This window comes from Nerophis ophidion, linkage group LG03, assembly GCF_033978795.1.
Source record: "Nerophis ophidion isolate RoL-2023_Sa linkage group LG03, RoL_Noph_v1.0, whole genome shotgun sequence".
In the NCBI taxonomy this organism is placed as follows: domain Eukaryota; kingdom Metazoa; phylum Chordata; class Actinopteri; order Syngnathiformes; family Syngnathidae; genus Nerophis; species Nerophis ophidion.
Window position 1 is genome coordinate 21,289,565 of NC_084613.1, and position 144,179 is coordinate 21,433,743.

The following is a 144,179-nucleotide window of genomic DNA, read 5'->3' on the forward strand; positions in this document are numbered from 1 at the left end:
CACAACAGGGAAGCTCATTGTTTTGAATTTCTTCTTTTTTTCCAAAAAACTTGTGCCGCTGAAGAACAGTTAGGAGCAGTTTTATAAAGACGCCCTGGCCGTCACGTGACACCCTCTCGACCAATGGAAAGTGGCATCAGCTGGGTTCGTCCTTTTGGGTGTCAACCATCTTGACGTTTTCACACTACTTGATGAACTTTTACATGGATTTACTAAAATCTTTCATGTTTGACCTTCAACTGAGTAAATTAAAGCTGCCGTTTGTCGTGTTTACGTAGACGCTCGTGCTCTAAAAAGCGGCGATCAAAAAGTGTGAACCCGCCCCCTTCTTGGCTAAAACCATGGAATTTAGGCCCTTCCGCGGTGGGGAAAGATGTCGCCACCTCACATGAGTGATGTCTGGACTATGCTGCGATTTATGGCGGCCATTGAAACATTTTGTAAATCCTCTAGTGCAGTGGTTCTCAAATGGGGGTACGTGTACCCCTGGGGATACTTGAAGATATGCCAAGGGGTACGTGAGATTTTTTTTAAAATATATTCTTAAAATAGCAACGTTTCAAAAATCATTATAAATACTGTATTTCCTTGAATTGCCGCAGGGCATATAGTATGCGCCTGCCTTGAATTACTGCCGGGTCAAACTCGCATCGCAAAATAATTAGCGCATGCTTAGTATTACCGCCATACTTGCCAAACTTGTGACCTCTGATTTCGGTAGGTGGGGGTTGCGGGACGTGGTTAAGAGGGGTGGCGTATAATTCACCAACTCGAGTATTTCATATATATTTCATATATATATACATATATATATATATATGAAATACTTGACTTTCAGTGAATTCTAGCTATGTATATTTATTTTATTATCCATATAAATAAAAGAAATAGTTGAATTTCCGACGGCACATATCAAATACACAGTAATAAAAACACAGTTGTTCTACTAACCGTACTTGATTACTGGTTACAAAAAAAAAAAAACAGTTACCTTTCACTATTTGAGTAACCTTTGTTCTGCCATTTGCGTATTGGCGAGCGATCTCCGAATCCGGGAACATCCTTCACGGATTTGTTGTAGACATCCTCAAATGAGAACGGGATGTTGCTTCCAGCTATCAGAATAGCCATCTTTGTCACAGCATAAGATACACCATCGAGGTGGGCCATAATACTGGGTTGTGAACGATGCTGTGCTGCGGACGCTTTGTGCTTCGCTGACCATTCATGGCTGAATATCCGTTCGGCCGCCGTGTTCATTGGAGAAGTGTGTTCTACAAAATTTACAGGCAACATACCCCTTCCCCATCGAACTCTCCCGGATAAACTGAAATTCTTGTTTCCAATCGTTCTGGAACTTGCAAGCGTATTTCTTCATTTTGCTCATCGACGGTGTAATATATTGGGTTGGAGTCAATATCCAGGCGACGTGATAAAGTTACGTCTCTTTACTGTGGGCTTCAGAACAGACTCCCTAATACAGGTTCCTTGACTGCACTTAAATGTAGAATATATTTACATTCTCTTCTATGTACAGTAGATGGCAGTATTGTCCTGTTTAAGAGCGTCACAACATTGAGTCAGGTCCGTCTGCATGGAGCTGGAGGGGGCGTAGCCTCCAGCTCCGCTTGAATTTCGGGAGATTTTCGGGAGAAAATTTGTCCCGGGAGGTTTTCGGGAGAGCAATGAATTTCGGGAGTCTCCCGGAAAATCCAGGAGGGTTGGCAAGTATTATTACCGCCTGGTCACACTCGTGACGTCATCATTTTCAAAATGGAGGAGGCTGATTTCAATACCGGTAATTTCAAATCGCATAAAGGGAAGAAGATTAAGAGCTATTCAGTAGGATTTAAGGTCCAAGCTTAAATCACACTCAAATTTTTACTGCATGCCTTTGGTTAGTGCCGGAGCGAGAAGAGGTTTTAAAATAATTAGCGCATGCTTACTTTTACCGCATGCCTTTGGTAAGATTAGGAGTGAGAAGAGGTTTTAAATTAATTAGCTCCCTGGCAGCAATTCAAGGAAATACGGTATATTTATTGAATAATACTTCAACAAAATATGAATGTAAGTTCATAAACTGTGAAAATAAATGCAACAATGCAATATTTAGTGTTGACAGCTAGATTTTTTGTGGATACTTTCCATAAATATTGATGTTAAAAATTACTTTTTTGTGAAGAAATGTTTAGGATTAAGTTCATGAATCCAGATGGATCTCTATTACAATCCCCAAAGAGGGCACTTTAAGTTGATGATTACTTCTATGAGTAGAAATCTTTATTTATAATTGAATCACTTGTTTATTTTTCAACAAGTTTTTAGTTATTTGGATATCTTTTTTTCCAAATAGTTCAAGAAAGACCACTACAAATGAGCAATATTTTGCACTGTCATACAATTTAATAAATCAGAAACGGATGACGTAGTGCTGTATTTTACTTCTTTATCTCTTTTTTTTCAATCAAAAATGCTTTGCTCTGATTAAGGGGTACTCGAATTAAAAAAATGTTCAAAGGGGGTACATCACAGAAAAAAAGGTTGAGAACCACTGCTTCTAGTGCGAGAAGTCCTCTCAAGTGGGCTAGCATTCGCCGTGGGCATTACTTTGATTGACAGCCGTGAAAGCCAATCACAGACAAGTTTGCGTTCTTTTTTTTTTGATTGATTGATTAAAACTTTTATTAGTAGATTGCACCGTACAGTACATATTACGTATAATTGACCACTAAATGGTACCACCCAAATAAATGTTTCAACTTGTTTAAATCGGGATTCACGTTAATCAATTAATGGTACGGGCGGAAGTGTTTTACAATGTATCAACTTATGACGGCAATATTGCATCAACAGCACATTTATTAATGTTTGGGTAAATGATATACTAAACCCAAAACCAGTGAAGTTAGCATGTTGTGTAAATCGTAAATATTACAGAATACAATGATTTGCAAATCATTTTAGAGTTATATTCAATTGAATAGACCAAACCTGGGCAAATTAAGGCCAGGGGGCCACATGCGGCCCGTTAAGCTTTTCAATCTGGCCCGCCGGACATACCCAAATAATTTTTTTAGATCTTTAAAATGGAAAGTGTAGCTGCCATTATGATGTGCAGTGATGTTTTTTTCAAATTAGCGTAAGTCTTCAACTATACAAAGTATTTCAATGGTTTGAATCTGCGCTTATGGATGATATACAAGTTACTATGCTAATCTAATTAGTTACTATGGTAATCTACGTCACAGCAGCTCAGACGAGGCACCAAGCAGTGTGGTCGGGAAGCGTTTCCACAGACGCAGAAGGTGCTTTTCACAACAACGTTTTAAAGCTTAGTGATATATTAGATTGTAGGTGGGTTTATTTTGTACACTTCACATTAATATTTCACTGTTTGTTGCATTTGTGTTGCGTTTTCACTTGATTGTAAAATATGTAGATCAAATGGGAGTGTGACATTCCTATTTTGTCAATATTCAGTGATTTATCGTTCATAGAAAAATGTAAAATTCCATTATGTTTTTTTTAATGCTGTCTGTCATAATGTTTTTAGCATTCAATCAGACATTATTGGGAAGTTTTGTATTAGTGTCCCTAAAAATAGATATACCGGCCCCCACACACATTTTCTTCTCTAAATGTGGACCCCAGTAAAAATAATTGCCCAGGCCTGGAATAGACTGTAAAGACAAGATATTAAAACTGAGAAACTTAATTTTTGATTGCAAATAATAATTCATTTAGAATTTAATGGCAGCAACATATTGCAAAAAAGTTGGCACAGGGCCATTTTTACCACTGTGTTACATGGCCTTTCCTTTTAACAACACTCAGTAAATGTTTGAGAACTGAGGGGACCAATTTTTGAAGCTTTTTAGGTGGAATTCTTTCCCATTCTTGCTAGATGTACAGCTTAAATTGTTCAACAGTCCGGGGTCTCCATTGTGGTATTTTCCGCTTCATATTGCGACACATATTTTCAATGGGAGACAGGTCTGGACTACAGGCAGGCCAGTTTATTACCCACACTCTTTTACTACTAAGCCACGCTGTTGTAACATGTCGCTTGTCATTGTCTTGCTGAAATAAGCAGGGGTGTCCATGATAACATTGCTTAAATGGCAACATATGTTGCTCCAAAACCTGTATGTACCTTTCAGCATTAATGGTGCCTTCACAGATGTGTACGTTACCCATGCCTTGGGCACTAATACATTCCCATACCATCACAGATGCTGGCTTTTGAACTTTGCGCCACTAACAGTCCGGATTGTTCTTTTCCTCTTTGGTCCGGAGAACACGATGGCCACAGTTTCCAAAAACAATTTGAAATGTAGACTCGTCGGACCACAGAACACTTTTCCACATTGCATCAGTGCATCTTCGATAAGCTCGGGCCCAATGAAGCCGGCGGTGTTTCTGGGTGTAGTTGATAAATGGCCTTCGCTTTCCACAGTAAAGTTTTAAATTGCACTTACAGATGTAGCGACTAACTGTAGTTACTGACAGTTGTTTTCTGAAGTGTTCCTGAGCCCATGTGGTGATATCCTTTACACACTGGTGTCGCTTTTTGATGCAGTACCGTCTCAGGGATCAAAGGTCACAGGCATTCAATGTTGGTTTTCGGCCTTGCCGCTTACGTGCAGTGATTTCTCCAGATTCTCTGAACCTCTTTGTGGCAGTTAGCTGGCATCGTGGTGCGAGTTCGTTCTCTCAAAAATGCATTAAGACTGGACACAGCGTAAAGGTAAGAAATTAAGATTTATTTACACTAAGGAACAGACTATAAACAGAAAACTTGCACTCGGCATAAACAGGCAAAACAAAGAGCCCCCCCGCCCAAACCACGCCCCCCACCTCCCGAAATCGGAAGTCTCAAGGTTGGCAAGTATGGCGGTTGGTGCCAAAACCCCAACTATTTATACTCAAAAAACCAGGAGGGTGGGCCTGGGCAAGAATGGTTCCACCCGATCGTAGTGAAAAAAAACCCCACTGTGTATTCCCACATTCAGTTCACTCAAGATACATCTCAACTTTGCCGTATAACAGGCGTACGCTATAGGTTTTTCTACGTATGCACACTTGTTACATGAGGCCCCTGGTCTTGATTCGTAACACTTCTTGGGGATATATCAATCAAAACCAAAGAGATACCATCTGTTTGGAAATCTGCTTTTGTTCTGTTTTTATTCATCCAGTAATCTTAACCAACCACATCAAACTGATCACTAATGTCAAAAATATGCCGTGTCGTGACGGTGAATAATCAAAAGCTTCTCTATTCTAATAATATTTAAAATCACAGTCAGGCTTTAGTGGGGGAAAAGCAGAGTCTAATGACAGCTACAAAGAAGGTGATAAATGATATTAACACTTAAGGAAGACGATGCTGCACTTCTCATTTTATTGACCTAGCAAAGTATTTTCGCCATACTATTTAACAAATTAAACACTTATTTGCAACACTAAATTAGCTTTAGTGTGTGAATGTGAGTGTGAATGTTGTCTGTCTATCTGTGTTGGCCCTGTGAGGAGGTGGCGACTTGTCCAGGGTGTACACCGCCTTCCGCCTGAATGCAGCTGTGATAGGCACCAACGACACCCCGCGACCCCGAACGGAAGAAGCGGTAGGAAATGGATGGATGGATGGATGGAAACACTTTTTTGTGCTGGATTGTTGGAAGAGGCATTTGCTTGACGTTCTTTGTAATATAGACTCTTAAACTTCAGACTTGGGACTGTCCACAAGTGGGTGCTGCAGGGATTTGTATTCGAGCCTCCGAGTTATTGTTTATATCAGGGGTCTCAAACTCAATTTACCTAGGGGCCACTGGACGCAGAGTCTGGGTGAGGCTGGACCACAAAAAAAGATTTCTTTAAAAAAAATGTTGCTTACTCCTCAGCATGTCTAGTTGTGTAATGACGTTTCAAATTGTATTCCTTGTGCAAATAAGACACGTCGGGGTGGCCCTGTGCTCAACAAAGAAATATTGCATCTCCCACTTTTCCTGGAATTGTCTTTGCACATCACTAACCTTTCTCTTCACTGCAGGCTTTGAAAAAGACATGTTTGGGGTTGTGGAATTTATTTGTATTTAGCCGACCCACGGAGTTTCTGCAGGTGCTTCTTTCTTGTGTTTCCAGCAAACGACAGGGGGTTGAGATTGTGAGCTTTTCAATGCACACAGGCCTATAACATGGTCGCTGCAATGATAGATAGGTCCTGCGCAGCTGACTGAGATCCTGCATTTCATCTTCAACCTGAGTCTGAAGATAGAACGGATACCAGTGCAATGGAAAACATCCTGCATAGTGCCGTGCCCAAGAAGCCCATCCCACCGAGCTTGAACGACTTCAGACCTGTTGCCCTGACGTCCCAGGTCATGAAGGTCCTTGAGAGACTTGTACTGGATCAGCTGAGACCCCTAGTGGCTCCTTCCCTGGATCCTCTACAGTTTGGATATCAGCCTCATGTAGGAGTGCCTGATGCTGTTATCTACCTGCTGCTTCGTGCTCACTCTCACCTGGATGGTGGGAAGGGCACTGTGAGGATCATGTTCTTTGATTTCTCCAGTGCCTTTAACACCATTCAGCCAATTCTGATGAGTGACAAGTTGCTCAGGATGGGTATCAATTCATCCATTGTCTCCTGGATCACTGATTACTCGTCTGACAGGCCCCAGTTTGTGCAACTTGGGAGCTTCCTGTCGGATACTGTGGTCAGTGGTGTAGGTGCTCCACAAGGGACTGTCCTTTCTCCTTTCCTGTTCACCCTGTACACCTCAGACTTCCAGTACAGTTGCAGGTTCTGCAACCTGCAGAAATACTCTGACGACTCTGCTGTGGTCGGGTGTGTCAGAGAGGAACAGGAATTGGAGTACGGGACACTGATCGCTGACTTTGTGGAGTGGTCTCAGGCGAACCATCTGGTCCTTAATGTGGACAAGACCAAGGCTCTGGTCATTGACTTCAGGAAGAGTATGACCCCGGTGGAGCCCATCAAGATCCAGGGCCGGGAGGTGGCAGTAGTGGTGCAGTATAAGTACCTGGGAGTTCATTTGAACAGCAGACTGGACTGGAAGGACAACTGCAATGCTGCAATCTGTGCAGCAAGCTGTTGGAGATATTTTATAAGCCTGTTGTGGCCAGTGCCCTGCACTTCGCAGTGGTTTGTTGGGGGAGCAGCACCAGCAAAATTAACTCAAACTGGATTGATAAACTGATCCGGAAAGCCAGCCAAACTATTGGCTCGCAGTTGGAGGCGTTTGTGTCAGTGAGGGACAGGAGGACGGACACTGGACAAACTGCTGGCCATCATGGACAATCCTGCCCACCCACTCCACCAGACAATTGAGGGACAGCGGAGTTCATATTCCAACAGGCTCCTTCAGCTTCCTTCCCGCACTGTGCGATTCAAGAACTCCTTCATCCCGCACTCCATCCAGCAGTATAATCACTCTCCATACAACAATAGATAATATCCGTCCATTACCTGACACCCACTATGTCAGCTACTTCTATTTGTTTTTAATGTCTATATTCTATTTTCTGCTGGATTTACTCTCTATTTTATGCTGGGGCTGCCACATATACTGTAATATTGTACATGGTAATTGGTATATATTGTATATATGTTATAGACGTAATATATCTGTATATATAATATGTTGTACACATATTAAGTATATATTGTATATATTCGCAGATATGTTATATTTTATATTGTTATATCTAGTGTATTTATACCTGCATTGTCATTTCCATCCTTACACTCTCCATCATTGTAACTGAGCTACTGTGTTGAACAATTTCCCTTGTGGATCATTAAAGTTTGCCTAAGTCTAAGTCTAAGTTAGAAGAAGTATACTGACTAAAAATATAATTTGTGTAAATTACAATGAAAGGCTTTCATACTGTAGCCTGCTCACAGCCAGATTGTAGAATTTCATGTGAAAATTATGTAATATTTGGTAAACAGTTCAAGGTTTTACTTTTAAGTGTTGTTTGATTACTCAATGTATTATTTCAATACAGGGGAGCACTATTCATATGTACCACTTTTCAATCTAATTGAATGCCAATGAGAAGATGCAGTTTACACACGATTCGATTATTGCGAAGGTTGTTTAATTACACATGATACGATTCTTGTGGGTAACGACTCGATTCAAAATCGATATTTTATTTACTAACATTGAGTGCCACTTATATGACTAATTACACTCCTCCACAAACTAAATAAAACAGCTGTGATTAATTTATATATTTCTTAAAATAGAAATGGTTTTGTTAAATAAAATTCTACTCAAACGTTTAATAAAGTCAAATACAAAAAAAGGCAACAATAGAAGTATCCAACACTTCTCTTTTCTAAAATAAATCTGTACAGCAGATATGATTGATAAATTATTAAATAAATGCATATCCCCGTACTGCGGAGTTCCTGTTATTTTTGTTGTAAGTGTACCAAATAATGTTTATTAAGTAATGTAATACAAATTATTGCTGTTAACTTGTCATGTCCTCTTTGTGGACATTATAAAACATGGCCAAGCACCATACATAATTTGAAATTAAAGATATATAAATCCATTACAGTGCATGATGGGTTATTTGCAAAACATTCCCTCAACTCATCCGGCAGGCCGGATAAAACTTGTTGGCTGGCCTGATCCGACCTGTGGGCCGTAGTTTGACACCCCTGATTTAGATGCTTCTTTAATTACAATACACATATTTAATATAAGCACACTAACTTCAGAACAGTATGAATATAGATATTTTATCCATCCATACATCCTCTTCCGCTTATCCGAGGTTGGGTCGTTGCGGCAGCAGCCTAAGCAGGGAAGCCCGGACTTGCCTCTCCCCAGCCACCTCGTCCAGCTATTCCCGGGGGATCCCGAGGCACACGATGGACTCTTGCGAGAAGAAGGAGGGCCGCGTGCCTGGCTACCCTTTTCTGTCGACGACGTGAAGATATCCACCTATTCGGAATTATTACAACAGGACATCTGCTGATTGGAGTAAGCGTTGCTCTGGTTTGTCGACAAATTGGAACTTGCTGTCAGTCTTCAAAGTAGCCCAAAGCTGCCACAAATGATTGGAGGATGCGGGAAGAACTGTGTATTACATCGGACTGTCTACCCCACAGTTTTTGAGGACCAGTCATAGACAATTTAGAGTGAAAAGCAAATTTTTTTTTCACTCGCATAGAAATCATTCTAACTTGGATTGTTTCCCTGGCTTCGAGACTCTCCCGAAGGACGGTGTGGTGAAGACACAACAAACTCCCTTCTTGTCTCTCATGGACATACACCTGTTGTTGTTGACTTTGGACTAGCGACTGCATAATACATCAAGGCCGCGGAACAGAGACACACTGAGGGCTTACACACACATCCACAAAAAAAATATATGCCACACATACACCCCCCCTTCCTCCCAACCCAACGCCCTCAACGCAAATCCCATAGGGGTGATGAATGGATGGTCAGGGCCTGAAGAGCTGCGACCTACCACCATGACCTTGAACTACCTTCCCTTTGTTGCTAGATATCTCGAGATGTATGTTGTAATACATCTCGAGATTGTCCTGAAAATTTTAATTTTCCTGAAGGAACTCTCCTGACGGAATAATTAAAATACTATCTAATCTAATTTAATGTAATATGTATATGTGCTTTGCAATGGAGGTTTTTTCCCACTCCAGACTGGGACCCCTTAGGAGCCCAGTCTAGATTGTATTTTTTTACTCATCCTTCCCCAGCGTTTACCTTTTTCCCATCTTTTACGGGGCGCCTTGTGGTGACCCATCAGCGTTCTTAAATGGTGACCCATCAGCGTTCTTATATGATAAATGATAAATGGGTTGTACTTGTATAGCGCTTTTCTACCTTCAAGGTACTCAAAGCGCTTTGACACTACTTCCACATTTACCCATTCACACACACATTCACACACTGATGGAGAGAGCTTCCATGCAAGGCGCCAACTAGCACCCATCAGGAGCAAGGGTGAAGTGTCTTGCTCAGGACACAACGGACGTGACGAGGTTGGTACCAGGTGGGATTTGAACCAGGGAACCTGTACACTGTTTGTTTGTCTAATCTTGAACAGGTTTGTGCTGAAAACTAAGTTTTTTTGTACTTGTGCAATGCCAATAAAGACCTATCCTATCCTATATGTAAAGGCTATACATGTGTGTATGTATATATTGTTAATTTACCAAATAGCCAAAACCCAATGCGGCCCCCAAGTCAAAAAGTTTAGACACCCCTGCTCTAAGCTCAAGTCATTACCGAGTATGAAATCAATGCTATAATCATCTTTTTAACAAGTCTCAATAGTTAAATAGTTTCCGATTGACGTTCGCAGCCTAACCCTTGACGGAAGTGACGTTTTAAGAACGTGACGTTATCGAACGACCCAAAACATTGGCAAGGGAACCGGTTTTGTCAAGTGTCGTTGTATAACCTACAGCCACGTCGTGTTTTGATTTCAAAATACAATCTCTACCCATGCTTACACCGAGAAACTCTTTTATTTTGAAAAACACAAATCAGGGCTGCTTTCTGTCTGTAACAGTCACTTGACACTCAAAAAAAATCAAGCCGCCATTGCCATGTGACGTCGTGTGGCGCTTATAATATGGTCTAATGTGGATTTGTTAACACGAAGTCCAATTTGTTTGCTAATAATTTCATGACGATTTAAAATGCGCGTGTTGGAGGAGTTTAACCGGTGCGCCCAGCCCCTGGAGTCACTAACTCTGAACATTTAGTCGGCAAGTTTAGTTTTTTACATCCATTACAATGATGATGTTAGTTGAAATAAATGTCATGTGCGAACATCAGCTATAATATGGTGATTTTAATGGAGTAGTCGCCAATAAAAGTTATTGCTAAATTAACCGGACTTCTGTGCAAGGTCACAAGAGTTAGCATGCTATCATTAGCATGTAAAGAAGCGGCTAGCTAAGGTTGATTTAAAGTGTATTAATATCATTAAGTACTACTACCTACAAAAACGATGTACTTCCCACTAAATAACGTAAGAATGCGTTATAATTGTGTGTGTTGGCGCAACAAGCAGGCTGTGTTTTGACATGTTTTTGTCAAGTCACATGCTGTCTTGGGAGGCGTTTCCGGTTTCCGGTTCTTAATCGCCTCCCAAAGTAACACTCATTTCTCCACACCACATCAGGATGCTGACAGTCGCTTGGGTGCGGCTGACAGGAGAATAAAAACACACACGCAAGCTCGGGCAGTTCCCTTTCCAAGCCATGAAGCTGGAGGTGAAGAGAAGCGGTGTGGTCACCGCAGCCGGCAGGTGCGCGCAGGAGGCGGTCAACAATGGCGCGGCGGAGCACGGCTGCCTGGATCCCGGCACACCGGCGAAAGCCAAAGTCACCAGGGAGAGCTTGCAGCGGAAAAACACCGAGTGTGAGGTGTACGACGATGGGACTAACACGTTTTTCTGGTGAGTGCTCATGGAAGTCGTTAGTCGTGTTGCCACAAGAAGGAGATTTTAGTCTTCCCAAGGTGAACCCAGAGAGTCTGCTCATAACCTTCCCTGTGCTTACTCAACTGCAGACATTTTAATTTGGTAAAAGTCGGAGTAGATAGTGAAAGGGTAAGAGAAACCAGAATTTTGGGAGTATTAAAGGCCTACTGAAATGAGATTTTCTTATTTAAACGGGGATAGCAGGTCCATTCTATGTGTCATACTTGATCATTTCGCGATATTGCCATATTTTTGCTGAAAGGATTTAGTAGAGAACATCCACGATAAAGTTCGCAACTTTAGGTGCTAAGAGAAAAGCCCTGCCTCTACCGGAAGTCGCAGACGATTACGTCACCCGTGTGATGGCTCCTCACATATTCACATTGTTTTTAATGGGAGCCTCCAACAAAAAGTGCTATTCGAAACGAGAAAACGACAATTTCCCCATTAATTTGAGCTGGAATGAAAGATTCGTGTTTAAGGATATTGATAGCGACAAACTAGAAAAAAAGAAAAAAATAAGTAAAAAAAAAAAATCTGATTGCACTAGGACGGATTCGAAGTTTTTAGACACATTTACTAGGATAATTCTGGGAAATACCTTATTTTTCAATTGTGTTGCTAGTGTTTTAGTGAGTTAAATAGTACCTGATAGTCGCACAGTGTCTCAGGGGAGTCGACGGCAGCTATGGACAGCACAAGCTCAGCTTTTCTCCGGTAATAACTGACTTTTTAACCACAATTTTCTCACCGAAACATGCTGGTTGACATTTAGTAGGGATCCATGTTGGCTTGACCGGGCCATAGGAAAGTTTCACCTCACGGAATTTTAAACAAGGAATCACCGTGTGTTTGAGTGGCTAAAGGCTAAAGCTCCCCAACTCCATCTTTCTACTGTGATTTCTCCAATATTAATTGAATAAATTGCAAAAGATTCAGCAACACAGATGTCCAAAATACTGTATAATTATGCCGTTAAAGCAGACGACTTTTAACTCTGTGTGCGCGCAGCGTTCATACTTCCTAAAAACCCCTGGTGTCTTGCGTACACGTCATCATTACACGACATTTTGAAGAGGAAACTCCCGGAAAATTTAAAATTGTAATTTAGTAAACTAAAAAGGCCGTATTGCCATGTGTTGCAATGTTAATCTTTCATCATTGACATATAAACTATCAGACTGCGTTGCGTGGTGGGTAGTAGTGGGTTTCAGTAGGCCTACCAAAATGAGATTTTCTTATTTAAACAGGGATAGCGGGTCCATTCTATGTGTCATACTTGATCATTTCGTGATATTGCCATATTTTTGCTGAAAGGATTTAGTAGAGAACATCCACGCTAAAGTTCGAAACTTTTGGTCGCTAATAAAAAAGCCTTGCCTTTACCGGGTTGACGTCACGGGTTGTAGGGCTCCTCACATCCTCACATTGTTTACAATCATAGCCAGCAGTGGCTAGAGCTATTCGCACCGAGAAAGCGACAATTTCCCCATTAATTTGAGCGAGGATGAAAGATTCGCGAATGAGGACTTATTGAGTGAAGTACTAGATAAAAAAAAAAGAAAGAAAAGGGGTTAGCTCCAGGCAGCGGCAGGTGGCGTTTTAGATGTAATTAGACACATTTCCTAGAATAATTCTGGAAGATCCCTTATCTGCTTATTGTTTTAATAGTGTTTTAGTGAGATTGTAAAGTCATACCTGAAAGTCGGAGGGCTGCGGTGAACGCCAGTGTCTCTCAGGGAAGCCGAGGAGCCAAGATCACAGCTGCCTTTTTGAGCTGCAGGAGGAGGTCCCTTAATCCACTGATGTTTCCGGTAGGAGTCGACTTAATATCACAATTTTCCCATCCAAAAACTTGCTCGTTGACGTAGAGAAACATGTTCGCTTGACCGCTTTGTGTTAAAGCTGCACAAAAACAAAGAAACACCGGCTGTGTTTCGGTGCTAAAGGCAGCTGCAATCCACCACTTTCCACCAACAGCATTCTTCTTTATAGTGTCCATTATTAATTGAACAAATTGCAAAAAATTCAGTAACACAGATGTCCAAATTACTGTGTAATTATGCGATGAAAAGAGACTACTTTAAGTCGTGTGTGTTGCTGGGCTAATATGTCTGCAACAACCCGAGACGTCACAAACACGCGTCATCATTCCGCGACGTTTTCAACAAGAAACTCCGCGGGAAATTTAAAATTGTAATTTAGTAAACTAAACCGGCCGTATTGGCATGTGTTGCAATCTCATTGATAAATAAACTATCACACTGCGTGGTCGGTAGTAGTGGGTTTCAGTAGGCCTTTAATAGATGATAAAATTAATTGGAAATCTCACATACAAAACATACAACATAAGGTGGCAAAAACATTTCAATAATGAATAAAGCAAAATACTACCTGGGCCAAAAATCACTTTATATTCTCTACTGCTCGCTAGTGTTACCATATCCGAGTTATTGTGCAGAAACATGGGGAAACAACTACAAATGTGCGCTACATTCGGTAACTGTGTTACAAAAAAGATCAATACATAACGTAGGATATAGAGAACATACAAACCCGTTATTTATTGAGTCAAAAATATTAAAGCTCGAATATTTGTTAAAATTGCTAACAGCTAAAATTATGTACAAAGTAAATTATAACCTGCTACCAAAGAATGAACAACAATTCTTCTCAACTAAAGAAGAGAAATATAATCTTAGAGGTAAATCTAATTTAAAACATTTGTATGCACGTACAACACTTAAAACCTTTAGCATATCAGTATGTGGAATTAAATTATGGAATTGATTAAGTAAAGAAGTTAAACATTGTACTGATATGATCGAGTTTAAGAGGCTGTTCAAATTAATAGTGCTTACAAAGTACAAAGAAGAAGAATTATGAGAAACACTCTCAACCTTATTGAAAATAAGATATTCTTCATCTCAGTATGTTGGTAATGACTGAATGAATTAATTACATGTTACAGAACTGTTGTATTACTCATTCACGGATGTCATCTTACTATTTTGCTGTAAATAAGGTCACTAAATGAATGTATATATTTGTGGGCGCTCTGACGTGGGAAAGGGGTAGGATTAAATAAGCTTTGCTTCTTTCTACTCCTTTTCGTGCATGATGTGATGTAATATGAAATTGTCTGATGTATTGTGTTGTAAATGTGTTCTTGTTCGAAAAAAACTAAGAAAGAAAGAAAGAAAAGGCTTTGTTAGGATTTCCAATACTGTAGTGCCTGGAGTTTATTGGTAATTTGTTTTCCGAGAGGCCAGGCGGAGACCCAAGCAATATTTACAATAAAAAAGTGCACATTTATTTAATCGGTTTCAGACATTCTACATTTTTAACACAAAACACTTTTTATGGAGAAGAATTTACCTGCAGAAAACTTTTATATTGCTCGATGTCGATAAGTATTGATATTTTTTATAACCTATTGAAAATAAGGACCATGAGAAAAATGCATTAAATGTAAACATTTAAAGCATTATAATCCCCTCAGCTATCAAGGAAAGACATTAAGAAGGGAAAGCAAATGTCAACACAAGCATGGAAAACAATCAATGTAAAGACAATTATAATATCACATTGAACACCTTACAATAACCTCATAAAATGAAGGTGTAAAAATAATAATTATAAAGGAAATGCTTAATAAAGTGGAACAAAGTGAAAATGTAAACCAAGAGAAACCTGAGAATATATGTTTTTTTTTTTTCAGGTTTACTGCCAGAGACTCAAGTCTGTGTAACATTAATTTGGTCTGTTATTCATGTACAAGTGTGAAAAGGAATTTATGTTATGTTATAATAATTATCTTAATATCATTGGCCAACTTCCTATTATTGTAAAGTAGCACATTTGTCATATTTTTTAATTCATTTTATTCATACAGTCCTGCACTTCAGTTCCTACAAGTTGTTTCCGTGTACCCGAATAGAGCACAAACAAGAGTTGAAAAGAAAAAAGGTGAGCTCAGGACTGTGGTCCGTTTGGAAAAAAAATCCAAAAACTACCATACGGTTGAGGGGACTTTTCCTTTTTTACCCACAATCTCTTAATTTATACTTTCTCTTCTCACTCCATGCAAAGAATCAACCACCAGACAACAAGATGGCACAACCAAACTTGATAGTTGATATAGTTACCTGATTGACTGTTAGCGTGTCACTCCCACTGATCAGTGGTCACTTCTTGCTTTGCTCGGTTACCAGAGAGCGAGTGCTTTTGTCCATGCAACCAATCTTGCTTTGTAATTTACGGTTTCTTCTGACCAAAAATGAAAACATTTATTGATAGCGATTACATGTCTTTTGCAGTATATTTTACGGTTTTATCGGCCCAGCCCTAATATAATCAACACATGAAATGCAGAAATAAACAACCACACCGCTTTTGTACTTTGTCAATAATTGAACTTCATACTTTATTGTTACAGTGAGTGTTTTGTTAAGCGCATTGACCTGTGTGAGAAATGTCATGTCAGTCTGACTTTTTAGACAATAGATCAAATGTTATTGGTTTAATAACAACACTACCCGGTTATGTGCAGTAGTTGAGTAGTAGAACAGAATAGCTTGCACAAAGAAATACTTATTCGGAAGGGATGTAACAATTTGAACATTTCATATCACCATTATCATCGTGACCAAAATGATCACAGTTATAATTATTATCGCAGTATTGTTGAATGTGCCCAGAAAGCACTTATACACGGCTGAAATCTTTTAACAATTTTTTAAAGTATCTAAAATAAATAGACACAGTGTTAGAAAAGCCACTATTTGGCATGTCTTGTGTTTCTTCATAGTTATTTAGTATTATTATTTTTTCTGTTTTGTTGACTAAGCTTTTATTGTTTTAAATATTCGTTTGTACTGTAGCACTTTAAGATTTGTTTAAATAAAAGGTGCGTAACAATTTAAATCCATCCACCCATCCATTTTCTACCACTTGTCCTTGTTGGGGCTGCAGGGGGTTGTTGGCCTTTCTCAGCTGCATTCGGACGGTAGATTATCAATTATTATTTCTGGTGGGCATTTTGGCGTTTTCTTCTGTTCGGTGCATCGTTAAAAACTCCTCAGTTTAGTATTCCTCTGAGCAGGGGTGGGCAATTATTTTTTCAAGGGGCCACATGAGAAACAAAAAATATTGTGGAAGGCCGGGCCATAAGACTTAACTAATTATGCATAATATTAATTGTATTTCTTAACAAAAAGTAGTAAATGGCATTGTTTTGACAGGCTGGTAAATGCATATGTTATGGCTGAGCAATGAAAAAGTGTGGTTGCCTTTCCAAAATGGCATTTATTCTAACCAGTTTTTTTCTTCTTCAGTGAGAGAAAACTAGTCTCTGTTGTGCTTTAATAAGTGCATCAAAGTCAGGTTGAATGTCCCAAGTGGAGATGCGAGGCAAAACTGACAGAGGACCATTCGTGAGAGTGGATCTATACCTGGATTTGTTAAACTTTATCACTGAGAATTTTTGTTCACATATGTAGGGAGAGCCAATGTGAACAAACATCTGAGCATGTCTCCTTATGTCTGGAAAATGTTCCTTCTTGAGAGAAGAGTAAAATCCAATAATTATCCTGACTTAAAGTGCTCTGCCAGTACTGCAGGTCAATAAGGGTGCATTAACCACACTGCAGGTAAAGGGACAGGAAGTCATGTGCATTTAATGCTTAATTGTTATGAGGTCTTCAAATCGCCCTGAAAACTTATCATGCAGTGTTCCCAACACGGATGAGTATCTGCAGAGGTGATCAGCTGATGGTGGGACTTCTGTCAGGGTTTGCATGAAAGAAGTCTTCAACTTTCATCTCCTCAGAACTCCCAAATCTCTGCTTTCAGGTCCCAAGCTCTTCTTAGCACTTTGCCCAGGCTGATCCATTTGACAGCTGTGTTGTAACCGATGTCTCTATGCTCAGGCTCATGCTCCTCTAAAAGATCACTCTATGTCGTTCCTTTCATTGAGCACAAACTTTATTGATCCACAGAGGAATTGTTTTTACTAGAATAGCTTAACTACAAAAAATAATAAAAAAAAACACAACACTCTCAAAAGCACTAGAAAAAAGGAAAGTGTTTTTTCTTATGTGATACCTCGTAAAGTATCAATATAATAACTATACTAAAGTGATTATGTTGATATTTGTGTTTTTAGTTAGGGTAAATATTGGTTTTCAAATGTAAAAGAGCAGTGAATTATTAATATACTGTGTTTTCCTGACTTTAAAGCGCACTGGTATAAAAGCCGCACCCACTATATAAAAAACAAGAAAAACGTTTCTATATGTTAGCCGCACCAGACTGTATTTTTAAGGCATATAACAATATGTTGTGAAATTAGTTATTTACATAGAAAGATTTTGTAAATGTTTATTTACATACCATAATTGTTTCCAAACATTGCTTGTAACACGGCAGTAAAACGGCAATCAAACAAAACAGAAGTCATCGTCATTAAACTAACTAGCTGTGGAAACTAGCTCTTCAGTCAACTAAAAAGACTCATTAAAGTCCACGTTGACACCTTGGTGAATTTATTGAGGAATTCACGAAACTGAAACAATACAAGAAGAATGCCATTGTAAGTTCATAAGTCTGACACAAACACTTGTAAATTTTTTTGCATATTTGCTAATGCTAACAACCCTGGCTTGACTACATTACAATAGCACGTACAAATATGCATAAAAACACCCCTCCAGATATCACACATGGGACGGTTTAGTAAGTAAAAATTGTTTTAGTTACATTTTAAAACTTACAAACGCTGCTTTGAGTGATGAATGAATAATCCATATGAGTAGAAACGCTCTGAACGATTAGATGATGGAACGGCACTTGTAATTCCGGTTCAAAGCTTTATAAACAGCAGGAAACACCGTAGTCATTCACCCAGCAGCATCTGCAATGAGCAAAGATGTCCAGAAGATGGCGCAATAGCACTAACGACACACTATTTCAATGTATTTGCATGTGTTCTATGAAAACTATTTGCATTAATTAGCTGCACCGTTTTATAAGCCGCAGAGTTCTGAGCGTAGGAAAAAAAAAGGTCGAATTTGCGGTACTTAGTTAATTATAGGCCTGTGATATTCCTTCTTGTCTTTGAATACAACATTTGTCAGTATAGATGTGAAATGTTATTCAGCAAGGTCTCAAAAAACTTTTTGAAAAGTATTACATTTGACTTGTTGAAACTTGCAAAGGCCGTGTTTCTTAAGACTGGAGATTTACTGACAGGTGCCTGGTGTTCCTCATGTATTTGTGGTGTGCTGTAGCAAACAGAATACAGACATATCAACCTAAATTGGATTGGTTTTAGCATCCTTAAGATTTTCCTTATGTAACCCCAGTACAAAAGTTTGCGTACCACTCTATAATCCTACTCCCCACACAATGGATAACTCTACTGTTGATGATTAAACCGGAGAAGTCAGTTGAAAAGCACAAGGCTGGCCAGTCTGGAAAATTGACATTCTCTTTAGGCGTTGTGAAATACAAGCATGTGTTTTGTCAGTGGGAGAAAAAAAAGGAGCAGGAGAGGGTTGTTTCTCCACCGCATGGCATTAGCTTATCTACATTTTACCTCACCTAAACCTAGGGCTGGACGACCAATATCACTGTTATACATGAATTTGATAAGAACAACCACATATAAATGAGGAACGAATATACAAAGTAATTAGCAATATACAAACAATACAAAAATAATTTTCCTTTGAATGTGGTTAATTAAATACCTCACATTTATTTGTTTTGACCTGTATTTTAAATCAAAAAACTTTAAAAACTTTGTAAATTATATGTATCAATATGTGCTTTAAGTATGTTTAACGTACTTTCTTGAAACCTGTGTTTTGTTAACGCAGTCAGACCAGATGCTGCGTTATTGTAAAGTGGACTGTTGCTCTGAGACTCGAGTTGCGACTGCTGTCCTCTTGTTTGTACATTGATCTTACATTTATGATGTCGTTCACAACAACATAAACAGATAAGATGTTTTGTGGGTGTATGGATTGTTCTTGCTAGCTTTTACCTTCGTATTTTTCAAGTGGCCATCTTGCATTGTTAGGTTCAGAACAGGACGGTTGAGTGTTTTGGGGATGAATGAGTGGTCCCAGACACATTGTTTTCCCAAACAAATGTTCCCCCTCTTGCAACGACAGAATTTTGTGTTTAGTAGTTACTGATAAGGCATGCTAGCGATTTGTCAAACTAAAAGAAGCAACCATGGTGATATCCCAAACTTCTAGTAGACGTGGTTTCACTGGTCTTGTTTTTCACTCATATGCGCCTCATCAGTTTCACCGTTACAAGCTCAGGAATTTGCGTGCAAGTCGCGCTATTAATCGTTATTTTCAATTATAGTATTTCTATGATCGTGAGAAACCGAAATCGAGATCACAATTTGATTAAGCCCTACCTAACCCCAGAATCAGGTAAATATCAATTTGTTGATGCAGAAAAAACAGTTTATCCTTCTGGTGCCAAGAGAAAAGCCACAATTTCTCTCAGACTTGTTTGTACACGCGACTTTTAGCTACATCTTAAAAGGTTTAATTGTTAATCTAAAAAAGAACGGAAATGCTTTGCGGCTTGTTATAGTGTGTTTCCCTGTCTTTTAGCAGAACAGAATTGTCTGTGTGATTTATCCAAAATGTTTCGATTAATCGAACAATAGATATTGGATTATTCAATTTGTAACATATTTCATAGCTGCAGCAATAGTTTGGACTAGGGCTTCCCGATTAATTGATTTTAAATCGTAATCCAATTAATTATGACAATGTTAAAAAAACAAACATCATCAAATCGATATTACTCTATAGCAGGGGTGCCCATTACGTCGATCGCGAGCTACCAGTCGACTGCGGGGGGTGTGTCAGTCGATTTCCAGCCAGGCTTTTAAAAAAAATAGACCTAAAAATTAGTGATCATCAATCTTCACCAAGACGTCACTTAAATGACATTCACGGTACCGGAGGGTCTTGTGAGATGACGCTGGCTGCTGCAAGATCATTATTACGAAAATATGACCGAGAGGAAGGCGAGAAACACTTTTTATTTCAACAGACTCTTGCGCCGTACCTTCCGTCAAAACTCTAAAGGCCGACTGCGCATTTCCTATCTTCACAATAAAAGCCCTGCTTCATGCTGCCTGCGCTAACTAAATACGGAGTCTCGGAAAACTGGCGTGCACAAGCGATCCCTCAGAAAGCTGGCGTGCACATCACTTGTGCACGCCAGCTTTCCGAGACTCTTATTTTGTTAGCGCAGGCAGCATGAAGCAGGGCTTTTATTGTGAAGATAGGAAATGTGCAGTCAGCCTTTAGAGTTTTGACGGAAGGGACGGCGCAAAAGTCTGTTGAAATAAAAAGTGTTTCTCGCCTTCCTCTCTTTCATTTTTTCATAATAATGAACTTGCAGCAGCCAGCGTCATCTCACAAGACCCTCGGGTGCCGTGAATGTCAATCAAGCAAGCTACGGAATTTGCCGCCAATGTTTTTCTTGTAAAGTGTATGGAAGCTGGATGAATTAGATGCCAAAAACCAACCACTTTCATGTGGTATTGTACAGAAAGGACAACTTTTTTTCTCCTCCATTTGAAAATGTGGGCGTTATCATCATTACTGTCTGATTCCAATCAATGCAAGTCATCAGAATCAGGTAATACACCAACTTATATTCTTGTCTTTGTGAAAGAAAGACATCTATATGTGTTACACATGCTTGTATTATCATTAAACACATTTAACTTGTTTACAAAAATGTATCTTTCATAAATAAATAAATAAATATAAATGATATATATAAATGAGGTAGATCCCCTCGAGTTGGTCAATTGAAAAGTAGTTCGCCTGCAGAAAAAGTGTGGGCACCCCTGCTCTATAGTGTTTTGTGCCTCTAACATTGGCTTGTCCTTCCTGCCAGTGTGTTCTCCACTCAAGTCTGCACACATATTGTGCTCCTCTTACACACACACACACACACACACGCACACACACACACACACACACACACACACGTCAGTGTTTCCCATTTATTAATTTATTTGTGGTCACAAATAAACCCACAAATGCAAATTCAGGGTTTCCCCTCAACAGTCACTATACATATGGCGTGGGGGCGTGTCTAGGGATGTGGTCAATAGGACATCATCATATATATGACGTCACAATACTTTGGATTTGTAATGATACAAACTAAGGAAACTACATTAGTTACACATGAAGTGCACGTACATGTAACAATCCCGTTAAAGTAATAATTTAGCATGGAATAAACTGAAATAAGCAATTATTAAAATACTGGTCAAAATTGTCCAGATGTATTGCACCAGTAAATGTAAGGATTTTTGCATTTAGTTAACAAACATTTTATTAAATTGTAGTTATGACACAAAACATACAGACAGGTACAATAAGTGTAAAAGGTAAAAAAACTAAAAAATAAAAATAAAATTTAAACAAAAAAACAGAATTTTATTGTATTTTCATACTGCTATTATTTTTAATGTATTGTTACTGTTATTATTTTACTTTTTTGGTACTAATGTATATCCATTTAAAGTTGAGTTTTGGTGGTACAATAGTCATATTTTCAAATATTGAATAATCAAGTTATTTGTGATTTCAATAGCCATTAAAATAATTTTGTTTAATTATTTTTGCTATATTCGTCCAGTCCTACTGTGTGTTGACTCATTTTCATTGCCTAGAAAATCTACATAAACTGTACACATCCAACTCTCCTTTTTTTTTTAAATAGGATTTTCCATTGAAGATCTACTGTAAACTTTTTCCTGAGAGCCAGCGTCCTCTGCAGTGTACATTGGTATTTTTTCCTAAATATATACCTCGAACAAAGGAAACATGTCCACTGCAGAGGACGCTGGTTCCCAGGAGGTTGAACAATTTTGAGGGCTGTATTATTCACTTTTGTGAGCTAGTGTAGAAGTACTCTTGGTTAGGGATTGGATCACTCTTCTCTAGTTTGACATATAAAAGTCTATAACGCGTGTTGTGAGTCAACGTGTTCGCCATACCTTTGTTGTTTTGGTTCTGACACTTGAACAATTCCTGCCCTCCTTATTTTTTTATCTCCATAGGCGGGCCCACACTGTCACCGTTCTTTTCATCCTGACGTGCGCCCTGGTCTACGTCACGCTTTTGGAGGAGACGCCTCAGGACACGGCCTACAACACCAAGAGGTCAGTAGGTGGCGATCACAACGTCTTTTTGTAGGGTCTGCATCAAACTTAAGTCTTTCACTGTTGTTTTGCATGCGGAAATGAGTAAGATGAAGATTAGCTTCTTTTTTTCCTCTTCTCAACCGCCTCTGAATGTGGGTGTTGAATGTGGGATGGATGAGAAAGTGCTTGCATGCAGCATGAAATGTGTGCGATGAGGAGAGTCGCTGTGAGGGATTGTCAGACTGCTCTTAACAGGATTTGCCTTAGTTGGCGCTGACTGGCTGGTGGATAAAGATGGTACATCTTCTTATTCTGATGTGTAATCTCGCCCTGACTCAGCCTGTCACTTCATATCCTACCCTCGGGCACGCTAACGAGCAGGAGTGGGCGGTAATCTCACGGAATGTCCGTTCGTCTTAAGCCTCCGCAGTTCATTTGTGAGGTCAAAGCAGTTCCGCTTGTCTGCACGCCATCTTTCGCCAGATTGGTGTTCATTTTACAAAACTGAAACAATACAAGAAGAATGCCATTTTAAGTTGATAATACTAACACAAACACTTGCAAGAACATTTGCATAGTTGCTAATGCTAATGACCCTAGCTTGACCTAGCAGGACATCATTGATTTTAATTCATTGTTATTTTTGATAATTACAGTGAACGGATAAATAAAATCCCATTAAATATATTTGGGATTCAAAAGTTGCGCCACTTATTAAGTGATACATTTTTATAATTTTTATTTTTACTCACTTAAGTTATGAGATCAACTTCAGATATATCTGTCGATTTTACGTTTGAACTATTATTTTGTTTTTTTTATGCTCTTTTGTCAAAGAAAACGTTGATGTTTTGTTATGGCAACCACACAATATATGCAATATTTTCCACATAGAACATTTAAAGTGAAATATTTGAAATAATTGGAGCCTTATTGGAGTCAATAATTAATAGATTTTTTTTTTTTGAGGGATGGCAAAAAAATAAATAAATAAAGGTAGACAAAAGAAAAAAAACTGCCTGCATGGCAGCTTTGTGTCAACATTGCAACTTTTTCTAGTTAGATTTCACCTCATTCTACATTTTTTAATGTTTTTTTTATTTTTGCAATAGCATTTCCAGAATGTGTGGCGGGCAGGTGAACAATCAGCTGCGAGCCGCACTTTGGACCACCTGGCTTAACATCGCTTATAATGATAATTAAGTGTTTTTAGCATTTTTCCAAAATGAAAAAACATATAAAATTATCAAAGTAAGGAAAACGGGTCCAAAAAATGGGAATGTAGTCAAATGCCTCTCCATAGTTGTTCTACGTGTAACAAAAAAGATATTAAGTATCAAATGTTCTCTAGGGGGATTGTGGCCAGCATCCTGGTGTTCCTTTGTTTCGGGGTCACACAAGCCAAAGATGGACCCTTCACTCGACCACATCCAGGTAAGATAAGCACTGCCAGTGTTGTACAAATAAGTGTGTGTGTGTGTGTGTGTGTGTGTGTGTGTGTGTGTGTGTGTGTGCGTGGGAGCTAAAAATAGAAGAGTGAAGTCATGACAGCATCCTGTACGTCAAAAAAGACATGCTGTCCTGTTTTGATAAAACTGCTGTCAAGCTAGCATCCTTGACTTTGAAGTCTGTCTTTGTTGCAAGCTTGCAGTCGTATCATTCTAAGACTTCTTCAGGGTTCTGACGGCATAATGGCCGAACTTGAGACCTCCGATTTCGGAATGTGGGGGGTGAGGGGTGACGAGGCGTGGTCGGGGGTAGCGTGGAGGCGTGGTTGGGGCGGGGGGCGTGGTTAGAGGGGTGGCGTATGATTCACCAACTCGAGTATTTCATATATATATATATATATATATATATATATATATATATATATATATATATATATATATATATATATATATATATATATATATATATGTTTGAAATACTTGACTTTCAGTGAATTCTAGCTATATATATTTGTTTTATTATTTATATAAATAAAATAAATAGTTGAATTTCGTACGGCACCTATCAAATACACAGTGATAAAAACACAGTTGTTCTACTAACTGTACTGTGCTTGCTGGTTACTAAAAAACAACAACAACACTTACCTTTCACTATTTGAGTGACATTTGTTCTGCCATTTGCGTATTGGCGAGGTTTTTCTGAATCCGGGAACATCCTTCACGGATTTGTTGTAGACATCCGCAAATGAGAACGGGATGTTGCTTTCAGCTATCAGCGTAGCCACCTTTTTCTCAGCATAAGATACACCATCGGGTCTCTATTTTGCAAGGTGGGCCATAATACTGGATTGTGAACGATGCTGCGCTGCGGACGCTTTGTGCTTCGCTGACCGTTCATGGCTGAGTATATCCGTTCGGGCGCCGTGTTCAATGGAGAAGTCTTTTCTACAAAATTTACAGGCAACATACCCCTTCCCCATCGAACTTTCCTGGATAAACTGAAATTCTTGTTTCCAATCGTTCTGGACCTTGCAAGCGTATTTCTTCATTTTGCTCGTTGACGGTGTAATATATTGGGTTGGAGTCAATAACCAGGCGACGTGATGAAGTTACGTCTCTTTACTGCAGGTTTTAGAACAGATTCCCTAATGCATGTTCCTTGACTGCACTTAAATGTAGAATATATTTACATTCTATTCTATGTACAGTAGATGGCAGTATTGTCCTGTTTAAGAGGGTCACAACATTAAGTTGGTCTGCATGGAGCTGCAGGGGCGTGTCCTCCAGCTCTGCCTGAATTTCAGGAGATTTTTGGGAGAAAATCTGTCCCGGGAGGTTTTCGGGAGAGGTGCTGAATTTCAGGAGTCTCCCGGAAAATCTGGGAGAGTTAGCAAGTATGTCTGACGGTTCCCTAATTTTTTTGTACCGGTTCAGGGGGGTGTATAAAATCCAACCAGTCTGGCTTGGTATTTTGGTCGGGGCTGACAAAACCTGACTTAAGTAAGACCTAAATGCAACACCGTTTTATTTGTTTTGGCGTGTAAAAGTAAAAATTGCTGTTGTTTGATAAGCGGGTGATCTGGTTCGTTACACAACAAATTAGGATCTCTTTAACCCCTCTTTCCTAATATGTGCTTCTGAAGACACTTGAATGTAGCAAAACATGTTTCTTTTTGACTCCGATAGCACTGTTGCACAAGTAACTCCAGTGCGAATGGAGGAAGGAAGGAATCGAAGTGGGCGGTGCTTGCATCTTCAAGCTGTATTTCCTGCCTGCTTCTTTTTTTATGGATCAACAGCCAAGTCTTTGCAACCAAAGACTTGTTGTTGTTATTCCTGTTGCAGGTCTGTTAGGTAACCAGGGAGAATGCCTGGAGGGATTTTAGGAAATGCAAACCTTCATGCTGGGCGGATAAAATTAGCACAACTTGTTTGCACTTTGCACTCTCCTACCACAACATTAGGTTCACCTGCACAATCTGAGATTCACCCTATCAACAATTGTTTGCCTTTACAAAGATAACTGCTGTTTTTTACGGGCAGTTATTAGAATAGAATAGAAAGTACTTTATTGATCCCTGGAGGAAATTCAGCACAATAGTATCGCTCACAAAAAACAATAATAATAATAAATGACATATATTATATATAAAATATAATATATGAATAAAATAAATATATTCTACATTTAAGTGCAGTCAAGAAGGAACATATGCATTATACATTCTGATGGCTGTCGGTATGAAGGACCTCCTGCGTCGTTCCGTGTTGCATTTTGGGAGTCTGAGCCTTCCACTGAATGTGCTCATTCTCTCCGCAAGGTCCGAGTGTAGTGGGTGGGAGGTGTTGTCCATAATGGCTAGGAGTTTTGCTCGACTTCTCCTCTCTGACACCACCGCCATATTAGTTTGGTATGTTTATGTATGTGGATGCAATTTAACTAGAAATGTTCCATCAGGGTTTTTTGCTGCTGATACTGAACGTCCATGAGTCAGTATTAACTAGGGATGGGTACTGTTCCTATTCGAAATGATACAGTACCAATTCCTGGTACCTGGGAATCAATTCCGATACTTAACAGTACCCATTTTTGGTACTTTTGTGTTTGTCAATATATATGAATTTTTTTTGATAATAAATTATCTTTTTTTGCAGCATTTAAAAATGAACTGATTATTGCTGCAGTGCAGTCCAGTTGTTATAATATGACATTTCTGAGTCTCGTTTGCAAGTATGACATTAAGTTGCAGCTACTGTTAGAGACGTTACATGGCAGTAGTGTATAGTTTATGGTGTGTTTTTTGTTGCACCCCAATCAATCAATCAATCAATCAATCAATCCAATGTTTATTTGTATAGTCCCAAATGAGTGTCTCAAAGGGCTGCACAAGCCACAATGACATCCTCGGTTGCAGATCCCACATCAGGGCAAGGAAAAACTCAACCCAAAATTCAAAAGTGTTAATACTGTGAGTATTGTACTTTTTACGCACCAACGTGCATCTTTGTTGAAGTTTTCAATAACAAGCTTGGAGGCGTTGAAATGGCCGTGTAAAATCGCTAATGCTAATCATTAGCATGTCAATAGCAAAGCCAGTTTATATCACCATCAAGCTAACGCAGTTTTGGACTGTGAAGCCTTACTTAACTTACGTTGGAGCGTTTTTTGAGTCAATTTCTTTGTTGGCATTGAAAATAGCAACTTTAAATTGGCTGAGTCCACTCTCAATGGTGCTCGAATGATTTTAAAGTGCTAGTCGTCAACTGGGCGTGACATCACACGCAGCCTACTACTCTTTTAAATATTCCACACTGTGTATGGACATACACAGTTAGCTGTTACTAGCTGCCTATGTCAATAATAAAGTATCAACCAAAAAGGATTGTTTTTTGAAATAGGCATTGAAAGGCATTTATTGACATTAGGCGATTATGGTTTTCAGTGATATCGGCCCATCCTGATCGATGGTCTATCGCAGGGGTAGGGAACCCATGGCTCTAGAGCCAGATGTGGCTCTTTTGATGACTGCATCTGGCTCTCAGATAAATCTTAGCTGACATTGCTTAACACGATAAGAAATTAATAATTACGCTGGTAATCACAGTGTTAAAAATAACGTTCAAATTATGAAACATTCTCATGCATTTTAATCCAACCATCCGTTTTCCATCGCACCTGTTCAAGATGTCGCATTAATGGTAAGAAGTATTATATCTATTATTGGTTCGCTTTAGAATAACAATGTTATTAAAAATAATAAGAGACTTATAATACTATAAAAATGCAGGCATTTAGTTGTATTCAGTGTTAAAAAATATTATATGGCTCTCACGGAAATACGTTTTGAAATATTAGGCTTTCATGGCTCTCTTAGGCAAAAAGGTTCCCGACCCCTGGTCTATCGATTGCTGCATCTTGATTTTCAATTTGTGCAACCACAATATTAGAAACACCTCACTGCAGTGTATTCTACTCCACTTACGTTGCTGTTTTTTTGTCCGCAGCCTATTGGAGGTTCTGGCTTTGCGTCACTGTTGTCTATGAGCTCTTCCTCATCTTCATCCTCTTTCAGGTGAGTGCTCGCTTGACTAATGTTTCAAAGAAGTCTAAGAAATTGATATTTACACTCTTGAGGTTGGTTAATGCATTTTTTTCCCTATTCGACTTGATTATAGAGGAGTTGTGATAGGAGTGTTAAAATTAAAAAACTAGACAGGAAATGTGTAGCTTTTTTTTAAGATTTGTTTTTTTGATTTTTACAGACATGCAATTGACAAAAGTAAATATAAAAGTAAACAAAAATACATCAAATGCTGTTTTCCCCCACAAGTAAAATAAATAATAAACTAAGTGTGCGTGTGTATGTGAATATATGTATGTGTTTAAGTGTAAGTGTGTATTTATGTGTATATATGGATACATATATCTGTGTATATATTTTGTATGTATGTATGTATACACACAGATATGTATGTATATATGTATTTGTGTATATACTATATATATACATATACATAAAATATTATTTTATATACATATATAAAATATAATATATATGTATATATATTTTGTAACCTCAACTATATATATATATATATATATTTTTTTTTTTTTTTAAGAATGCTGCCAATGTAGGATTGTTGAAACAAAGTTTTGTTATATAACCTGTGATGACAAATTAAGAACTCTTAATTTTGGTTTTACTGTTAATTTCAATTACAAGTGTCGTGGATAAATAAATATTTACCTGAATGGTTAGCAACAATTTCTAAATGTTCATCAAGTGAATTTGTAATAATCATTCCTATTTATGGCACTAAAATCATGATTTGTGTCTGTTGGTGGCTTTTTGTAGCTAATGTTTGCTCCTCACCCAGACGGTGCATGACGGTCGGCAGTTCATGAAGTACATTGATCCCAAACTTGGTGTGCCCCTTCCCGAGCGTGACTATGGGGGGAACTGCCTCATCTACGATCCAGACAACACCACTGACCCCTTACACAATCTCTGGGTAAATATTTTTTTTCTTCACAAGTTGACGTACTACTTATGTATAGATAAAGTATCTGTATTTTTAAATTGTTTGTGTTTTGCAGCCATGTCTTCCTCTTCTATGTATGATCATTCTTCTTTGGAATCACTCGACATTTCCCCCTTTCTCTGCAGGACAAGATGGATGGCTTTGTCCCGGCTCACTTCCTGGGTTGGTACATAAAGGTAAGTGTGTATGTCAGCACAGTGCGACACTGACGTCGGTTTAGTGGTAAAGAAACGCAGTACCTCGAGTATCGTAAACTTGACTTCTTGCAGTGTTTTGTTGCTGCTGGAGAAATTCTGCTGATTAAGTACCAACATCCAACAGTTTTGTCTACCTCTACATGCACCTTAAGATGTTGCTGCTCAGCCGTTGGTGTGAAAGTCGTGTGTGTTACGCTTTAAGTTAAAGAGAAAGTACCAATGATTTTCACACACACATTAGAGGTGGCAAAATTATTCTCTCCATTTGACCCATCACCCTTAATCACCCCCTGGGAGGTAAGGGGAGCAGTGGGCAGAAGTGGAGGCCGCGCCCGGGAATAATTTTTGGTGGTTTAACCCCCAATTCCAACCCTTGATGCTGAGTCCCAAGCCCATTTTTGTACTCTTTGGTATGACTCGGCTGTGGTTTGAACTCACAACCTACCGATCTCAGAGCGGACACTCTAACCACTAGGCCACTGAGTAGGTGTGCCATCCCATTCTTAACCCATAAGGTCCAATATGATGTCGGTCCACCTTTTGCAGCTATTACAGCATCAAATCTTCTGGGAAGGCTGTCCCAGAAGTGTTTATAGGAATTTTTGACCATTCTTTCAAAAGTGCATTGGTGAGGTCACACACAACATTTCTCAAGGAGCTATTGGAAGGAATTTAGGGATTTCACCTTCTATGGTCCGTAAAATCATCAAAAGGTTCAGAGAATCTGGAGAAATCACTGCACGTAAGCGATGATATTACGGACTTTTGATCCCTCAGGCGGTACTGCATCAAAAACCCACATCAGTGTGTAAATCATATCACTCCATAGGCTCAGGAACACTTCATAAAACCACTGTCAGTAACTACAGTTGGTTGCTACATCTGTAAGTGCAAGTTAAAACTCTGCTATGCAAAGCAAAACCCATTTGTCAACAACACCAAGCAAGGTGTTGGGGCCCAAGCTCATTTAAGATCGACCGATGCAAAGATGAAATTATATTTGGAAACTATGGGCGTGATGTCCTCCGGAACAAAGAGGAAAATAACCATCCGGATTGTCATAGACGCAAAATTCAAAAGCCAGCATCTGTGATGGTATGGGGGTGTATTAGTGCCCAAGGCATGGGTAACTTACACATCTGTGAAGGCACCATTAATGCTGAATGGTCAATACAGGTTTTGGAGCAACATATGTTGTCATCCAAGCAAGTTTATCATGGACGCAGCCTGCTTATTTCAGCAAGACAATGCCAAGCCACGCGTTACAACAGCATGGTTTCGTAGTAAAAGAATGCGGGTACTTTCCTGGCCCGCCTGCAGTCCAGTCCTGTCTCCCATCAAAAATGTGTGGCGCATTTTCAAGCGTAAAATACGACAGCGGAGAGCCATGAAATTCTAAGTTAATTATTTGCGCAAAATTTTTTTTATTTTATGAGTTTGAACATCAAATATCTTGTCTTTGTAGCATATTCAACTGAATATGGGTTGAAAAGGATTTACAAATCATTGTATTCCTTTTATTTTTACATCTAACACAATTTCCCAACTCATGGAAACAGGGTTTGTATGTTGCATCACAGTGAAACACACACAAGTTGTATCGGTCACATGTTTTTTGTCTTAAAGTGACACACACATCGATGTATTGAGAGGACGCAGTATCACTCCTCGTTTTTCACGATGTATTGACACTTCAGCGCGTCGAATCAATGTCCTTCCTGTTTCCCACCAGACACTGATGATCCGGGACTGGTGGATGTGTATGATCATCAGCGTCATGTTTGAGTTCCTGGAGTACAGCCTGGAACACCAGCTGCCCAACTTCTCCGAGTGCTGGTGGGACCACGTATGTGTCGCTTGTCATTGTTGTTGTCTCCCAGCTCGTATTCCTAATGGTGCCAGCGTTATGTCTTCTCTGTGCCAGTGGATCATGGACGTGCTGGTGTGCAACAACCTGGGCATCTACTGTGGCATGAAGACGCTGGCCTGGTTGTCCATGAAGCCCTATCAGTGGCAAGGCCTATGGCACATCCCCACCTACAAGTAAGACTCGAAAACTTGCAATTAAGTCTTTTTTTATTTGCATCAAACTCAAATATTTTTTTTCTTCACAGAGGAAAGATAAAGCGCATCGCCTTCCAGTTCACGCCGTACAGCTGGGTGAAGTTCGAGTGGAAGCCGGCGTCTAACCTTCGGCGCTGGCTCGCCGTGTTGGGCATCATATTTATGGTGAGACCAGGGCGCCTTTCAGCGAACAAACGTGTACAGTGGGAGCTTCATTTGCAAACATAAACATGGTTTGTAAATATAAAAGTGTGTACAGTGAAGCAAATATCTCCATAAGAAACAATGTAAATATGAAATATGGGTTCCAGCCTCGACAAAAGTCCATATTTTAGTGAAAGTTTGTACATTTAGAACACAATATCAAGTTGTATATGGTACTTTACATCAAACAAGCATAACAAGGAAGTGATGAATTAACTGCCTTTTTATTAACAAGCCAAAACAACAATAAGCTAAACTATTATGTATCTGCTGCTCTGCCCACACACATGTGATGATGATTTGACACACATTGCACTGATAAGAGATCAATATCTACATCGGGACAAAGTCATTAAACGGCATTGATACAATAAAATAAGCTGCTAGCATTGTCTTTCAGATTAACTGGATAAATTAGCATTAGCTTATACGACGCTAACTTTAGAAAGCTCAGGCTTGTTGTGCGTTCTCTCTGTAAAGACGTGGATTGTTTTTGTGCGGAGAACTCCGGGCATTTTGCATTTAATGCATAGTAATGCTCTGTGACCCAGACCGCTCTGGCTGCAGTGCCCTCTGCTGGTTGTTCAGGGCAGTGTGTAGGTCACATTTGTTTGTGCATCTTGTTTGTGGGAGGAATGTCTCATCCACACAAAAGCAAAAAAGCCATCCTCATGCAAATTCAATACAAATACAAAATCAAGCATATTTATATTAAAATCTCAAAAATATATTTACAAATGCATGTTTATTTATACAAATTCTTAATTTATTTGTATGTCACATTTTTATATTTATACATTTTGTTTGTATATATTTTAAAATCTCAAATATATATTTACAAATACGCGACAAATTATTTATTTCTATATCACATTTGTATTTGTATATTTATTAATATATGCATATGTATTATCATATTGAGATATATATATGTTAATGTGAGACAAATTAACATTCATGAACATGAACCAAAGTGCTGACATTGTACAAAAATATTGTGATTCTCAGCTGTTTTGTTTACAATCAATTGAGCAGTTGTTACATCATCCAGGCATGTGATTTTTCCGTCTAAAGTCGGAAATCAGTCTTTTTTTAATCTCGGGGGGGAAAAAAATTATCTTCCGTTTTTCCGTCCGACCCTAAGTCAAGATTCGTTTACTTGCCGATTCGTCTTTTGTAATCGAGACGTAGCTTATATTAAACCGTAGTTGTTTGGTCAATATGTTCCTTGTGGCCAATCAGGACATCTGTTATGAATGATGACGTCATCACCGCCATTTTCCAAATGTAAACGATGTCGGTTCTCGAGAGAAAGGACGCTTCACGAGTAAAAGAGATTGATAAACATGTCAAAAATACGTTTTGATGGGACTGGATGGAAAGGGAAATCACTGATACTGTTGGGAAGAAGGAAGTTACAACTTTGTTTGGCGATTTTATTCGGAAAATCGATCGTCCCGGAAAAGTTTCGGGCACGTAGTGTCATGATAATATTGACTATGTATCACAAGGTTTCAAGGCTTTGGAAGTACATGCGAAACGCCAAAAATATATGAAACAACTTGAAGCAAGGAAAACAAACTTTTCACTAGCTGGTAATTTTGGATGTCAACCGAAAGTGAGCAAACCTTACGGACTTCATCCTTTGTTTACTTCGACAACTGCCGTAGACATCGAGAGGAAAGATCCACCCAAACAACCCACTTCAGTTGCAGACAGGGTAGTTAATAATGAGGTAAGCTAAAAAATATTTGCTTTCAAAATACGCATGTCTGTAAATGAACTGTAGATATTAACTGATCAATGTGACAGCTGTGGATGTGAAATGAACACAAGATGTAAATTTTAGTGACTAAATACTGTTGGGACTGAACCATATACAGTGATTCATTAGGATAATTGGGGTATGTATGTTCTATTAATTATGTTTTTCCATGTCTTTAAACACTAAAATATTTTTTTCAAATGGTGCTGTCTTTGTTAATTTTAGCATGTTAAATTGGTGAAAAACCAGGTGCTTCGGGGGGCGTTGCCCCCCTTGTCCCCCATACCCCCGGAAATGTTTTCAGTCTTTTTCATTGTGGTCAAATCACATGCTTGATCATCAATTTAAAGACATCTGCTAACTAGGGGTGTAACGGTACACAAAAATTTCGGTTCGGTACGTACCTCGGTTTAGAGGTCACGTTTCGGTTCATTTTCGGTACAGTAAGAAAACAACAAAATATAAATTTTATGGTTATTTATTTACCAAATTTGTAAACAATGGCTTTATCCTTTTAACATTGGGAACACTATAATAATTCTGCCCACGTTAATCCACATTAAACTGCCTCAAGTTGTTGCTTTGATTAAATAAAATGAAAAAACCTTTCTTCTACATATAAAAAGTGCAACAAACAGTTTCCATTGAAACTGTTTGTCAACTCATCATGCTTAATTTATTACAGCATTTGGGAAGCCTGTCGTTGACTTTTATTATGTAAATGTTGTATTTTTATCAACAGGTGATAGCAGGGACCCTGCTATTCAAAACCAGGCTGCTACATTGCTAATGATTCATGTAACTATAGCTGAAAAAATAGTACAATTGCAATAGGAGAGACTACTCATCCCTAAAAACAATGGAGTTCAATGAAATAACAGACAGACAGGACTTTGCTGCTCCAAAAACACGCACACGCACGCAGACACACACACGCACACACACACACAGCAAAATGAGCTAACATTATGCTAAAAGCTAATTAGCCCTCACCTCAAGCCTATACTGTGAGCAAGCTGAACTATAGTTTAAGTTTTTAGAAGGTCAACGGGCTCATAGTGATGTTAGTAATAGTTGTGACTAGGAAGTGTTTAGTATAATTTGGGTAGAGTGCGCTGCACCCCTGCTAAACGAATACCTCTGCTCGACGCTAAAGCATTGACTACATCGTTCTGAAGTCTGAATACGCGCTGCTGATTGGCTGTTACATTGCTCTGAATATGCACTGCTGATTGGCTTTGTATGTAACCAATCAGATGGTTGTGTGGGCGGGACAATGCTTGCTGCCGAGACAGAGCCACAGAGGCAGAAAGCAGAGCAGCTTGTGAACACTTCTGCTTCTAAACTTGTTTGGTACACTCGCGTGCCGGACCGAAACCGAAACGGTTCAATACAAATACACGTACCGTTACACCCCTACTGCTAACTCATGGATTGTTCTTCAAGTTCCTGCTAGCGGAGTTGAACACCTTCTACTTGAAGTTTGTGCTGTGGATGCCTCCGGAACATTACCTGGTGCTGCTGCGACTGGTCTTCTTCGTCAACGTGGGGGGCGTGGCCATGAGGGAGATCTACGACTTCATGGACGACCCGTAAGTAGCGACCACACGGACACGCGGGAGCTCGCCGGGTCTTATCGCCACCTGCCTCTTTCGGACCACAGGAAGTTCCACAAGAAGCTGGGCCAACAGGCGTGGTTGGTGGCGGCCATCACCGTGACGGAGTTCCTCATCGTGGTCAAGTACGACCCCAACACCATCATGCTGCCCATTCCCTTCTTCATCATGCAGTGCTGGCTGCTGGGCCTCCTCCTCATCCTCCTATGGACCCTCTGGCGCTTCTTCATCCGGTACGAACTGCACTTTAAAGGCTAGGTTAGGTTACAGTCTGTATGGAACTATGCACCATCGATATCAGTCTGACAGCACAAAAAACCAAGTATCGAATGGTATCGATTAAAATGTCCGATATAAGCCTGTTAACGTCCAAATGTAATTGGAAGTGAAAAAGTCGTATCGGGACATCCCTGATATTGTCATTTTATATTCCAGTATGTAACTATGAGAATGTGTTTGTCAGGTGAGGTTTAAAAGCGAGGTCAAGGCTAAAGATTGTCTACTTTGCAGGGACATCACACTCCGCTACAAAGAGACACGGCGCCGCAAACAGGAGGACCCCGCAGACAGAGATCGACCTGTAGGTAACGGCAGCACAGGTGCTTCGTCAGGGCGAAGCAAACTGAACGGCGCCTCAGACGTCCTGAGACATAGGAAGTCCTGAGTGGCGGCCTACAGCATAAGAGGATGTAACACCAGGACTAGAACTGTGTACCAGGGCATACTGGAAGAAAGGCAACTAGTATTTAGTGGGCTTGTTTTTTGTTATTTAAGGTCTTCTAGTGCATCAGCTGACACCACAGTGCTACCGACGATGACACCAACGCCATTACCAAACTGAAACATGACTGTAGACATGCTTTTAATTTGGTGGGGCAACCTCTGTATGAGTTCATGTTAATTATCGACTCAGGCCGCACTTTCACTCAAACTGACAAAAACATTACAGTTTTTTGGTCCTCCTGCCAAAGCCTTGTCGCTCCTCTCAGGACAAACGTTTAAGAAGTAAGTGCTGATGTTGTGCAACATGTACCTTCGTACATTTTGTCTGTCTGGGAAAGCAACAGTCTGAGCTTCATTGAAAACCAAACTTTCCTCTTCTATCCTGTTTTTTCTTTTTGTTTTGAGTAAGTTATCACATAAAAGAAAAACTGGCTCAGCTGAAGCATAAACATCTTTAATTACTGAAGCCATAATTTAAAACCTCACCAAAAGTAAATGTATTTTATTGCACATTATTTTATTTCCTTTTTGTTCCAATGTTATAAAGTACATTGTTTTTTTTCTACATTCCAGAGTTGTACTTAAAAACATATAGATGTATTATCTGCTGCAACTTGCAATAACTTTAACGTCGGTCTTAAAATGTCCTCGAAGCCGTTTCACCTCGGCTTTGTGCAACATTCAAGCCAGAAGTGGAATTTTGTTGTAGTTCCGCCTGTAGCCACACGAGGGCAGCGACCTCTGCCTGCCTTGCTGTAAAAAATGAGTTACGCTTCTGTAAAACCAAATGTTATGTTTTCAATAAAAAAAGCAGAGAAATTGTCTAATCTACAAATTATTGTGGTCACATTTTAGGAGTCGTGTAAAACTACTGCATCACACTAAATGTCTGTTTAATGTTTGGTGTGCTTCAGGTGTCGGCAACCCGCGGCTCTGGAGCCGCATGCGGCTCTTTAGCGCCGCCCTAGTGGCTCTCTGGAGCTTTTTAAAAAATATATATTTTTTGTTTTAATTTGGTTTCTGTAGGAGGAGAAGCATGACACAACCCTCCCTAATTGCTATAAAGCACACTGTTTATATTAAACGTGCTTCACTGATTCGAGTATTTGGCGAGCGCCGTTTTGTCCTACTAATTTTGGCGGTCCTTGAACTCACCCTAGTTTGTTTACATGCATAACTTTCTCCGACAAGATTTGTGCCACTTCTTTTTCTGTCTGATTTTGTCCACCAAACTTATGTTGTACATGCGTACACAAAGGTGAGTTTTGTTGATGTTATTGACTTGTGTGGAGTACTAATCAGACATATTTGGTCAGTGCATGACTGCAAGCTAATCGATGCTAACATGCTATTTAGGCTAGCTATATTTAGATATTGCATTACTATGCCACATTTAAATGATAAATGGGTTGTACTTGTATAGCGCTTTTCTACCTTCAAAGTACTCAAAGCGCTTTGACACTACTTCCGCATTTACCCATTCACACACACAGCTGCCATGCAAGGCGCCAACCAGCACCCATCAGGAGCAAGGGTGAAGTGTCTTGCTCAGGACACAACAGACGTGACGAGGTTGATACTACCTTTAAGTCCTCATAATTCAATTCATATCTCATTACACATTATCTGTATGTAATATTGTTTTAATTTTTTGCGGCTCCAGACAGATTTGTTTTTGTATCAATATGGCTCTTTCAACATTTTGGGTTGCCGACCACTGGTGTATTTGGTTAAAAAAAAATACTTGCGTATTTGCGGTACTGCAGCGCCCTCTTGTGGCGTCGCTTAGTACTGCCTTTAACCGAAAGGAGATGAAGTGCTTCGTTTAAATTTAAACCGCCTTCCTTCCAAGTTTTATTCTAAATGTAATTATGTAGTGACTAATGAATGAAATAAGGTTTTGTGTTCACTGAGTGTTGGTACAGTTATTTTAAAGTTGGTATTTTCGGTCATCGCCTGATACGTTTGCGCATGCTGACCCAACTTTACAATTTCCCCCCCAAAATAAATGTATTAGGTACGTGTAATAATCCATTTATAAAAAGGTAATTTAACTTAAGTTAGGCAAGTATGTGTATTTTTGTATTATAATTGGTTCGCAAAAGTATTAACGACTTCAACTTCTGGTCTACGCGCAGTCGGCACACACGACAGCAAAAGTCGTTAACGACCACAGGGTGGCCCTGTTGCAACGATATAAGACAATCGTGGACATTTGATTCAATAGGTCAGTTAAAAGAGCTACACATTTAATTAAAGGAAGCTTTGCTGTTAAAACATCCTCAAATTTGACCTGAATAACACATCTCCATCCTTGCATAGTTTAACTTTCTCAAACGAGAGAACACTTGTTTCAGTCAAGAGACGTTCCCTGAATGCATCGTGCACACAAACAAGTGCAACAGTTAAATGGGGGAAAAAAATGTCTGTTTGGACTTCTTACAACAAAACTATAATTTGGGTCTTACTCTTTTAGATGAAGCTCTTTGGTGGAAGGCAGCACAATATCAGTCATAGAAAAAAGGCACACTGGAATTATTTTGAGAAAAAAGTGCAAGCTAGTATCAATGGGCATCTTTCAACATTGTCCAAGGAAGACTGTAAATACCTCCAGTACAAGATGTCACCTATTTTCCTGACCTGTTTTTTTTTTTTTCAACCCTCAACTTTAGCAATTTAAAGACAAAAATCTTAATATTCCAAACAATACATCTGTGTGCGGAGTTATTTTTGTATTCTAATATAAAGACTACCCGTGTAAAAAAAAAGTACGGTCTTGCATTTGGAACAATACGATGTAACAAAATGGCCGCTGGCGAGTGAGGGAGTTGGTTTTAAGAGCGGACCAGCTTGAAGCCTTGTCCCGTGTCCAAGATGGCGGGAGGGAACCAGTTGAGCTTGACGCGCTTGAGGCACCTCAGACAGGCGCTGCACGGCCACAGCAGGTTGAGGCCGCCGCACCAGAGCGCCATCTGCACCACGGGGTAGGTGACGCGCGGGAAGTACGCCCTCCAGTGGTGGGTGACGTCGCTGCCCGTAGGAAGGTGCAGCGTGTAGTCGCTCCAGGGTCGGGACACGCCGTAGGCCGCCGACACCGCCCTTCCCCGCTGTGACCACTGGGTGTCGCTGTTGAGGTTGCAGTTGTACTCCACCCACTGGGACAGGAAGTCGCCCGTCTGGGGCTCCGGCTGCTCCGCGTCGGCGGCGGCCAGGGTGGCGCCCTGCACGGCCACGTAGACGCCCTCCACCTTGCGGACGTCCTTCACCATGGCCACCGAGTTTTGGCAGTCCAGCACCAGGACGAGGCGTGAACAGAAGCCGCCATTCTTCTCCCTCCACCACTTCACTATCTGGTCTAGGCGAAGCGTGTCTCCCCCTGCAGGAACGTATTGGAACTGTCAACACTGGGAAATGCACATTTTCCACAAAGGGGGCGGCAGAATAAAGCAGGGGTCGGCAACCCAAAATGTTGAAAGAGCCATATTGGACCAAAAATACAAAAACTAATCTGTCTGGAGCCGCAAAAAATTAAAAGCCATATTACATACAGATAGTGTCATGAGATATAAATTGAATTATGAGGACTTAAAGGAAACTAAATGAGCTCAAATATAGCTACAAATGAGGCATAGTAATGCAATATCTAAATATAGCTAGCCTAAATAGCATGTTAGCATTGATTAGCTTGCAGTCATGCACTGACCAAATGTCTGATTAGTACTCCACATAAGTCAATAACATCAACAAAACTCACCTTGGTGCTTTCATGCACAACGTTATAAGTTTGGTGGACAAAATCAGACAGAAAAAGAAATGGCATGAATCACGTCTTAGAAAGTCGGAGAAAGTTATGCATGTAAAAAAAACTAGGGTGAGTTCAAGGACCGCCAAAATTAGTAGGACAAAACGGCGCTCGCCAAATACTCGAATCAGTGAAGCATGTGCTTTATAGCAATTAGGGAGGTTTGTGTCATGTTTGTCCTCCTACAGAAACCAAATTAAAACAAAAAATATGTTTTTTTTCCCCTCATCATTTCCATTTTTCATATATTTTTGAAAAAGCTCCAGAGAGCCACTAGAGCAGCGCTAAAGAGCCGCATGCGGGTTGCCGACCCCTGGACTAAAGAAATCAAAAGACGCGGGGTCCATTTTGATACGTTGCACTTTCAAACCAGTAAAATTTATGGATTAAAAATAAACACGCCAGCTTTATGTTATTAGCGCCATTATTTCTCCTTCTCTGTTGGCCCTTCAATCACAATTTTTTACGTTTTTTTCCTTACAGTATTTTTAGGCAAAAAGCCCCCAGGCCCCCTTTTGGACACCCCTGCACTAAACTCTCTGTTATCAATGTTAATTGGTTCCAGGTCTGACCGTGGTAAACCATTTATAAACTGTGAATTATAAATCAAATATTTGAATAGAGCAGAAGTGTCCACACTTTTCCTTGCAGAAATAAAAAATAAAGGTTGCGGGGGCCACTTTGATACTTTGTGTCCGTTAAAAGATACTAAAACCAATACAATGTAAGTCTATCAATATATGCTAAACCATCTGAACACAACATTTACGTCTCAATTATTTCCCTAAATAAAGCATTTTCAAGCATAAAAATGGCAAAATAAAAGTTAAAATATCAATACTACAGTTGTATTGGCTACCTTAGCATGCTAACAGTAAACATTTGTCAAGTACCAAGTCATATGACTTTGTGTTCATCTGTAAAATTGACAAAAAAAATATTAGCACTTTAATGTTAGCATGTACCAACTTAACATGTGTCAAGTACCAAGTCACATGACTTTGTGTTCGGCTGTAAAATTGACTATGTTAGCATGCTGAAAGTTAACACATGTCAAGTACCAAGTTCCAGGATGCTACTTATGTTTTTGGCTGCAAAATTGACTAAAAAAAGTTAGCATTTTAATGTTGGCATCCAAACAGTTAACAGGTGTCAAAAACCAAGTCATATGACTGTATTCATCTATAAAATTTGCCAAAAAAAAGTTAGCATGTTAATGTTAGCATGCTAAAAGTTAACGTGTGTCATGTAACAAGTTACATATTATGACTGATGTGTTTCGCGGAAAAATTGGTCAAAAAAGTAAGCATTTTGATATTAGCATGCTAACAGTTAACGTGTCAAGTATGACTTTGTGTTCACCTATAAAATTGGCGGGGGAAAAAAAGTTAGTACGCTTTAACATGTGTCAAGTACAAAGGTGAAGGATATGACTGATGTTTTAGGCTGCAAAATTCGCTAAAAAAGTTAGCATGCTAACAGTTAATGTGTCAAATACCAAGTCATATAGTCATATGTGTTCATCTGCAAAATTTGCTAAAAAAGTTAGCACGCTAAAAGTTAACATGTCAAGTACCAAATTAGAAGATATTACGAATGTGTTGGCTGCAAAATCTGCTAAAAAAGTTAGCACTATATGTTAGCATGCGAAAAGTTAACACGTGTCAAGTACTAAATTAGAAGATATTACGAATGTGTTGGCTGCAAAATCTGCTAAAAAAGTTAGCACTATATGTTGGCATGCTAAAAGTTAACGTGTCAAGTACCAAGTTACAGGATATTACAGATGTGTCGGCTGCAAAATCTATTAAAAAAAGTTAGCACTATATGTTAGCATGCTAAAAATTAACACGTGTCAAGTACCAAGTTAGAGGATATTACAGATGTGTTGGCTGCAAAATCTGCTAAAAAAGTTAGCACTATATGTTGGCATGCTAAAAGTTAACATGTGTCAAGTACCAAGTTACAGGATATTACAGACGTGTAGCACTATATGTTAGCATGCTAAAAGTTAACATGTGTCAAGTACCAAGTTCGAAGATATTACTGATAGGTTGGCTGCAAAATTTGCTTAAAAAGTTAGCACGTTAAAGTTAGCATTCTAAAAATTAAACACGCGTCAAGTACCAAGTTACAAGATATTACGGACGTGTTGGCTGCAAAATCTGCTAAAAAAAGTTAACACTATATGTTAGCATGCTAAAAGTTATAATGTGTCAAGTACCAAGTTAGAAGATATTACTGATATGTTGGTTGCAAAATTTGCTTAAAAAGTTAGCACGTTAAAGTTAGCATTCTAAAAGTTTAACACGCGTCAAGTACCAAGATACAGGATATCACGGACGTGTTGGCTGCAAAATCTGCTAAAAAAAAGTTAGCAATATATGTTAGCATGCTAAAAGTTAACATGTGTCAAGTACCAAGTTAGAAAATATTACTGATATGTTGGCTGCAAAATTTGCTTAAGAAGTTAGCACATTAAAGGTTTAACACGCGTCAAGTACCAAGTTACAGGATATTACAGACGTGTTGGCTGCAGAGTCTGCTAAAAAAGTTAGCACTATATGTTAGCATGCTAAAAGTTAAGATGTGTCAAGTACCAAGTGAGAAAATATTACTGATATGTTGGCTGCAAAATTTGCTTTAGAAGTTAGCACGTTAAAGTTAGCATTCTAAAAGTTTAACACGCGTCAAGTACCAAGTTACAGGATATTACAGACGTGTTGGCTGCAAAATCTGCTAAAAAAAGTTAGCACTATATGTTAGCATGCTAAAAGTTAACATGTGTCAAGTACCAAGTTAGAAGACATTACTGATATGTTGGTTGCAAAATTTGCTTAAAAAGTTAGCACGTTAAAGTTAGCATTCTAAAAGTTTAACACGCGTCAAGTACCAAGATACAGGATATCACGGACGTGTTGGCTGCAAAATCTGCTAAAAAAAAGTTAGCAATATATGTTAGCATGCTAAAAGTTAAGATGTGTCAAGTACCAAGTTAGAAAATATTACTGATATGTTGGCTGCAAAATTTGCTTAAGAAGTTAGAACGTTAAAGTTAGCATTCTAAAGGTTTAACACGCGTCAAGTACCAAGTTACAGGATATTACAGACGTGTTGGCTGCAAAATCTGCTAAAAAAGTTAGCACTATATGTTAGCATGCTAAAAGTTAACATCTGTCAAGTACCAAGTTAGAAGACATTACTGATATGTTGGCTGCAAAATTTGCTTAAAAAGTTAGCATGTTAAAGTTAGCATTCTAAAAGTTTAACACGCGTCAAGTACCAAGTTACAGGATATTACAGACGTGTTGGCTGCAAAATCTGCTAAAAAAAAGTTAGCACTGTATGTTAGCGTGCTAAAAGTTAACACATTTCAAGTACCAGGTTAGAGGATATTACTGATGTGTTGGCTGCAAAATCTTTTCACTATATGCTAACAGTTAACGTGTCAAACACCGAGTCACATAGTCATACGCGTTCAGCTTTAAAGTTTACTAAAAAAGTTAGCACTATATGTTAGCATGCTAAACGTAAACACGTGTCAAGTATCAGGGTACAGGATGGTCAACAACCACGAGTCTCATTTGGAATGGACTTGAGCACAGCTTCCTCTAGTGGCCGATACAACTGCGGCACTGATATTTTTTGCGCAATTTCCTGAATTGAAAACCGCTTCTATGGTTATCATCACACTTATGGTGTGAGGTCACCTGCCAGCGCCCACTCCCCAGAGGGGTGCGTGTGTCCGCTGTAGAAGACCACGTAGGTGTCGTGGCGAGGCCCGTCGGCTGTGCGGAGCTCCATGAAGGACTTGAGCTTGGCCTGCAGAGCCTCCAGGGTGACGCCGCTGGTGGAGTAGTCGCAGCCGAAGGTCTGGATGAGGTGGTGGGAGAAGAAGCGCTGTATGTTGTTCAGCATGGTGGTGGAGCGCATGTTGAGCTGATGCACCTGGCCGGGAGGCAGCAGCGTGGGCTGACCGTCGGGACTTGGGGGCAAACGCAGGTGTGGTCAGCAAGAAGTGGAGTCCACGGGTGAGGGCGTGACGGGGACATACCTGCAGTAGTTGGTGGGGACCACCACGGCGTAGCCCACGCAGGTTCCTCCCAGGCTGGCGGCCAGGTCGTGAAACAAGCCGTGGAAGACGGCCTCCGAGGGGAAGAGCAGCAGGAAGACGCTCAAGAAGATGCTGCTGGCAGGCTGCACACCACAAAGCAACATTTTAGGTACCGCTTGATGTTTGCAACCTTTATGCAGATACCTGCTGTGAAGTTTATTTTAGTAAAATGGTATTGTGGTTTGGATTGCATTGTTGTGAGAATAGGATATTAAAGTATACAAACTTTATAGGCCCTATTGTGACAGACACTAATGCTGGTGTATTACCATGCCTTTTCCATGGAATTGCTTTTTTTAATTTTTAAAAATGCGTTTCCTATTTTCTGTAATTATTTAAATGTTTTTGGATAGGAGCATTATTTTTGGTAGGCTGTCTTTGCGTTATATTTTGTCTTGACCACAGTGAAACATTTTATTTTATACACAGTCACGGTCATAAGTTTACATACACGTGTAAAGAACATAATGTCATGGCTGTCTTGGATTTCCAATACTTTCTACAACTCTTACTTTTTTGTGATAGAGTGATTGGAGCACATAATTCTAGGTCACAAAAAACATTCATGAAGTTTGGTTCTTTTATGAATTAGTTATGGGTCTACTGAAAATGTGACCAAATCTGCTAGATCAAAAGTATACATACAGTAATGTTACATGTCCCTCAGCAAGTTTCACTGCATTAAGACGCTTTTGGGAGCCGTCCACAAGCTTCTGCTTGAATTTTTGACCACTCCTCTTGACAAAATTGGTGCAGTTCAGCTAAATTTGTTGTTTTCTGATATGGTCCTGTTGGAACACCCAACTGCGTCCAAGATCCAACCTCCGGGCTGATGGTTTCAGGTTGTCCTTAAGGATTTGGAGGTAATCCTCCTTTTTCATTGTCCCATTTAAAAGCACCAGTTCCATTGGCAGCAAAACAGGCCCAGAGCATATTACTACCGCCACCGTGCTTGACGGTGAGTATGGTGTTCCTGGGATTAAAGACCTCACTGTTTCTCCTCCAAACATATTGCTGGGTATTGTGGCCAAATAGCACAATTTTTATTTCATCTGACCACAGAACATTCCTCCAGAAGGTCTTATCTTTGTCCATGTGATCAGTGCAAACTTAAAACGAGTCTTAAGGTGTCACTTCTGGAGCAAGAGGCTTCCTTCTTGCATGGAACCCTCCATGGCGATGCTAAACACGCTTGACTGTGGACACTGACACCTGTGTTCCAGCAGCTTCCAATTCATTGCAGACGTGCTTTTTGGTGGTTCTTGGTCGACTCTTGATCATCCTGACCAATTTTCTCTCAGCAACAGGTGATAGCTCTCATTCTCTTCCTGATCGCGGCAGTGACAAAACTGTGCCATGCACTTTAAACTTAACACACAATTGTCTACACAGTTGCTCTTGCGACCTTAAGCTGCTTTGAAATGGCCCCAAGTGACTTTCTGGACTTGTTCAAGTCAATGATCCGTTTTTTTCAGATCTGTGCTGAGTTCCTTTGACTTTCTCATTGTCGCGTTTGTAACAGAGTCAAATGACTGCATCACATGAGCCCTATTTAAATGGGCTCGAAGAAGTCAACAGGTGTCATCAATCATAATTGCTCACATGAAGTTAAGAGGCCATGTCATGAAGCCAATTTGATTTGATTGTCAGTTTTCTACATCAACAATATTGATATTGTGTGTTCCTGTATGTAGGGCTGGAAAATATATTGATATACTGGATATTAGAGCTGCAATAGGGATGTCCCGATCCGATATTGATATCGGAAATCGGTCCGATATTAGCCAAAAAAGTGAATATCGGATTTTATCGGACTGAATCTAAAAACTCCGATATAAGCGCTCCGATACAAGCTGTCCATTTGCCGCTGCAGCACTTCTATAATAGGTGACTGGTTTGATCACACTCCAACACAGTAGGTGGCGGCAATGCCCCTTAATTAATGTTGGTGGCGGCCGCGGAAGAAGAGCGTCTCTGATCCAGCATGCACAGCCCACGTGATCACAACGACAACGCGTGTGCTCAGCAACGTGTAGTGATGTCGGCTGTGTGGAAGTATTTTAACTCACAGCATGCCGAAATGCTTATCTTCTTAAAAAAAAATCTCCACATTATGCTCGGACTGCAGAAAGTGGAGAAGGAGGAGGAGGAGTAGTAAGGGTAGTCAGCACTGACTGATTATTATTTGTTTTATGCTCTTGTTATTAGAGTGATATGTTTATTGTGTTTACACTAGTCTTCAGTGAACACTAAGAGTAATTACAACATTGTTTTGGGCATAGTCAGTCAGTGAAACTGGAGCTGTGAACTCTTAATTTAGAGCAGTTGGGCAGTGGACAATATTGTGTTGTTTTTGTGGTTTTTGTCCCTGCCCACAGTTGTTTCCAACATATGCTGACAGTAAAAAAATAACTGAAGTGAACTTGAATTCTTTGCACTTTAAAACGTTTTTTGTTTTTTTTATTGGATTTATTTAGGTTATTTTTCAGGGTCTTCTAATTTATTTTTAATTTATTATTTTCAATTGTATAATTATGTTGGTATTAGTGGTTAGTTTGCACTTTTAATATAACATTTAGTTTTTATTGGATTTGTTGAGGTAATACTCTTATGTTGAAGGTTAAAATTTATGTAACCAATTGGTTAATAATAAATGGGTCAGTTTTTCCTATACCTACTCTTGCTGACTATTGTTTTCTGTTTTAACACTACAACATCAGTAACAGTAACATCACTTTATCAAGCCTTTTCTAACATTCTACAAAACAAAATAAGGAATAAATATATGTATGATTCGTGCCTGTATCGTATTGATATCGGTATCGGCAAATACTCAAGGCTACAATATCGGTATCGTATCGGAAGTGAAAAAGTTGTATCGGGACATCCCTAGGCTGCAACAAATCGATTAAAATGTATTATAAAAATAGCTGGCGATTAATTTAGTCATCGATTCATTGGATGTATGCAGTGCGCATGCGCTGAGGCTCTTCTTTTTTTTTTTTCCTTTCGTTCTTTCCTAAACCTTTATTTATAAACTGCAACATTTACAAAAAGCTGAGAAACAATAATCAAAATAAGTACATAAAAGTACAAAACAGCGCCAGAGCGGGCTCAGACTAGTCTCAAGAGGTGGCAGTAAGCCAGCCAATGATGTGTCATGTGCAGCTCACGTGACCAAGCCGTGTTCTTTGTCTGGAAACATTCAAAAAATGGCGGAGGGAAACAGACCCAAGTACGACCTAAGTCGTCAAAAGTATGGGAATACTTCACTCTAAACACTGCAAAGAAGACAGTTTCCTGCAAAATGTACAGGATCTACCTGGCGTGGCTTGGAAGTACGACATCGCTTCGGGAGCACCTTAAGAGGAAGCATGTTGGATCCATGGATGAAGAAAAAAAACTCACGGTATGTAACTTTTTAAGTCCATAGTCCGAGTACATTGATCCGTTGTGTCCGTCTTTGTGTGTTTTCAATATGTTGTTAACGAGATTTTTTTTTAAGGCAATAAACGGACAGAAATATCTCAGGTTGGTTTCATAATGGATCAATGTAGCCGGACCTGATAAAGCTATATAATATTTGAGTGACGCTTTAGTAATATAAACGTTCTGAAAGTGCTGGAATATTTCATGCTATTATTCACAGGCAGCCTAAAATGAATCATTTATCATTCACAACAGAAACGTGTACAATATCTGATTCAGTTCTGATATGATGAGTTACATTTCTATGTTATTTTTAGTGTATGCTGCATCCCCAATGTCCATTCATTTCATTTAGCTTTTTTTATGTGGTGGTGTAATTATATAAATATATAAATAGATAGATAGTACTTTTATTGATTCCTTCAGAGAGTTTCCTCAGGAACATTTAAATTCCAGCAGCAGTGTACAGAATTTAGATCGGATTTAAAAAGTAAATAACGGGGGTTTAAATGGAAAAAGAAATTATTACAATAAGAATAAAAATAAAAAAGCAACATAAGAATAAAAATATAACAGTAAAAATAATTTAACACGAAAAACTAGGCAGCAGTGACCATGATATGAAAAATTGTGCCTTTTACATCAGAAATTATTAAATAAATCAACTAAGTATGTATTGAGTTACAAGTAAATGTTGCTACTATGTACGTTCATGATATGGTTTCTCTCATTTCAGAAAGAAACAAGCCAGCATTAGAGACTTGGTACAAAGGAATGTGTGCACACCACAGCAAGCGGCTGCATTGACTGATAGTGTCCTAAATATGTTGGTAACTGACATGAGGCCACTATCAATGGTGGAGGATGACGGTTTCAGAAAAATGATTTAAGTCCTCAACCCTGGTTACACTCTTCCCTCGAGGACCCATTTTACAAAACTGATGGAGAGGAAGTATGAGCAGACATTTTAAGCTGTGTAAACTGACATTAAAGCCACCGAGAGCAAAATTGTTCTGACCACTGATGTGTGGACAAGTGTAGTAGCCACGGAAACCTACCTTGGCAATACATGCCACTACATTGGAGACGAATGGAACATGAAGTCAATCTGCCTTACGATAATGCTACTAGAGGAAAGACATTCAGCATTCAACATTGCAGAATGGTTGGAATAGGTAGTAGGCAGTTTTTAAATTCCCCTAAGCAAAATTATTGCTATTGTGCATGACAAGGGTGCACTTTATAAAAAAAAAACATTTTTCTAACACTTGCCTTGTTATTGTTTTGTTTGGCAAGTCAAAAGGACATGGTGCCAGTATGCGGTTTTTTAAAATAAAGTATTGGAAGGGATAGAAATGTAGTTTGTCTTTTTTATCCGACTACTAATCGATTAATCGAAGTAATAATCGACAGATTAATCGAATATCAAATTAATCGTTAGTTGCAGCCCTACTCAATATATTGCGGGTTTGTCTCTGTGCGATATTAGAAAATAACTATATCGTGATATTCGAGTATACGTTCTCACGCAGTTTCTTTTAGCTGCGGGCATTACACTACAGGCTCTTCCCACTCTGTTGTCTCTCCTTCTCAAAGACAGCAAGCGCACCTTCTTACACATGTCACAAACTGTCACGTCATACGTCACATACGTATACGCCCTCGCAGCGCAGAGAGGTAGCAGAATGGGTAATGTCAGCTGTGGTGCGAGGGGTAATACGAGAGAGAAGGTGCGAATCTGGTAACTAATGAGGAAGGAATTAATTCCCAAGAAAAACAACAGGGGCTCCATCGGCTGGCGGTGGTTTGGCTCCAAGTGGGAATATGTCGAAGAGACAACCGTAATTTGTCAAGTGTGGTGCTTAAGCGTTGCTACAAAAAGTAGCATTACTGCTAATATGAAGCATCATTTCAAAAGTCACCTGTTAGAGAATGAAGAGTGCTTACTCCGTATTTCAACATCTCCATTCGGTGCCACACGCCAACAAAATCATGCACAAAAGTGCAATTTATTTGTTTTAAACTATTGTAGTGGCGATCTGTACAAAAAGCGCACTTTAATTTAGTATTGTTTTGATAAGTCATCTTAGTGACATCATGCACAAAAGTGCACTAATAGCTTGTTTTAAAGGGTCTCTGACAATCTTGCACTTTCTGTTTTGGAAATGACATGAATGTGTGTGACACTGCTTAATAACTGTTTAAGAAGAGTTTTGGTAAATTGACTTAGTTGTGATTTCCTTCTCTGCATGAAAGCTTAAAATGAGCATACCGTATTTCCTTGAATTGCCGCCGGGGCGCCAATTAATTTAAAACCTCTTCTCACTCCTGCGCTTACCAAGGGCATGCGGTAAAAGTAAGCATGCACTAATTGTTTTAAAACCTCTTCTCACTCTGGCACTTACCAAAGGCATGCAGTAAACATTTGAGTGCGATGTAAGCTTGGACCTTAAATCCTACTGAATAGCTCTTAATCTTCTTCCCTTTGTGCGATTTCAAATTACCGGTAATGAAATCAGCCTCCTCAATTTTGAAAATGATGACAGGGGAAGTGTCACTCGTGATGTCACGAGTTTGACCAGGCGGTAATAAGCACGCGCTAATTATTTTGAGAAGCGAGTTTGACCCGGCAGTAATTCAAGGCAGGCGCATACTATATGCTCTGCGGCAATTCAAGGAAATACGGTATATTAATGCAGTATGGACAAGAAAGTTTTAATGTAGACACATAGAATCATCATACTGGTGTGATTATATGCATCAACTGTTAATTCAAGGCTAAGGCAAAATATTGAGGTATCATGTATCACGATGTGGCTTAAAAAAGAGAGATATTAAAAAAAGGCCATATCGCCCAGCCCTAGCTGTATGTATACTTTTGACCCAGCAGATTTGGTCACATTTTCAGTAGACCCATAATAAATTTAAAAAAGATCCAAACTTCATGAATGTTTTTTGTGACCAACAAGTATGCACTCCAATCACTCTATCACAAAAAAAAAAGAGTTGTAGAAATTATTGGAAACTCAAGGCAGCCATGGCATTATGTTCTTTACAAGTGTATGTTAACGTTTGACTACGACTGTATATATATATATCCCCAATTATATGTATTTCTTTATTCTATAAATATTTAAGCAATAGTATGCACATTGTAAGCATGGATATGCAAACTAAAAGATTATTTTTCTATTAAATGATAAAACCCTTGGCTCCATCATGAATAGATGGATGAGGTTGTCACGACAACGGGGGGCATCGTATTAGTCTTTGATTCAACCGACCAAAATAATTTTTGTTGGACATGAGAGAAAATGGAAGGTTACCTGCCAGGACAAGACAGCGACAGCCACGGTGGACGCCAGCGTGAAGAAGAGGAGGCGCTCGGAGATGAGGCAAAAGTGTCTCATGCCTTTGGAAGCCATGACTTTATCCAGCCCGCTGACCCCTGACCCCTGGCTCAGACACACCCTCTGGCAGTCACTCAGCTTACTGTGGAAGCCCCACACGGTGATGAAGAACACCATGTGGCAGATGGCCCATAGGAGCACGCACGCCACGAAGGCGGGGAGGGTCAGGTACCAGCTGTCCAGCTGACTCAGCACCTGGGCCGCCAGGACGGTGAAGACCACCTCCAGCAGCAGCAGCGGCAGCAGGCAGAGGCGGCGCCACAAGCCACTCCGGCGCAGGAACGGCTGCCAGCGCTCGGTCACGGAGAGGCCGCTGAAGCAGAAGTCGAGCAGCGGGTCACAGATGAGCAGGCCGAAGAAGCAGCCCAGGGCGAACTGGTTGGTCCTGACGGGGAGTGTCTTGAAGAACCACTCTGCGGTGATGACGGCGAAGCACATCAGGTTGGCCAGCCCCAGCATGGCCTTCATCCTCAGGGAGACCATGACGACAGCGAGGGCCAACACCAGCACCGTGACGCTCAGGGCCATGCGGAGGAGCAGCACCGTGCTGGCGGCGGCGAAGCCCACCAGCTCCAGCCGCTCGGCCGAGGTCAGGAACGCCGGCCGGTACCGGGCACGGCCCAGCATCCTCTCAAGCAGCGCCCACAGCGTCCTCAGGGACACGCTGGACACCAGCAGACCCTTCGCTGCCTGCTCCTTGGCGTCTCCCTCCAGGGCGGGGCTGTTGATGAAGCACAGCAGACCCAGCAGGAAGCCGAACCACAGGTGGAGCAGGTGGAGGCTGAGGCGCTCCATGTCCAGGTGGTAGTACAGCACGCTGGCCAGACCCAGGACCAGCAGAGCCAAGATGAAGATGACCAGCAGGGTGGAATCGGCGGTCTTCTCCCAGCGGACAAAGAGGCCGAGACACAGCGCCACCAGCAGGTTGAGGCCGGACAGGTAGCCCAGCCAGCGGACGGAGGACCACATGCTCACCTCCCCGTTGACCTCCTCCAGCCGGGTCATGGCCGCCTGGAGGCAGTGGCCCACGCAGTAACGTAGAAAACGCAACATTCTCAGCCCGAGTCGTCAAATCCACGTACTCCCAAGTAAACGCGATATTTTACGCAGAGGGCTACATTTACGACTTTGGAGTGAAAGCGACAGCTAATGTAGCCAAACTAGCTAGCCGAGCTAGCATTAGCGTCTTTCGCGCGAAGAATAACATTAGGCGTTAAGTTACGAGCGACATTTCTCTTCCCTTCATGAAACTTGACACTGGTAGAGTTATTGGCTTTGTAAACATGTAAAGATATGAAATGAAAGCGACTTGCTGTCAGTTCGTCAAGAGACATTTCCGTCCAGGAAGTTTGGACGCGTCAAAAGTTTTCAAACGCCATGATTGATGAGTTGCGGCTACGGCAGCCGCAAAGCAACAAAATGCCTTTGTAGGAAGTGCGATTTTTTTTTTGTGGTTCATTAACTGTGTTTTTCAACCACTGTGCCGTGAGATTCAGTCTGGTGTGCCGGGGGAGATTATCTAATTTCACCTATTTGGGTTAAAAATATTTTTTTGCAAACCAGTAATTATAGTCTGCAAATGATATGTTGTTGTTGAGTGTCGGTGCTGTCTAGAGCTCTGCAGAGTAACCATGTAATACTCTCCGTATCAGTAGGTGGCAGCAGGTAGCTAATTGCTTTGTAGATGTGGATATAACGGGAGGCAAAAAGGTATTTAAAGCATAAACAAGAAATAAACAAAAGGTAAGTGCCCCTAAGAAAAGGCATTGAAGCTTAGGGAAGGCTAAGAAGAACAAAAATAAAACTGAACTGGCTACAAAGTAAACAAAAACAGAATGCTGGACGACAGCAAATACTTACTGTGGAGCAAAGATGGCTTCCACAATGTACATCCGAACATGACATGACAATGTCCCCAGGATGAAGGATAAAAACAAAGTAGATGCGGGAAATATCGCTCAAAGGAAGACATGAAACTGCTACAGGAAAACTCGGGAAAAAATCCACCAAAATAGGAGCGCAACACAAAAACTAAAAGACTACACACAAGAAAACAGAAGTGACAGGGGGTGACAGTACACCTACTTTGAGACAAGAGCTATAGTGATACATGCTCGGTTATGCTTTAAAGTCATATCCAACAATTGCGACGACGACTTTTTACTGTCAACTGAGTTTCGTTTTTTTAAAGATATCTGCTGGTGGTGTGCCTCTGCATTTTTTCAACTCAAAAAATGTGCCCCGGCTCAAAAAAGGTTGAAAAACACTGCATCATACAGTGTTTTTCAACTAGTGTGCCGTGAGATACAGTCTGGTGTGCCGTGGGAGATTGTCTAATTTCACCTATTTGGGTTAAAATTGTTTTCAAACTAGTAATTATAGTCTGAAAATTACCGTATTTCCTTGAATTGCCGCAGGGCATATAGTATGCGCCTGCCTTGAATTACTGCCGGGTCAAACTCGCTTCCCAAATTAATTAGCGCATGCTTAGTATTACCGCCTGGTCAAACTCGTGACGTCACGAGTGACACTTCCCCTGTCATCATTTTCAAAATGGAGGAGGCTGATTTCAATACCGGCAATTTGAAATCGCATAAAGGGAAGAAGATTAAGAGCTATTCAGTAGGATTTAAAGTCCAAGCTTACATCACACTCCAATTTTTACTGCATACCTTTGCTAAGTGCCGGAGTTATAAGAGGTTTTAAAATAATTAGCGCATGCTTACTTTTACTTCATGCCTTTGGTAAGCGCAGGAGTGGGAAGAGGTTTTAAAATAATTAGCGCCCCGGCGGGAATTCAAGGAAATACGGTAAGTGTTGTTGTTGAGTACGATGTAGTTGTGTTCTATTTTCCACAGTTACCAATTTTTTTTCTTTTTCCGGTGCTGTGAGGCATTGTACTGAACCGTCCTTAAAATAAACCATCATCTTTCATATATATACAACTGGAGTATTCATTGAAGATAAGTGAAGAAAGAAGAAACCCAACACTTAGGGATGGCTATGCAGAACGAAACTAAAACTGAACCGGCTACAAAGTAAACATAAACAGAATGCTGGACGACAGCAAAGACTTACTGTGGAGCAAAGATGGCGTCCACATGACATGACAATCGACAATGTCCCCACAAACAATGATAAAAACAACTGAAATATTCTTGATTGATAAGAACAAAGTAGATGCGGTAAATATCGCTCAAAGGAAGACATGAAAATGCTACAGGAAAATAACAAAAAAAGAGAAAACGCCACCAAAATAGGAGCGCAAGAGAAGAATTAAAACACTACATACAGGAAAACAGCAAAAAAGTCCAAATAAGTCAGGGCGTGATGTGACAGGTGGTGACAGTACACCTACTTTGAGACAAGAGCTATAGTGATGCATGGTTGGTTATGTTTTAAAGTCATATCCAACAATTGTGACAACTTTTTACTGTCACCTGAGTTTAATTTTTTAATGATTTATGCTGGTGGTGTTCTTCCAGATTTTTTCAATGCAAAAAATGTGCCTTGGCTCAAAAAAGGTTGGAAAACACTGCATTATTTAATGTGCTTCAAAACGCATTTATTATTTAGAATACGTTTATTATATACAGTACAGGCCAAAAGTTTGGACACGCCTTCTCATTTCAATTAATTTACCATGAATTGATTAACGTGGACCCCGACTTAAACAAGTTGAAAAACTTATTCGGGTGTTACCATTTAGTGGTCAATTGTACGGAATATGTACTGTACTGAGCAATCTACTAATAAAAGTATCAATCAATCAATCAATGCGTTTTATTTATTTTCATGACTATTTTCATTGTAAATGGTCACTGAAGGCATCAAAACTGACACCTGTGAAAACCATTTTCGGTGACTACCTCTTTAAGCTCATCGAGAGAATGCCACGAGTGTGCAAAATATGTAATCAGAACCAAGGGTTGCTACTTTGAAGAAACTAGAATCCAAAAAAAGGCTTTCAGTTAGTTCACTTTTTTTTGTTAAGTGTATAACGCCACATGTGTTTATTCATAGTTTTAATGCCTTCAGTGACAATCTACAATGTAGTCATGAAAATAAAGAAAACACTTTGCATGAGAAGGTGTGTCCTAACTTTTGGCCTGTACTAATATCCATCCATCCATTTCCTACCGCTTATTCCCTTTAGGGTTGCGAGGGGTGCTGGTGCCTATCTCAGCTACAATTGGGTGGAAGGCGGGGTACACCCAGGACAAATCGCCACCTCATTGCAGGGCCAACACAGATAGACAATATTTACACTCACATTCACACTGTAGGGCCAATTTAGTGTTGCCAATCAACCTATCCACAGGTGCATGTCTTTGGAGGTGGGAGGAGGCCGGAGTACCCGGAGGGAACCCATGCAGTCACAGGGAGAACATGCAAACTCCACACAGAAAGATCCCGAGCCCGGGATTGAACCCAGGATTACTCAGGACCTTTGCATTGTGAGGCAGACACACTAACCTCTCTACCACTGTGCTTCCCCTGTACTTATATATATATATATATAATTTTGTATACATACATATAACACTGTGAATATAAACACTATATAACATTTTTTACATATAGATTATTAAAACTTTTAAAAGAAAAAAATATAAACAGTAGTGAATTTAAGTATTTGTATTTTAAAGTTTCCTTGGAAGAAGACACAGACCACCTTCCATTTACATTCATTTATAAAACAAGCATACAACCATACAAGAAGCACACATTGTTCTGCACTATTGAACTGGTTTGACAATGAAAGATGAACCATGCAAATGAGCCAAAAGGAACACCTTGGAAGACTACTGCATCACTCTATTACACGACCACTGAACGCGAGTGATGCTCTAATGAAACAGAAGAGATATGAACATGTATTGTAGTCTTAGCACAGGCAAATCTCCTGTTAATCCTTAATATGACAATAATAACGGTTTGTTGTGGGATGTCCGGTCCATTTGCTAGAGGATGCAAGTGTTCCTTTTAGTTAATAGGGATGGAAGAGCGGTGGGGAGGAAATATTTTGGGTGACGTGCCGCTTTCATTGTGCTGGTTGTTAAACTTTCGTAAGAAAACAAGTCAATGATGCAACACCCTTTGGGATCAGTGATAAAGTGCCAGTACGCCGTCATTCACACCCGCAAAACGAACAGACGTGTCATCGGCAATTAGCTTAAAAACTTTCGCAGCATCATCATCAACTATTGCTTATATAAAAATGCCTCTCGCCTGTTTCAGAGGTCCGACATGTGCAAATCTTTCCAGTTAGGGTGAGTTTTCTGTTTGAGGACCAGAATACAGTCAAAGTTTTAACAGGACTCTTCAAAGGGTTCGACTACAGCCTTTTGGCTTGTTTGTATCATTCAATGTATTAGAACCCCCCCCTCCCCAAATGTATCGGAACTAAATCAGTGTTATTATATACAAGGAAGGGTTTTAAAAAATACTTTGAAACGTTAGTACCTTGTTGACACCATGAGTAACACACTTAAGTCACATTAGTAGAATACTCCAGTCAGATGGTCCTAAAATGCTACAAATACTACATTGTTGTTGTTAAGGATGCATACATCCTTAAGAGGGAGTTAAAAACACACAACACTGAACAACACCATTTCTATTTCCAAAAAAATTTCGTATTTTCAAAGCTAGCCCACCTGAGTCCGCTTGTTCAACACATTAAAACACCCGTCACGCTTTTGGAGACTTTGACATGTTCAGCATGCACACACGCTGACGTCTGCGCTTGGGCGGCGGAAGCTTGGGTTCACCTTGTTACTGACTTACAAAACACGTTAACCATTTATCAAAAAATATGTCGAAAGAGTGTTATGAGAAAATAATGTGTAAACGTCTCTCTTTCACACTGTGCAAACCGCATCGTTTGGAGGAGGAGGAGAATGCAGCAGGTTAAGTTTGGCAGCGCAGCAGTCGAAGGGGGGACAGCAGTTCCCAAGAGAGGAGTGAAGGGTGCGTTGGCAGGAACCTAGCTCTGGAGCAGGATGGGGTCCTCCAGCTCCTGGAAGCCGGGTACAGAACCGCTCTGGCTCTCCCCGGAATCAGAGTCGTAGGGGTCTGGGAGCTCGGTGAAGCCCCAGGCCACCTGGTCGTCCTCGAAGTCGGAGCGGGCCTGCGAGGGCACGTCGGCGCCCTCCTCCTCCTCGTTGGAGTGGAAGTCCTGAGGGATGTAGAGCATCTCGGGGTAGTTGCGCGACACCAGGTCGCTGGTGGTGGCGAGCGACACCTTCCGGAAGGCGATGAGGTGCATGTGGGAGTACTTGACGTACTTGTAGCGCTTGAAGCCCAGAGACTCCACCGCCACGCGCCAGCTGCGCATCATGAGGGCGTGGCGGTTCTGGTGGGAGGAGTCGGGCGTGATGATGAGCAGCAGGCCGTGCAGCTCCAGCAGCTCGTGGGCCTTCTTGCAGCATATCCAGCGCTGGTACGGCGAGGGGAAGTAGGACAGGAGCAGGGAGAAGACCACCACGTGAAAGAGTTGCGCTGGCAAGGCGTCGATGGGGTTGTGTAGCTGCCGCAGGAAGGCCTCCACGGAGTCGCCCGCCAGCTGGAGAGGCCGCTGCAGCTGAAGGTTGAGGAAGTCGCACTTGTACACACTCTGAGGGAATACGAGGGTGCAAAACATCAACATTTAGTTTTACGGGCGTCATAAGTGACGCTGGTACATACCTCGACCGCAGGCACGATGTCGATACCGACTGTGAGGAACTCGTCAAACTTCATGAAGGGGTTGAAGCAGCTGCCCACGTCCAGGAGGCGCATCTTCCCCACCTGAGTCAGCGGACTACAACACAGAATCAGAATCGGAATTAAAAATACTTTATTAATCCCCGAGGGGAAATTAAGATTTTCAAAACAGGACAGGTTTATGTCAAAAAAGCTGCTGCTTGCCAAGCACATACAGCTGAGCCTCAATTTACAAACCCCTCGATTTGCAACCTTTTTCAATCGAGCTAAACATGCCTCTCAGTGTGCGAACCATGTTTCAGTGTTTGACCAATTCATTCATTCATTTTGTTTCACGCTTGCAGGCGAAAAGCAGGGCACAGCATTTCAGGGGAGGTAGAGCCCTCCACATCACTTGCGGCCCAGGACACAACTAGTCACTTCTTAGCGCTTCAGCGTGTGTGCCTTTTCAGTGGTTCTGCACCTTTTGACCAGTTAGGTTCATTTTGCTAACTCCATATGAGTCCCAAAAAGACAACAGACCAGTGCATGGAAAAAAAGGAAGGAATCGCTGTGGAATTAAAAAAAAGACTATTTGCGAGGTTTACTTTCATGGCGCTCACAAGTATGGAAGATTTGACAAAGCAAGCTTCATACCACAGCAAGTTTAAAATTTGTGATGAGACCAGACTTTTCTAAAAAAATATGCCAAAGCAGACTTATTTCACAGTGGAGAGGAAAGCTACCTCTCGTTAAGCAGCACGCACGCACACACACAGACGCGCACGCACACACGCACGCACACACAAACAAACAAACAAACAAACAAACACACACACGGCCTCTTCCTTCGCCTCCGATGTTAATGTACAGTAAGTGGATTGTACTTTTCTAAATGTTTATTGTTGTAGCAGTATGGCTGTTAAAGTTAAGAATTTTTGTGATTTGTGATCATTTGTGAGGGCACTATAGCAACTTATGTGTGTGCGCATGTGTAGGCAGAGCAACGCAGACATAATATCTTATTTAGCTTGTTAATAAAGAGAAAGTTGATCCATCACCTCCATGTTATGTTTGTTTGATATGCAGTACAGTACAGCACTTTGAATGTGTTTAAAGTGTAAAAACCTTCATTAAAATATGGACTTTTATCAAGGCTGGAACTCACTATTCATATTTACATTGTTTCTTATGGAGAAATTTGCTTCACCATACAAACTTTTCTATTTACAAAGCCTGTTCACGACCCAATTAAAGTTCGTACAACCAGGTTCCATTATACTGTATACATACTGCGCTAGCTAGTTACCTTAGTACAGCGCCGGATAGCTGAGCACTTGCAGACGCTGCAGTCAGCCCCGTGGAGAGAGAGAAAGATGCACTTTTCTCATCCTTTTCCAACATTCTCTTCATGCCACCATCCAGGAAGTATTCTTGGCAGACACTGGACACATAAACAGCGCAACAAGGACAGCCTTAGTCTAACACCGTATGAATGAGGGAAGTTTCTTTCAGCTGACAGAACTCCAAAGCAGCAGTCTGTATCCTATTGAGCCCACGCTGCTCCGGACATCATTAAGAAATAATAAATATAAAACTAATTAGATTATTTACATAATCTATGCTAGATAATAGAATCAAATACAACACAATTTCTAGCCTGTGAGTGTCTTAGTCCAATGACCTTTATTCTTTCTTCTTATAAATGTACAATGAAATTGCCCTTTTACCATTGGTGCATGGCTATTTTTGACTTACATATTTTAATAAAATAAGTTAATAGGTAAAAAAAACAGTGTAGCCGGATAAACACGAACCAGGTAATATAGAAACAGTGTGTGGAAAATTACCTTTAAAAAGCAATTACATACAGTTATTCGTTACATTGACAAACAAGTAATTAAATTACTGACAAATTATAGCCCACACCGCCTTCCAGAAGCTTCTTTTTCCTCCCTCTATCCTCTTGTTGAGGTGCATCCATCCAATACTGTTGCCAATTTATAAGATAAAGTAGCATACATTTATTAGTTAAATCCGTCAGTAGACTCGCTATGGAAGCAAAGATGACAGGTAAATAAGACCACCCACAAAATAGCGCATTCTGAAGAGACGGTCAGAAAGCAGCTTGACGATGGTCTGTAAAACATAATCCGTGCAACTTTTTGACACAAGAACCACCATTACATGTTATGTAGACCACAAGTAAGTTTTAATGTACAAAAAGAATATCATAATAAGACCCCTTTAATTCGATGCGCCTCATGTATGAAAACAGACCTGAATAGACCTACTCTTCGGCAGTGAGTCTCACAACCCGGTGCGCCCCACGGCCTGAAAAATACTATCCTACAATTAAAACTATTTGAAGTCTTAAAGAACCAAAATATACAAAAAGACACTCTAATAAAATATAACAGGCAATGTATTTAACAATTTGAAAATATATTAATTGGAAGAAAGTTGTTTGATTTTTGCATAGACAACTTGTTAGCATTAACACACAAATTGTAGATACCCACGTGTTTGGAAAAACATTAATCATACATGACAAACATGTCGGATGTTACCTACCAATATAGACTTTTACCTGGTTTCTGATTGTTTGCTGCTCTTAAACATTCAGATGCTAAATGTTAATGTGCTGCATCATTGATGTGGTGATATTTTGAAACGACAGGTAATTGACAGTGCAAACACTTTACCCTAATGTCAGTCTTTTTTGCTTTTAAATGATTGCAAAACCTTTAACAGCTTCTCTCTCCTCCACTTTGTGGTCGTTTGTTATTATTTGTTGCCATCTCTCTTTATCGGCACTCCGCTGTCCCCCCCGCCACACACACAGAATACATCACCGGCAGCACGAGCTACATCACCAATGCAATCTTCCGACAAAGACTGAGCCTCCCTCATCGCTAGTGACAAACAAAAATTAGGAGGAAAAAATAAGATTGCAAAGCTAAAGTTCTGGCGTGGGAATATTTTGGCTTCAAACCGAATGAGCAAGATTAACCTATTAACACGAACCAACGAGCAAGTATGTACAGTTTACGATGGCAGGCGGGGGGGAAAAAAACACCTAACCCGGTTTTTCCAGCTGAGGGAAACACTGCAGTTCAAAATGTTCAGTAGTTATTGAATGCAGTTTTTTTATCAGAATTTGAGAAAAAAACATAAAAATAAAAATGAAAAAATATTAAAAAACAAACAAACAAAGTTTAAGTCTATTTTATTTGTTTTGTTTATAAATTAAGGATAATCAGAAGTTCTTGACCTTCCAATTAAAATGGTACAAATAAAAAAGATATATTTTAATTGTAACATTAATGTTATTTTTATACTTTATGATTATACATTTAAATAATGGTGACAATGGTATCATTCATCAGCAAAAATGCATTTGACAATATATAGCCAAGCAAGATTTGTTAGCGGACCAGGCCTGGCGGTCAGCACTGAAAATCTTAGTCTTAGACAAATAATTGGACGGAAATGGCAACGACTTCTTCAATGCCACTGTGGAAAAGTTCTGTAATTTAGGCAAAATTGACCACTGAGGTGGAGTCAGCGTAAAATAAACTGCTTGCATTTTATTATTATGATTATACAAAAGAAAGCACTTTATTATATATTAATTTACAAATATCACTAACAAAATAAGAGAATAGCATATCTATTAAATAGTTTATTGCGTCTGAATGCAGCCCAGTGGTAAAAGATAGCTCTAAAGACAATCTCAGGTGCATCTATACCTGCGACACCAATCGATGCGGCCCTCCCCTTCACAGTTGACGGCCCAATGGTTGTCTGCCAGGTTCTTCATGGCAAGGGCGTACTCGCTCAGCGTCTGCTCGTCCTTGCAGTGCTCACGCCAGATCTTGTCAAAGTCGCCCACTTTTGAGAGAGGCAAGGGAGGAACACCGGGAGAAGAAAAAACCAAGGTGGAGCGTGAAACTGTTGGGTCAAGTAGCAAGCAAATGCTTAAGAGCAAAAAGCATGACAAGGAGTGGTGGTAAACAACAGCAGCAGCCTGAGGGCATGACCACTGTGATTCTAGCGCATCACACGTTGCTTGTTAGCCAATCATGTGGTTAGCGAGCATCAAAACAACCAGGATTGAAGAGCACAGTCAAGTAACCAACACGACGAACATGCCATTTATTCAGCTATGCTTAAATGTGACTGGAAAACATTGAATCTGTATTTCATTACAGTGTATAGCATGAATAAATACAGTCAGTGATTCAAAGGCAACGTCCATCTCGTGCACGGCACCGTGGCAGAAAAAGCTGATGTGGTAAAATGTTTTGCAAACTTCCCGTTTTACCTCGCGCTCTTTTACAAACCAGCTCACTAAAACATATGGTAAACGTATACATCACTGAGTATCTACGCTATGTGAAGTATGCAATACAAACACTACCGTTAACAGTGAGAAGTTTTTTAAGAGGCGGAAATCAATTGGCACTGGTCTGAATACTAGGGGTCTATTGAGTCCATACTGATATATGTGCATTATTAGCAAAAAAACAACAACAAATATTGGAATGTCCGATATAAGCTATGACAGAAGCAACATGTTTATTTGTGTTAAGCTCAAAAGCCAGTTAACAGCTAAGCGTTCTCCAATAAGCACACAAGTTGATATTTTCTTAAATTTTAGTCAATTATTAACATCATCAATAGTACAAAAGATGAATATGCAGGAGCTTGCAGCTAAGCACACAATAGCACCCAAGCTAGAAATATGTAATAAGTGTCCTTCATTGAACAATATTGCAGTGTAATAACAGCACATTTGTCGAAATAAACAAGTATCAAATAATTATATTTGCATATTACTTACACATTACGTCTCCTAAGTGTACTAGAAAGTACCTCCTAACAAACATGGATCACTGAATTTACTGCGTCAAGACTCATAAACTTAACTTAATGACATATTGTGAACACTGGGTGTCGCCAAAAACAAATTACCACTCTACTTCAAATTTAAAAACAGCATAAGTCTGTTAAAAGGTTAGTTTTTCATGCCTGACGTTCTCTGAGGAATTTCTCTAGATCAAGCCTTTTCTAACATTCCACACTACAAAATAAAAAATAATGTTCTATGATTTGCTCTGATATTTCGGATTCGTTAGAAATTGGCGAATACTCAAGGCTGCATAATCGGTATTAAAAATGAAAACATATCGGGACTAAGGCTGGGCGATAAAACGATATCAATCAAAACCGGGACAGACGCGTAATCGATATCAATTAAAAAAAATAATTCAATAATACTTTCGATATTTTTTTTCTTCTTTGTTGGAAGAAACCTGAAAGTTGCAAAGGAAGGTTGGCTGCATGAACAAAGGCACTTGGTCTGTGGTAACTGAGCAACTCAGAAAGTGATTGCTAATCAGTGGGAGTGACATGCTATCGGCCAATCGCGCAATAGTATCAACTATCAGGTTTGGTTGCGCCATCTTGTTGTCTCAGGGTTGATTCTTTGCACAGAGTGAGAAGAGAATGTAAAAATGAAGAAATTGCGGATTAAACAGGAAAAGTTACCTGGACAGTATGGCAGTTTTAGGGATTACAATAAAAAGACCAACATGGTCTGTAAGTGATGCAAGGCGCTCACCCCCACCAAGACCGCTAATACCACACCACCTTAAGCGCGCTCACCCTTTAGAGCACAGCTGTAAATTCCTGGCACTAAACCTGCAGAAAATAGTGCTTACAATTTTACACTTGTTAACTTTGTTACACTTATTAAGCATTTCTTACATATTCTATATGTTTGTACCTCCGTTTTAAGAGGTTATTGTTAAGTGTTTAATGCGATTTTAGAATTTTGTTTACATTGAACATTTTCCATGCTTGTGTTAACATTTACTTTCCTTTTAGCCTTGATAGCTAAGGGGATTACTGTATAATCAGAAGAAGCATACTTCTTAATTAAAATGTTTATATATATTTTTTTCCTGGTCATTATTTCATAAAAATATCAATAATTATCGATATAGATATATAAACATGCACCTGGGGATAGGTTGATGGGACAATTTAATGTTGCCATAGTGTGTGAATTTGATTGTGAATGTTGTCTGTCTATCTGTGTTGGCCCTGCGATAAGGGGCCCCCTTGTCCAGGGTGTACACCGCCTTCCGCCCGAATATATGAATATACACACACATTATATATATATATATATATATATATATATATATATATATATATATATAACAATTTTATTGTGGTACAGTTTTCAGACAAACTGAAGACTCGCTAAATATAGTTACAAAGCCGTTACTTTGCCAAACTGATCCACCCGCGATATTTTTTTTTCATCTCTGGCAGATCTGGTGCACACAAGCTGTGTTAAGTAGCATTCACGATGCATACCCCTCAACAAAAGGGTAGCACTAAATCTATATGTGGAAGTCAAAATGTATTCATGGTGGGCCGCCACAAATAAATGAACATATTGTAAACAGGGTAATGTTTAGCAGGAAACAACACAGATTATGCACCAGAAAATCACTTTTTGGGGGGAGTAGGGCAGTTATTCTATAACAGCGGTATGTGTACCATGCGTCTAGTTGTACGCCAAAGAATCGCTTGATTTAAGTGTTACATTACAGTGTTTTATGTTACTGTTTCAACTGTGTACTGTTACAGTGGCCAAAATATTAAACATAATTGTTAAATAAAACCGCTGCCTTATTTTCAATGAATACTGTTTTTTAATGTTGGTCTTTATGGTAGTACTTGGAGAGCAAAGTGTCTTCTGAGATGGTTCTTGTTAAAAAAACACTTTGAGAACCACTGGCAAGTGGTTTGCAGTTTGGACGTGTGTTTTCGGATCTGAAAAAAATATTAATGGGGTCTTCTTATGATTTTTTTCTACATGTTAAACACTTTTTTGTGGTTCACACGACACGCTGTAGTGGTTATTTGGTCAAAATGTTGCATAGATTATGTTTTACAGACACCTTCTGACCGTCTAATTTATGTTCCTCCACTATGACAGCGTCTTCTCTCCGCCATCTTTGTTGTGGTTTTTAGCGCTTTCATTTTTTATTCTACTGACGGATACAAGTTTAAACTAGTGTTGTCTCGGGACAACACTAGTATTATATTATATACCAGTACCAACATTTTGCTTCCGGTTCTTAAATTATTTCGATACTTTTCAAAATAAAAGGGGACCACAAAAAATTGCATTATTGTTTTTGTTTTAACAAAAAATCTTAGGGTACATTAAACATATTTTTCTAATTGCAAGTTTGTTCTTAAATAAAATAGTGAACATACAAGACAACTTGTCTTTTATTAGTAAGCAAGCAAACAAAGGATCCGAATTTAGTCTGCTGACATTTGCAGTAACATATTGTGCCATTTATCATTCTATTATTTTGTCAAAATGATTAAGGACAAACTGTAAAAATTGATTATTAATCTACTTGTTCATTTACATGAACTAGACATTTGACAAGAACAAGAAAGTTTGATCACATTACGCCTGTACTGGCTCACCTGCACTGGCTCCCTGTGCACTTAAGATGTGACTTTAAGGTTTTACTACTTATGTATAAAATACTACACGGTCTAGCTCCATCCTATCTTGCCGATTGTATTGTACCATATGTCGCGGCAAGAAATCTGCGTTCAAAAGATTCCTAAAGCCCCAAAAAAGTCTGCGGGCTATAGAGCGTTTTCCGTTCGGGCTCCTGTAGTCTGGAATGCCCTCCCGGTAACAGTTCGAGATGCCACCTCAGTAGAAGCATTTAAGTCTCACCTTAAAACTTATCTGTATACTCTGGCCTTTAAATAGACCTTTTTAGACCAGTTGATCTGCCGCTTCTTTTCTTTTTTCTCCTATGTCCCCCCCTCCCTTGTGGAGGGGGTCCGATCCGATGACAATGGATGAAGTACTGGCTGTCCCGAGTCAAGACCCAGGATGGACCGCTCGTCGGGACCCAGGATGGACCGCTCGCCTGTGTATCGGTTGGGGACATCTCTACGCTGCTGATCCGCCTCCGCTTGAGATGGTTTCCTGTGGACGGGACTCTGGCTGCTGTCTTGGATCCGCTTTTAACGGAACTCTCGCGGCTGTGTTGGAGCCACTATGGACTGAACTTTCACAGTATCATGTTAGACCCGCTCGACATCCATTGCTTTCGGTCCCCTAAAGGGGGGGGGGGTTGCCCACTTCTGAGGTCCTCTCCAAGGTTTCTCATAGTCAGTATTGTCACTGGCGTCCCACTGGATGTGAATTCTCCCTGCCCGCTTGGTGTGAGTTTTCCTTGCCCTTTTGTGGGTTCTTCCGAGGATGTCGTAGTCGTAATGGTTTGTACAGTCCTTTGAGACATTTGTGATTTGGGGCTATATAAATAAACATTGATTGATTTACTGTTAATATCTGCTTATTTTCCGGTAGGAGGCCACGGGGAAGACCCAGGACACGTTGGGAAGACTATGTCTCCCGGCTGGCCTGGGAACGCCTCGGGATCCCCCGGGAAGAGCTGGACGAAGTGGCTGGGGAGAGGGAAGTCTGGGTTTTCCTGCTTAGGCTGTTGCCCCCGCGACCCGACCTCGGATAAGCGGAAGATGATGGATGGATGGATGGATGGAACATGTTCTATCAACACTTCTGTTAAATTTAATAATCACTTATTCTTCTGTTGCTTGATACTTTATATTAGTTTTAGATGATACCACATTTGGGTATCAATCCGATGGTAGTTGCAGGATCATATATTGGTCATATTCAAAGTCCTCATGTGTCCAGGGACATATTTCCTGAGTTCATACACATAGTATACATTGCAAAAATAACGAAAGATGTTGTGATGCCAAAAAATATCAACGTAACCATAGTAGTGTCGAATAGATACGCTCCTGTACTTGGTATTAGTGATGGGTCCGGCAACACCGATGCATCGGCGCATGTGTCGAGCAAAATCCTGTGTCGGTGCGCGTAGCGCTTTTCGAAAGTCACGTGACCGATCATGAGCTGTTTTCGTCACGTGACCGATACGCGAACTGTGTCGCACTGACGTCTGTGCGCCAAACTGTGTTTATAAGGAAGCACATCTGTCAACGAGATGCTGCTGCCAACAGAATCGCCCCACTTCTGTCGTTGGTCATTTTTAATTTATTGTCGTCTGAGATCATTTCCGCCGTGTGGGAATATTTTGATCACATATCGGAAAAAAAGGTATTTGTGTTAATTTCCTTGTCGTTTCATCCTGTTCTCTCAAAGTTTCCATTATTGTCCCACCCACACAACCATCCGATAGGTTACATTCAAAAACAGTTACAACCAATCTCTTCGATAGCTCAGTTGGTAGAGTGAAGGTCCGTATTTGTTCATGCTGAGTTCCTTAGGGCACTTGTTCAAATCCAGCTCAAACCCATTACCTTTTTACCCTGAATTGATTAACGTGGACCCTGATTTAAACAAGTTGAAAAACTATTTAACCATTTAGTGGTCAATTGTACGGAATATGTACTGTACTGTGCAATCCACTAATAAAAGTTTCAATCAATCAATCCTGCGTATTCAGAGCGCATACTTAAAAAAAAAAATTAAAAAAAATGCCAGTCCACAAGTATCCTCATTCACAACACGTTCTTTTAGATTTCCATGTTATGATACATGTTCACATTATTTATTGACTGTATCTAAAAAAAATAAAAATATATTTTTATTTAAATGAAGGTATGAAATAATCCTAAATTAAATACAATGACTTGGTTTATATTATTGTATATACTAGGTCATAAAATCAGTGTCAGTTGAGTCGGTCCATAGGTTGCCTGTAGGGATTTTTAATGTCCAGCAGATGTCGTTGTTTAGTGACACAGTATCAATACAGTTATGCAATGTGTCAAACCATCACTACTTGGTATCATTACAGTGGATGGCCAGGGGACTACAGATGAAAACTAGCCTTCTGGCTAATTCTGGCTTTTTAAACCATGTGTAGTCATGTATTTTATGAAATTGCATTGTCCCCTTTGAAATTAACTAATCTAATCTGATCCAAATATCTACCATATACGGATAATCCGCTGACGTCACCAGTGGGAAAAATGTTACTAAATGGGAGCAATCCCAAACTGCAGGTTTCCCGGAAAGAAGAAAGAAGGCATAACTGTTTCATAAATATCTTCTCAAAGCCTTCACTGTTTGATTTCACATTTTAGGGACTTATGCAGATCCCAAAATAATTCAGGAACTAGTAGATAAAAAAAGTTGGTTTAAATAAGTCGGTTTAAATAAGAGGGGGGGCTTCACGGTTGCAGAAGGGTTAGTGCGTCTGCCTCACAATACGAAGGTCCTGCAGTCCTGGGTTCAATCCCAGGCTCGGGATCTTTCTGTGTGGAGTTTGCATGTTCTCCCCGTGAATGCGTAGGTTCCCTCCGGGTACTCCGCCTTCCTCCCACTTCCAAAGACATGCACCTGGGGATAGGTTGATTGGCAACACTAAATTGGCCCTAGTGTGTGAATGTGAGTGTGAATGTTGTCTATCTGTGTTGGCCCTGCGATGAGTTGGCGACTTGTCCAGGGTGTACCCGCCTTCCGCCCGATTGTAGCTGAGATAGGCGCCAGCGCCCCCCCAAAAGGGAATAAGCGGTAGGAAATGGATGGATGGATAAATAAGAGGGCCTTTTTGATCAGAGCTTGTCCATAGGTGTAGAACTGGATGTGAGTTATGTTATCTTCATTTATTATGCACCCGCCCCAAGTTATACTTCTATAGATGCCCTGTGATTGACCGGTCAACTCATTTAGCCCATACCTAAACCCAAATAGAAATTGGGTGGTTTATTAGGACTACAATTCCCCGGTTCCTCTAAAACAGGGGTGTCAAACTCAAATACAGAGTGGGCTAAAATTTAAAACCGAACAAAGCCGCGGGCCGAGGTTGAACAAATTAACCTTTTAATAGGGACCCAAACAAGTTTTGCACTGAATATTGAACAAGCAATGCTTATATAACTTTATAGTGACAAGCAAAATCGAATTTCAAATAATAATAATAATTAAAAAATATCCATGGCATACGAAATAAAATTTAAATAAAAATGTAATGCCTCTTTTCGGCGGTGGTGTTGAGGTGGACGGGGTTTGGTGATAGCGGGGCGTGTATATTGTAGCGTCCTGGAAGAGTTAGTGCTGCAAGGCGTTCTGGGTATTTGTTCTGTTGTGTTTATGTTGGGTTACGGTGCGGATGTTCTCCCGAAATGTGTCATTCTTGTCTGGTGTGGGTTCACAGTGTGGCGCATATTTGTAACAGTGTTAAAGTTATTTATACGGCTACCCTCAGTGTGACCTGTATGGCTGTTGACCAAGTATGCCTTGCATTCACTTGTGTGTTTGTATAAGCCGCATGTATTATGTGACTGGGCCGGCACACTGTTTGTATAGAGGAAAAGCGGACGTGGAGACAGGTTGTAGACAACGCCAAAGGCAGTGCCTTTAAAGACCACTCCAAATATTGTTGTCCGGGATGAAATTCGGGAGGGGCACTGAACTTCGGGAGTCTCCCGGGAAAATCGAGAGGGTCGGCAAGTAAGAGTGTTAGCGGTGAATGCGGTGTTACAGCGGCGGGCCAGCTCTAATGATAATTTGATATTGCTTCAAGGGCCAAGTGAAATTACATGGCGGGCCAGAGTTTGACACCCACGCTCTAAAACGTTTGTCACGGTGTGGTTTGGTTGGTTGAGCGGCCGTGCCAGCAATTTGAGGGTTCCAGGTTCGATCCCAGCTTCCGCCATCCCAGTCACTGACCTTGGTGTCCTTGAGCAAGACACTTTACCCACCTGCTCCGACATTGGTTTAAATTAGACTTAGATAACGGGATTCACTATGTAGAGCGCTTTGAGTCACTGGAGAAAAGCGCTACATAAATCAAATTCTCTTCACTCCATAAAGTGTTAGCTCGGGGTTAATGATTGGTTCACATTCAAGTGGATTTCTGCCTTGTCAACACATCCCCGTGGCTTTAAGTGCAATATCCACTAGTCTTACAGTTGACATTCAAGTTTAAAGTCGAGTTGGGACTTTAGTTCAAGCTTTAAGAGCAGCTTGTGCACAAACAAACGTCGGCCTGTTAGTGGTTCCATTTAAAAGGTCTGTCTCTACCAGTGATGGCAGCCAAGAGTATAGCCGCGACTGGGAGAATGTGTTTTAAATGGAGGTGGAGCTCCGGTTTGTGTAGTTTGGAGGAAGAAGCTAATTCGTTAGCCAAGAAGCGGATGTGTGGGCCTCGCTGCTCACCTTCTCTGTATTTCCTGCGCAGCTTTCTGTGGACATTTTTAACCACCCCGGAAAGTTTCTCCTGCTCCTTCTTGCTCGGGGCTGCATCAGGAATGGGTACGTAAAACAGTTCTGGGTGTCCGACGTCGTCGCTGGGGTCCATAGCGCCGGTAACCGTAACCTCCTCTGGTGGTGGCTTCCTCTTTTTTTTTTTAATCTTTTTTTTTTTTTTTTGCTTCAACCACCGGCTCGCCGGCGGCGCACGTGCCAACAACAGGCAAGCCGATTGGCTCAACTTGGCGCACACGTGCTAAGAAATGACAGCGCGACGTCCAATCCCAAGCCTGGAAACGTCGACTGCCCGTGGTGAGACATTTACAGCCCCTCGTAAATCTCGGACACTACGAAACGCAAAACTAAACACTACAAAAGAAAAAAAACCCCACAAGATTGCTTTATAATGAACACTGATAAATGATCGGATTTTCAACCTTCCGGCCCTTCACAGCTAATGTCACAATAATACGAAGACATAAACACGACCATAAATCTTATCAAACCATAAAACTATGTTGAGACTCATGGCTGCTGAAGCAAGTTGTGACGTCACAAAGAGCAATGTTGTAGAGCAGTGGTCCCCAACCACCGGGCCGCAGCTCGATTGGTACCGGGCCGCAGAATAATTTTTTTATAATTTTTATTTTTTATTAAATCAACATAAAAAACACGAGATACACTTACAATTAGTGAAGATACACTCACAATTAGTGCACCAACCCAAAAAATCTACCTTTTTCATGACAAAAAACCCCCCCGCCGGGCCGCGGGACAAATTATACCATGAATTGATTAACGTGGACCCCGACTTAAACAAGTTGAAAAACTTATTCGGGTGTTACCATTTAGTGGTCAATTGTACGGAATATGTACTGAACTGTGCAATATACGAATAAAAGTATCAATCAATCAATCAAATTATCAAGCGTTAACTGGTCCGCAGCTACAAAAAGGTTGGGGACCACTGTTGTAGAGACTGGAATTGCCATTTGTAACGGGTCACTTTGTGTTGTGGACAGTGAATTTATTTTTTTCATTAATATGGAAATTGTAAAACATAAAACGCTTGGTTTATTTGAACTTAATTTTAAAATGTTAAAAAACAAACAAAGGCTGATTCTTTTAAATACGTTTAAAAAAATGGGTTGCCTGTCACTTCATATAAAAACATTAAAACCACAGTAAACAGGTATGGGAAAAATAGACCAAAAATTGTTTTTTTTAGCTGCAGTAACCGGAAACTTAATTTTCAAAGTAAAGGCGATAGTAATTACTACGTATTCCTGGTGTGACTTTTGCCAAAATGTATTCCAATCCCGACACAGAAATGACTTTAGACATGGCAGAAGTAAACTGACACCTGCAAAAATCTCGACGCACATATATGAACAGAAACTGACAAACAGACCAACGCGGATGTTTTTTTCTCCCACACATACCAAAACCAGAAGTAGCAGTTACAAAGACAGGACCGTGGACTGGCTTGTTTTATGGTGCGTGGCATGATCAATTATTTGCGTCCACTTTCGTGTGATATGTGCATAGCAATTTGTCCAATGTCAGTCCTCGTTGCGCCATGTTTTTTAATGGTTTTAGCCAGGCATACGGGTACTGTATTATCCCCGCTTTTACTTTGAAAATAAAAGTTTCCGGTGTCAGAACATGAAAAAACATCCGTTTTGGTCTGTTTTTCCGTTTATGTTAACTGTGGATTTAAAACATTTGTATATGAAATATACAAAATGGAAATCAACTCGTTTTTAGGTGGTTTGTGCTCTTTTCAGCACCAAAAACAACAACTTTTTTTTCTCAAATTTATTTTTCGTTTTTAAAAATGAAATTTAAAATGAACCATTTTTTTTCAATTTCCATTCATGAAACGAAAATTAAATGACCATGACTTACAATGACCGTAATGCCCCCTCGGTTGTTTTTCTTTGGAAGGCATGCAAGCACACATGCAATACTTGATATCCTCTGACAGGGGTAGGGAGCCTATGGCTCTCGAGCCAGATGTGGCTCTTTTGATAACTGCATCTGGCTCTCAGATAAATCTTAGCTGACATTGCTTAACATGATAAGTAATGAATAATTATGCTGGTAATCACAGTGTTGAAAATAAAATTCAAAATATAAAACAATCTCATGCATTTTAATCCACCCATCCGTTTTCTACCGCACCTGTTCAAGAAGTCGCATTAATAGTAAGAAGTATCTTATTTATTATTGGTTAGCTTCAGGGTAACAATGTTAATGAAAAAAATAAGATACTTATTATACTCTAAAAATGTTGGTCTTACTTAAATATGCACATATTTAGTTGTATTCAGTGTTAAAAAATATTATATGGCTCTCATAGACATACATTTTAAAATATTTGGCTTTCATGGCTCTCCAGGCCAAAAAGGTTCCAAACCCTGTACTCTGAGTTTTATAATCATTGGCCAAATGGTCAATGACTTATGGACACATCTCACCCATGCAGCTGCAAAAACATTTCAGATTTTCCATTACATGCTTGTCAGTCCCACAAATATGTGCACCGCCATGCTGTGTGTTTGTCGAGAGAAATAAATAGCACACAACACAATAGGGCTGCATGTTTTGACACATTTATAGAGGTTCATTTGTGTCTTTATTACGAAAGCTTTTTTGTGGACACAGAATTTTTGTGTTTGAATTTTGTGAAGTACTTTTTTTAGTCAAATTATGCTGACAATTTCATTGAATAAAAAATTATGAGCAAAATGCGCGTGTTTAAAACATCCGTTGGTTAGGGTTTTAAAATTCAGTACGGAAATATTCTTTGTTTTTTTTTACCGTAAAACACATTGTTATTTTGACACCGTACATTGATTTAATGGATAACTTTTAAAATTATGAGTCAAGCAGATATTAAAATACAGGCTTTGTGGAAATATTCCTGTTTTTAAAAATCAAGTTTGTTAAAACAAGCGGTATAAAATTAATGGATTGGATAAAATACCAGCTTATAAAATTCAGTGTTTAAAAAGTTTGTGTAAAAAATTCAGTGCAGAAAAAATTGTTGCTTGAAATTTTTTTGTGTAACATTTCTTGCGTAGTGGGTAGAGCGGCCGTGCCAGAAACCTGAGGGTTGCAGGTTCGCTTCCCACCTATGGACATCAAAGTCGCTGCCGTTGTGTCCTTGGGCAGGACACTTCACCCTTTGCCCCAGGTGCCGCTCACACCGGTGAATGAATGATGAATGAATGATTGGTGGTGGTCGGAGGGGCCGTAGGCGCAAACTGGCAGCCACGCTTCCGTCAGTCTACCCCAGGGCAGCTGTGGCTACTGACGTAGCTTACCACCACCAGGTGTGAATGAATGATGGGTTCCCACTTCTCTGTGAGCGCTTTGAGTATATAACAATAGAAAAGCGCGATATAAATCTAATCCATTATTATTATTATTACTGTACAATTTGATAAATCGTTGCTTGAAATTTTTTCATAAAATGTATTGTCCTTTTGATACTGTACAATTCAATAGATAAAATGTGTGTTTTTAAAAATTCAGTGCGAAAACATTTGTTGGTTCTAATTTTTAGCGTAAAATCTAATGCCACTTTGACACTGTCTGAATTGATTGATAACTGGCTGTGAAATCAAGAGCCAAGCAGATATTAGAATACAGGGTTTTAAAATCCACTGTGTAAAAATTTTGCGTAAAAAAATCAGTGAAGCAAAAATTGCTCATTGAAATTTTATACGTAAAATGTATTGTCATTTTGACAATGTACACATTTCCTAGATAAATGTGTTTTTTAAAATTCAGTGTAAAAAATTTCAGTGCAGAAAAATTCAGGGCGGAAATATTTTTTACTTCTAATTTTTGGCATACAGTCTAATGCCATTTTGACACTGTGCAATTTTATTGAAAACATGCTGTAAAATACGAGTCAAGGCGATATTACAATACAGGGCTTTTAAATTCAAATTCAGTGTAAAAAAAATTAGCACGGACATATTCCTTGCTTAAAAAATGTGCGTAAAATCTATTATCATTTTGACACTGGACAATTCGATGGATAAAATGTGTTTTTAAAAATCAAGTTTTAAAATTTAGAGTGTAAAACATGTGTAAAAAATTCAGTGCAGAAACAAATTGTTGCATGACATTTTTTGCGTAATATTGTCATTTTGACATCGTACAGTTTGATGGATAAAATTGATGGATAAAATGTGCGTTATTAAAAAATAGGTTTGTAAAAATAAAGTGTTTTGAAATTAAGTGTGTAGGAAAATCTGCGTAAAAAAATTCAGTGTAAAAATGTTTGTATCTTCAAAACTCAGGACTCACTTCTGATAAATTCAAACTGAATCAATCTAGCCTGTCTCAGAACCGGCCAAATGAGGGGTCGAGTTTGCAGTCACGTGACCCCTGTGTATCCTGTCACATGACTACAAACTTCTTGAGTTTTGAAGCAAAGAAAACTCACATAGGGTTCTTCCGAGGATGTCGTAGTCGTAGTGGTTAGTACAGTCCTTTAAGACATTTGTGATTTAGGGCTATATAAATAAATAAACATTGAAGAATATTATTGTGCACTGAATTTTTTTACAGTGGATTTTATCAAACTGATTTTTTAAACACAATACTTTTGCTCCAAAAATGTCTATTCAATGAAATTGTCAGCATAATTTGAAGAGGAAAAAAACAAAAAAATCAGTTCACAAAATTCAAGCACCAAAAATTCAGTTGCATAAATTCAGAGTTCAAAAAAAGCTTTGGTAATAATAAAAAAAAAGACAAATTAACCTTAATACACATTTTCAATAATTCATATGGTTCAGGAGTAGGAGATATACATCATGTTTCTATTTTTCTAAATACAGTATATCCTGGATGTCTTATTAATTACACAACGTGTCTAAAAAACAAACAAAAATGGTGTGTCAGACACAGCAATGTGTTTCAGGATGAATTCAGCCCATTGTGTTGTCTTTCATGGGCTGCTTCTCTTCTTGACACAAGAGCCAAACCACAGAAATCAAGTAGAGGCCAAAACAGGCCAGGAAGTCATAATAGTAAGCCGTGACTACAAACACAGCTAACAAGGCAGCAAACAGCATTGTTTTGGACATGCACCTGCAAGAAGTCTCCCGCCACCAGGACGCCTTTCTGATGGTGCTCGGAGCTCCGCCTGCCTGTGGCTTGGCGTGGACGTCCGTTGTCTGCGCGTCTTCACAGCAGAGATGTTCTTCATCCGCCGCCTCGCTGATGGAGGGCATGGGTGCGGACAGCGGCTTGCTGCTGCTCAGAGAAGGCCGCTTACTCGGGTTGAAGGCCGCATCAACGCTCTGGTCTTTGGCTGACCGATGGCTGGCGTGGACCGCCCTCAGGCAGTGCATGTACAGCTCCACCTCATCGTCCGAATCGCTGTCGTCGCTCGTGTGGTCGTTCTCGGGTCCCTCGTTCAAATCTTGGCCATTTAGCGTCACAGTCTTTTTGCCATCATCTTGGCCATCTGATTCATCTAGGGTTCTAGCAGTTGGTTCTTCACTTGGATCTTCTCTGGTTTCATAATCCTTCTGGAGATGATTCAGAAGAGCACCCTCATACTTGCCATGATCAAACTCCGAAATATGGACTTCTTTTAGATCTTCTCTGGATCCATCATCCTCCTGGAGATGATTCAGAAGAGTATCCTCAAGTTTGCTATGGTCAAACTCTGACATCTGAGCTTCATTTAGTTCTTCTCTTGAATCTTCTCTGGATGCATGATCCTCCCGAAGATAATTCAGAAGAGTATCCTTAAGCTTGTTGTGATCAAACTTTAACATCTGGACTTCCTTTAGGTCTTCGCTGGATCCATCATCCTCCTGGAGATGATCCAGAAGAGTATCTTCAAGCTTGTTATTGTCAAACTCCAACACCTGGACTTCATTTAGTTCTTCTCTTGGATCTTTTCTGAATCCATCATCCTCTCCTACACGATTCAAAAGTGCATTCTCAAGCCTGTTAAGATCACACTCCAACATCTGGACTTCATTTAGATCTTCTCTGGATCTATCATCCTCCTGGAGATGATTCAGAAGAGTATCCTCAAGCTTGCTATGGTCAAACTCCAACATCTGGACTTCATTTAGTTCTTCTCTTGAATCTTCTCTGGACCCATCATCCTCCTGAAGATAATTCAGAAGAGTATCCTTAAGCTTGTTGTAATCAAACTTTAACAGCTGGACTTTGTTTAGGTCTTCGCTGGATCCACCATCCTCCTGAAGATGATTCAGAAGAGTATCCTCAAGCTTGTTATTGTCAAACTCCAACATCTGGACTTCATTTAATTCTTCTCTTGGATCTTTTCTGGATCCACCATCCTCCTCTAGACGATTCAGAAGAGCATCCTCAAGCCTGTTAAGATCACACTCCAACATCTGGACTTCATTTAGATCTTCTCTGGATCCATCATCCTCCTGGAGATGATTCAGAAGAGTATCCTCAAGCTTGCTATGGTCAAACTCCAACATCTGGACTTCATTTAGTTCTTTTCTTGAATCTTCTCTGGATCCATCATCCTCCTGAAGATAATTCAGAAGAGTATCCTTAAGCTTGTTGTGATCAAACTTTAACAGCTGGACTTCATTTAGGTCTTCGCTGGATCCACCATCCTCCTCGAGATGCTTCAGAAGAGTATCCTCAAGCTTGTTATTGTCAAATTCCAACATCTGGGCTTTCTTTAGTTCTTCTCTTGGATCTTTTCTGGATCCATCATCCTCCTCGAGACGATTCAGAAGAGCATCCTCAAGCCTGTTAGGATCAAACTCCAACATCTGGACTTCATTTATATATTTTCTGGATCCATCATTCTCCTGTAGCTGATTTAGATGAGCATCCTCAAGCCTGCTATGATCCCACTCCAACATCTGGACTTCCTTTCGGTCTTCTCTGGATACATCCTTGTCCTGTAGATGATTCATAAAAGAATGCTCCAGCATGTTGTGATCAAACTCCAACATCTGGACTTCCTTTAGGTCTTCTCTAGCTACATCCTTGTCCTGTAGATGATTCAGAAGAGAATCCTCCAGCATGTTGTGATTAAACTCCAACATCTGGACTTCATCCTGTTTGCCTTTTGCCACATCAACGAGCTCTGGATGGTGTAGATCCTTTTCTTGCTCCTCGGTATCCACCCCATCCTCATCATCGACCCCTTCCAACTTCTCAACCACCATTTTGCTTTCTCGCATCTCAGAAACATCTTGCTGTGAGTCTAACGTTGTCTTCTCCAGGTTTTTGGCTATAAACTCTTTGGAAACAGATTTGTTATATTCCCAAACAACACTCTCCACAGGCTCCTCTCCTCCAGTTGTAATCTGGTTCTGGAGCGGCACAAGCACCTCCGCCTCAGTAGATGTGAAGGCTTTAGTTTCTACTATCAGCTGGTCATGTTTCTGTTCTCCAGAGCGCCGGTCTTCCCCTCCGAACACGTTCACTTCTTCCTCTTCTACCATCATTTCCCAGTTTTGGACCTCAATGTTCTCAGCGCAGATAATCGTCTCTTCCTTTGGACACTTAGCCACGTCTAAAACACCAGGCTTGTCTTCAAGAATGGTGCTGGGTTCAACATGTTTACCTCCAGCCTTATCGTCGAGGAAATCATGCACGGCCTCACGAGGTTCCTCGGGGCAAGGTGTTCCAACAGCACAAAAAGCGAAGATGTTCTCATGTTCTTTGGCGTAATGAGTAACTTCCAAATGGTTTGAAGCTTTGGCCTCTTCTGACTGCTTCAAACCCATCTGTTGATCCTCGTGACCGTGATCCAACTGGGACGGCGACAGACGCGGGATGTCCTTCTGCGTTTCACCTGAAGCGTCCTTGACTGTTGGTAAATCTACAAACACATCTCTTATGTTTATACTTATTTGATCATCATGTTCTATCACTTCAGGATCATTCCATGTGTCCTTTACAAGGAAAGGAACCTTCACTGTGGTGTCAAAACTCTCTTGTGTCGAGTCATCGATGGTGTTGTTCGGAAATTCTTCACGCTCCGTTGAGGAGTCTTTTTCTTTTGTGGAAGGAGTTGTCTTTTCTGAAAGTTTCCAGTCACTGTTGTCAAACATCTGCTGGTACAGAGGAGCCATCGCATTCCCACACGTGAGGCGGTGTCTCGGTTCTTCATTGCCTGTGCCTGGTAATGAAGTCCCACAGACGGCCACAGTTGCGCCCGAGTCTTCCTCTTGCGTGTTGTGTTCAATTGCTGCCTCATCACCGAATGTATCTTCAAGTTTTACGTTGTCTTTATGCGCATCTTCTGGGTTTCCCGGTAATATTGCGTCTTTGGTGGCGGTTTTGTCTTCTGGAGGCGATACATCACCGCTGTCTCTTTGAGAAAAGTAGTCCTTCACCCGAGCCATCCGCGCCGCCTTTCGCCGATTTCTTCGGCTGCAGTTGTTCCGGTTCTCAGCCTGTAGAAAAGCGGAGATCATTTGTGATTTAATAATATGTAGAAGCAGAGCAGTACAATGGAGCTTCTAGTTTCAAATCTTCCAGTTCCAGGCTCAAATTGTGGTCATCAGAATACAGCAAAACCTTTATTAACAAACCCCTCCATTTGCAAACTTAGATTTACAAACTTTGAGAAGGAGCCAAATGTCCCTCTTTGTGCGAGCCAAGTCTCGGTGTATGGCTTCATTCATTCATTCATTCATTTTGTGTGCCGCTGAGTGCAGCCATTTGGGTAATGTCACTTCCTGTGCAGTGCAGTACACATGAGACAAAGCCATTTTGGAGAGGCGTAGCCCCCGACGTGACATCCTATTTACGCAGTGCATTACTCGGTCGCCACATCTCAGCTCAGTGCTTCAGCTTTTTTTTTCTTTCCCGCCATTCGAACTAACTTCTATTTTTCTTTCTCAAAATGGGTCCAAAAAAGCCACAAACTAGCCTGGACATGAGGAGGGAATTGCTGTGGACTTAGAGAGAAGACGGAACCCACAAAAAAGGCCCCTTCTCCCCGCATCCCTCTCTTTATCTCCGCATCATGTGTCTGCTGAGTCTCCTCTTGTCAGTTGCATGCTACAAACATTTGCCAACAGCGAGGTAAAGAGAATCTTACTCTTTAAAAAAAAAATGTTGTTAATGTTTTTGGGAGCACCAAAGGGACGTTTGCGTGTGTGCGGGTATTGACAGTGGAACTTGCCGTTGTTGTTGTTTTGTTTTAATAATAAAAAGATTGTTGACCCTTTACATATACATATATATATATATACACATCCATCCATCTTCTACCGCTTGTCCTTTTTTAGGGTATATATATATAAATATATATATACATACATATACACACATATATATATATATATATATATATATATATATATATATATATATATATATATATATATACATACATGGGGCAAAAAGTATTTAGTCAGCCACCGATTTTGCAAGTTCTAGCACTTAAAATGATGACAGAGGTCTGTAAGTTTCATCATAGGTGCACTTCAACTGTGAGAGACAGAATGTGAAAAATCCAGGAATTCACATTGTAGGAATTTAAAAGAATTTAATTGTAAATTATGGTGGAAAATAAGATTTTGGTCACTTCAAACAAGAAAGATCTCTGGCTCTCACAGACCTGTAACTTCTTCTTTAAGAAGCTCTTCTGTCCTCCACTCGTTACCTGTATTAATGGAACCTGTTTGAACTCGTTATCTGTATAAAACACACATGTCCACAGCCTCAAACAGTCAGACTCCAACCTCCACTATGGCCAAGACCCAGACTGGGAAGAGTGAATCTACAATAGGCAAGCAGCTTGGTGTAAAAAAATGAGCTGTGGGAGTAATCATCAGAAAATGGAAGACATACAAGACCACTGATAATCTCCCTCGATCTGGGGCTCCACGCAAGATCTCATCCCGTGGGGTCAAAATGATCATGAAAACGGTAAGCAAAAATCCCAGAACCACACGGAGGGACCTGGTGAATGACCTGCAGAGAGCTGGGACCAAAGTAACTAAGGTTACCATCAGTAACATACTACGCTGACAGGGAATAAAATCCTGCAGTGCCAGATGTGTCCCTCTGCCTAAGCCAGTGCATGTCCAGGCCTGTCTGAATTTTGCCAGAGAGCACATGGATGATACAGTAGAGGATTGTGAGAATGTCATGTGGTCAGATGAAACCAAAATATAACTTTTTGGTATAAACTCAACTCGTCGTGTTTGGAGGAAGAAGAATACTGAGTTGCATCCCAAAAACACCATACCTACTGTGAAGCATCATGCTTTGGGGCTGTTTTTCTGCTAAGGGGACAGGACGACTGATCCGTGTTAAGGAAAGAATGAATGGGGCCATGTATTGTGAGATTTTGAGCCAAAACCTCCTCCCATCAGTGAGAGCTTTGAAGATGAAACGTGGCTGGGTCTTCCAGCATGAAAATGATCCCAAACACACCGCCCGGGCAACGAAGGAGTGGCTCCGTAAGAAGCATTTGAAAGTCCTGGAGTGGCCTAGCCAGTCTCCAGACCTCAAACCCACAGAAAATCTGTGGAGGGAGTTGAAAGTCCGTGTTGCTCGGCGACATCCCCCAAACATCACTGCTCTCATGAAGATCTGCATAGAGGAATGGGCCAAAATACCAGCTACTGTGTGTGCAAACCTGGTAAAAACCTATAGTAATCGTTTGACCTCTGTTATTACCAACAAAGGTTGTATTACAAAGTATTGAGTTGATTTTTTGTTATTGACCAAAAACTTATTTTTCAACATAATTTACAAATAAATTATTTGAAATTCCTACAATGTGAATTCTTGGATTTTTTTTTTTCCACATTATCTCTCACAGTTGAAGTGTACCTATGATGAAAATTACAGACCTCTGTTATCATTTTAAGTGGGAGAACTTGCACAATCGGTGGCTGACTAAATACTTATATATATATATACATACTGTATATACATATACACACAATAATGTATATATTATATATGTATAACTTTACATATATAATTTTATATACATATATCTATAGAGCATATATATTATCAGTATATACATTATATGTATTTATATAAATGAACATGGATGATCATGTTTAAACAGATTCTTTCACAGGTGAACAGCGATCACAATGATTTAAGTCTGCATTAGACTTTAATACCAAACTGAAGAGAGAAGTTTGCTAAGCATGATTAACATGTAAAAATACAGTAAAAACTGCTATAAAGCCCGATTTCCGGGGTAACTGGTCAATGTGCCTTTTTTGGCACACAGCCCAGCACCAATTGTAACATAACCACACTCCTTTTGTACAATAATAAGAGAAAGTCGGATTTATAATATTGTCAGGAAATTATTATAGACATTTAATTTTGTTAAAGTAAAACAAGTTTTAGCTAACAAACTGAACAACACGCCTCATCACAACAATATGAAGTATAAATGACAAAACATTGGATATGTGAACCACTGCAACCTTGTTTACTTCCCTGATTACCTTCTTAAAGTTTCGTATTCCATCATAAAAATCAAGCAGCTAAAATACGTCAAACATGTGAAGTGTGTAGAGAGAGTGTTGGGCATTTTACCCATCATGCTTTGTATTGGATTTAAAAGGGTGCTCTGCTATTTTTTTTATCATGACCATATAGTTAAGGTTGTGTATTAACCTTCTGTGTTGGTTTTTGATTATTTGGCCCATGGGTGGGAAACATCCCAGCAGGCACAAGACATTGAGAACTAGTTGAATTAAGTCCAGCTGTTGAGCAACTCAAACATAACGTTGAAACAACATACATTTTGAGGACGTTTAATCAATGTCAGGCTGTGACATTGATTTGATCATTGAATTTGGTCATTTCCCAACCAATATTCTACACCACAAATACAACATTAAAACAACATGCCTTCTGACGACGTTTAATCAACGTTGGGTTCTGACGTTGAATTGACCATTGAATTTCGGTCATTTTCCCAACCAATATTCTTCAACACAAATACAACGTTAAAACAACATGCCTTCTGACGACGTTTAATCAACGTTGGGTTCTGACGTTGAATTGACCATTGAATTTCGGTCATTTTCCCAACCAATATTCTACAACACGAATACGTTGAAACAACATGCCTTTTGACGACGTTTAATCAATGTTGGCTTCTGACGTTGATTTGACCATTGAATTTCGGTCATTTTCCCAACCAATATTCTTCCATACAAATACAATTTTGAAACAACATGCTTTTTAACATTTATTCAATGTCACGCTGTGATGTTGATTTGACCAATGAATTTGGTAATTTCCCAACCAAAATTCTACAACATAAATACAACGTTGAAACAACATGCCTTTTGACAACGTTTAATCAAAGTTGGGTTCTGACTTACATCCATCCATTTTCTACCGCTTATTCCCTTTGGGGATCGCAGGGAGCGCTGGCGCCTATCTCAGCTACAATCGGGCGGAAGGCGGGGTACACCCTGGACAAGTCGCCACCTCATCGCAGGGGTTCTGACTTTCATTTGACTATTACATTTTGGTCATTTCCCAACCAATATTCTACAACACAAATACAACATTAAAGCAACAAGCCTTCTGACGACGTTTAATCAATGTTGGGTTCTGACATTGATTTGACTAATGAAATTTGGTAATTTTTCAACCAACAACGTGGATCCAACATTAAACACCTCCACTGTCTCAATTTACAAATACAACTACTCTGCAACGTTGTTTCAAAGTCACTTTTAAAGGACATGTACGTATAATCAACGTTGTATCAATGTCTTGTGTCTGCTGGGGCTGTTTAAATTGGTACCTAAATATAGCTTCTATGCATTACAAAGGTCATGTAATGCTCATGGTCAATGACTAACGATATTGACAACATCCATTAGTTTGGGGACCCCTGACATCTTGCAAATGTACAATAGGCCAATGTTAATGTAGAAAATGTATTAAAGTGCAGCTTAAAATTTTTGAGGTTTGGACTGTACCAGTTTTTTATGCACCTGTAAATTCTTTCTGCCCTCCTCTGTCCGACTGTCAGGAAGTGGAATGGCTTTGACTTCCTCGGCTTTTTCTCCATCTGTCGCCCCATCTGATTCAAAAAGTAAATAAATAGGAAATAAATAAAAAAATAATGCATCGATACCTGAACAATTGTCCCTCGCTTATGAAGCTGTGAAGAAATACCTGCTAGCAGCGTTTCCTGCGATGGGGTTTCTGAGGAGTTTTCCACAAAGTTTTGACTGTCAATGACACAAAAAAACCACAAAGTGAATTGTTAGGAGAGAACAAGTGCAGGAAGGAAACATTTCAAGGTGTGCTAGTGGTATGGTATGGATTACATAACGCTGGGTAATGTTGACCTTTCAACAATCCACACTGGTCTCACCAGATGGTCTTCAGGCAGCTTTTCTTCTGCGTATTCTCTTTCTGCGTCACTCTCTGGTGGCAAAGCAGCACATAGTTCCTGTTGCTGTTGTTGGCCCAGAACGTCCCCACGGGGGTCTCGTACCTCAGGCAGAAGTCGACGCGGGACCCTTGCTCCTGGAATGGCGGTATCAAGGTGAACTTGAAAGCGAAGCGGTCCGTGTGGGCGTCGTCGTCGTTGGGGGCGGGGAGGTACTCTGTCAGGAGGTCGAAGTGGCTGGCCCAGCAGTCTAAGGTGGTCCGCACGTACACGGCCTTGTGGTAGGACACGTTGAGGACACGCACCACTCCTTTCAGCGTGCTCGTTCCTGGGATCAGCTCCAAGGACTCCAGCTCTATTTTCTGCTCCTGGACCCTCACCAGCAGATCCTCAGGAGACAACGGGGAGTGAAAAGTCAGAGGGCACAGGATGTAGTCCTCTGAAACCGCTTTGTCGTCTTCTTGGGATTGGAATCCCGGCGGCTGTGGCACGTCCCACAAATCAAACTCCTTCACTTGCACCAAACTTAGACCCTTGGCGTCCGCGAAGGACACCCTCCTGGAGCCAGAAAGCGGTGGCGGCGAGTCCGGTTCCGAGTCCTCCTCGGAGAGGGAGCTCTTTCTCCGCGGGAGAGGCGAGGACTTGGGCCGGATGCCGATCACAACCTCGCTGTCGTCCTCGTCCATGTCCAGGCAACCCCATCCGGGCACGAGGAGGCTGCAGGACGCTCTCGGTTGTTCCTCAGACTCCATGGGGGGCTGGCGGCGGGAGAGCGGACGAGAAGCCGACTGGAGGGGTCTCTGCTTCTGGCAACTGACATTCAACAAGCTCCGACTTAACAGATGGCGTCGAGTTACGCATGACATTGTTGCGAGGGCCAGCACTAAAAATAGGCGGGAAGGGACTCAAACTATGTTCAGTAGTCAAAGCTCAGCAGCGGCAATATCATCCGACTCACAGCAACGTCTACCGGTCAGAAAATTGCACGTTCTACAGATAACTTCCTTATCTTGTCTTGAGGGGGTCACAAGTCCTCGACCTACTTCTTCTATGCCACGTCTGTAACGTACCAGAGGTCAGCAAGTAAAGAAGGTTTTAGGGAGTGTCAGGAGTGAGCATCCTCATTTGGGACATGAGCGGTACCAGACCGGGGGAAGGCTCTCCAAAGGACCAAGGGAGTAAAAGACAGGAGAGAAAGAAATAATATACATCTTTTTGGGATGAAGTGTAATAAAACTATAGTAGCCAGTCATTAAAACTATTAAAATAATACATTTTTGCTGTAAACATTTTCATTTGTGTCTTTACAGTTCTTAAATTATTCTAAAATATGATTTCTGACTAGCCCCCCACCCCCCACTATATTATTTTTGTTATATTATTCATAACCAGCCCCCCCCCCTTGTCATAATCTCCCTAAACTTGTCCCATTCGTTTGTACTACATTCGTGCTGCTAATTTTCTTTGTCCAACCGTCATAGGATCAAAATTTGATTTTTCATAACCAGCCGCCCACCTGGTAAAAACCACCCCACTTGTCCCAAACATTTGTGCTAAAAACGTTTTTTTTTTTTGTTTATAAAAGTTTTAATGTTATTCACATTTAATGATTAATAAACACCTTTGTCAAAACCTCCCTACTTATTCCAAGCATTTGTGCTGCAAATTTTCGTTGTCTATTATAGTTTTAATATAATTAACTATTACTTTGTATGTTATTAACGTGTTATTAATCATAAACCCCTCACTTTGTCCCAAATGTTTGTGCTGCAATTTTTTGTGTAACTGTAGTTTTTATGTCATGAACTATTATAGTTTTTATGTCATTAACTAATATAGTTTTTATGCTATTGACTATTACTTAGTCCGAAACGTTTGTGATGTTAACTTGTATTTTTTATTTGATTAACTATTATAGTTATGTCATTAGCCATGATAGTTTTTATGTTAACTATTATAGTTATGTTAACTATTACAGTTATTTTATTAACTAATATAGTTTTTATGTTATTAACTATTATACTTTTTCATGTTAACTATTATAGTTTTTATGTTATTAACTATTGCTTTGTATGTTATTAATGTGTTATTAATCATTAACCCCTCACTTTGTCCCAAACGTTTTTGCTGCAATTTTTCGTCAAACTATTAGTTTTTATGTTATTAACTGGTATAGTTTTTATGTCATTAACTACTGTAATTTTTCATGTTATTAACTATTATAGTTTTTATGTTATTAACTATTATAGTTGTTATGTTATAAACTATTACTTTGTAGGTTATTAACGGGTTATTATTTATAAACCCCTCTCATTGTCCCAAACGTTTGTGCTAATTTTTTTTTGTCTAACTATAGTTCATGTTATTAACTGGTATAGTTTTTATGTTATTAACTATTGCTTTGTATGTTATTAACATGTTATTAATCGTAAACCCCTCACTTTGTCCCAAACGTTTGTGCTGCATTTTTTGGTCAAACTATTAGTTTTTATGTTATTTACTGTTAAAGTTTATATGTCATTAACTATTAGGCGCCAGCGCCCCCCCCGCGACCCCAAAAAGGGAATAAGCGGTAGAAAATGGATGGATGGATGGATATTATAATTTATCATGTTATTAACTAATATAGTTTTTATGTTATCAACTGTTATAGTTTTTATGTTATTAACTATTACTTTGTAGGTTATTAATGTGTTATTATTTATAAACCCCTCACTTTGTCCCAAACGTTTGGGCTGAAATTTTTTGTCTAACTATAGTTTTTATGTTATTAACAGGTTATTTTTTATAACCAGTCCCCTCACATTGTGAAAATCTCCACAAACATATTGCATCCCATTTGTTTCTGCTGAAACTGTTTTGAACTATAATAGTTTTTTTTATGATATTACTTATTGGATTTTTTTATATTAACAAGCATAGTTTTTTCTGTCATTACCTATTATAGTATCTATGTTAACGTTTTATTACTCATAACCAGACCCTGCCCCACTTTGTCAAAATCTACACAAAAGTGTTGCATTTGTTTGTGCTTGTATAACTATGATAATTGTTATGTTAATTTCTTCGTTTTATTTTGAAAATGGCGCTTTGGTGAGTGTGTGGCATACTCATCTGCTGTATTGACACTGCTGATACCATGTTGGTGTTTCAATGGCGCCATCTGATGGATTAAAAACATCAAGACATTTGATCTGCAAATCAAATCAATAGTTGGCTAATCTAATTATTATTTTAAAAAAAATGAATAGCTGTGCAGAAAGCAATATGAAACGAATGAAAGAGAAACATTTACCTTACAAAATTATATCAAATTTTGGACTTTTCTTCTTTTTTCGTTGTATTTAAATTGATGATGGCGAAGAATATCGATGGCGACGCTCCTCTGAAGAAGCACTTCCTCATAAACACAGAAACAACACAGCCGCTGTATCGACAAACACATCGAGGTATCGTTTGACTCACCACCAGTGATTATTATAGCAGAAAGCCTAAAATAAAATCGATCAAACTCCTTAGCCTATCTAAGCTAACATTAAATTGAATTTAGCATTTTTTAAAAAAGTAATAAATTATTCTGCCCTGATTACGCTTTTTCTTTAGCTTTTTTGCATGTGACGCAGCTGTGTCAAAAGAGGTAAAGTGTGGCGACGATAACCACAGAATAAGGACTGGAGCTTCCTGGCTGCTCAGTACAATATGAACACACACAAAAAAAACATGACAGACGCAGCCTTCTCACGTTTTGACTTTCATGGTAAAAGTGTACTTAACAAAAAACTGCCAGTACACTTAACACTTTTTTTCCCCATTGATCAACAGTAACTGTTTGCCACTTAGAACGAATTAAGTCCATTCCTGTGATGTCCTATGTATAGTCCCGAAATCCTAACAAATGGTCCATTCCTGATGAGTCAGCATTCCTCACCTCCTGACGCTCTGTCTGACGACCTTAGTTGACCCTCCACTGCTGGCAGTCGGGTGGCCTAATATTGGCCAGCACAGTCATGTGACACCGCCGCCGCAGCGTTGTCTTAATGCTTGAACATGCAACTATAGCAAACGACTAGATCCTGCTATAGCAGACAACTAGACCCCGGAATCTGACGTATCCCTAACTGTAATAGTGATGTTATCTTAAAGGGCAACACTGTAGAACGTGTACAGTAAATACTTTATTAAAGCCATATAGATTTCTCCATCTATAAATAAGGATCCACAACCTTATCTTTTTGAAGCTGAATATACAGAGGATGAACTGCTGCTTTTCGAAGCGAGCACAAAAGACGGAAGCCCAGAGAGTGAGGTCGGTGCAATTTGGTCACGCTGCAAATCTGGAACGCTTTGGCTAAGCTATATGCCGAGTTATTGGAAGGCCCAAATAAAACTGGAAAAGTACCCAGCCAGCTGGACCAAACAGACAACTGTCCATCGAGTAAGTCACTGTACCAGTGGTTCTTAACCTTGTTGGAGGTACTGAACCCCACCAGTTTCATATGCGCATCCACCGAACCCTTCTTAAGTGAAAAATAAAATGTTTTTAAAATTCAAGACAAAGTTATATGATCTTTTACTGGTGCACAACCGTGCATGAACATCACCTTGTTCAAAGAGCAAAACCAACAGAGTGCATGAACTCGTAACAAATTACACACCTGCAAATCAGTTTGGGTTCTGGTGTTGCCATATCCCTAATAAGCCGATCGGGAGAAGTTTTTATGTACAAGATGAGCCGGGTGTGGCTTGAGTGGAGGCTCCATGGAACCCCTGAGGCCGACTCACCGAACCCGTAGGGTTCGATCGAACCCTGGTTAAGAACCACTGCACTATACTATTGGTCACAATACATGCAACACATCACCGTACAACTACAGTACATATGATGTTGAGCTACAAAAAAACATGAAATGTGGGCTAATACTTTACAGATACCATGATGGTTCATGTTCTTCACTCTGTACAGATTGGTATCCGATCGCAATGTTGTGCATTACAAACTGTAACACGTTTCGTGCTGATGTAGAAACTAGCTTACTTCTTGCTCTAGTTAGCCTTCACGACTAATACCTTGTGTTGGTATGCTTAAAAAAAAGAGTTCTTCTGTGTTCGCTCTTAAACTAACAATATTGCTACAGTTTGATTATTATACAGGTTACAGAGTGTAAATCAAATTTTTGAATGCCTTTTTAGAGTGATTCAGAGGTAGAAATGATTGCACCCATTAGCTGCATTGCTAGCCACAGAAAACGAGACAATTTTTATATGTTAGAAAGTTAAAAAAACTAAAATCTTTAGTTTTCTTGTCTCTAATAGGGATTGTGAATGATAGGCAAAATTCCTCAAAAAGTGCAATTCCCCTTTCAAAGTAGGGCTGCTGCTGTCTTGTTTTAGTAAAATGCGGCAAACTTTGGTGTGCTTTTCCCGGCCAGGCTGACGTAACTATCCACGTTGCGTTAAGAAGAACCGTTAAAAGAACATCGAGACAAAATGGCAAGCGATTTCCAAGGAACTACACCGGGATCCTGGTTCTGAACAAGAACCAGTTTCCGATTCCCATCCCTATTCTTCACAAACACTAAAAGCTGCTATTACGCTATTTCCTCTCAAGTCCCTTCATCCCTTTTTAAAATTTAATTTTGTAAAAGATTGAGTGTTTTTATTTTTCTTATTAATAAAGGCAAACTGAGGGGTGGAATACTACGTGGCCAGACTTTGAACCCTTATTTTTCTATGCTTGCCGGACTAGAATACAGGATGGAAAGATGTAGAAGGGGATGAGGTACGGGGAATGCAAATAGCCATGCTCAAAGCAGGTTGCAAATTGCAGAGTGAACTGGGTTACAAAATGGCTGTGGAGAGGGAAGTCAGGGCTTCTGTGCTTAGGCTGCTGCCCCCACAACCCGACCTCAGATACGCGGAAAAAGATGGATGGATGGATGGCTGGATGAAGCTATGAGGACAAAAAAATTTCTGGAAAAGGATGACTTTTACTGATCGGACATTATTCAGCCTAAATTTGAAAGACAATATGGGAGGATGGGACTTGTTGGAATCCGGATCCTGCCACAAAATTTAGAAACTTTACAAGGGGATAAGATTAACTAGGCTTGAGAACACCAAATATATCGAAAAAAAATTGGGAAAAAGAAGCACATGTGGTGATTGAAAGGAAGAGATTGGAGAAAAAATTCCACCTGCAGGGGACTGCGACAGGATCGAATACATAGCGAGAATTCTGTTGGAAGAAGACTGAGATATTTCACCACGCCCATCCAGAGAACACACTTGGCAACGAAGACACCTATTGGAGACTGTGTGGGACCAATGGCGCCAATCACACTCACATATTTTTGGACGTCCTATTTATCAGACTCTACTGGACAGAAATTCATTAATTCAAAATCTCAAAATTAACGTGTTATTAATCATAAACCCCTCACTTTGTCCCAAATGTTTGTGCTGCAATTTTTTGTGTAACTGTAGTTTTTATGTCATTAACTATTATAGTTTTTATGTCATTAACTAATATAGTTTTTATGCTATTAACTATTACTTAGTCCCAAACATTTGTGCTGCAATTTTTTTCAACTATAGGTTTTATGTTATTAACTATAATAGTTTTTATATCATTAACTATCACAGTTTCTATGTTATTAACTATTATAGTTTTTATGTTAACTGTTGTATTTTTTATTTGATTAACTATTATAGTTATGTCATTAGCCATGATAGTTTTTATGTTAACTATTATAGTTATGTTAACTATTATAGTTATTTTATTAACTAATATAGTTTTTATGTTATTAACTATTATACTTTTTCATGTTAACTATTATAGTTTTTATGTTATTAGCTATTACTTTGTATGTTATTAATGTGTTATTAATCATTAAACCCTCACTTTGTCCCAAACGTTTTTGCTGCAATTTTTCGTCAAACTATTAGTTTTTATGTTATTAACTGGTATAGTTTTTATGTCATTAACTATTATAATTTTTCATGTTATTAACTATTATAGTTTTTATGTTATTAACTATTATAGTTGTTATGTTATAAACTATTACTTTGTAGGTTATTAATGGGTTATCATTTATAAACCCCTCACATTGTCCCAAACGTTTGTGCTGATTTTTTTTTTGTCTAACTATAGTACATGTTATTAACTGGTATAGTTTTTATGTTAACTATTATAGTTTTTATGTTATTAACTATTGCTTTGTATGTTATTAACGTGTTATTAATCGTAAACCCCTCACTTTGTCCAAACGTTTGTGCTGCATTTTTTTGTCGAACTATTAGTTTTTATGTTATTAACTGTTAAAGTTTATATGTCATTAACTATTATAATTTATCATGTTATTAACTAATATAGTTTTTATGTTATCAACTGTTATAGTTTTTATGTTATTAACTATTACTTTGTAGGTTATTAATGTGTTATTACTTATAAACCCCTCACTTTGTCCCAAACGTTTGGGCTGAAATTTTTTGTCTAACTATAGTTTTTATGTTAAAGTTTTTATGTTATTAACAGGTTATTTTTTATAACCAGTCCCCTCACATTGTGAAAATCTCCACAAACATATTGCATCCCATTTGTTTGTGCTGAAACTGTTTTGAACGATAATAGTTTTTTTATGATATTACTTATTGGATTTTTTTATATTAACTAGCATAGTTTTTTCTGTCATTACCTATTATAGGGGCTTCACGGTGGCAGAGGGGTTAGTGCGTCTGCCTCACAATACGAAGTTCCTGCAGTCCTGGGTTCAAATCCAGGCTCGGGATCTTTCTGTGTGGAGTTTGCATGTTCTCCCCGTGAATGCGTGGGTTCCCTCCGGGTACTCCGGCTTCCTCCCACCTCCAAAGACATGCACCTGGGGATAGGTTGATTGGCAACACTAAATTGGCCCTAGTGTGTGAATGTGAGTGTGAATGTTGTCTGTCTATCTGTGTTGGCCCTGCGATGAGGTGGCGACTTGTCCAGGGTGTACCCTGCCTTCCGCCCGATTGTAGCTGAGATAGGCACCAGCGCCCCCCGCGACCCCGAAAGGGAATAAGCGGTAGAAAATGGATGGATGGATGGATTACCTATTATAGTATTTATGTTAACGTTTTATTACTCATAACCAGACCCTGCCCCAGAACCGTTAAAAGAACAGCGAGACAAAATGGCAAGCGATTTCCAAGGAACTACACCGGGATCCTGGTTCTGAACAAGAACCAGTTTCTGATTCCCATCCCTATTCTTCACAAACACTAAAAGCTGCTATTGCGCTATTTCCTCTCAAGTCCCTTCATCCCTTTTTAAAATTTAATTTTGTAAAAGATTGAGTGTTTTTTTTTCTTATTAATAAAGGCAAATTGACGGGTGGAATACTACGTGGCCAGACTTTGACCCCTTATTTTCCTATGCTTGCCGGACTAGAATACAGGATGGAAAGATGTAGAAGGGGATGAGGTACGGGGAATGCAAATAGCCATGCTCACAGCAGGTTGCAAATTGCAGAGTGAACTGGGTTACAAAATGGCTGTGGAGAGGGAAGTAAGGGCTTCTGTGCTTAGGCTGCTGCCCCCACAACCCGACCTCAGATACGCGGAAGAAGATGGATGGATGGATGGATGGACGGATGGCTGGATGAAGCTATGAGGACAAAAAAATTTCTGGAAAAGGATGACTTTTACTGATCGGACATTATTCAGCCTAAATTTGAAAGACAATATGGGAGGATGGGACTTGTTGGAATCCGGATCCTGCCACACAATTTAGAAACTTTACAAGGGGATAAGATTATCTAGGCTTGAGAACACCAAATATATCGAAAAAAAATTGGGAAAAAGAAGCACATGTGGTGATTGAAAGGAAGAGATTGGAGAAAAAATTCCACCTGCAGGGGACTGCGACAGGATCGAATACATAGCGAGAATTCTGTTGGAAGAAGACTGAGATATTTCACCACGCCCATCCAGAGATCACACTTGGCAATGAAGACACCTATTGGAGACTGTGTGGGACCAATGGCGCCAATCACACTCACATATTTTTGGACGTCCTATTTATCAGACTCTACTGGACAGAAATTCATTAATTCAAAATGTTTTTGATGTAACGGTCCCTTTCAACTGTGAATCTATGTATCAGGGTGATTTGGACAATGACAACTGGACTGTCAACGACGGAAAATGGCTTCAAATACTTCTGGCAGCATGTAAGAAGGCTGATATGAGAAAATGGTTTAAGGTGGAGACACCTACAGTCGAGGAGTGGGTTAACATTGTACATGACATTTAAATTACTGAAAAACTATCATCCCAACAGGCACAAGACATTGATGCAAAATTGATTATACGCACATTTCATTTAAAACTGACTTGGAAACATCGTTGCAAATTAATTGTATTTGTAATTTGAAACAAAGTTGATCTGCAACGTTGTCTCCATGTTGTTTGTTGGGAAATTACCAAATTTCAAAGGTCAAATCAACGTCAAAATGCACGTTGTTTCAACATAGTGTTTGTGGTGTAAAATATTGGTTGCAAAATGACCAAAATTCAATGGTCCAATTAACATCAGAACCAAGCATTGATTAAATGTTTTCAAAAAGCATGTCGTTTCAAAGTTTTATTTGTGTCGTAGAATATTGTTGGGAAAATGACCAAAATTCAATGGTCAAATCGACGTCAGAACCCTCCGCATTGATTAAACGTTGTCAAAAAGCATGTTGTTTCAACGTTGTATTTGTGTTGAAAAATTTTGGTTGGGAAATTATCAAAATGAAATCAAATCAAATCAAATCAACTTTATTTATAATGCACATTTAAAATTTACCACATGGGTAGCCAAAGTGCTGTACAATGGGCAGGTTAAAAGATAATACGAGAACCGAGCAAATAACACAACACAAACGGAACATGATAAAAAATAAATAAATAAAACATAAAAACAGGTTCACAGCAGGTGTATAAAGGAGGAGCCATTGCAGGATGGATATTACTCAGTGTTAAAAGCCAAGGAATAAAAGTATGATTTTAAGAGAGATTTAAAAACAGCAAGAGAGGAGGCTTGTCTAACACTCAGAGGTAGGTCGTTCCAGAGCTTGGGAGCAGCAGTGGCGAAAGCTCTGTCACCTCTAAGCTTCAGCCTTGTGTCAGGGACCGTCAGTAGCAGCTGATCGGCTGATCTTAGGGATCGGGTGGGGCAGTAAGGCTGAAGGAGGTCGGAGAGATATGTTGGCGCGAGGTTGTTTAGACATTTAAAAACAAATAGAAGGAGTTTAAAATTGATTCGATAACGCACAGTGAAGGGACGCTAATATAGGGGTGATGTGCTCACGTCTGCGGTTCTGTGTTAGCAGAAGAGCAGGAGAGTTCTGCACGAGCTGCAGGCAGGCGAGGGAGGCCTGGCTAATGCCTACATACAGGGCATTGCAGTAGTCTAAACGATTCAAGATAAAGGCGTGAATTAATTTCTCGAGATAATGTCCTGACAGAAGCGGTTTCACTTTCGCTATTTGGCGTAATTGATAAAAGCTTTTTTGAACGACGCTGCTGATTTGTTTTTCGAATTTAAAATCTAAGTCGAACTTTACCCCCAGGTTTGTGACACAGTCGCTGAGATACGGGGTCAGAGCTCCGAGGTCAACGTTGGGGGAAGGATAGCGACTTGGACCGAACAGGCTCAAGAAGTTAGCTGAAAGCCAGGTTTTGATGTCGTGCAGGCAGTCAATGAGACGTTGAACCGTGTTATTTTGTGCCATGGGAAAATAGATCTGGCAATCATCGGCATAAAAATGAAATGCAATACCATACTTCCTAAAAATAGAACCAAGGGGGAGAAGGTAAAGCGCAAATAGGATTGGGGCAAGGATTGAGCCCTGGGGGACCCCGTGTGGTAGAGGAGCTGTGGAAGACATAAAACTGTCTATTTTTACACAAAAACTCCTGTCGGCTAGGTACGACCGGAATCAGTTGAGCCCTTAATACCCACACAGTTCTCAAGACGAGTGATTAAGGTGGCGTGGTCGACCTTAAAAGGAATGGTCAAATCAACGTTAGAAGACCAACATTGATTAAACGTTGTCAAAAAGCATGTTGTTTCAACGTTGTATTTGTGTCGTAGAATATTGGTTGGAAAATTGCCAAAATTCAATGGACAAATTAACGTCAGAACCCTACATTGATTAAACGTTGTCAGAAAGCATGTTGTTTCAAAGTTGTATTTGTGTTTTAGAATATTGGTTGGGAAATGACCAAAATTCAATGGTCAATTCAACGCCAGAACCCAATATTGATTAAACGTCATCAAAAGGCATGCTGTTTCAACGTTATGTTTGACCTGCTCAACGTCACGACCCAATTCGTCAGGATCTCCTGTTCTATATAACTTTACATTGTGTTCAAAGTGTACAAACCTTCACTAAAATAGGACTTTTGTCAAAGTTGGAACCCATTATTCATATTTACATAGATTCTTTTGAAGATATTTGCTTCACTATACAATCTTTTCTATTTTGTAACCAATTAAATTCATACTCTGGTAATCCATCCAAAAAGTTACTTAAGTAAACCTTCACTGCTACTCTAAAGCATATCCAGGTGTACCTGCTTTTTTGTCCATTGAGAGGGTGTACAGTAAGAAAAAGAAGGCGTTTGTACTATTTCTTTGTCGACACGGAGCAGCGTTTCATCTCGCACGCACACACGCGGTGTAGAGTGCACAGGTGCGTATTAAAGCATACGCGCCTGCCGCCTTGATATCTAGCGAACGTTCTCTTTGTTCCCCGCGGAAAGCTCCATGCCTTCTTACAAGACGCACGCTGTAAACACCAAACGCTTACAGCGTAAAACGTTCTCCTGCTTGCATGAACATCTACAATTACAACAGTTTATTATATTTAAAGCACAAAGTCAGCCTTTGATAAGACTGACAGTTGTTCTAAATTAGGACACACTAAACTTGTCCCGTCCCAAAGAGCACTCTTTGCTTTTAATCATAAAAGACAATAAGCTGTTTGTTTGTGTATTTATACATCCAATCAAATACCTCCATCTTGTGTCTCATGTGACCGCGTGGTATATTTACTTTAGATGATAGATAGCGGACATATGACAAAATCAGAAATAGATCTAAAGTGCTTGCTAATTTGGTATTTGCCGTCTTTCCTTTCGGCTCTCGTTCGCACCCTGGTCGTCTCGTTCATGCAGTGGCTCCGCCCACTCAGGTAGACGCATGTCTTCATCCTCTCATCCTCGCTCACTTGGAGACAACACTGCAGGGCTTCACTTCTCACCTCAACAGTAAGTACTTTATAATAATAAAGCAGGTTTTTGGGAAGAAATTGCTTTTTTATACAAATACAGATTGTATTATAGAGGTATTGATTTATTAATATAAATGTATTATGATGGGTTGTAGTTTGTGGTGGTTTTGGATATTTTGGTGACTTTTTAGTGAGAAAATATTAGAAACAATACTCATGTGTGATGCAGTGAAGTCATACAACACTGCAAATAACAACCACCATAATAAACTAATACAAAATAAATAAATAAAAATTATCTTTGCAGAATTTGTCATTTTAAATCAATTGTGCAGGTGTACTTAATGTTGTGACGCTGCACATTTAAACAGTAAGAATTATGTATTATATTATATTGTGAATAAACTATAGCTTTTAATATACAATTATGTTTATATTCTGTTTTTTAAATGAATACCTCCTACATGCTCATTGCTTGTTACAAATACTGAAAACGTATAAATTATTAATGTTACTTTTTTGTCATCACATATTTCCCACAATTAATAAAATACATTGTTTATTCATCTAAAATAAGGCTGTCAAATTATTATATATTTAATTCAGATTTGACGTTGAAATTAATCGTGATTAATTACATTAATTACTTGCTTACGTGATTTAAATTAATCTAAAAAAAAAAAGACAATATTTTGACAAAAATGCAAATGTATTCACAGAATGCACACAAATAAATTTTTTTATATTTTACTTGAGTGTGTGTAATATATTTGCTTAAATCCTGGTAACTGCATTATCTAAAGTTCTGTTTTGGAGCAAACTATTTTTAGGTGTATGCATTGACCTGACCCAAAACCCCACACTGCCGTTCAGGTGAACCATTCGCGGTTAATGTGAAGGATCTCAAAATAAATCAATGTAAAAGATAATATCAATAAATTCTGTTAATAATCTGCAACTATAATGCAATATTTCTTTTGTAATCAATCACAAGTTAACACATTTTTGCAACTCTATCATATACTTATGCCAAAATGAACACCATTTAAATAAAAATGTATTTATATTTTATGATATTTATAAATTATACATTTATAATTTATAAATATATGTATGTATGTGTATATATTTTGTGTAAATATTTTGGCATGAATCTATGTATGTGTATATATATGTATGTATGTATAAATGTATATACAAATTAAACACACATCTATATTTATATATACTGTATACACACACGTATATATATATATATATATATATATATATATATATATATATATACACACACACACACTCATGTATATATACATATGTCTGTATATATATATATATATATATATAGACATTTGTATATATACATATATATTTAAATACACATTATATATTATATATATATATATATATATATATATATATATATATAAATATATACACACACATGTATACACACAAACACACAAATATATATATTTATACACAGACACACATATCTAAATATATATATCAATTTTAGGGGTTGTAAAAAACGTGTTGAGTGTGACAGAAGCCGAAGCACGCAATCGCTGCACGTATATAAGCCTTATTATAAAATGATACCAGGGGAATGTCTAACTGACTAATCAATAATCAGAACTGCTGCTGACCTGCAAAGCGATGCCGGGGTCCTCACTCTTGGGTCGTCTGAAGCGAGAAAACGTTCGCCTTTATCCTGCGGGGTATGCAGCAGAAGAAACAGACGCTAACGGGGAATCCTGCAGCAGTTTGGACGGTCTTCACCCTAAACAGGTGTGTCCTCATCTTCACCCAAGCCGTACAATGTAAAAACTTGTTCCAATCGGACACCCTGTGTGGAAGAAAACACAAACATTATTGACCTTTTGCGTGTAACGAAACGTCAGCGAGATCAGTTATTATTCAGCGCCTGCTTGCCTTCATTAACAGCCGTACAATTCACAACAAGCATGTAATTGTGCTGCCTCATCAACTTCTCAGCCATCACTGGTCTCATTTGGTGGTGTTCTTCTCACTTCTGTGCTGATTGTGTGTGTGTGTGTTACTGGCTGACCTTTTGACCTCAAATCCTCAAGGTCTTCCTCCCCATGATGGTTCCTCATCAGGTGACACCGCTCCTGTCCTCAAGTCAGCTGCAGGCTCTTCTCCTCCAGCAGGTATCGGCTTTTTACCTGATAAAAGTGTTTATTTTGGTATCAAATGAATGCAAGCATAATGAAGTGATACAGTCAAAGGACCTATTATCTACTATTTTGCAACCATTTCAAAATAAGTCATCAATATGTAGCCTTGTTTGTTTAATTCATATCCATTTTTGTTTACATGAACTTTGTAAATCAGTTAGGATAATAACTGATTTTACTATTTATGAGAGAATGCATCGCATAAATTATGTACGAATTGAGAACAGGAAGTGAACAAATAGTAATTGCTATGAAGTGGAAAAGGGGTAGGATAAAATAAGCCTTGCTTTTTCCTACTATAGAAGAGGGAAACTATGTAAAATATGTGATGTATCACTTTGATACTGTGTATACATGTTTGAAATATACTTCAACAAACCATTTTAGCGAGCTCTGCTGGGAACATACTGGTGTGTGCGTCTGTAGCTTTAAGGCTAATGAGTTGTGTAACAACAAAACATTAACTCCTGACGGTTTTAAATTAAAATGATGTAAAAAACCTGATGGATGACTGCGCTTTGATAAACTCGCTGACTGACTGGCATCAGCTTGCTAGCTTAAGTGCTAACATAAAAACAAAACAAGATAGATTGGTGTCTCTTCCCCATTAAGTAACAGCATAGCCCAATCTAAACTAATTTAAACACACTACTGTCCGATAAGGATGCAGAAAAAAAAAAAAGAGTCACATCCAAATCATAATTCTTATTCCTCTAGATAATAAATACAATTTTGAAACATCGATTTAAAAAAAAAAAAAAAAAAAAAAATATATATATATATATATATATATATTTTTTTTTTTTTTAATTATTTTTTTTTTTAAATATCTATATATTTTAGGCCATCTCAATGCAACCAGAAGTAGCTTTTGTAATCTGTAACTTATTTTTAAAAAGTTTTATCACAATTACTATACCAAATAATACAACGCAATGATCGGTTTGAATCAGGAATCGTTTCTAAATCCAATCGTCACCTTAGGAATTGGAATCGGATGGAATTGTTAGGTGCCCAAAGATTTACATACACCCTTACTGTTTAAGCAACTAAAATATTTAATTGGGCACATTGAACCTAGAACAGGGTGATCATTCTATACTCGAGAAGAAGACAAGACTGAGGTGTTTCTATGGCGTGTTCAAGGACCGCTGAACAGAGTAGTACGCCACAACGACTGCTAGAAATAATAAATATTACTACATTTCATTTGTCACGCACTTTTCATTCAAATAAATCCTCACTTGCTACAGTACACACCAACATTTAAAACAATAAAAGCTCAGTCATTAAAACAGATTAAATACTAAGACTAAAACATTATTAGTGAAGCATCAGAAACACAAGACATGCAAAATAGTGGCTTGTCTAACAATGTGTCAGTTTATTTTAAACAAAAAAAATTGAGGGACAAGAGGTAGAAAATGGATCGATGGTTAAAATATTAAAATATATCCCTAGGTGAGGGACCAGACAAAGAGCAGCTCGAAAACCTCTATGAAAAGTAAAAACAAAGGACCCAGATTTCCCTCGCCCGGACGCGGGTCACCGGGGTCCCCCTCTGGAGCCAGGCCCGGAGGTGGGGCACGATGGCGAGCGCCTGGTGGCCGGGCCTGTACCCATGGGGCCCGGCCGGGCACAGCCCGAAGAGGCAACGTGGGTCCCCCCTCCAATGAGCTCACCACCCATAGCAGGGGCCATAGAGGTCGGGTGCAATGTGAGCTGGGCGGCAGCCGAAGGCAGGGCACTTGGCGGTCCGATCCTCGGCTACATAAGCTCGCTCTTGGGACGTGGAACGTCACCTCACTGGGGGGAAAGGAGCCTGAGCTAGTGCGCGAAGTAGAGAAATTCCGGCTGGATGTAGTCGGACTCACTTCGACGCACAGCAAGGGCTCTGGAACCACTTCTCTTGAGAGGGGCTGGACTCTCTTTCACTCTGGCGTGGCCGGCAGTGAGAGGCGACGGGCTGGGGTGGCAATTCTGGTTTCCCCCCGGCTTAAAGCCTGCACGTTGGAGTTCAACCCAGTGGACGAAAGGGTAGCCTCCCTCCGCTTTCGGGTGGGGGGAAGGGTTCTGACTGTTGTTTGCGCTTACGCACCAAACAACAGTTCAGAGTACCCACCCTTTTTGGGTACACTCGAGGGAGTACTGGAGAGTGCTCCCCCGGGTGATTCCCTTGTTCTGCTGGGGGACTTCAGCGCTCATGTTGGTAACGACAGTGAAACCTGGAGAGGCGTGATTGGGAAGAATGGTCGCCCGGATCTGAACCCGAGTGGTGTTTTGTTATTGGACTTCTGTGCTCGTCACAGTTTGTCCATAACAAACACCATGTTCAAACATAAGGGTGTCCATATGTGCACTTGGCACCAGGACACCCTAGGCCGCAGTTCCATGATCGACTTTGTAGTTGTGTCATCGGATTTGCGGCCTCATGTTTTGGACACTCGGGTAAAGAGAGGGGCGGAGCTTTCTACCGATCACCACCTGGTGGTGAGTTGGCTGCGATGGTGGGGGAGGATGCCGGACAGACCTGGCAGGCCCAAACGCATTGTGAGGGTTTGCTGGGAACGTCTGGCAGAGTCTCCTGTCAGAGAAAGTTTCAATTCCCACCTCCGGAGGAACTTTGAATATGTCACGAGGGAGGTGCTGGACATTGAGTCCGAGTGGACCATGTTCCGCACCTCTATTGTCGAGGCGGCTGATCGGAGCTGTGGCCGCAAGGTAGTTGGTGCTTGTCGTGGCGGTAATCCTAGAACCCGCTGGTGGACACCAGTGGTGAGGGATGCCGTCAAGCTGAAGAAGGAGTCCTACCGGGTTCTTTTGGCTCATAGGACTCCAGAGTCAGTGGACAGGTACCGACAGGCCAAGCGGTGTGCAGCTTCGGCGGTCACAGAGGCAAAAACTCGGACATGGGAAGAGTTTGGGGAAGCCATGGAAAATGACTTCCGGATGGCTTCGAAGCGATTCTGGACCACCATCCGCCGCCTCAGGAAGGGGAAGCAGTGCACTGTCAACACCGTGTATGGTGCGGATGGTGTTCTGCTGACCTCAACTGCGGATGTTGTGGATAGGTGGAGGGAATACTTCGAAGACCTCCTCAATCCCACCAACACGTCTTCCTATGAGGAAGCAGTGCCCGGGGAATCTGTGGTGGACTCACCTATTTCTGGGGCTGAGGTTGTTGAGGTAGTTAAAAAGCTCCTCGGTGGCAAGGCCCCAGGGGTGGATGAGACCCGCCCGGAGTTCCTTAAGGCTCTGGATGCTGTGGGGCTGTCTTGGTTGGCAAGACTCTGCAGCATCGCGTGGACACCGGGGGCGGTACCCCTGGATTGGCAGACCGGGGTGGTGGTCCCTCTCTTTAAGAAGGGGGACCGGAGGGTGTGTTCCAACTATCGTGGGATCACACTCCTCAGCCTTCCCGGTAAGGTTTATTCAGGTGTACTGGAGAGGAGACTACGCCGGATAGTCGAACCTCGGATTCAGGAGGAACAGTGTGGTTTTCGTCCTGGTCGTGGAACTGTGGACCAGCTCTATACTCTCGGCAGGGTTCTTGAGGGTGCATGGGAGTTTGCCCAACCAGTCTACATGTGCTTTGTGGACTTGGAGAAGGCATTCGACTGTGTCCCTCGGGAAGTCCTGTGGGGAGTGCTCAGACAGTATGGGGTATCGGACTGTCTTATTATGGCAGTCCGATCCCTGTACGATCAGTGTCAGAGCTTGGTCCGCATTGCTGGCAGTAAGTCGGACACGTTTCCAGTGAGGGTTGGACTCCGCCAAGGTTGCCCTTTGTCACCGATTCTGTTCATAACTTTCATGGACAGAATTTCTAGGCGCAGTCAAGGCATTGAGGGGTTCCGGTTTGGTGGCCGCGGGATTAGGTCTCTGCTTTTTGCAGACGATGTGGTCCTGTTGGCTTCATCTGGCCGGGATCTTCAGCTCTCACTGGATCGGTTCGCAGCCGAGTGTGAAGCGGCCGGAATGAGAATCAGCACCTCCAAATCCGAGTCCATGGTTCTCTCCCGGAAAAGGGTGGAGTGCCATCTCCGGGTTGGGGAGGAGACCCTGCCCCAAGTGGAGGAGTTCAAGTACCTAGGAGTCTTGTTCACGAGTGGGGGAAGAGTGGATCGTGAGATCGACAGGCGGATCGGTGCGGCGTCTTCAGTAATGCGGACGTTGTACCGATCCGTTGTGGTGAAGAAGGAGCTGAGCCGGAAGGCAAAGCTCTCAATTTACCGGTCGATCTACTTTCCCATCCTCACCTATGGTCATGAGCTTTGGGTCATAACCGAAAGGATAAGATCACGGGTACAAGCGGCCGAAATGAGTTTCCTCCGCCGTGTGGCGGGGCTCTCCCTTAGAGATAGGGTGAGAAGCTCTGTCATCCGGGAGGAACTCAAAGTAAATCCGCTGCTCCTCCACATCGAGAGGAGCCAGATGAGGTGGTTCGGGCATCTGGTCAGGATGCCACCCGAACGCCTCCCGAGGGAGGTGGTTAGGGCACGTCCAACCGGTAGGAGGCCACGGGGAAGACCCAGGACACGTTGGGAAGACTATGTCTGCCGGCTGGCCTGGGAACGCCTCGGGATCCCCCGGGAAGAGCTAGACGAAGTGGCTGGGGAGAGGGAAGTCTGGGCTTCCCTGCTTAGGCTGCTGCCCCCACGACCCGACCTCGGATAAGCGGAAGAAGATGGATGGATGGATGGATGGGTTAAAATATTTCAGTGTGTGTACAAATACTGTTTGAGCACAGTAAAAGATACCACAATAATACTGATAAACACAATCATTTTGGTCACGATAACTGTGATGAAAAAAATGAATGTCGTTACATCCCGAGTTATTGTGTACTTTTTACATATACTGTACGCTGAAACTCTGCACTTAACCAACATGTTTACGCTTACCACCAAGGAGTGGGACAGGAGGACACAAACGTTAGTGGCGCTAGCATAGCCATGTGAGCTACGATGCTGACATTAGGCAAACATTTTGACAAAAAAAGTTATGCTGAGTTAGCCTATTTACTAAAGAAAAGCAACATGATCAAACTTACAGCTCCCGTTTTTGATACTGACTTGATAGTTGGCAGTTTTGTTTTAAGATGTGTAGCGAAGCCTGCTTCTCTCAGAAGCGCAGCCAACAAGTAAAGGGGATTATACATTTTTGGCCAGTGTTGCTCAAGGGACACAAGTTACTGTTAGGACTGTAATGTCCAGATCCGGTATTGACAGAGCCGGTATTGATACCGGTCTGATATCAGTAAAAATGCAAGTATCTGTTTATATCGGCTTGCATCTACAATGTTCGAAATAATCTCCCTTACAAGTAGTCATTCAACATGTAAAGGTGAACATGGCAGGCTAAAGGTTACCAGGAGCTAGCAGCTACACAACAGCTAATCACACAATAGCACACAAGCTGGACACCATATTTGTAGCTGTAAACATGCATCACATAATTATAGTTGCATATTACATACAAAGTCCCCAACGCAGTAACGTATTAGAAAGTGTTCAGTAACAAACGTGTCCGCATTATTTAATAATCAAGGAAGTGTTTTTCAGGTGGTTATCGTGTCTGGCCTGAAATCAGTAGGTTGTAAGTTCAAACCCCGGCCGAGTCATACCAAAGACTATAAAAATAGGACCCGTTACCTCCCTGATTGGCACTCAGAATCAAGAGTTGTAATTGAGGGTTAAAGGCCTACTGAAACCCACTACTACCGACCAGGCAGTCTGATAGTTTATATATCAATGATGAAATCTCAACATTGCAACACATGCCAATACGGCCAGTTTGGTTTACTAAATTACAATTTTAAATTCCCCCCAGAGTTTCTTGTTGAAAACGTCGCGGAATGATGACGTGTGTTTGTGACGTTTCGAGTTGGAGGGGACATACTAGCTCAGCACCACTTACGGCTAAAAGTCGTCTCTTTTCCTCGCTAAATTACACAGTAATTTGGACATCTGTGTTGCTGAATCTTTTGCAATTCGTTCAATTAATAATGGAGACTATAAAGAACAATGCTGTTGGTGGAAAGCAGTGTATTGCAGCTGTCTTTAGCACCGAGACACAGCCGGTGTTTCTTTGTTTGTTGTGAAGCTTTAACATAGAGTGGTCAAGCGAACATGTTTCTCTACATCAAGCAGCATGTTTTTGGATGGGAAATTTGTGATATTTATCTTACCGGAGACATCAGTGGATTATTCGTCCTCCTGCAGTAGCTGTCAAAAAAGGCAGAAGTGAGCTTGGCTCCTCGGCTTCTCTCTGAGACACTGCGTGTTCACCCAGCCATCCAACCTCGAGGTATGTGTTTATAATCTCACTAAAACACTATTAAAACAATAAGCAGATTTGGGATCTTCCAGAATTATCCTAGTAAATGTGTTTAATTACATCTGAAACGCTTACACTGCCGCCGCCCGGAGCCGTCGCTTTTTATTTTATTTATTTATTTATTTTTTTTCTAGTCCTTTACTATCAATATCCTCATTCACAAATCTTTCATCCTCGCTCAAATTAATGGGGAAATTGTCGCTTTCTCGGTCCGAGTTACTCTTACTGCTGGTGGCTCCCATTATAAACAATGTCAGGATGCGAGGAGCCCTCACACCGGTGACATCATCGTCTGCTACTTCCGGTAAAGGCTGGGCATGTTGCGATCTGTTGCTCAGATCTTCACGTTTGTTTTTTCATTCTCAGTCTGACCCGTTTATTTCCTGTTTTTTGTCCATCACTATGGTTACACATCAGTCCACCTGTTAGTCTCGCCCCGCACACCTGCTACTAATTTTCACCCTCCTATTTAAGCTCACCTTTTCTGTTTACTCATTCTCGGATCCTAATTTGCCCACGCGCAACAGTGACGACTCTCATCATTCTATGTATGTATTTTCTCGCTAGCTCTCACGCTAAGCCACTTTATTTTCCAGCTTTCATGCTGAATGTTTTTGTTAACTCTTTTGTGTCCTCGTACCAAGTTTTAGTTTTCCTTGTGTTTTATCCTAGCTTTCACGCTAGCGTCCTTTGTTTACATTTTCTCTTTACACCAGTGTTTTTGTTCATAGCCTTTTATTATTAAATAAATACCCTTTAACTTACCTTGTTGTGTTCATCGCTTCGACGCATCCTTGGGAAAACAACGCCGGCATTACCATGCCGAAGAAGAGTCATCACAGGGCTTTTTTATTAGCGCCCAAAAGTTGCGAACTTTATCGTCGATGTTCTCTACTAAATCCTTTCAGCAAAAATATGGCAATATCGGGAAATGATCAAGTATGACACATAGAATGGACCTGCTATCCCGGTTTAAATAAGAACATCTCATTTCAATAGGCCTTTAAATCATTAAAAAAGATTCCCCGGCGCAGCCACCGCTGCTGTTCACTGCTCCCCTCACCTCTCAAGGGGTGAATTAGGGGATGGGTCAAATGCAGAGGACACATTTCACCACACCAAGTGTGTGTCTGACAACCATTGGTACTTTAATTTTAACTTAACTATAACCTTTTAAGTTTAACTTAACTTAAAAAGAGCTGGACTGTATCCTTGAGACACGGAACAGACCAAGGTTTCTCATAGTCAGCATTGTCACTGGCGTCCCACTGAATGTGAATTCTCCCTGCCCACTGGGTGTGAGTTTTCCTTGCCCTTTTGTGGGTTCTTCCGAGGATGTTGTAGTCGTAATGATTTGTGCAGTCCTTTGAGACATTTGTGATTTGGGGCTATATAAATAAACATTGATTGATTGATTGAAAGCAGTAAACAGAAGCAATACAACATAAATCCCATGAGGACTGCTACTTTTTAATTTTCCTGAAGGAACTCTCCTGAAGGAATCAATAAAGTACTATCTATCTATTTATCTACTATGACCAGACAAGAGATTACTAGAATGTACATTTTTCCCCAGCAATCGGGACACCCCTAGTTGGGACATCATTAATAAGTCATTTTTGCATAACAGCACAACGTTTGTTTTTTTGTCCTTAGCATCGTCTGAAAGAGTTGTACAAGAAACAGGAGCAGATCCACGTGCAGTTGCTCCAGCATCAGACGGGCAAGAGAAGCAAAGAGGTATTTGGATTGCAGCATAAACTGTTGCATTGGTTTTAACAAGTTTGCGTTTCCTGTCCGTCAGCTCCTCGCACATCATTTAGCCTTGGAGCAGCTACTCCACGTCCAGGCGCAGCAACAGGCACTTTGCAGCCCTGCAGGTATCAAACCTTATTGAAGTGCTTTCTAATATCACAATGATCATCTCAAGTTATCTGATAGCGTCAAGCTACATGCCATTGCTGCTCATGCTAACTCAGTGGTTCTTAACCTTGTTGGAGGTACCGAACCCCACCAATTTCATATGCGCATTCACCGAACCCTTCTTTTCAAATTCAAGACAAAGTTATACATTTTTGGTAACACTTTAGTATGGGGAACATATATTAACTAACAAAGACTTATTTTAGAGTTATTTGGACACTAGGGGAACATATGCTAAGTAATAAAGACTTAACTTAGAGTTGTTTGGTTAGGGTTAGGGTCAGGGTTAGAGATATAAGGCCATGCCGAATAAGGCATCAAAAAGTACTTAATAATGGCTACTTAAGAGCCAATATGTTACTAATTTGCATGTTAATAGGCAACTAATTAATGGTGACTATGCTCCCCATACTAAAGTGTTACCATGTTTTTTTCACATGGTGTACAAAACAAACGGTGTATGAACATCACCTTGTTCAAAGAACAAAACCAACACAGTGCATAAACTCACAACAAATTACGCACCTGCAAATCATTCAGCTATTGCCGCATCCGTAATATGCCGAAAGGGAGAAGTTTGTATTTACACGATGAGTCGGGTGTGTTTTGACCTCGCCGAACCCCTAAGGCCGACTCACCGAACCCCTAGGGTTCGATCGAACCCAGGTTAAGAACCACTGCGCTAACTGAAGTTAAAGTGTCTTTGTCAGCTGGTTTCAGCTCCGTGCACTGCAAGCATGCTTGGAAGGAGATGGACAGCGGAGGGGCAGAGGACGAAGACGGAGATGGGAAGACCGAGACGGTCTGCCAGGGAGAGAAAAGTGACGTCACGTCGTCCCACCCTTGCAGGTGTTTTAACTTTTGTGCAAATGTAAAGACAACAAAGCCAATTGAGTTTGCACTGGTTTGCCTCCTCTTCTTCAACCAGCACTCCAACTGACTTAACCGCCACAGGCGTCCTCTACGGTCACGGCGTGTGCAACTGGCCGGGATGCGAGTCCGTCTGCCATAACCACCGACAGTTTGTAAAGTAGGTGCATGATGCTGCCTTCATGACCCATACCTAGCCGGATAAGTCCATTGTTTTTTGTTTTTTTCAAAGAAGAAAAAAAAATTAGTCTTCGCTACACTTCTTAAAATAAATCCTGACTCACTGCCAATTACCCATTGGTTGGCTAACAGACGATGTGCGCGTGACGTCACGGGTTGTAGAGCTCCTCACATTGTTTACAATCATGGCCACCAGCAGCGAGAGCGATTCGGACCGAGAAAGCAACGATTTCCCCATTAATTTGAGCGAGGATGAAAGATTCGTGGAGGAGGAAAGTGACAGTGAAGGACTAGAAAAAAAAAAGAAAAGAAAAAAGACGAGGGCAGTGGGAGCGATTCAGATGTTATTAGACACATTTACTAGGATAATTCTGGAAAATACCTTATCTGCTTATTGTGTTACTAGTGTTTTAGTGAGATTATATAGTCGTACCTGAAAGTCGGAGGGGTGTGGCCACGGGTGTTGTGACCGCTAGTGTCTCCGAGGGAAGCCACGTTTCTCGACGAGGCAAGGCAGCCGGGCTGAGATTATTTTTTTTCCTCCCCTCCACGGAGTAAGCATCCGACGGTCGGTGGGAGGAGCCAAAAGAGTCCACAGCTGTGGGAGGAACGATGCAAACTCTCCGCTCATGTCTACGGTAAGAGCTGAATGTAAACAAGGAAACACCGGCTGTGTTTTTGTTGCTAAAGGCGGCCCCAATTCACCGCTTCCCACCTACATCTTTCTTCTTTGACGTCTCCATTATTAATTGAACAAATTGCAAAAGATTCAGCAACACAGATGTCCAGAATACTGTGTAATTATGCGATTAAAGCAGACCACTTATAGCTGTGATCGGTGCTGGATCAAAATGTCCGCTACAATCCGTGACGACACGCGTCATCATACTGCGACGTTTTCAACAGGATTCTTTGCGCGAAATTTAAATTGCGATTTAGTAAACGAACCCGGCTTTATTGGCATGTGTTGCAATGTTAATATTTCATCATTGATATATAAACTATCAGACTGCGTGGTCGGTAGTAGTGGGTTTCAGTAGGCCTTTAAAGCTGTTCATGTATTTTACGGAGGAATGCAGTTTATCATAGAACTGGCACCCAATGTTATTAAAAAAAAGTATTGATTTTTAAATCGAGAACCGTTTTGAATCGAGAACGATTCTAAATAGAATCGTTACCCCAAGAATCGAATCGAATCGTGTGGTGCCCAAAGATTTACAGCCCTACTAAATACGAATAATAGTCTCCAGCCCTGACAAACGTACCTATTTTAACAAAGGCTTGTACACTTCGAACGACAAGCTGTGCTGTATGACAACACACAGAAGTCCCTTTGGTGCACTCACATACGATCAGAAATCACAAAAATCTTTCACGTTAACGACCATATTGCTACAATAACAAACATTTTAAAAAGTAAAATCCACTTAGAGGAGAGAAAGGAGCAGAGAGAGAGGGAGAATGGAGGACGAATGAATGAAGTTTTCGTATACAAAGGCTGTTTTGGTGCGTTCAAAAAGTTTGTAAACGTAAAAGTTTGCAAATAAAGGTGTTTGTAAATCAAAGTTCCACTGATAAAGTCGTGTATATGTCAAATAAAAGTACATAATGGTGCTTCTAAGAGACATAGGCGTAGACTAACAGCTCATTAGCATTAAAGCCACAGGCACGGACACAAAACAGCATATTCCCAGTAAGCACTTTCCACATTTCCAGCATTATACCATAAAGCGGTGGTTCTCAAATGGGGGTACGCGTACCCCTGGGTGTACTTGAAGGTATGCCAAGGGGTACGTGAGAGTTTTAAAAAATATTCTAAAAATAGCAACAATTCTAAAATCCTTTATAAATATATTTTTTGAATATTACTTCCACAAAATATGAATGTAAATTCATAAACTGTGAAAAAAAAACGCAACAATGCAATATTCAGTGTTGACAGCTAGATTTTTTGTGGACATGTTCCATAAATATTGATGTTAAAGATTTATTTTATTGTGAAGACATGTTTAGAATTAAGTTCATGAATCCAGATGGATCTCTATTACAATCCCCAAAGAGGGCACTTTAAGTTGATGATTACTTTTATGTGTAGAAATCTTTATTTATAATTAAATCACTTGTTTATTTTTCAACAAGTTTTTAGTTATTTTTATATCTTTTTTTTAGTTCAAGAAAGACCACAAATGAGCAATATTTTGTTATACAATTTTATAAATCAGAAACTGATGACATAGTGCTGTATTTTATTTCTCTATCTCTTTTTTTCAACCAAAAATTCTTTGCTCTGATTAGGGGGTACTTGAATTAAAAAAATATTCACAGGGGGTACATCACTGAAAAAAGGTTGAGAACCACTGCCATAAAGAACAGTTGCAGAGTGGCCCCTTTGAGACAGGCCTTGTGTTTCCTTAACGTGCACGTTTGCAGGCACATGCGCTGCGAGCACACACTAGACGACAGAAGCACGGCTCAGTGCAGAGTCCAGATGCAAGTGGTTCATCAGCTGGAGATTCAGGTGGGCGTGGCCACCTTGCAACCGCTTCATTAGGCACACCTGCCTTACCTGTCCTCCTGTTCCTTCAGCTTCGCAAAGAACGAGAGCGCCTGCAGGCGATGACGGCTCACCTGCTACTTCCTGCTGCGGATCCCCACTCGGCTCCGGCAGGACCGCCTCCGACACCATGTGATCCGTCAGCTGACCCGCTCTGTAGTCAGGTACGCGTGCCTGCGTGTAAAACAACACATGCTTTCATTCGGTGCTTCAGTATAGTTGACACAAAAATACTGCAATAGCTTAGCTATGGCTCCTGTAGTTCCATTCATTAGGCCCAATTTGCAACCACTTCTCAGAATTTTAGAGACCTAAAAGCAAAAAATGCAAATTGATGGAAATTTGTTACGATATTTAGTTTTTTTTGTAACTTTTTTTTTTTTCTGGGAGGGTTTTTTTTTACATCTGTTCTTGGATTATTGCAAAAAGTTAGATGGTACATTTGCATAATTTGACTGGAGGAGGCGCAGTTTATTCATTCTCAAACTGTGGCACAGGGACCACTGGTGGCACGCGGGCTCATTATAGTAATTAAAAAATATATTATAACTCAAATGACCTAAGATATACAATAAGTATGTCAGGGGTGACTTGGGGGACACATTGGGTGCTGACTGCATGTAAAGTAACTATAAACTATACGTATATATACATGTATACAGTATGTGTATACATACACTTATATATATATATATATATATATATATATATATATATATATATATATATATATATATATATATATATATATATATATATAGCTGAGATAGGCGCCAGCGCCCCCCGCGACCCCGAAAGGGAATAAGCGGTAGAAAATGGATGGATGGATGGATGGATATATATACATACACATACATATACATATATATATATATATATATATATTATATATATATATATATATATAGTGTGTGTGTGTACATATATTAATATATTGGATATATAATAATAATGAATATATTTGGATAGTAAAAGTTTGTGAAAGTGTGACGACCTCCTGAAAGTGTTGAAATCAATAAGAAATATCAAAAGCAGCTAAAGTGCGTAAAACATGGATAATTGTGGAGAGAATGTTTTGCATTTTTCCCATCATGCTTTGTAATGCATTTAAATGGGTGTAATATTGAATTTTCTATGGTGCAAAAACGTTTTTTATAATGTCCAGAAAGTTCAGAGAGCAGGTTGAGTCTAAGTTTTTTTGCACCATGACTAGGAAAGGTTGTTCGCATTGGGTCATATTAGTAAACATTTCTATTCGTTGCTTCATTGAAGGTCAAAGACCCAATACAAATGTTGTCCACTAGATGGCAACACAATAGGAGCATCAAAATAGTCCGACTATTGAAATTAATGCAATTTCCCTGTGGGTGAGTTCTTATACCTGTATCATGTTAGTGTTTACCAATATCAAAGGCAAAACGTGTGCTGTTTGTAGTGTAGAATGATGTCAATGTAGTCATGTTAGCGTTTACCATAGCTAGTGTTTAGTGCACTAGCTGCTTTTCAAGGAAATGCACAGTATCACCGTGAGTCTGAGTGAAGGTTTTACAATAATTCGAATTTGAAACGGTAATACTTACCGTCAGAAGTTTACTATCATAACGGTAATGGTTGCATCCCTGTGCTATATGTCGCCATATCTACATGCCGCTCCTAGCATGTGTTGCTTTTTCAAAAAAGCAACACATTGTAAGTCGCTTTTGGGTCTTATAGGCAAACCGCACGGCTGCCACAAATCCATTGCAGTCCTTTTGAAACACTGAACTGACATATTGATTTTAAGGGCTTTTGGGGCCCAACACGTGTTTTAGTTGTCCACATTTCCTACACGTTTTGTCGTTTGTTGATGGGTTTCGTCTCCTGTGTTGGGACCGTGAAACCTAGTCAGCTCTTCATCTTCACTCAGCAAACAATTTCACTGTTTAACTCAGACTGATTGGCGTTACAATCGCCTCCCTCCATGGCGAATCCAATCGCTTCGTCTCGCGTCCTCATACGTTCTTTTGTCCACATAGCCCTCACCGAGTCCGTCACATGACACCCGTGTGTCCCCCCTGCCTCTTGCCAACATCAACTCCCCGTCGCAGAAGGACTCCTGCCCCATTTCGCGTGTTGAGGCCGTGAGACGCCGTCATCACCCGTCCTTCTACTCTGCAGGTCTACACATAGCTAAAACAAAAAAAAAAACAATTTCATCAAAAAGCGGCCAATTCCACCTTTTTCTTTCCCGCTCTCGTTTCAGAAAATGAACAGGCGCTCAACAAGGACGCTGATATCAGACCACCTTATACGTACGCAATCATGATAAGACAGGTAGGCGCAAGCCCGTCTTTTTTTGTTTGCAGGCTTTTATGAGCGATCAGACCATTCCCTGCATAACCTTTCTTTCTTCCAGGCCATCATGGCGTCACCAGACAAGCAGCTCACACTCAATGAAATCTACAACTGGTTCACTCGGACCTTTGCCTATTTCAGACGCAACGCCGCAACCTGGAAGGTGACCCCAGATGTTACTGCATGTTTGAAGACAGATGTATTGCACCTGATTCGTGCCATGAAAACGTGTTTCTCCTACTTTTATATCAAACTAAATATCAAAATTGGGACTCATCCTCCTGAGATCAAGTGTTTACTGCAGTGGACATCTTTGTATATATTTTTTTGCTTTAAATATCACTTTAGCATTACAAATTTTGGCCTGTTATAAAAAATGACTAATTTCCACTGCAGAGGCTTGAAATTCCAGTACAATTTGGAATATTTATTTTCCTAAGCGGAAAAAGTTTTTAAAAAAATAAAATTTTTCTGTCTTTGTCAGAACTCCCGATGAGGTTTTGGGACGTCTCCCACAACTGCAGGATTAGTATTGTGGCGTGTATGAAAAACAGTTTTTAAAATGTATTGGGTAGGGTCCTCCCTTATGACATTTTAGCGAAAAAAAGTTATGGAATATATGAACTTTCTGCCATTTTTGGGTTTTGTTGAGTCTCCAAGAGGTTTTGAGGCGTCTTATCACATCTACAGGACAAGTATTGTGCTGTGGAAGCAAGACATTTTTTTTTTTTGGGGGGGGGGATAAGGGTCCCCCCTTACGACAAAAACTTTTGAAAAAACATACATTTTCTGCCATTTTCGGGTTTTGTCGGGACTCCTGATGACGTTTTGAGATGTGTTCTACACTAAAATTACCACTATTGTGCTTTTTTAATTTTTAGGTAAGTAAAAATGTTCCGTCATTTTCGGGGGTTTTGTCGTGTATTGATTAGGTTTTGGGACGTCTCCCACAACTACAGGACAAGTATTGTTCCGTCTAAGAGAGTTTTTTTTTTATTTTTAGGGGTAAAGGTCCCCCCTTACGACAACTAAGCGGAAACAGGTTTTGCAAAAAATATACATTTTCTGCCATTTTTGGGTTTTTTTTGGGACTCCCGATGAGGTTTGTGGACGTATTCTACAACTACAGGACCAGTATTGTTCCGTTTATGAAAAATAGTTTCTACAATTTTTTGAGTAAGGGTCCTCCCGATATTTTAGCCCAAAAAAGTTTTGGAAATTTTTATTTATTTTTTTGCCATTTTTGGCTTTTGTCGGGACTCCTAAAGAGGTTTTGAGACATCAAACAACTACAGGACCAGTATTGTGCTGTTGAGGCAAGAACGTTTTTTAAAATTTTGGGTAAGGCCTTACGACATTTTAGCAAAAAATAGTTTGGAAAAAATATACATTTTCTGCCATTTTCAGGTTTTGTTAGGTCTCTCGATAAGATTTTGGGATGTGTCCCACAGCTACTGGATCAGTATTGTGCCGTTTAAGAGGGACAGTTTTGCGCGAACAAAAGTTTTGGAAAAATAGGCATTTTCTGGACTCCTGATGAGTCCCGAATTTGTGCTGTTGAAGCATTTTTGGGTAACTGTCACCCCTTACCACATTTTAGCAAAAAAAAGCTCCAATTCCCGGTACCCAACGGTACCAATTCCCAGTGCTTTTGTGTTAAATGTTAATTGTTCAATAATAGAATATAATTTAAAAATGTAACATTTATAAATGAGCTGATTATGATAACTGTGCTGTGTAGGACATTTGAGTCTCATTTGCAATGCAGTTGCACTTCCAAGACATTAGATGCTATCTATGTTATGTTGTCTAACTAGAAAGTAGCTTTTTCCAGGAAGCACAATGTGTTATGTTGCGCCCTATGTGTTTATACTGTAGGTATTGTGCTTATTGCACAATAGCTGTTTGATTGTAACATTCATTTCAGTTGTAGTTTTCATGACCAAATTTGGAGGTGTTGAAATCGCCATGTAAAATTGCTAATGCTATTACTAGCATGTCTATGGCAAATCCTACGTAAATTAGCATGAAGCTAGCGACTTTTGGAAGATTGGAGCTGTCACGCCAAATTTCTTCCCCCCTACATAAACCTTACCCCCGGAAGAAATTTGGCGTGACAGCCCCTCTAATGTCTGAAGGATCCCAATGAGGGCGTGACAATACCAAGTTATATGACGCTTAAGGGTTACAACTGAAAAATTAGCGAAACAAATATAGCTTGAAATGTTAGCATGCTGGAATGCTAATATTTTTTCCTCACCGTTATTTTTCACCAATGACAATCAGCCAATTATAATGCTTTTAAAACAGGCAGCTGTGTGGGCTGCTTTAAGGTCCTTCCACCCTCATTGGGGTCCTTCAAACATTAGAGGGGCTGTCACGCCAAATTTCTTGTGGGTGGAAGGTTTTTGTAGGAGGAAAGAAATATGGCGAGACAGAGCCTTACTTTATGTTTCAGCGTTTTTTGGTGTTGAAAACTGCCAAATTTAGAGGGGGTTTGGCTGAGTCCGCCGCGAGCGCTGATCGAGTGATTGTTTACGTGAACCAGTGTTAAGTCTTTCATAGGCGTGACATCACGTGCAACGAAGATATGGAAATATGGCACCGTTTTATTTTACGTGTACTGATGAAATCCGGTGGGGTGCCTATGAAAGTAGTAATTTCGTTATACCTCCCCAATTCTTTCAATGCATTATATTATCAACCTTTTTATATGTTTATTATCTTCTACACATTTGATAAAATTACATTTTTAATATTTTATAATACTCTATTGCATGTATTATCCTAAAAACATTTCTATTTAAATTTATTTATATTATTTTGTATAATTTTAGGTGTTTTTTACATTTATAATTGCTGAAACCTCCTGTGAAATGGTCTCACATGTATGTATAGCGCTACCTCTTTGTTTGGCATGCACTTTATTTGAATTATTATTTGGTTTTTCTCTGGTCACTGTGCTTCAGAACGCGGTGCGCCACAACTTGAGCTTGCACCGCTGCTTCGTGAGACTGGAGACCGCCAAGGGCGCAGTGTGGACGGTGGACGAGGTGGAGTACCAGCGCAGGAGGTCCCAGAAGATGACGGGGTCAGTAAGGAGGAAATGTGATATTTGGATGTATAGTTGTGTACGACAACAAATTGACTGAGGAAGCAGAGGAGAAAGGTGGTTATTATGTTAATTTGTTGTCATCCAGGAGTCCTCCTTTGATGAACAGCGGCCATTTTGGGTCAGTTTTTTTAAACACTAGTTGACAGGTGAGAGGAAAGATGACTGTGGAATGTTTCAAATTCGACCACTTTTGTGTCTTGCAGATGGCGTTTACTTACATGACATTGTCTAGATTCTGGAAACGACAAACGCACACGAGTTAAGCAGTGAGTATTTCAGCATCAGAATTTAAGACCTCTAATAAATAAATGAAATTACATTTGTCTGCACCGTCTGGCAGGTACGCTTCGGAAATGCGACCGAACAGTAAATAATGGCGGTCTACAGCTGAGCATGATCCAAAATGGCGACCAGAAGGACTAATTCAGACTCAAATAATGTCATTAAATATTCATATTGTGGCATAAAATATGATATAAGTAGAGATATTTGTTGAAAATGAAGAGTTGTAGTTGGCGTACAATTTTATTTACGTTTTAAAGAAAACTGGGCATTTTATAAACATATTTTTTTCACATTTGTCAATTTTCATCTCACTTTTTGGTGGTTTTAGGGACCTAACTAAATATATATAAAAAGAAAAAGGAATTCTGCATAACAAATACAATCAGGTGATGCTACTTATAAAAAAGTGTGTCCATAACTACTGTGCAATCTACTATGCTATCATGATTTGTTTTAAATCTATTTGAGTATTTGTGTATACTTTAATTGTAGTACAAACTGTGATGAACATTGAAATCTGATTACCAATTAAAAATCTCAGCTTTTTGAATGCGTGCCTCTAATAAACTGACTTCTTCCAGAAACTGTTGTAACTTTCTTCGTGTTGTTAAAAACGTCACTATTAAATCATAACATATACAGTATATAAATATACACATGTATACGTATATATATATACACACACACACACACACACACATATATATACACGTATACAAACACATATATGTATATATATATATACACACACACACACACACACACACATGTAAAAAAAAATTGATTCCTGACCGTAAGCGTAAACCGCAACGAATTTTTCGATTAAAAAAAATCTAAAACTAAATTATCCATCCATCCATCCATCCATTTTCTACCGCTTATTCCCTTTGGGTTTGCTGGTGCCTATCTCAGCTACAATAGGGCGGAAGGCGGTGTACACCCTGGACAAGTTGCGACCTCATCGCGCGGCCAACACAGATATGTGTGTATATATATATATATATATATATATATATATATATATATATATATATATATATATATATATATACATACACCATCCATCCATCCATCCATTTTCTACCGCTTATTCCCTTTGGGGTCGCGGGGGGCGCTGGTGACTATCTCAGCTACAATCGGGCGGAAGGCGGAGCACACCCTGGACAAGTCGCCAACTATTTGGCCACCTGCCCTGACTTACATCTGAACTTGAAGTAAATGGGTTGTACTTGTAAAGCGCTATTCCACCTTTTTAAGGAACTTAAAGCCCTTTGACACTATTTCCACATTCACCCATTCACACACACACATTCACACACTGATGGTGGGAGCTGCCATGCAAGGCGCTCACCAGGACTTACGTTTCAAGAGCAAGGGTGAAGTGTCTTGGTCAAGGACACAACGGACGTGTCTAGGATGGTAAAAGGTGGGGATTGAACCAGGAACCCTCAGGTTGCCGGCGCAGTCACTCTCCCAACTACGCCACGCCGTCCCCTTTTGCACTTCCCAATGAGAAGTGCAAAAGGGTCCCCCTTTTGGAGCTATTACAACTTCAACTCTTCTGTGAAGGCTGTCCACAAGGTTGCGGAGTGTGTTAATAAGAATTTTTGACCATTCTTCCAAAAGCGCATTGGTGAGGTCACACACTGATGTTGGTCAAGAAGTCCTGACTCTCAGTCTCCGTTCTAATTCATCCCAAAGGTGTTCTATTGGATTGAGGTCAGGACTCTGTGCAGGCCTGTCAAGTTAATCCACATCAGACTCTGTCATCCATGTCTTTATGGATCTTGCTTTGTGCACTGGTGCACATTGATGTTGGAAGAGGAAGGGGCCAAACTGTTCCCACACGGTTGGGAGCATGGAATTGTCCTAAATGTTTTGTTAATCTAGAGCATTCAACATTCCTTTCACTGGAACTAAGGGGCCAAACCCAACTCCTGAAAAACCAACCCCACACAATAATTCACCAACCACCAAAATTCATACTTGGCAAGATGCAGTCCGAAATGTATCGTTCTTCTGGCAACCTCCAAACCCAGACTCGTCCATCAGATTGCCAGATGGAAAAGAGTGATTCATCAGTCCAGAGAAGGCGTCTCTACTGCTCTAGAGTCTAGTGGCGACATGCTTTACACCACTGCATCAAAGGTTTTGCATTTGACTTGGTGATGTATGGCTTAGATTCAGTTGCTCGGCCATGGAAACCCATTCCAGGAAGCTCTCTGCGTACTGTATGTGGGCTAATTGGAAGGTCACATGAAGTTTGGAGCTCTGTAGCAACTGACCGTGCACAAAATCGGCGACCTCTTTGCACCATGGCCTTTAGCATCTGCTGACCCCTCTCTGTCAGTTTACATGGCCTACCACTTTGTGGCTGAGTTGCTGTTATATTTTATGACAAGTTTATGCCCCAAATAAATATTTTTATGGAATATGATGTCTATTGAAGCTTGATTCGCCACTCACTTCATCGTCATGCCAACAACGCTAAAGCAACATCAACGTCAGCGCGCCGCGGCCCCATCCTGCCATAACACGTTGAAATAAGGAAAAAACACCAAAGTTAACAATCAAATGGTAAAAAAAAAAGAAAGAATAAAAGCTTCAGTATTTAGACTAATGTCAGTAATTGACTGTTAGCTTTGGCGTCGGCCGCCTTTGATTGGCTGTCAGCACATTGTACCGTGACACCCTGCCGCCATTTGTGTGTTTACTGTACGAGACTGGGAAGACAACACTTTTGTCGTTTGTGTGTGTGTGGCACATCAAAGCTGCACACACGCACACACGCTCGCGACAGCCCTCGTCATCAGATGCAAAAGTTTCCTCTTCTCACAGATATGTACTAATAATGATGAAAATGTCACATGTGCGTCCAATCAAGTTATCACACCTTTAAAAAATGTACATTAACCACTTTTTATTGTTAAAAAGCTTCTGATTTCCTTAAAGCCACAGTTTACACATCTACCCTAAAGTGCACCAGAGAAGGGTGTCCAAAGTGGCCTGCAAAAATTGATCCAAGTACACCTCTGCATACAATTTTAAACTTGGTTTTATGAAAGAAAGTAACAAAACACAATTTAGTTCAACTTACAGCTAATTAGCTAAAAATAAAATGAACACTGTTTTTTAGTCTGTGTTAGAAAATATTTAAAGTGCATCAATCTGCCTGAAAAAAAAAAATCCTTAATTAAACTATAAACATTTTTTGACCGACTTGAACCATTTTATACTGAAAAAGGAAATGCATTCCATTAATATTTATACATTCAAATTGATCAGCCACTTTAACTCAGAAACACAATGTATAAAATACTTGAATCTACGAAACAAAAAATAACGCAACAATTTGTGCTGATTTAAAAAATAATAATCATCAAAATTACAATTCAATCAATTACTATAATGAAATTTGTATTGAAATGAAGGCAATACATGGAACAAAAACATTAAAGATAGTTTGAACTTTTTGTATATTTATATATATATATATATATTTGTATATATATATATATATATATATATATATATATATATATATATATGTATATATATATATATATTATATGTATATATATATATATATATATATATATATACATATACACATATATATGTATACATATATATATATATATATATATATATATACACACACATATATACATACACACATACATACATAAACATGTGTGTATATATTGTATTAATATAATCGCTACATAATTAATAATCAACATAATTAGATAGTAAGAGTATGTGAAAGTTGGACTCCTGTTTACTTCCATGACAACCTCCTTCAAGCTTGGTAATCATTCAGAAATATTAAACAACTAGCTAATCTTAAAAAAATGTTTTTTAAGTGCAATTAAAAATACAGCTGAACCACTTTAGTCATAATTTTTGCGCTTAAGAAAATTCTGCATGACTTTAGCTCCAGACTTCATAAACATGAATGTAAGCACAAAAGGTCAACCTATAAGAGCATATGACGTGCACAGGGAAACAGCTAGCACACATGTGGGGCATCTATCTCCATTGTGTGAAGTGACGGAAGGAAGGCCTACGCCCGCCGTCTTTGACACGCTTTGTTTGTGGGAAGGTGCTGATAGCTGGAAGTAGAAATTGGAACGGCAGCTCAAAACTTCTTCCTGAGTCTTCTGAGAGGTGACTCAGGTGCGACGCATGTTGCGTTAGGGTGGGTGTTTCTTTTTAATAAGGACGACGTGGAGGGACCAAACTCCACTTTTAGACCGCACGAAAGGAAGCCAACGATACTTTTGAAGGTAAGTGCTCATTTCTGTTTCTACCTAAACAAAGTAGGGATGGGCGATATAGCAGAAATATACTCAATTATATGTGTTTCATTTCGCCCTATATCGATAATAATTGATATTTCAATTAACCTAGCAAAAATACAAACCGGGAGAAAAACATATTAATTGTAAAAAATGTTATGTAAAATCAATCAATCAATCAATGTTAACTTATATAGCCCTAAATCACTAGTGTCTCAAAGGGCTGCACAAACCATAACACAAACCACTAAGACATCCTCGGTAGGCCCACATAAGGGCAAGGAAAACTCACACCCAGTGGGACGTCGGTGACAATAATGACTATGAAAACCTTGGAGAGGATGAAAGCACTGGATGTCGAGCGGGTCTAACATGGTACTGTGAAAGTTCAATCCATAATGGATCCAACACAGCCGCGAGAGTCTAGTCCAAAGCGGATCCAACACAGCAGCGACAGTCCCGTTCACAGCGGAGCCAGCAGGAAACCATCCCAAGCGCAGGCGGATCAGCAGCGCAGGGATGTCCCAAGCCGATACACAGGCAAGCGGTCCATCCTGGGTCCCTACTCTGGACAGCCAGTACGTCATCCATGGCCATCGGATCGGACCGGACCCCTCCACAAGGGAGAGTGGGACATAGGAGAAAAAGAAAAGAAACGGCAGATCAACTGGCCTAAAAAGGGAGTCTATTTAAAGGGTAGAGTATACAAATGAGTTTCAAGGTGAGACTTAAATGCTTCTACTGAGGTGGCATCTCGAACTGTTACCGGGAGGGCATTCCAGAGTACTGGAGCCCGAAATGAAAACGCTCTATAGCCCGCAGACTTTTTTTGGGCTTTGGGAATCACTAATAAGCCGGAGTCCTTTGAACGCAGATTTCTTGCCGGGACATATGGTACAATACAATCGGCAAGATAGGCTGGAGCTAGACCGTGTAGTATTTTAGACATAAGTAGTAAAACCTTAAAGTCACATCTTAAGTGCACAGGAAGCCAGTGCAGGTGAGCCAGTAGAGGCGTAATAGGATCAAACTTTCTTGTCCTTGTCAAAAGTCTAGCAGCCGCATTTTGTACCAACTGTAATCTTTTAATGCTAGACATGGGGAGACCCGAAAATAATACGTTACAGTAATCGAGGCGAGACGTAACAAACGCATGGATAATGATCTCAGCGTCTTTAGTGGATAGAATGGAGCGAATTTTAGCGATATTACGGAGATGAAAGAAGGCCGTTTTAGTAACGGTTTTAATGTGTGGCTCAAAGGAGAGAGTTGGGGTCGAAGATAATACCCAGATTCTTTACCGAGTCGCCTTGTTTAATTGTTTGGTTGTTAAATGTTTAAGTTGTATTATTAAATAGAGGTCGGTGTCTAGCAGGGCCGATAATCAGCATTTCCGTTTTTTTGGCATTGAGTTGCAAAAAGTTAGCGGACATCCATTGTTTAATTTCATTAAGACACGCCTCCAGCTGACTACAATCCGGTGTGTTGGTCAGCTTTAGGGGCATGTAGAGTTGGGTGTCATCAGCATAACAGTGAAAGCTAACACCGTATTTGCGTATGATGTCACCTAGCGGCAGCATGTATATGCTGAAGAGTGCAGGGCCAAGGACCGAACCCTGGGGAACTCCACACGTTACCTTAACGTAGTCCGAGGTCACATTGTTATGGGAGACACACTGCATCCTATCAGTAAGATAAGAGTTAAACCAAGACAGGGCTAAGTCTGACATACCAATTCGTGTATATTCGTGTAAAATGTAACCTTCCTCTGATTATTAAGGCAGACAGGAAAATAAATGTTTACACAAGCATGGAAAACACTTATACAATGTAAACAAAATTGTAAAATCACATTGAACACTGAAGAATAAGCTTTTAAGATGAAGGTGCAAAATTAAGGAATATGCAATAAATGATAGTAAAGTGTAACAAAATAGTGCAAAGTGTGAAAATATAAACATGGATAAACCTGAGAAGAACTAGGTTATGCAGGTTTAGTGCCAGGTCGTGGTCATTAACAGACCACATTGGTCTGACTACAGTCAGGTTGAAAAAATCCAAAAAGTGCCATACTGTCCATGTGACTTTTCCTCTTTTATCCACAATTTCTTCATTTGTACTTTCTCTTCTCACTCCATGCAAAGAATCAACCGCGAAACAACAAGATTGTGCAACAAAACGTGATAATTGATACTGTGACCTGAGTGGCTGTTTGCTTTACCTGGTTAACAGAGAGCGAATGCCTTTTTTCATTCAACCCCCCCTCAAAAAATTGAACGTTTTATTGAACACAATTGTTTTCACTAATATCAATTACGTGTCTATTGCGGTATATAATTATATCATTTAATTGCCCAGCCCTATTACAAACTTCCAGAAAACACTTTATGGACAAAAGTACGGGGTCACAAAACCATTAGAATATCAGCAGCATTCATACCAAGGGTGGTATCACCTTGATACTCGCATGATGATATTTTTCAGTCCTCTTTATGTTGTTTCTTTCCAGAAATATATGTTTGTTGTTCATATTATTAGATCACTGTTATATTGATTACAAAGGAACACCAAATATATTGTTATTGTTGTTATTATGGGTGAATTAAATGCATGTAGGCAGTGAATGTAACTTCATTTAATCTTTTTTAAAGGAAATACAGCATTCGAACCTACACAGGAACTCCTTCCAGTCACCATGCCAACAGCTGAACTTATCGTCAGTAAGTGCAAACTTTGTAGGTACTTTGTATCTCAGTAATGCTAAAACAATGCTATTCGGTAACAGTAGAAGAGGACGTCAGACACAAATACAAACAGACAAAGTATACATTGAAAGAGTAACAGAAATCAAATGTTTGGGTGAAATAATTGATGATAGAATTAACTAGAAATCTCATAAAAAATACTTCTATAATGAACAAAACAAAATTGTCACATTGCAAAACGCATTGTGATGCGTGTTGAGTCACCCCAAGATGTACGAGGACCAGGAGAAGCAGGGATTGCAGGTAGGAGCTTCGTTTAATACAACAAATAAAAGAACACTGGTGAAAAACGGGCAAAAGAAAAGGTGTGCCGACGCACGGGAAGCTAGCGCTAAACTTAGCATAGAGTCCAAAGAGTCCAAATAGACATGCCGAGCGCACGCGAAGCTAAGTCGAGACTTAGCAATAGTAAAGACATAAAATATACCAATGTGTATGTTGCGTAGAGCTAACAAAGGATCCAGACTGAACAAAGGGCGAAGGCAGGCATAAATACTAAAGCAAACAATTACCACAGGTGTGCGTCAAAAAGAATAGCAGGTGGAACAATTGCGAAACCATGGTAACAAGGTAAAACAAGAAGTGCAAAAACTAAGAACAGGAAGAGTCCAAGACGATCGACAAAACACAAAAGGACTCAAAAACCAAAACAATATATGATCCGGTCGTCTGATCATAACAAAAATATGTTCAATACCAAAAATCCCTTCATATTCTCTACTGCTCGCCAGTGTTACAATATCTGAGTTATTGTGCAGAAATATGAGGCAATAACTACAAAACTACACTTAATTTACTAACAATGTTACAAAAAGGTCAAATAGAATAATACATGATGTTGGATAAAGGCAACATACAAATCCTTTATATAATCAAAAATATTGAAATTCAACAATATAATGAGTTTGCAAACGGTTAAAATTATGTAAAAAGCAAACTATAATCTGCTTCGCAAAAATACACAACTATTTTTCTCAACAGAAGAGGAGAAATATAACCTCGGAGAAAAATGTAATTTAAAACATTGGTATGCACGTATTACACTTAAGAACTTTAGCAACTAAATTATAGAATGGATTAAACGCAGAAGTCTAACAATGTACCAACTTGACACAGTTTAAGAGGTTGTTCAAATACAAAGTGTTTACAATGTCTAAGGATTAACAACAATGATATTAATTGAAACTAAGATATGATTAATTTCTTTATGTGAATCGTAACTGACCTAACAATTTATGAAGAGAACTGTGCTATTTAGAACAAACTTTTTTATAACAGTGCTACAAAATGAAAACAGGAAGTGAACATATACGATACAGGCCAAGTTTGAACACACCTTCTCATTTGAAGCATTTTCTTTATTTTCATGACTATTTTACACGGTAGATTGTCTCTGAAGGCATCAAAACTATGAATGAACACATGTGGAGTAATGTAATTAACAAAAAGGTGAAATAACTGAAAACATGTTTTATATTGTAGTTTCTTCAAAATAGCCACCCTTTGTGGTGATTACTGCTTTGCCCACTCTTGGCATTCTCTCGATGAGCTTCAAGAGGTAGTCACCTAAAAGGGTTTTCACTTCACAAGTGTGCTTGAAGCTAATCGAGAGAATGCCAACAGTGTGCAAAGTAGTAATCAGAGCAAAGGTTAGCTATTTTGAAGAAACTAGAATATAACACGTTTTCAGTTATATCACCTTTTTTGTCAAGTACATAACTCCACATGTTCAATTATAGTTTTGATGCCTTCAGTAACAATCTACCATGTAAATAGTCATGAAAATAAAGAAAAAGCATTAAATTAGAAGGTGTCCAAACCTTTGACCTGTACTGTATGTGTAAAAAAACTGCAATGAAGTGGGAACGCTTTTCTTCTTTCTACTCCTTTTCTAGCATGTTGTAAAGAGAAATGGAAAATAAGTGATGTATCATGTTGAAACTGCATTCCTGTTCAACATAAACTTCAATATAATCAAATCAACGACACTCAAGACGATGCATTGAAAAGTTGCTACATTGCAAAAAGTGAGAATAAAGACGCTCACCGTGAGTGTGTCTTTGTTTTCAAGCCCAGCCTCAGTGTGGCACCGCTCTTTCTACAGAGGCCTCCACTGTGACCCCTCAACATGTCCCCTGCGCACCCAACATGTGCCCCCGATGCGGCCTGGAGCTCCCCAATGACATTCCCGGAGGTCCCTGTCTGTCTGCGCAGAGTAGCAAACAACATGCTGCTACAAACTCTGGTAAACACTTTCACATGGCATCACTGGATTGTGTTGCCATGATTCCAGGAGGTTTTTTGCAACATTTAAAGCCAAAACGAGAACATTCAGATCATTAGTATTACAGGTTAAACTATTGCAATCTCTGAAACATTTTTGGATTATCTAAATGTCCTCCAATGAGCACACAAAGTTGGTCTTTTTTCTTTTATTTTAGTAAAGTCATTTACAAAAAGGTAAACATGGTAGGCTACAGGGATACTAAGAACTAGCAGCTACACAACAGCTAAGCACACAAGTTAGACATACGCAATACGTGTCCCTCATTCAGTTCTTCTCAAACAGTGTGGCGGGTAGCCTTAGGGAACATACTTTATCTGACAACTATTTGGCATGAGAGGTCCTGTTCCTTGAGGGTTACTTTAAAAGTGGCATTATTATCTCATAATTATGACTTTTTATCTCATAATTATGACTTTTTATCTTATAATTATGACTTTTTATTGCACAATTTAGACTACTGGGCGGTTGCGTCCTTTGGCAAGACACTTTACCCAACCGCTCCCAGTGCCACCCACACTGGTTTAAATGTAGCTTAAATGATGTAGATAAAGGGTTTCACTATGAAAAAGCGCTTTGAGTCATTAGAGAAAATACAATTGACTATTATTTCTTTTGACGTTTTATGTCATAATTTCGACTTTTGTTATCTAATAATTATGAATTTTTATCTCGGAATTTCTACATTTTTATCTCATGATTACTACCATGCTACCAATTTTTTTTTATCTTTTTATCTTATAATTTTGAGTTTATCTCAAAATTATGACTCTAAAAATTTAGACATATTATCTCATAATTTTGACTTTTTATTTCATAATTTGTACTTTTTTAACTCATAAATATCACTTTTTATCTCGTGATTTCAACTTTTTATCTCATGTTTTCTACTTTTTTTATTTCCTAATTATGACTTTTTTATCTCAAAATTTAAATTTTTTATCTCGTAATTTTGACTTTCTTATCTCATAATTATGACTCTTTATTTAAAATTTAGACCTACTATCTCATAATTTTGAATTTTTATCTCATATTTTGTACTTTTTTTCAATCTCATAACTATGACTTATTTCATAATTTTTATTTTTATGGACAGAATTTCTAAGCGCAGTCAGGGCACTGAGGGAATGCAGTGTGGTCTCTGCAGAATTAGGTCTCTGCTTTTTGCAGATCATGTGGTCCTGATGGCTTCATCTGGCCAGGATCTTTAGCTCAAAGTGGATTGGTTCGCAGCCGAGTGTGAAGCGACTGGGATTCTGATCAGCACCTCCAAGTCCGAGTTCATGGTTCTCGGCCAGAAAAGGGTGGCGTGCCATCTTTGGGTTGAAGAAGAGATCTTGCTCGAAGTGGAAGAGTTCAAGTACCTCGGAGTCTTGTTCACGAAAGAGGGAAGAGTTGTTCACGAAAGAGGGAAGAGTGGTTCGCGAGATCGACTGGCGCTCTTCAGTAATGCGAACATCGTTTTGAAGAAGGAGCTGAGCCGAAAGGCAAAGCCCTCAGTTTACCAGTCGACCTACATTCCCATCCTCACCTATGGTCATGAGCTTTGGGTTATGACCAAAAGGAGAAGATGACGGGTACAAACAACTATGTCGGGTGTCGGGGCTCTCCCTTACAGATAGGGGGAGAAGCTCTGTCATTCGGGAGAATGACAGAGAATGACATTCGGGAGAGTAGAGCCGCTGCTCCTCCACATCGAGAGGAGCCAGATGAGGTGGTTCGGGCATCTGGTCAGAATGCCCACCGGACACCTCCCTGTGGAGGTGTTAAGGGCACGTCTGACCGGTAGGAGGCCAAAGGTAAGACCCAGGACACATTGGGAAGACTGGCCTGAGAACACCTCGGATCCCTCGGGAGGAGCTGGATGAAGCGGCTAGGGAGAGGGAAGTCTGGGCTTCACTGCTTAGACATCAGATAAGCGGAAGAAGATGAATGATGGATTAATTTTTACTTTTTTTAATATCAGAATTACTTTTTATCTCATAATTTCTACTTTTTATCTCATAATTTTCATTTTATTTCATAATTATTTGATAATTATGACTTTTTATCTCAGAATTTCACCTCTTATCTCGTAATAATGCCTTTTTATCTCATAATGATGACTTTAATCACATAATTTAGACTTGATGTCTTATGACATTTTATCTCATAATTTTCGTTTGAATCTTATGATGATGTCTTTTAACTCATTATTTAGACCAGGCCGACCAGTCAGAGACTAAGAGACACTTTTTTTTTTTACTGTGTTACTGCAAAGAGCCACATCCTACACATGGGCACACATGAACATCGCCCCATCCATGACACCTGACATAAAAGGCAGAATGGCTTGCCATTACGTTCAACAAAAAATATAAACTCTCCCACTCTGTTAAAAATGTCCTTTGTTCTTCCTCATATTTTCGTTTTCCTGTGCTTTTTTTTCCTGCCATTATGAGAGCGAACTTGTCACAAATCGTTTACTACTGTGATCTCCCGCAAATGCACATTTGACGTCACTCAAAGTTGCTTCGGCCTCTCCTTCTTATGTGCAATTCAAACCGGCTTAAGCCAGGCGAAAAAAGTAATCTGAGTATTGTAATCCAAGTAATTCCTTTTTTTCCCCCGGGATCTTCTCTTTCACTCAGGACGGCTTTTTAAATATTCTGCGCCGTATCGTTAGTGTCATGGCCGATAGGAGAAGCCGCGTGTTGAACACCACAGAGTTTTTCAAGATACATTTTGAGAAAACGCTCTCTTTGAAGTCAATGAAGCGGCCGTGTGTTTCGGTCGCGCTGCATTTTGGGAAATGTAGTGTTTTTCATCCCTAGCGAACGCCAGGGACAGTAGATATACTAAAAGTACAGTAACGCGGCAACGGGGGCCCCCAACATCAAAGAGTTTGTCGCGTCTACACATCGTGGGCACTAACAGAGTTAAGAGCCGCATGAAACCAGCGAAAGAGCCGCATGAGGCTCGCGAGCCGCGGGTTGGCCAGACCTGAAATTTTAAACTATCTCATAATTATGACTTTTTTCTATATCATAATAACAACTTTTTATCTCATGGTTTCCACTTTCTTATCTCAGAATTATGACCTATTATCTCATCATTCCCACGTTATCTTTAATCTTTACTTTTTATCTCATAATTATTACTTACCAATGGGTTATTATTAGGGGTGCAACGGTATGTGTATTTGTATTGAACCGTTTCGGTACGGGGGTTTTGGTTCGGTGCGGAAGTGTACCGAACGAGTTTCCAAAGGACATATTAAGCAGCGTAAACAATACTCAAATACTAGCACCGGACATGTCCTCTTTTGCTAGCATGCTGGCAGTGACCGAGCTAGGATAGACTGACCATACGTCCTCTTTTCACCGGACATGTCCTCTTTTGCGGGGCTGTCAGGGCAGAGTTTCTTAAATGCCTCAAATGTCCGGCATTTTGAGTTATGGTTGCGTGTATTAATGTACGTTCAGGGTTAAGAAGGGGTTAAAAAAACAAACAAATTGTGCGCGGAGCAGCAACATTCGTGAGGGAGGGGCAGAGAGCGAGAGAGTTATGATAAATGCGCATGCGTCTCCAGGCTATGCTTTTTATCCATTGATTTATCAGATTGAATTTTTTACTATCTCTAGCAGGGGTGTCAAAAGTGTGCCCCGGAGGCCCTTTGCGGCCCACAGCTAATGTTTTAAAGGCCCACGGCACATTCTACAAATACTATAAAAATAAACTAAAACATAACCAAATTTAAATAAAAAAGCTTAAAGGTTAAATGTAATTTAGAAAAAGTTGCAATGTTGACTAATAAAACAAAGCTGTTTTTTTTCCTTTCAAACTGTCATTGCTAAAAACATATTATTGAATCAAAATCAATGTTATTATGAATTATTGACCTATCCAAGTTTCCAATTACTTCACATCAAATATTCCATTAAGAAAAATATTTTTGGTGGAAGATTTTGCAAATTTGGTAAATAAATAACCAGAAAAATTATATTTGGTTGTTTTCTTACTGTACCGAAGATGAACCAAACCGTGACCTCTAAACTGAGGTACGTACCGAACCGAAATTTTTGTGTACCGTTACAGTCCTAGGTGTTATATTTAATTTTTGACGTCCCACTGGGTCATCATTGTCACCGACGTCCCACTGGGTGTGAGTTTTCCTTGCCCTAATGTGGGCCTACCGAGGATGTCGTAGTGGTTTGTGTTGTGGTTTGTGCAGCCGTTTGAGACACTAGTGATTTAGGGCTATATAAGTAAACATTGATTGATGAATTTTTCAGTGGCGTAAACGATCTTGCACATTAACGAGAAGCGTGGGCCAACATTTTATCTGTTTACTGGTGCAATTTACTCCATTTTTATGTCGATCTAGTATTCAGGGATTTTTTGCAGTATGCGTCGCGCTAAGCATTGTAGCCGGGGGAGGGAAAACAAATATGATCTTAAGCAATAATTTGCATTGTAAGATTAATAACTTGAAAAATGTCTCAGTTGCAGTCTGTTGAATATGAATCAAGTTGGACATTTTAAGACAGTGTGTGTTGTTTTGTTTGTTCATGTCGGAGCAACACATTTAACAAACACAAAGCTGGATGCTTGTTTTTCCATCTTCACACAGCAATGACTTACTGGGGTGAAGCAGAAAAAAAGGCTGATCTTGAACTCCTTGACAAATTCTGCCATCATTTACTCTCTTAGGCAAACAGGATGAAACCACACAATTTGCATGTGTTCGCCTGAACCTTGAACACAAAAGCACCGCATGTCGGCCATGTCACATGCATCGGGGTGGAGCAATTACCTGGCGACAGATTCCTCAGCATCAACACTCATCACGGGGAAGACCTTGTGGCCTTTCTTCTCTCTTTATTACGCTCCCTGGGGGGCTGAAGGAGGCTCTGAGTGATTAAGTAAACACAATCACACAGGATCATTGCGCCTTTCAAGCTTCCTCGGCACCACAAACAAACAGAGTGGATTAATTTTGGGTTAATAGAATCATCATTTCGCACTTTTCATGCTGTTTGACAGGCACATTAGAGCGCGCTACGACCTTTAACCCCTCACTCAAATCAGCTGAGTTGAGATAAAACGTCTTCTTCTGAACAGAATAGTTTGTTTTGATAGCGTTCCAATCCAAATAGGAAGTAGGAAAGGAATGAAAGGAAGTACTGTACAGCTAAATAAAAAGGGTCTGTTCCAGCGTCAAACGGGGAAACACTTTTTAAACCATGTAGTCAAGGTTTAAGATCACATTTTTAACCTTCTCAGGTGTCACATAAGTTAGGGATGTGTACCGTTCACATTCAGTGCCAATTCTTGGTACCGGGGAATCGATACCAGTACTCAACAGTACCAATCTGCAGTACTTGTTGAGAGTGTTAATAAATATTCTTAGTTTTTTTTTTTTTTTTACAATAAAATCACATTTTTTATTGCAACATTTAAAAACTACTGTCATTCAAGTATGACTTTAAATTGCAAATACAGTTGCAAGTCCAAAATTTTATATGGCAGTAATGTATAGTTTATGGTGTTTTTTGGTTTTCTGTTGCGCCCCAGAAAGTGTTTATACTGTAGGTATTGTACTTATTACGCATCAGCTGTTTGTAACGTGCATCTTAGTTGTAGTTTTCATTAAAGCATTCGCAGGTGTTGAAATTCACCATGTAATATCGCGAACGCTAATCAGTAATAGCAAAGCCAATGTATATTAGCATCAAGCTAGCACATTACTGGAATAAAGGCACCTTATTTAACGTACGTTGGAGCTTTTTATAAGTGACTTTGTTGTTATTGAAAATGGCAACATTATCTGGAGGTAGCTTGGCTGAGTCCGCTCTCAGTGCTGCTGGAGTGATCGCCAAGTGCCGAAGTGCACTTTTGAACGATATTCAAATTTTTGGAGTTCCACTTGAATTGTACTCGGTTTGATTTTACATTCATCGGTGCATGGTAGGACCGGCGGGATTCGGTCGGTGCCAAAAAAGTACCGGATTTGTATAAGGTCACGTAAAAGCCAACGGTGCCATGTTTCCGTATTAATTCAGGAGCAGAATGGAGGTGAATCTAATATGGTGAAGAACATGGTGCAAAAGACCATTCATGTCAGCAATTCACCTACAAAAGTGAAATTAATATGTGATATAAAGCACATATAAAGTTGTTTCAACGTTTATTTGCTATCATTTTGATGATCATCCCGGGCGCGTCCACCGCTGCTGCTCACTGCTCCCCTCACTTCCCAGGGCGTGAACAAGGTGATGAGTCAAATGTAGAGGACACATTTCACCACACCTAGTGAGTGTGTGTGTGACAATCATTGGTACTTTAATTTACTTTAACTTTACTTTAATCATGGCATTCCTTTTTATTTTCCAATTCAAGGTTTCCATAAAGTGTAAGCCGTAGTCATTGAAATTGTATCAAAGGAAGGCTTTAACTATTTTGAGTTGGATGTTATGAGCCAATGTCATGTATTAGTTTCAACTCGCAAATCAGGAAGGCTTTAACTATTTTGAGTTGGATGTTATGAGCCAATGTCATGTATTAGTTTCAACTCGCAAATCTAATTACCGTATTTTTCGGAGTATATGTCGCTCCAGAGTATAAGTCCCACCTGCTGAAAATGCATAATAAAGAAGGGAAAAAACATATATAAGTCGCACTGGAGTATAAGTCGCATTTTTTGGGGAAATTTATTTGATAAAACCCAACACCAAGAATAGACATTTGAAAGGCAATTTAAAATAAATAAAGAATAGTGAAAAACAGGCTAAATAAGTGCACCTTATATGACGCATAAATAACCAACTGAGAAGGTTCCTGGTATGTTAACGTAACATATTATGGTAAGAGTCATTCAAATAACTATAACATATAGAACATGCTATACGTTTACCAAACAATGTGTCACTCCTAATTTCTAAATCCGATGAAATCTTATACGTCTAGTCTCTTACGTGAATGAGCTAAATAATATTTTACGGCAATGTGTTAATAATTCCACACATAAGTCGCTCCTGAGTAGTCGCACGCCCGGCCAAACTATGAAAAAAACTGCGACTTATAGTCCAGAAAATTTGGTACTCTCCTTTTACTGTAAGAAATGCTTAATAAAGTGTAACAAAACAGTGCAAAGTGTGTAAATGTAAACAAAGAGAAACCTGAGAAGAACTATTTTCTGAAGGTTTAGTGCCAGGAAGTTACAGCTATGCTCTAAAGGGTGAGCACTGTTCGGGTGGTGTAGTATTAGCGGCCTTGGTGGGGACGAGCGCCTTGCATCATTTACAGACCACACAGTAGACCACAGTCTGCTCATTCAAGCTCACCATCACGCTGCATTATCTAAAAATGCAGCTGCTTGGTTCACAGACTATCTTTCCAGCAGAACACAACGTGTACAGGTGGCTGGAACGACTTCTTCATTACTGGACATTACCAAAGGAGTTCCACAAGGCTCAGTGCTGGGGCCCATTTTATTTTCTATCTACTTAAATAATCTTTGCAATAATTTTTCAAATGCAATGTACCATTTTTATGCAGACGACACCATTATTTTTTGCTGTTCTACCTCCATCACTCAGGCTTTTGAGTTTTTACCAGCTGCTTTTGATGTCATCCAGGCTCGCTTATTTGATCTTACATTGGTTCTAAATACAGATAAAAGCAAGGTAATGGTTTTCTCTCATTTAAGGATGCTACTGGAAAATATTCCAAATATTGTAACATCAAATTGAAACCCTATAGAGCAGGTCTTGAATTACAAGTACTTGGGTTATACTCTTGATCAGGAGCTTTCATTTAAAGCCCATATTAACAACTTGGTCTCTTAGGTTAGGGCAAAGCTTGGTTTCCTTTTTAGAAATAAAAACTGTTTCTCTCTTAAAGTTATAAAGAAATTGGTGACAGCGACTATCTTGCCCGTAATTGATTATGGAGACGTGCTTTATTTTAGTGCTTCGTCTAAATGCCTCCAGTCCTTGGACACTGTTTTTCACTCAGCACTAAGATTTGTTACTGTTTGTCGTAGTCTCACCCACCATTGTCAACTCTATATGAAGTCGGAATTGTCTTCATTGAGTGCACGCAGATTCACACATTGTCTGACCATCATTTATAAAGCTCTTTTAGGTTTAATACCTCCATACTTGTGTACTTTGTTACAAAGAAAAAACAGATCTTATGCGTTACGTTCCAACAATTTGTATGTTTTAACTGTTCCCCATGTACAGACTGAATTTGGCAAAAGAGCTTTTGGCATTGCTGCCCATATAGCATGGAATGCATTGCAGACGAAACTGAAACTCCCTGAACTACTTCCATTTGGAGACTTCCGTTCTGTCCTGAGAGACAGAGAGCAAGAGGCTTTTGCACAGTGCCTGTGTTTTTAAAAGGTGTAAATCTTTATTGTTTTACAGTTCTCTTTTATGTATTTTAAAATGTATGTCTTAATGTATTACTTATTTGAAACTGCTCTGTCACATGTGCTGTTGACCTCTTGGCCAGGTCACACTTTTGAAATAGATCTTAATCTCAATGGGTTTCTTATCTGGTTAAATAAAGGTTCTAATAATTGTCCCTTTGAAAAAATCCCCCCCAAAATGCCATACTGGGCAGGTGACTTTTCCTATTTTGTTTCACAATTACTAACCTTTGCAAAATGTTCTATGTTTTAGAGTGCATACAAAAACCTGAACCTACAACAACAAAACAAACAAAAATGAGGTAGTCAGGATTAATGACTGCAATGAGCATGCTTTTTAAAGCGGGGTATGATACTGCATGATACTGATAAAGCATCCCCGCATTGGAGCCCACCCCACTATTTGAGAACTGTTTTTTATGCACATTTAGCTTTTAGTCACATGACAACAACTGCAGACCATAGCACTGAACCTCAAGTGTGAGGCTAAACTGGGTCACATGACGGGACTGGCTTGTCGTTTGTACACTCACAGACCGGTGTGCTCACCTGCTGCTGGCCTGCCTGTCCTGCCAGTGCTCCGCTCTGCTGCCGGATTCCTGCTCGCTCGCCCTCTGCTCGCCTTGCTGCCGCACCTGCGCTCGCTGCTGCGCCGTCGTTCGCGGGGCGCCCGTGGAGGAACTCAACTGCAGCGCCCACTGCCACGCCGTCCTCGTCCAGTCCTGCTGCGAGCCGACACAGTGTCTTGAGTTTTGTCTGGAGTGCTGCCAGATATGTCACCGGAATTAGATGATGTACTGTTTGTCGGCCATTTTTAAAGAAGTACCAGAGAGATGTAGCTTTAATGCTAATGGAGTGTGTCTCTTTTTACATATACACTTGTCCAACATCATGTACATACAACAATTGGGAACATTCGCATAGCTATGTTAGCTACATGCCCACATTACATTTTAACATCAACGTCATGCTAGGTTAGCTTTTTTGATGATTAAAAATGATGATCCAACTTACAGTTCCCACATCTGTAGTTGACAGATGGTTCGTTGGCAGAGCTCTGTGACTTCATTTAAGGACGTGCAGTGAAGCCTTTTTTTTTTTTTTTTTTGCTGTCCTCTCTAAAGTATTGGTCCTACTCATCTACTAGGGATGCGTCAAGATGCGGCATTCTGTCTACTGAATGACACTCCAGGCTTTGTTTTAAAGGGGAACATTATCACCAGACCTATTTAAGCGTCAATATATACCTTGATGTTGCAGAAAAAAGACGATATATTTTTTTAACCAAGTTGCGAACTCTACATAGGTGAATTTTGGCGAATTAAACGCCTTTCTATTATTCGCTAACGTGACGTCACCTAGGTAGTCAATCCGCCATTTTCTCAAACACATTATAAACATAGAGTCAAATCAGCTCAGTTATTTTCCGTTTTTTCGACTGTTTTCCGTACCTTGGAGACATCATGCCTCGTCGGTGTGTTGTCGGAGGGTGTAACAACACGATCAGGGACGGATTCAAGTTGATTTACGTAGAGTGTGCATTGATTAGTACGGCATGCTAATCGATGCTAACATGCTATTTAGGCTAGCTGTATGTACATTTGTAGCTATATTTGCATCCAGCCTTCCCACATTTAATGCCAAACAAACACTTACCAATCAACGGATTTAAGTTGCTCCCGTGTCACAAGATGCGAAAGTCCCGATCGTTCGGTCTGCACATTTTACCGGCGATGCTAAGGCAGACATGGCACAGATATGTATAGATATCCTGCAGATGCATTTCCAACGATAAAGTCAACGAAATCACAAAGGCGAGTTTTGTTGATGTTATTGACTTATGTGCTAATCAGACATATTTGGTCGCGGCATGACTGCCAGCTAATCGATGCTAACATGCTATTTAGGCTAGCTGTATGTACATTTGTAGCTATATTTGCATCCAGCGTTTCCCTCCACCCACATTTAATGCCAAACAAACACTTACCAATCGACGGATTTAAGTTGCTCCAGTGTCACAAGATGCGAAAAGTCCTGATCGTTTGGTCTGCACATTTTACCGGCGATGCTAAGGCATACATGGCCGAATAGCGTCAATAGCTATTCGCTCAATAGCTTCAGTTTCTTCTTCAATTTCGTTTTCGCTGTCTGCCTCCATACTACAACCATCCGTTTCAATGCGTTATCTGTTGAATCGCTTAAGCTGCTGAAATCCAAGTCTGACTCCGAGCTAATGTCGCTATATCTTGCTGTTCTATCTGCCATGTTGTTTGTATTGGCGTCACTGGATGACGTCCAAGGAAAATGGGCGGTGGCTTCACAGATAGTGAAAATCAGGCACTTTAAAGCCTTTTTTCGGGATATTCCAAGATGGGTAAAATTTTGAAAAAAAACTTTGAAAAATAAAATAAGCCACTGGGAACTGATTTTTATTGGTTTTAACCCTTCTGAAATTGTGATAATGTTCCCCTTTAAGATGTGGAGCAAAGCCTTAAAGGGGTCTTTTGATTTTTTTTTCTACATGTAAATTCCTTCCTTCTGGTCTACATAATGTATGATCTTTGGTGAAAATCTTGCACAGACTATGTTTTACACACCGTCTTCAGGCTGCTTTCTGACTGTTTTGTGGGCGAGCTTATTTACGAGCCTCCACTTCGACAGCATCTTCTCCCCGCCATCTTTGTTGTAGTTTTTAGCGCTTCCACTGCAAGGCTAATGACAACTATAAGTTAGAACTGCACGCTACTTTACATTAGAAATGGCAACAGCAGAGGACGCATGTGCAAGTACGAGCCAGTCTGCCCCATATGAAGGGGATAGCAAAAGACAAGGATTTTATTGACAATAACGTCGGACTACAATGGCGCACTCGCACACATCTCTTTGCGTAAATTTTTACCATATATTGATAATCCGCGGGCTTCACGGTGGCAGAGGGGTTAGTGCGTCTGCCTCACAATACGAAGGTCCTGCAGTCCTGGGTTCAAATCCAGGCTCGGGATCTTTCTGTGTGGAGTTTGCATGTTCTCCCCGTGAATGCGTGGGTTCCCTCCGGGTACTCCGGCTTCCTCCCACTTCCAAAGACATGCACCTGGGGATAGGTTGATTGGCAACACTAAATTGGCCCTAGTGTGAGAATGTGAGTGTGAATGTTGTCTGTCTATCTGTGTTGGCCCTGCGATGAAGTGGCGACTTGTCCAGGGTGTACCCCGCCTTCCGCCCGATTGTATCTGAGATAGGCGCCAGCGCCCCCCGCGACCCCGAAAGGGAATAAGCGGTAGAAAATGGATGGATGGATGGATGATAATCCGCTGATGTCACTGATGGCAAAAACGTCACCAAATGGGGCAAATTTTTACTCATTTTCTGGAGTTATGGAGGAAATTGATTTCACATTTTCAGGACTTATGCAGATTCCAAATAGACAAAAACAGATACCAACTGGTAAGAACAGTTGTTTTTGCATAAAAAGACCCCTCAGCTGCCCTCCAGGATGCTGTGGGTGAATATATTGTCCATATGAGGTTATTTCTTTATGATGTCATAAAAAGCAGCGACTTTCAAAGCGGGTGATTGAGCGCCTATTCTTTGAAGGAGATTATATATTTTTTAATCCTTTTAAGATGTGACAAAAATTCATCTTTTCAATGTCAATTGTGGTTGAACGTAAAATTTGGATGGCAAAGAAGGCAATTGTGCACCAACATGAAGAACAATTTTTGTTTACTTACATTTTTTATTTTTAAAATTTAAATCATGATTTTTTTTAATATAATTTTAGTTTTTGCCTTGTCATCTTTTGTAAAACACCTAGAAACCTCATATGTACAAATTATGTGTCATGTTTGTCACTGACAGTTTAGCTATGTTTTGGTTTTTCCTCTGTTTGTTTTTATTTCCTGTCAGCCCTCTTATTTTGGTTCAGTTTCCTGCTTTTCTCCCTGAGCGCTGTTTCCCCTCAAGTGCGGCTGATTGGCACCTGGCCACACCAGGTGTCAATCACGGCTGCTATTTATACCTGTCTTGCCCTCCAGTGTAGACTGGAATATTGGCATTGTAGCTAATATCTATAAGCTGTATCGTGTATCTGTTTGCAGATTACTGTCTTTTTGTTCCTTGTTTCCTATTTGCTGATTCCTGTTCCTGGTTTGTGTTTTTTGATTTTTGGACACTGAATTATTTTTTCCCGCACCAAGCCTGCCGTCTCTGCATCTTGAGGTTCGTCACCACCACCACCACCACTGCGTAACATTTTGCTCAATAAATAAACTTATGTAGAACAATTTTTATTCTTTTTCAATCAAACTTGAATTGAATTTGATTCATCTTTTGAACTAAAATGAACTCAGGGGAAAGCAATTGAACATTAATTCACATTTTCAATGTAAAATGAATCAAATACATAAACTTGCATCTCTTCCCGACACATCACGAGCCAGGATTCGATTCCATGCTTACCAGCCCAGCGCTAATGCCACCTAAGGAAATTTGCTGTTATGTTCTTATCGGTAATGGAGCAGGAAAGGGCTGGGAGTAAATTTGCGAAAATACTTACCCACGGATGACGGGGTCCTGCACATAGTGCACTATCTGCATTACAATGTTATTTATGTATGACTAGTTATATTTGGACAATACTAGTAATAGTTAGGCACTGACAAAAACAAGCTAAATCACAATATATTATGAATAATAATTTGTTTTTTTTAGCCTGCTAATCATCTTAAATAAGTCAACTATTTCACATATTGTATGTGTGGGAACATGTAAAGGTATTTAGCTCATTTCAACTGCAATGACAGTACTGTACTTTTGTTTGGAGACTGGTACTGCATAGGCACAAAAAAACAAGTCGTCTCCTGTGAGATTTTGGGAAGGAGGGATGACAGAAACTAAACAGCAGGTATCTTTTGATGTATGAAAATAAATGTGTCAAGGCCATTAACTGTCAGTTAAGTCTCTTTGGACTCATCAACAAGCACAGAGTGTGTTTACTGTGGGAAAAAAGAAGCGGTGTTAGCACATGGAAATCCATTTAATGACTTTGACCCGCATGCCAGGGGCACTCCTGCTTTGTTAGCTCAGAGCAAAGTGTCTTGTTATAATATGGCGGCTTTGACTTCCACGCAAACAGTCGAGGAACAGGGGGCGACGCGGCGCCTGTCATCTCCTCCTTGAAACCCTTCACGTGTTTGTCTTGCAAAGAAGAAGCCTGAGCACATTAAAGAAAGCTTTAGGCTCGCCAGATCTCGGCGAGATGGAAGTCGGCGTCTTTTAAAAGCACGCCGAGCGGCGGCGTGACAGCGGAGAGGCAGCGTAAACAGCCCAAAATAAAACGACATCGTTGTCAATCTGTCTGTTTAAAAGGCGTTTATTTACACACTTGTTATTCTGCTTGTGACAAGAAGCAATGGTGACGCCTCATTTGGACCACCGCCAGCGCACGCTAAGAAACAAACTATACTTGTCCGCCTCGATTTGTAATACTTTCCCCATAGCCCATGTTTACATCCTCCTATGTAGCTTATAGACAGCAGGCACAAAGACAATGATACAATGTTGACTCAACGTACATGGCCTTTAAAACTGACTTTGAAACAACGTTGGAAAAAAGTTGTATTTGTAAATTGAGACAACGTTAACGTCCAACGTTGGATCCACATTGTTGGTTGGGAAATGACCAAATTTCAATGGTCAAATCTACATCACAACCTGACATTGAATAAACAGGGTTTCCCACACATTCATTTATTTGTGGAGGCCCGCCACGAAAGATTTACGGCTGCCACAAATAAAATAAAAACATAAAAAATAAAAAATATGTTTTTTTTCTCTCTGGCTTTTGACTCGCTCGACCGCTCAGAAAAGCAATGGGACTCTGTCTGTGAATGGAGCTTGTAGTTACATATTATATAAATATGTAAATATTATATAAATATGTACATAAAGTGTTGTAATTATATTCCAACTCCGCATTCTTCTTGGTCATCGCCGCCGCTGCCACCCCAAACCCCCCCCCAGCCGCCTGACCACACCACCACAAATAGATGGCTGACCTGTGGGAAACACTGATAAATGTAAAAAAGCATGTTTCAACATTGTTTTTGTGTTGTAAAATATTGGTTGGAAAATAATCAAACTTCGATGGATAAATTAACGTCAGAACCCAACATTGATTAAACGCCTTCAAAAAGCATGTTGTTTCAACATCATGTTTGAGTTGTAGAATATTGGGTGGGAAAATAACCAAAACTCAATGGTCAAATCAACGTCAGAACCCGACATTGGTTAGATGTTGTCAAAAAACATGTTGTTTCAACGTTGTATTTGTGTTGTAAAATATGGGTTGGAAAATGAGCAAAATTCAATGGTCAAATCAACGTCAGAACCCAACATTGAATAAACTGTCAAAAAGCATGTTTTAACGTTATGTTTGGGTTGCTCACAGTCAAGACCTAACAAGTTCTCAACGTCCATCTTATACTGATCTTCTTGTTATGTTACCTGCACATTCTCATATTGTCGCCAAGTGCATGGTGGAAATGTGTTGTAGAAGTGGGGCGATATGGTAAAAAAAAGGATCACAATTCATTTTGTCATGTCATCCGAACTTGATTGATAGCACAATTTTTTTTTTTTTAAATTGAAGGCGGAATGTCCCGTGCAGGAATATAGCGAGTAAAGTTGAATCCTTACTATTTACTTCTGCGGTATCTGTATCAGGCATTTCCACCATGTTAAATGGATGTAATATATGTTAAAGGCCTACTGAAACCCACTACTACCAACCACGCAGTCTGATAGTCTATACATCAATGATGAAATGTTAACATTGCAACACATGCCAATACGGCCGATTTAGTTTACTAAATTGCAATTTAAAATTTCCCGTGAGGTATCCTGTTGAAAACGTCGCGGAATGATGACCCGTGCACGTGACGTAACAGTGGTAGCTGACATGTTCTCCCAACACCGATCACGGCTAAAAGTAGTCAGTTTTTATCGCATAATTACACAGTATTCTGGACGTCTGTGTTGCTGAATCTTTTGCAATTTGTTCAATTAATAATGGAGACTACAACGAAGAAAGATGTTGGTGGAAAGCGGTGTATTGCTGCCGGCTGTAGCAACACAAACACAGCCGGTGTTTCTTTGTTTGTTGTGAAGCTTTAATATGGAACAGAGCGGTCAAGCGAACATGGTTCTCTACCACATGTCAACCAGCAGGTTTCGGTGAGAAAATGGTGGTAATAAGTCGGCTCTTACCGTAAACATGAGCGGAGCTTGTGTCGTTCCTTCTGCAGCTGTCAAAGAGGCAGCTGCGACTTTCTTGGCTCCGCCATGGCTTCCCTCAGAGACACTGGCGGTCACCACACCACTCCGACTTTCATGTATGACTATATAATCTCACTAAAACACTAGTAACACAATAGGCAGATAAGGGATTCTCTAGAATTATTCTAGTAAATGTGTCTAATAACATCTGAATAGCTCCCACTGTCCTCGACTTTTCTTTTTTTTTTTTTCTTCTAATCCTTCACTCTCACTATCCTCATCCACGAAAATGTCATCCTCGCTCAAATTAATTGGGAAATTGTCGCTTTATCGGTCCGAATCGCTCTGGCTGCTGGTGGCCATGATTATAAACAATGTGATGATGTGAGGACCTCCACAACCAGTGACGTCACGCACACATCGTCTGCTACTTTCGGTACAGGCAAGGCTTTTTTATTAGCGACCAAAAGTTGCAAACTTTATCGTCGATGTTCTCTACTAAATCCTTTCAGCAAAAATATGGCAATTGTAAGTGTTGCTGAAAACTTACACTTAATATTTTTTGTTTTAAGGGTTAACATTTTTTGTTGTAAATTATTATGGTTATGAAGTCATGTTATATTTTTTGTAAATAAGACACATTTGGTGTACTATAAAAAGGGCAATGTATTTTCTTTGTCACACCGCTATTCTTGCGGATTTGGTGTGGTATTTGGAGTTGCAGACATGCAAAGGACTTTGGGCCATCAGCAGCAGTGGGGAACATTTGGCTAGCTGAACAAGGTATTTGTCATATTGTGTTGAAATGTTCTGTATATTTGTGGAGTGCATTGGTTTGATTTTTTGTACGCTCATGTAGTTGCACAACACTGGAGTGTTTGCTGCCCAAGAACCTCCGAAGTGGCAGGCGGCCACGAGGTAGCTATTTTTGTTTGGCACCTTGTTTGCCTGGGACTGAACTATTTCTAAAACTATTGTATTTCATGTCTTGTCCTGTAGTTTTCACGGCTTAAACTCAAGTAAAGAGCCCGTCTTTAAGAAACGAGCCAGTGTTGTCATTTCAGAGCCACAGCAATATCGCAAAATAATCAAGTATGACACATAGAATGGACCTGCTATCCCCGTATAAATAAGAAAATCTAATTTCAGTAGGCCTTTAACAGCTGAAAACTGTCATGTCGTTCATATTTATAATTGTGTTTACAAGAGGCGCAACAGTACAGGTAACCCACACTACAGTCCGTACCTTATTTTTCGTGGAGGTGAGGGAAATTGTCAATTATTAGATGCATCGCAATTTTGACAGGGGACGATTATGACATCGAATAGTAAACGTCAATAATCGATAAGCGATTTTTTCGGTTGTAAATAAAGTAATGCAGACAGTTCTAAAATTTGTCTGACTGCAGCGAGCCACCTCACCGAGAGATGCGACCAGCTCCTTTATTTAAGGTCACTTATGTTCCAGTTTTTCACACATTTCTATTAATTTAATAGATGTAATGGGAATTAATTTAACTGTTTCTTATCAGAAATGCGTTATTTGCAAAGGTAGCAAGTAAAACGAAAATAAATGTAAAACTATATCAATTTACATAAATTAAGGATGCATCAATAATCAATTTTTAATCGAATCGTAGACTCCTGAGTCGTAATCGTAATCGAATCGTGAGGTGTTAAAGATTCCCACCTCAAGTGTTTAGGGACAGTTTTTCTTCTTTTTCGGTACATTTTATAGGGCTAAAAACTTTTTTTCCTTTATAATTTTTTTTTGTTGCTTGTCATCACAAACATTCTGAGTAAACAAAGTATCAGTGGTGTAGTGGGGACGGCGTGGCGAAGTTGGTAGAGTGGCTGTCCCAGCAATCTGAGGGTTACTGGTTCAATCACCACCTTCTACCATCCCAGTCACGTTCGTTGTGTCCTTGAGCAAGACACTTCACCCTTGCTCCTGATAGGACCTGGTTAGCGCCTTGCATGGCAGCTCCGCAATCAGTGTGTGAATGGGTGAATGTGGAAATACTGTCAAAGCGCTTTGGGCTCCTTAAAAAGGGGTAGAAAAGCTCTATACAAGTACAACCATTTACCATTTTAGTTAATACTATAAGACTTGTATTTCAAGTTGACATTTACTAAACAACCCTTTCAAATGGTAAATGATTATATGTAATATTTCATTACTTGTATACAACAGTGCTTCTCACCAGTGCTCTGGCAAACGACAAGCAGCGAACCACATTGTGGAGTGAAAAAAACAACTACACTAGCTTATATTGAATACAACTGCACTAAAGTGCAGTTTGAATTTGAGGTACAGTAAAATAATTTTTTAAAATGTTTTTTTATCCAAAAACTCAAAATTAATTCGAACAAAAAGTGTTTGGATAGTTTTTAGTACATGTTATATCTGAGGAGTTACATCTTTGCAGACAAAAAAACAACAAGTCTGATAAAAAAATATTTAGATATAAAAATGAATTTCTACTGATTAAATTACTAGGTGTGTACAGTAGTCCAGTCACAAAGACACTCTGTGAGTGTCTGCAAGTCCATATTCAGAGCAGGACTATTGGTGAGCTGCAGCGAGCCATAACTCTAACACTAAAGTCACTGCTCCTTTTAAAGGTTGTGTTTCAACCTCCTTTTTTCTTTATTTTGTTCTTCTGGGATGCACTGACTTAATGTGCGGTGCCTCACACCATCATGCTTCACATACGCACATTTCTACAGGCGGTGGATGCTTTGGTGACACTGAGATGGTCGTTTGGGCTTTGCAAACTTTATATTTCAACTATAAAAAAAGCTAAGTTAAAGTACCAATGATTGTCACACGCACACTCGGTGTGGCGAAATTATTCTCTAGATTTGACCCATCACCCTTGATCACCACCTGGGAAGTGAGGAGAGGTGTGAGCAGCATCGGTGGCCGCGCCCGGGAATCATTTTTGGCGATTTAAGGTGAGTGCTAAGCAAGGAGGTAATGGGTCCCATTGTTATAGTCTTTGGTAATATCAAGGCAATGACAATACATTTACTTTTTCGCCAATGCATTTATCCACCCATCCTTTTATTCCTAATATTAATGTTTATGAGGACGTTTAATGATTTAACAAATGCGGCCAGCTGGCATCTTCAACCACGAGACAACAGCATGAGGCCAATCTAAATGAACAACCTGGCTGTGTGGGGTGTTTTAAATACCCAATCATAAATTGAGTCAGAAAACAAGTCAATAGTATTTTGTAGCCTTTTTGATATGACAGCATGTTTAAATTCAAAATTCATCATTTTCACATGAACTCTGATCTGGCTGTGAGCAGGCAACAGATTTTGTTGTAAATTACACAAGATGGGTTTGCAGACAGCGATCACACTGAGAGGTGCTCTCACACGTCTTAAACCCAAAAGTGATGTTTTGAAAATGAGAGTAATGTATAGGGCAATCACTTACTGGAATCGACTTCCACAATATCTGCTATCAATCACCAGCATAGTGGGTTTTAAGAATAGACTAAGAGGAGAAGTATTGCGGAAAGAGATTATTCTAGATTGTACCTAATGTCATGACTGTTTTCATTGACTATTTTATTGATTATGGGATAAGCAGTAGAAAATGGATGGATGGTACTTTTTCGTCACCTATTGTTTGTCTTTGGTACACTAATGTGTATATTGTAGACCATTGGTTCTTTGTTTTAACTTTGCGAAAATGTCTTTGGTACACTAATGTGTATATTGTAGACCATTGGTTCTTTGTTTTATTTTTGCGAAAATATATACATCTATTTTTATATTGCTATTTTTATATTTGGTATGAAAATTTTTATGTAAAATAAATAACTATTATTTTTTTGGTTCTTTGTTGTTGCTATTTTTGTATTATGACATTTTATTATCTGATCATGTTGTACTGCATTTTAATCTTTTGTTTTGTGATTGTGTGATATTTTTTGCCTGGACCCCAGGAAGAATAGTCTCCACTGCGGTGTAGACTAATGGGGATCCTTGATAAACTAAACTAAACTAAACTAAACACAATGGACTTCTGTACAGGTTTTATTCTAAAAAATGAAACAAAATTCACTAACTCCCCTTCTCTGGGACCACTCTGCTTCCTCAGCATTGAAAGTAGCAAAGTCAAGGTTTAACATTTTTAAGAAATAC

General features: G+C 39.9%; 7 protein-coding genes across 7 annotated transcripts in view; 3 read left to right on the forward strand and 4 right to left on the reverse strand.

The window, feature by feature from the left end:
* The window catches only part of LOC133549307 (uncharacterized), a 10,329-nt gene extending 10,210 nt beyond the window's left edge, over window positions 1–119 (reverse strand). Inside the window, exon 1 of the mRNA XM_061894570.1 lies at window positions 1–119. This exon is cut by the window's left edge and continues 135 nt beyond it. Coding sequence (XP_061750554.1) covers window positions 1–18 — 18 coding nt within the window. The 5' untranslated portion in view covers window positions 19–119.
* Window positions 120–10,584: 10,465 nt separating this feature from the next.
* ptdss2 (phosphatidylserine synthase 2) lies at window positions 10,585–36,593 on the forward strand. Its single transcript, XM_061894572.1, has 13 exons — window positions 10,585–10,786; window positions 11,206–11,481; window positions 22,625–22,726; window positions 24,060–24,142; window positions 28,165–28,232; window positions 29,038–29,172; window positions 29,328–29,378; window positions 31,132–31,245; window positions 31,324–31,442; window positions 31,514–31,628; window positions 34,879–35,024; window positions 35,096–35,281; window positions 35,559–36,593. Exons 2-13 carry the CDS (start codon window positions 11,285–11,287, stop codon window positions 35,710–35,712), a joined length of 1,470 nt encoding a protein of 489 aa, XP_061750556.1. The 5' UTR covers window positions 10,585–10,786; window positions 11,206–11,284; the 3' UTR covers window positions 35,713–36,593.
* A 1,406-nt stretch (window positions 36,594–37,999) lies between these two features.
* On the reverse strand, window positions 38,000–51,937 carry tmem168b (transmembrane protein 168b). The gene is made up of 4 exons (XM_061894571.1): window positions 50,443–51,937; window positions 43,628–43,770; window positions 43,284–43,558; window positions 38,000–39,147 (listed from the first exon to the last, which is right to left on the reverse strand). Exons 1-4 carry the CDS (start codon window positions 51,577–51,579, stop codon window positions 38,606–38,608), a joined length of 2,097 nt encoding a protein of 698 aa, XP_061750555.1. The 5' UTR covers window positions 51,580–51,937; the 3' UTR covers window positions 38,000–38,605.
* A 3,265-nt stretch (window positions 51,938–55,202) lies between these two features.
* On the reverse strand, window positions 55,203–69,700 carry LOC133549310 (S-adenosylmethionine sensor upstream of mTORC1-like). The gene is made up of 5 exons (XM_061894573.1): window positions 69,491–69,700; window positions 60,966–61,107; window positions 58,523–58,657; window positions 57,217–57,331; window positions 55,203–57,145 (listed from the first exon to the last, which is right to left on the reverse strand). The coding sequence occupies exons 1-5, from the start codon at window positions 69,630–69,632 to the stop codon at window positions 56,516–56,518; spliced, it is 1,164 nt and encodes a 387-aa protein (XP_061750557.1). The 5' UTR covers window positions 69,633–69,700; the 3' UTR covers window positions 55,203–56,515.
* Window positions 69,701–72,116: 2,416 nt separating this feature from the next.
* Window positions 72,117–83,741, reverse strand: LOC133549311 (uncharacterized). The gene is made up of 4 exons (XM_061894574.1): window positions 82,893–83,741; window positions 82,691–82,746; window positions 82,507–82,595; window positions 72,117–77,958 (listed from the first exon to the last, which is right to left on the reverse strand). The coding sequence occupies exons 1-4, from the start codon at window positions 83,660–83,662 to the stop codon at window positions 74,473–74,475; spliced, it is 4,401 nt and encodes a 1,466-aa protein (XP_061750558.1). The 5' UTR covers window positions 83,663–83,741; the 3' UTR covers window positions 72,117–74,472.
* Window positions 83,742–102,472: 18,731 nt separating this feature from the next.
* LOC133548694 (forkhead box protein P2-like) lies at window positions 102,473–115,555 on the forward strand. Its single transcript, XM_061893667.1, has 14 exons — window positions 102,473–102,514; window positions 105,367–105,450; window positions 105,515–105,590; window positions 106,344–106,482; window positions 106,562–106,663; window positions 109,114–109,201; window positions 109,270–109,401; window positions 111,253–111,394; window positions 111,480–111,550; window positions 111,633–111,734; window positions 114,541–114,662; window positions 114,772–114,804; window positions 114,890–114,952; window positions 115,027–115,555. Exons 1-13 carry the CDS (start codon window positions 102,473–102,475, stop codon window positions 114,906–114,908), a joined length of 1,152 nt encoding a protein of 383 aa, XP_061749651.1. The 3' UTR covers window positions 114,909–114,952; window positions 115,027–115,555.
* Window positions 115,556–124,137: 8,582 nt separating this feature from the next.
* On the forward strand, window positions 124,138–133,842 carry LOC133548726 (myoD family inhibitor domain-containing protein-like). Its single transcript, XM_061893696.1, has 2 exons — window positions 124,138–124,282; window positions 133,276–133,842. The coding sequence occupies exons 1-2, from the start codon at window positions 124,186–124,188 to the stop codon at window positions 133,527–133,529; spliced, it is 351 nt and encodes a 116-aa protein (XP_061749680.1). The 5' UTR covers window positions 124,138–124,185; the 3' UTR covers window positions 133,530–133,842.
* Window positions 133,843–144,179: the final 10,337 nt, after the last annotated feature.

What these genes read in the sequence shown, in the direction of transcription:
- ptdss2 (XM_061894572.1), top strand. Translation starts at nt 11,285, where the DNA reads ATGAAGCTGGAGGTGAAGAGAAGCGGTGTGGTCACCGCAGCCGGCAGG. An exon ending in TCATCTTCATCCTCTTTCAG is followed by an intron (nt 28,233 to 29,037) that starts GTGAGTGCTCGC and finishes CTCCTCACCCAG; the next exon opens with ACGGTGCATGACGGTCGGCA. An exon ending in CTCTGGCGCTTCTTCATCCG is followed by an intron (nt 35,282 to 35,558) that starts GTACGAACTGCA and finishes TCTACTTTGCAG; the next exon opens with GGACATCACACTCCGCTACA.
- tmem168b (XM_061894571.1), bottom strand. Translation starts at nt 51,579, where the DNA reads ATGTTGCGTTTTCTACGTTACTGCGTGGGCCACTGCCTCCAGGCGGCC. An exon ending in TCGCTGTCTTGTCCTGGCAG is followed by an intron (nt 43,771 to 50,442) that starts GTAACCTTCCAT and finishes TGTGGTGTGCAG; the next exon opens with CCTGCCAGCAGCATCTTCTT. An exon ending in GTCCCCACCAACTACTGCAG is followed by an intron (nt 43,559 to 43,627) that starts GTATGTCCCCGT and finishes TTTGCCCCCAAG; the next exon opens with TCCCGACGGTCAGCCCACGC.
- LOC133549310 (XM_061894573.1), bottom strand. Translation starts at nt 69,632, where the DNA reads ATGGACCCCAGCGACGACGTCGGACACCCAGAACTGTTTTACGTACCC. An exon ending in GCGCAGGAAATACAGAGAAG is followed by an intron (nt 61,108 to 69,490) that starts GTGAGCAGCGAG and finishes CTCTCTCAAAAG; the next exon opens with TGGGCGACTTTGACAAGATC. An exon ending in CTATCCGGCGCTGTACTAAG is followed by an intron (nt 57,332 to 58,522) that starts GTAACTAGCTAG and finishes TCTGTGTTGTAG; the next exon opens with TCCGCTGACTCAGGTGGGGA.
- LOC133549311 (XM_061894574.1), bottom strand. Translation starts at nt 83,662, where the DNA reads ATGGAGTCTGAGGAACAACCGAGAGCGTCCTGCAGCCTCCTCGTGCCC. An exon ending in AGCTGCCTGAAGACCATCTG is followed by an intron (nt 82,747 to 82,892) that starts GTGAGACCAGTG and finishes TGTCATTGACAG; the next exon opens with TCAAAACTTTGTGGAAAACT. An exon ending in GCAGGAAACGCTGCTAGCAG is followed by an intron (nt 82,596 to 82,690) that starts GTATTTCTTCAC and finishes TTTTTGAATCAG; the next exon opens with ATGGGGCGACAGATGGAGAA.
- LOC133548694 (XM_061893667.1), top strand. Translation starts at nt 102,473, where the DNA reads ATGTGTAGCGAAGCCTGCTTCTCTCAGAAGCGCAGCCAACAA. An exon ending in AACCACCGACAGTTTGTAAA is followed by an intron (nt 106,664 to 109,113) that starts GTAGGTGCATGA and finishes GCACGTTTGCAG; the next exon opens with GCACATGCGCTGCGAGCACA. An exon ending in TTCATCAGCTGGAGATTCAG is followed by an intron (nt 109,202 to 109,269) that starts GTGGGCGTGGCC and finishes CTGTTCCTTCAG; the next exon opens with CTTCGCAAAGAACGAGAGCG.
- LOC133548726 (XM_061893696.1), top strand. Translation starts at nt 124,186, where the DNA reads ATGTGCCCCCGATGCGGCCTGGAGCTCCCCAATGACATTCCCGGAGGT. An exon ending in ACATGCTGCTACAAACTCTG is followed by an intron (nt 124,283 to 133,275) that starts GTAAACACTTTC and finishes GTACACTCACAG; the next exon opens with ACCGGTGTGCTCACCTGCTG.